General features: G+C 31.4%; 2 protein-coding genes and 1 long non-coding RNA gene across 5 annotated transcripts; 2 read left to right on the top strand and 1 right to left on the bottom strand.

The window, feature by feature from the left end:
• The first annotated feature begins 192 nt into the window (after positions 1–192).
• LOC148239156 (uncharacterized) lies at positions 193–671 on the top strand. Its single transcript, XR_015810597.1, has 3 exons — positions 193–332; positions 399–442; positions 554–671. It is a non-coding gene; the product is annotated as an uncharacterized LOC148239156 (long non-coding RNA).
• A 29,900-nt stretch (positions 672–30,571) lies between these two features.
• On the top strand, positions 30,572–143,505 carry LOC148239154 (uncharacterized). 3 transcript variants are annotated; one of them, XM_088196205.1, is made up of 14 exons: positions 30,572–30,836; positions 54,220–54,266; positions 98,673–98,897; positions 134,183–134,321; positions 134,398–134,462; positions 136,391–136,529; positions 136,600–136,712; positions 136,778–136,912; positions 136,976–137,098; positions 138,328–138,547; positions 138,663–138,808; positions 138,882–139,391; positions 139,552–139,764; positions 139,839–143,505. In XM_088196205.1, exons 3-14 carry the CDS (start codon positions 98,699–98,701, stop codon positions 139,958–139,960), a joined length of 2,124 nt encoding a protein of 707 aa, XP_088052331.1. In that variant the 5' UTR covers positions 30,572–30,836; positions 54,220–54,266; positions 98,673–98,698; the 3' UTR covers positions 139,961–143,505. The 3 variants fall into 3 exon arrangements, with proteins under 3 accessions (XP_088052331.1, XP_088052340.1, XP_088052350.1); XM_088196214.1 differs by having other exon boundaries at positions 30,798–31,208; XM_088196224.1 differs by lacking the exons at positions 30,572–30,836; positions 54,220–54,266 and adding an exon at positions 67,210–67,299.
• LOC148239155 (uncharacterized) lies at positions 107,745–109,344 on the bottom strand. The gene is made up of 2 exons (XM_088185177.1): positions 108,627–109,344; positions 107,745–108,554 (listed from the first exon to the last, which is right to left on the bottom strand). The coding sequence occupies exons 1-2, from the start codon at positions 109,226–109,228 to the stop codon at positions 108,038–108,040; spliced, it is 1,119 nt and encodes a 372-aa protein (XP_088041303.1). The 5' UTR covers positions 109,229–109,344; the 3' UTR covers positions 107,745–108,037.
• Positions 143,506–144,179: the final 674 nt, after the last annotated feature.

Raw genomic sequence — 144,179 nt, 5'->3', positions numbered from 1 at the left:
ACAAATCCACTTTATTAATAATATATTTAAAATCCCGTATAAACAAAACATATTTTTCTAAAGTTAAAAATATATTTTTTTTTAGAATTTAATGATTTTTTTACATATTTTGATTAGTGTTTATCAATTTTAATAGTTCTCGAGCGCGCCAAAAACAAGGGACTTCCCTTGGAAATTTGCTTACATGTGACAGTTCTTCTGTCATCTGGCAGGCGCTCGAGTCCGTAATTCTGTGCAATTAAATAAACAGTGAAATATGTTATAATCACAGTGTGAATTGAAGATGATTCAAAGTGTTGTAGCAGTTGGAATAATGAAAATATCAAATCAAAGTAAGTGTTTGGTTATATGAATAATATATCACGGTTATTCTAACAAAATTACTATTGACTTTCTAGGATCAAATATTAAAAGACAAACAGCAGTGATTTGGCAATTAAAGGTATACATACCAAAGTTAATTAAACATATTACAATGGCAGTAATAATGAAAAATCCCATATTAGTGTAAACAAAAAGTTACATTTTACCCACTATATAGTATCGTTTACAGTTAATTCACAGAAGCAACGAGAGATCTAATAACATTTAGGTATGGCAAACAATTAAAATATGACATACAACTTATCAGTTTAAGAAGTGATGCCAAACTACATGTTTAATCCTATACGGTATTTTTTCTTAAGTTGTCATTTAAATTTCATTCTTGGATTATATTAGTAAAAATAACGTTTTTAATGTTTAACTTTTGATAAAGTTTTATTGTTTTAATTATTTTCAGAAGCAATGATAGAACAATTTGATGACCTATATGACGACAACGTAGAATTTGTATATATAAACAAAAAGTCACTGTCAGCAAGTATTATCTTTTTATAAAGAACATACTACATAAGTTTGATGTAAATGAATATCCTGAATTTGGCTGTTCCAAGAAAGAAATGATTGCACGGAAGAAAAATTGACAAAAAACCATGACGTAGATACATATTTTGCTACATCGGAATTAAAAAGAACCCACTCTTAGATATTTTGGCTATCGATTAATCCAGGTATGCAATCATATTTATAATCATTGTAAAATATCGTTTATTAGATAAGATCCAACAAACTACACATTTATAAGCTGTCCATTGGCTGATATATACAGCTTTCCAACTGAGACAGCGCCGATTTGATCGACATTAACTTTCAATCCTCAAACATACTCAGGATATATTACACGTTCAAGTTAAAAAGTACCTGGTTTATTTGAAATTCGTCAAATCTAACGAATATGTGCATTAAATCAGAAGCAATGATAAATTTTATGTATTGTAAAAGAAAAAACTCACTTTTGGCCTCGGAGCCCGTCGACGGGAATTTAAAATTTGAAGATTTCATCACGAAGATTCTTTTATGATTGTTTATCTAGTTTAATCAATGTATTCTTTTAATCCTTACACATATTATGAATATATTTCATTTACATAGTTATAACATACCTAGTTTATTTGCAATCCGATTTTATTCAGTCAAATTGAACAACGCGCATGACAAATTAATGAAAATTATCGTCACGTAGCAAAATTTTCCTAATAAATAACAATTATTTCTAACTGTTGTCACGTTACTGTCGGCCATCTTGTTTTATATTTAAATGCTTATTTTTCATTGGTCGACAACAAAAGAATACATTAGCGGAGGCTCGAAAATCATCGTGCCAACTCTATTTTTATTTTTGTTAATTATAATTAAATATATTTCCTTTGTTTACGTGTATTATTATACACCGTTCATACAAAGCGATACGATTTAAAAATTATAAAATTGAGCATATAATGTTGTATTTCTAAGCGTGCGCGTCCCGTAGTGGAAGCGGCTTAGAACAATTATATTATAGATCCTCTTTGGGTAATGTTCAAACGATTTCTCTGTTTGGTTAAAATATTATTTCCCGTACTGAAGCCTGATTCTATAAGGTAAGAGGTGGGGAAATGTATTAATAGATCTTTTATCATTTTCGCCATTTTTGGATATAAAGCAAGCATTTTTCTATTTTTGAGTTTTTGGGTTGCAAAACTTTTAAAATTATTTTTACTCCCTTCGCCATATTTAAGTTCTGGTAGTTCTTAGTGAGTTACATCAACTTCATTCAATTTTGCAGGATTTATCACCCAATTATGTATCTTTCAATTTCTTATGGTGTTATATCATCTTTTGATCAAACCGATCAAGTTTTTGATAAGAGTTATAGTGACACTTTGAAGTTGCAGCTGGATATCCTTAAATCTCTTGAAATATCTGCCAAATAAAAGGCATTCTTTACGGTTTTTAATTGTTCACATACATTAACCTCATTATTTTTCTTCAAAATCTGTATAACACTGTCATAAGGACGGAATAGCTTAATCCGTAACGTCTCAGACTAGTAACTCTGAGGTTGCGGGCTCGAGCCCCGGCAGCGGCAGTCGAATTTTTATTTATAAAAATGCGTTATTACTAAAAATCGGTCCCAGCTGCAGTGACATGTATTGATTATAAATCTTATAGCACATAATAATTTATAATTAATAATATAGATGTCACCAATTCCCAGATTTTCAGTCTGGTGGTTAATACTTACTTGTAGGTATTCATTATGTCCAATTGCCTTACTCAGTTGGTATAGATTTGCTTGTTGTATCGCATTGGGAATACGCCTTTCAGGTTACAATGAAAGGTGCAATAAAAATATAATGCTACAAAACGAGACAAGCATGCACATTTTGCGAGCTAATGAACTTCTATGTGAAAAAGTAGCTTTTAAATTACTCATTATGGTTTTCATCTATATCATTTTTAGCATTAGATTTGATCTAATTTACGGCTCTAATTATTGTATAATATGTTCTGATGAATGAATACTTGCACTTAAATACTTAGTTACAAGATGTCAGTGCAACAGTTTGACACTTCTTCCTTCAAATAAATATTAAATCCACGATAGCGTCCAATTATTGATGTTGCTCCGTCAGTAGCACATATAACAATATTGCTCAATGGTATGTGATCTTAATGAATAATTCTATTGTATCTGTAATTAGGTTTACAGTGAATAACATTCCTTCTTGCAGTGTATTTGTTTCATACAGGTATTGTACATATAACATCAATTATTAACTGCAATAGTAGATTCGTCCAGTTGTATGGAAAATGAGTTTTGGAGTATATCATCATTTTTTCTCTTAATGATAGTATCACTTATGGGAAAACAGACAAAAAATTACCCACCGCTCACCATGGAAGCTTAACCGCCCACTAGTGGGCTGTACAGATCAGGTTGATGACCCATGATCTAAACAAACCACGTAGAGCAAAAAATATGACTTTGAAACTAGATTTTAAAATTTCAGAAAACAGTAATGCATTTCAGTATATATACTCTATTCTGAGTTGACATCAATACGTTGCCTGCAAACTTGCAGATAAATATAATGTATAGATTTGAAATCAGATATGTAATTTTAAGAACTGTTTATTCAAGTGTCTATTGGACTTTCACTTGTTGTAATTGACCCATTGGTAATATGTAATTGTAAAATTTCATTGATACGCTTTCTTATACAGAAAATGTAATGTATAAAATATAAGCATTAACGCTTTACAAGAAGTAATGTATGAAAAAAACAAATGTTTTGTTAAAAAAATATCTTAAAGCTCTTAAAGAATTCAACATGACCTTTGACCTGCGTTGATGAAAATTAAAGAGCAATAATAAATTGGCGACCTTAACATTATAATAACACACAGTCTGGTATATGTCTCGATATTACTGCTTCGCAATTTTTCAATTTTTCTTCGATCGCCACAAGGTTATTATATCAAAAAGAGGTATAAAAAAGTCGTGTTCGACCAATCGAAAACATTATAATGTAATTACAAAAGTGCGTTTAATAGTACTAAATTGCAGGCGGTTTGCAATTCAGTCAATTTTCGCAACCCAAATATGGCATTGCATTGGATCAATCCAATAAAGTTGATTCGACGTTCATCATCACCCCATTAAACGGTGATTATATAGTATCAAAATTGGATTACGTATGTGAATCACTACTACTAACCATTTATCTATAAAATGAAAAAGCATTAAATATCAACTGGGATGTCCCAAGATTTGAAAAATCATCATAACAACATCAACCGCAGATCAAGCTTAAAAAAAGCAAATTCATAATGACTTTTTATGTTAAGGACGTTCGTTTCGTTGGTACATCCGTTTCGTAATACGATTTTATAATTAAATGGCTAAATTTGACTAATTTAAAATAAACCAATTTGTATTCTAGAACACCTGATTTATGTCATTTTAAAATATTTGCATAAATAACATATAATATAATCAAATTATTTTAATGAGTCTCATGTTTCATGACTTTTGATTCTATAATAAATAAATAACAATTTAATTTAATGTAACATTTCGTCAGAATTTCTCAAAAGAAAATCAACAGCATCTAATAAAAAACTTAACTTTATAGAAAATAGCTCTAGAAATAGTCTTGTTTTATATACTATATATTGTATTATATAAATAGTTGACTTTTTTTCAGTGGAAAACATGCTATTAATATTATTGTAATAAATTATATATTTTTTAGTGTTATATTGACTTTCGGCTGCAAGTTTTAGAGTGGTCTATAAAGTCGCGATCGCGTCCCTTATTCTTGCGGTTGCGGTCAGGACGTCTGCATGAGCGTTCTCAAGCACTGACTTCTTCCAGCATCAGCTATTCAACGAGCTTGTTAAGCACAGTAATATTTCTGGCGATAGCTATGAGGAGCTGTGATGGTGATTATATTATATATTTTAGGTGTGCGTCCTAACTGTTTCTTAGTTATTGTATAAATATTGTTTATATCATGACATATTGGAGAAACATATAAAATCATAATGGTCAGATAAACAAATAAAAACTAATATAATAAATAAGCTTGCAGAACTAGGGACATGTGTACATATATAATCTAATTAAATATACGTCATATAAACCCAATAACAATTAAATAAAAAATGCAGGAATATAAGAATCACTATTGAAAAAAAGTTATTAATTTTTTCCTAGGTATATGTTAAATATTTATAGTAAAAACACAGTTTCATATAAATTATACTGAATATAACTATTATATTCATCAATCTATTATATATAAAATAGTCACATGTGGCTTAAAAGCGGAAAACCGGTATCTCATGCTAATTTTCGAATATGCGACAAAATTGTAAGAATAAAAACCAGCCCAAAATGGTAATAAGCAGGATATAGAGGTGAATATAAAAATGTCTTTTAGTATGAATGAACTTTTTGGAATGGCGGCTATATCATTAATTTTTGTGAAGGTTTTTCTCTAATGAACACAGTTAGTGTGATATATTATTTAAAAAATGCTTATAAAATCTTTCGCTTAGGAGAGAAAAATGGATTTATAATTTTCCACGTGCAAAAACTTGATTTTTTGATCGATAAGATACCGATTACTTAAATGATGATCGTTTTTTTTCAATAATCGATTTCAATTTAAATTGATAACTCAATAAAAGGTTATTGACTGGAATGACTACAATTATTATAATGGGGTTTGATAATTTGATATATACGAATGAAAGTTGTAATCAATATATATCTAAATCCATTAAATAAATAAAATTAAGTTTACCCTGCTTAAATGATATCTAGCTCACTGAGAAAAATATTATAACAAATAAAAAAAGTATCCTTCTGACTAACAGTTTTCAGTATGTGTATGTAATTATAACAAAAATACTTTCTCGAACTTGTAAAAGTCAAAAACTTCATACTTTGATGGTTATATGATATCATTGTATAGGTCTCGACTCCAGATTGAAAAATTAATATTTTTTCTAATTTTTTAGTTAATCAATATATTGTCAGAAATCTGTTAATAGACTCAGATATATATTTTTCACGTTTAAACTACTTGTACATTGATGAAATTTAATACATGTGGACCTAAAATATTCGGCAATTTACTCACGTAATATTTAATGGTAGAAGTATTGATGAATGTCAGAAAGAAAAAATAGATTGTAAAAAATACGTCATCTAGCGACATTACAATGTTTTTTACTAAGCAAATACTGTTACATTATGATAAGGAGAAACTAGAAAAATCAAATCTGAGGTGATCGATTGAAATCGTAATTTTAATAATCACTAATATTAATAATTAAATAATATTTTATACATCGTGGGTTCATATGGTATTTGCACCTACGAATTACAAGTTAAAAAGTATTATATAATATTATTTCATAATTTGCTTCAATAATAAACAAAAAAGTGCAGTGAATAGAATAAATGGATATTTTATAATTTATAAACAAATGAAGATACGTGATTTTTGCTCGTTGCTTTAGTGTTGTCATAGTAATCTTCTAATCGACTTGACGATTTAATTTAATTTTTAGTATTTAGTGTAGTATTTAGTGTAATTACTTGGATAGACTAGATGTGATAAGTGTAGTGGAAGCAGCTTTGTGTCAATTCAGCATAAGGTCTACTGGATGCGAGTTCAGGTTAGAATTTTCATGTATTCTGTGAGAGAAGTGAATTTATTTTATCGATCGGAATAAAGGAAAAATACTAACAATTATATTAATTATTATATTATAAATATTAATTACTCGTTGTTGCAATTTGAAGGCGCACACATTTAAGTGGCGGAAATAATCGCAATAGATTTATTTGTAGTATTGATTGATTTCGTAAAAAAAAATACGTCGCTGATGTTCAATTGTTCGACCTTCCGTTAAGGTAGGCAATTAATATTATTTAATATTTGTATATGCAAGGGACAGAAATCAGTATCGTAGATAAAAAACTGTTATTTGGAAAGGATGCGCGCTAGGCCATACATTCTACTATGTGCATAACACTATTGTTATTTTACCCTTAAATATTTAGACACAAACATTGATTGGCCCGTTTTCTTTTATTTTGCTACCCCCTCTTATACCGAAAAAGTCTGAAATGACGTCCATGTCCAAAATTCTGATATAGTGCATTTATTTTTCGATTTGCAATACAGAGTTTCACATCCAATAAAAAGTCTGCAGATGTTATTTTTTCCTTAAGTTATCGTTTTTATATATTGTAGGAGCATTTATCGCTTCTTTATAATGAGGCACAAAAGATTAAAAATTATTTCTCACAGCCGAAACTGATCTGGTTTTTAAAACTCTTCCAATTTTTAGCACCTCAACGCCTAGTGATTGCTCAACTCTTTTATTTTTCTGAGACACATGGTATAAAACTTAAGGCTTATCAATAGATGATTCGAATTTATTGATTCCTGAAATTCATTTTACAACATCACTAATTTATAATTCTAATCTGTGATTAGCACAATGCCAATTTATTTATAATGGAAGGATACTTCTTTGTTAGAAAATTTTTCACTTCACTTTTACATCCTAACATCACAACAGTGCCGTCGCATGCTACTGAAACTAAATATTTTTAAATAATATTCTGTCATCCCATAAAAATCAAAACATTTGTGTAAGGACTAAAATATTTTTTTGCCGTCACATTTTCAAGTTCGATTAAGACTAAAAATAAATTAATCGGTGAATTCATTCCAACAATTTTGATACAGAATCGAACATACATAATGAGGATGTTTTTTTTGCTTATGGTGGTTGATTCATAAATTATTAATGAAATTATATTTTTACATTTCTATACATTTCTTCCCATTTCATTACTTATATGATTCACAATATTAATGCATTTTCCCCTTAAATTATATTTTGTTTTATATTATTATTTTTTAAATTGAATCTAACTGTAAACATGAAAATGTTTATAAACCAGAAATATATACATAATATATATTAACTATATCTGTAAATTAACTCTTTTATATTATGAATATTGCTGAAAAAACGTATTTAAAAAAATGCATGCGTTTGTTGACTGAAGAATACTAGCCATTTCTATTTCATTCAATTCATGGAGATAAATTTCACTTTTAATAGTATAGAATGATTCATTTGCTACTTTATATAAACTTTTTTTGCTGATATTACTTCTTCGCGAGATAGTGATTTTAAAAAAATATTTTTATTTTAGTTTCAGAAATAATTTTCAACACTGCTTTGCGTGCAGCAGATTCTCTGTAATCGATTTTTTTTAAGTGAACTCAATATCTTTCTTTGAATATGTCGTTTCATTGTTCTCATATTTTGAAAATTTTCACTTCCATCGTCGTTTCAGTTCCAAGAGTTCCAACATTTTTGCAAGGCCGTTCTCTTTGTAAATTTTTATTTAAAATTTTTCATATTTTTATAAAAATAAAATAAAATGTTCCGCATATTGTCGATCGATACTCACATGTATTCAGTAACAATTGCTTTTGAAACTTTAAATATGCAGTAAAAAAAGGTGCCGGAACGCCGTTCCACTGCGTTACATGACAAAAAGCCCTAGTATTTTATATATGTTAATAAATTAAACTGTGACATGCTTTTCCGGCGTATATTTGGCTGCAAAGTCACACCTCTTCGGCTTCATAACCCGAAATAGAGATGTATTTTTGTTGGTCAACTAGCACCACGACAAGAGTTACCTTTCTTTTTAAAACTTCTATATAAAAGTCTATAAAAGTTTTTATAAACAGCCGAGTAGAATTTAAATTCTAATGCTTGTACTACACTATCTGGAAGTTGTCCGAACCAAAGTTCAACTGAAGTCGGCCGAGGTCGCTGACTTCCGAGTAGCGGCCACAATGCCACAAATTTCATATGCCTTCCGGACGGCGGGCGTGAATGACATACGCACGGCGGCTGCTGTCATGTACAGCTGGCATATTTGCGCGCGATCGAAAAATGTGACAAATAATCGCAATTTTTAAATTGTCATATTATTAAAATTACGCTACTGATAATTATAAAAGTTTGTGTGGGCACTCACTAATACAATATCAGTGAAAACTTTTCGGTCGTATATATTCAATTTACGCATAATCTTTGTCAGCTTTTGCAAAATGCCATAAGGCATAAAAATGATACTTCAGAATACGAACACTACATCTGTGACTATCCTAGAATTTGTCGCCATCGATTCTAAATAAGAATTCGTTATGGTGTGACATTTATATAAACCGATTTTGGAAAATACATAAGGATATTCGAAACGATTTTTTTTAACAAAATCAAGTACTACCAATTATTTAATTTTATATGAAAAAAAATATAATAACGATATCTGTTAGAAGAATATACTATCAAAAATATAATTAATCCCTTTTGGTGCCCTAAAATATTCAAAGATGTCAGTAAGAGTCTGTTGAAGTCCCCGATAAGTATGTGGTATTATAACTTGACCACGTGACTACGATGCAGCGCTCGACATGCGTGTTAACCATAGGATGCCTATGCGCATACTGAATTTTGTTCTCAGTTTGCGAAACACCATATCATTATCTCTCTTACTTTCGTCACTTAGCACGCGAGAGAGCGAAAGGGGAAGTATCTCACAACTTGCGCTCGAAAGAGCAGCTCCGACTTCGGTCCGTTTGCCGACAATGTTCGGAAGCGCTCGAAGCTGGCCAAGTCGACTGAATTACCCCCACTTTACCTCCCGTTCTCGGTAACCTCGGACAACTTCTGAGAGATTTTAGACCGAAGTAACCCCTAAGCAACCCACTATATTCTCCGTCCTTGGCCAACCTTGGCCAACTTCCAGAGAGTTTTGCTTAGCTTCCATTTCTAACAAAGTATTTTATATTTTCTCGGGAAGTTTTATTTAAGCTCGTATGTTTTTTTTTGTCTAGAACTCAACAGAAAGTAATAAATGAACAAAAATGCATAATCAATATTATTTTATAAAATTTAGAAAAAAATAGTTTTTCAAATTATTTTTACTCTTTTATTATGTATTAAATAAAATATGATTATATGTTGTTATTAACAAATTTATACATAAAAAATATGATAATTCTGGTACCGACGCTGATTTTATAAAATGCATTGACTTGAATCGCGTTTAATCCTATCAAATTTGCACAGATATCTTGAGATATCCTTACTTAAAAAATAGCTTAATATTTACAAGATCTACCTATGTGTTGATCTTGTAAATATTGGTTACAGCCTTACAGGTTGATCTTCAATTGATCAACAATTAGCTGTATGTAAACCCATCTAGTGGTTCTTAAGCTTTTGCATTTAATTTCTATAGTTATATATCCTTAGAAATAAAGCAACATTTTTAAACAATTTAATATATTTTTTTTAATCACAAGTAATTAAATGAAATCTTTAGAAGTTGTTTTTTGCAGTATTCTTTTCAAGGATCAATACTGTACCCATTATTTTTCAAATTACATATACATAAATGATATAGCTATATAAAGAAATATAAATCATTTGTAGTGAAGAGGCTGTAGTAATAAAAGTTGCAAGATTGAACCAAATATCCTCAATAAAACTAAAATACGTATTATGTAAGATATTATACTAGACAAAAATAATTTAGAAAGTTGAGTTGACTAAATTACTTAGCTACATAACATTTATTTTAACTAGAAAGGCTGACGAACCGCCACTGGTTACTTTATAAAAGCAAACGATTATTTTGGATCAATAAAATAATTTATGTTTACAAAGGAAATAAGGCAATGTCTCATATTAAAGTTGAAAAATTCATTTTATGTACAATGTTAATTGAGCAAAAAATACCAAAAATATTTTATTTTAATAATATTAAAGCTGTCAAAAACTTATTATAAAATATGTATAATAATTATAAAACATCGCTTTTAAAACGTATAATTATAGTAGATAAAATCGAATCAAGTGTGTCAACCTCGTTTAGCGCATGCGCAATTTATCATATTAAATACGATACGTGTCGATCTCGTGTGTTTCGAACGAGCTTTTGTGGTTGTTTCCACTTAAACGCCTCATATTATTATTGAGCTTAATCGAAAAAGTGGCATATTGCTCACGTTGTTAGCAATTCTCCAAAATCGATCACGTTCGATTGAATTTCTGTTTTGGGGCCGAAAGGTGTCGATTTATGGAAATGTCCACGAAACGAGATCACCGAGGCGTATCATTATCAGTAATAATGTTTAAAAGTGATACGAAAGTTGCGCAACAAACGCCCAAATTATGCGAGGCTATCGTATACTTGAATAAGATTGCACAAAAGTGCGACATGAGAATATGTTTTAAATCGTCATAAATTTTTATAGAGTGATATTGAGCACATTCATACACAAAAAATAAGAAATTATAAAGGCATAATTTGTAGGAATTGCATTTAAATAAAAATATTTCTACCTCAAAAAAAAATCAAATGAATTAAATCGAGGTATAAGTAATAATAATACAGTGTGGCCCAAAAGTCAATCTCCATTTTGAAAACGAAATATTATTTTTATTTTTTTGTTCTTATATTAGAGATATGTAATTAACATTTAAGATATTTTAACAGCAGTTACGATTTTTTTATTTGATCTTTTTTTAAGAAAATAATTTACATAAACAAATATTAAGCACTCCAGAAGCTGAATATTAATATTACAAAATAAATTAGAGCGTTAACGCCAGAAACATTACAATGGAATTGTCATGTAAAGTGTCACTGTAAAGTGACTTTTGCGCCTGTATTTCTATATAATATATAGAAAAATATAGGATAGGGATGCATGTTTTAATCAATATTATATTATATAGTATTTAATCAATATTATATTTATAGCAAAAAAACAGAATTGTATTTAAGGTATACTATTATTTTATAACTAAATTACGCGGGGAAGAGAGGATACTGGATTTTGGAGATATTTTAATTGTGTATATAAATATTGTCGCTATTATTTATTTTTTATTATAAATAATAATCGGGCATTTTGGTTTCTTAGTGTTTTTAATTTTCAAAAAATAAGAATTCTCAATTTAATTTCTCGATTTTCTCTAGTATTTTCGAGAAATATTGATAAATAAAAAATATATGTAATACATATGTATATAGTTTGTGATTATTTTAATACAAAAAATTATGGTTTTAGCGCCCGCCCTCCAGCGGGCGCTGTGGCTTTGGTAGCCAGGAAACGGTGTGTCGTTGTGATGACTCGTCAATGACCTTTATTTATTTTATTCGCTCCATATTTATACTAAATGTTAAATACAATACACGATATCACATATTAATGAGCAATACATGTAAAGTATTAATATCATACAATTTGACTAGTTAAAAAATCGTAAGCAATATTTAGCCATTCAAATACTTTCGACCCAAAAAAAATCATGCATATTTTCAAACATTTGGCAAGGACCCATCTTTTTTTATGCAGCGGTATAAAACAATGCAATGGTTGTAAATAATTCGTACAAATTATTTTTAACAAAAAAAGAGGCTCTATGAAAATTTTCGAGAAATCAAAAAAATGTCTTGAGAAATTAGTTTTTTCGAAAAATCTCGAAGAGAAACACTCAGAATACATGTATGGCACTAATCCAAATTTTATCTAATGACTTCTTAGCATGATTTTATGAAGAGAATATATATATTGGAGACTGAAAAGTCGATAATTTTAGATCCGAAAAAATTTTGGAAATTCGTTAACTCAAAACGCGATGGCCAATCCTTATGCTTCCACTTCACTCTCCGAAAGTAGGCGACAGTTGGCCAAGGACGGGAAATATAATGTGAAAATTCGGGCTTACTTCGGTCGAGCTCGGTTGTCCCCGCGCTAAAATCTCTCGCAAGTTCTCCGAGGTCACCGCGAACGGGAGGTAAACTGGGGGTAATTTTGGTCGAGGCGGCCGACTTCGTCGCCTCCAAAAATTCCCTCGCTTTCCGAAAGTAATACCCGAAGACGCTTCGAGCGCGAGCGGCGAGATACTTCCCCTTTCGCTCTCTCGCGTGACGAGAGAGAGAGATAGAGATGGTTTATCGCAAACTGAGATAGAACGATTCAATTTTAATATGGGCGTCTTCACGATCGCGCCACTGTTTGGTATTTTTGCCCGATCTGGACGGCCAAAATTATTTCACCACTTTAGTTGATTCCATAAGTGCTCTTAGTCAAATATATAATATTATAAGTGCTAAAAAATACAATTATTTAAAGTATTTCTTTAATTGTAGGCCCGAGGAATAGGAATTCCGTGTTGAACGGTCGTGCGAATTTCGCCGCGTAGCGTAAAAAAAAAATTGTATATGTCACAAATTTGCTGTTTTTTATTAAGAAAAAGTATTTGACTAGCATTTTATCATACTCGGTATCGTTTTTTTAAATATGTATATATTTAGTCATTCCAAACAAATTTTTATTTTATTTCATTAGTACGCGATCCACAATTTGACGTTTACTGATTTTACCACGGTAACCATATTATTAAAAAATTACAATCATTACAAAACTGTATTTTAAATTTGACGTTAACATTTCTTTAATTGTAGGCCCGAGGAAGAGGAATTCCGTGTTTAACGGCCGTGCGTAGCGTAATAAAAAAATTTAGCCGCGTAGCGTAAAAAAAAAAAATTGTATATGTCACAAATTTGCTGTTTTATATTAAGAAAAAGTATTTGACTAGCATTTTATCATACCCGGTATCGTTTTTTTTTAAATATGTGTATATTTGGTGATTCTGAACAAATTTTTAGGTCGTAACTTTCGCGACTAAGCCCCGTCCCATTTTTAAGAATAATACATTTTTAAGGTATGCAATGTGTTAAAAACCGCAAAAATCCGCAGTCAATTTTGCATGTATCATAAAGAGAAAGACCTAAGCTATATATTGTATATAAAATCTCAATTCAGCAAATTGACTTTCCATACTTTTCCTTAAAAAATAATAGAAATTATTCATTAGTTGCACACTTGAACGTTTCCTGTTTATTATTTATTAGTGACAGTGAAGCCTCGATTCAACATAAAATGTCTTATTTACTAACATTGATCTATTCCGGTGCATTGCAATCATCCACCATCTCCTTTTTCTCCATTTGGCTTTAATTTTTTTTGTGTTTAAAACACGCACGTAGTTATAATACGCGAGGTTGAGAAGCGTGCACGCGTATGAAATTCCCGGCTGTGCGAACGCTATTCGAAAAACTGCGACCTTGACCGACTTCGGTCGAACTTCCACTAGGACAACTTTCGGAGAGTGAAGTGCGGGTATTACTGTCATCGATGAGTTGGAACAACATCAATTTTGAAGGTTCTGAAGAGATTGCAGATGGATTTGCTAGGTATTTTCAAACCGTATACCATAATGATGGGTCACATTTAGAGTTTAATTCTAATTACGATGAGATCGTTCATGGTCATTTTTTTTATCAATCAAAACCTTTAGTTTGGTTGATATGGAATATGGATTTAGCATACTAAAGTCCATTTTTACCTCGGGACCAGATTTTATTCCAGACTACATTCTGAAAGGATGCAAGTCTGGTATTTTACAGCCTCTAAAATTTATATTTAATTTAATTTTGAGATCCTCTTGTTTTTCAGAATTGTGGAAATGTTCAAAAGTCACTCCGATTCATAAAAAGGGTCCCAAATCTCAGATTGACAATTACAGGCCAATAGCTTTGATCTCATCACCTGCAAAATTATTTGAAATTGTTTTGCATAAATACATTTTTAATCATTGCAGGTGTATGCTTCTCGACCAACAACATGGTTTCCGTAAATCTCGATCCACTGTCACTAATCTAATGGTTTTGTCTATGTTTCAAAATCATTGGACTCTGGTGTACAAGTGGACGTCATATACACAGATTTTGAAAAAGCATTTGATAAAGTTAACCATGCTTTACTTGTAAAAAAGTTATCTAATTTCGGGTTTTCTGAAGATCTCATAAATCTATTCTCAAATTACTTGACCAATAGATATCAATTCGTCAAGTATAATAACTCTTTTTCAGAACGATATAAGACCCCTACTGGAGTACCTCAAGGATCCAATTTGGGTCCATTGTTCTTTTTATTGTTTATTAATGACATAGAAACAGCAATAGAGCATTCTGATTTTTTATTATATGCAGATGACTTGAAAATTTACAAGAAAATGCATTCGATTTCAGGAGGATCTCAACTCTATATGGAAATGGGCTTGCTATAACCAATTGCCTTTCAGTGTAAAGAAATGTCACACAATTTCATTTTCAAGGTCGTTAACGCCGGCAAAATATTCATACCATATAGGCGGATATTTTCTGGAAAGGTTTTCTTCAACTAAGGATTTAGGAGTGACTTTCGAAGAACGTTGGAAATTTAGCCAGCACATTGCAGAGACTCATAGCAAATCCTTAAAAATGCTCGGTTTTATCTTGAGAAATGCGCGTTACTTCAGGAATACTTTAGTATTGCGCACTCTTTATGATACTCTAGTCCGCAGCATACTAGAAACTAGCTCCATCATTTGGATCCCAGGCGTAATGAATCAATGTAATGAATTAAAGCTGGAAAAAGTTCAACGTTAATTTCTTCGATATTTATACTTGAAGGAATACGGGTATTATCCGTTCTTGTTTCCCAGTGCTTTTATTTTGGGAGCCCTGGGATACGTTTCTTTGTCGACTCGCAGAAGTGTTTATGTAATTAAGCACTTCTGGAAATTGCTCAAGGGCATCGTAGACAATCCTTCAGTGCTCGAGCAGCTTCAAATGTGGGCTCCTAAAGGTGGTTATAGTTCTCGGTCGCGTCCACTATTCTTGCCTGTAAAGTCTAGAACTGGAGCACTTGCCAACTCTTCTCTGGCCAAGGCTATTCATCTGCTCAATTCTGTCCATAGAAATATTGACATTTTCTCTTGCACATATGGAGTTTTGGTTCAGTTCGTATGGGACAATGCACACCTGTTGAGGTGATTTGTGTCTGTTGTTTTGTCTTGTTTATATTTGTATGTATTATGATGTATTTGTACTTTTAACTATCGTGACGCATTGGGTTTGCCTGTCAGGTTACGATGGTTATAATTTTAATAAATAAATAAATATTAATTTATAGTGATTAATCGGTTTAATTATAAAAATACTATGATAATTTTACTTAGGTTGAGGATTATGAATTTTTATAATCTATACACATACATTATTGAAAATAATAAGAACGATAAAATTATAATAAAAACAAGAATTCTAAATTTAGTATCCCGGATATTTCCTTTAATAGAATAAATTACTATTAACTAATTTCAAATTCATTATCATACTATTTTTCGCCTTTAAATATTAGTTTGTGTGTTTTGTAAATATTGGTTAACGAAAATTACTGCTATTGCATAAATATACATATATACTAATAAGTAATAGAAAACTATAAAATATTAAAAAAACTATTATTTGTATTAGATATAAGGTTTACGATAATAATAAAAAATATTATGTATATGCATAAATAATTGTTATATATATATATATATAATATATAAAACATACAATAACTAACTTTGTTAAAGTATATTTTTAATTTGTATCCACCAATGTAGTTTATATAGTGTAACACTTAACTATTATATCGTTATTTACTTTTGATAAAATCGCGTGTTTCAAGAACATAAAACGCATTTTCCAACCTTTAATTCGCGGTTTAAATTGAAATCAAAATTACTTCTCGTGTCCGAAATACTATATAATCAAATAGGCAATAAATATCACTACTTATTAACGCCATTGCTTACAAGCAGTAGGTGCGTATATAATTTAATCTATTATTATAAATAATTACTCACACATTATCAATATATTATATCATATCAATAATAGAAGACATTAAAGTGATTATTATTAATAGAGACACATTAACACGGTATTTAAGTAATACTCGACATATTTATTTTGTATAAAAATAAGTTATTAAAAACTACTATATATAATGTACAAATTATTGTTAATGGTTAAAAAGTTGTTAGTCAAGTTCGACACGTGTGTATGTTTTTTACATAGAAACATCAAGTTATAGCATTGCATAATGTATGCATTAATTTAATGTATCATACATAACGGTGTTTAATAGCGGACATTATTAAATTTTGCCAAAATATTTCTATGCACTTAGACGCTAATTCAGTCACCGGAAGTTTCGAAATTTCCTGATGTTAGCCTTAAAAGACTAAGTTAGAAAGCCTATAACCGTTATCCAAAGGTTGAATTGTATGAAGATTCACTTTCGGACAGCATGAAAGAGCTAAAACTCAAAGTAGGTCATTGAAATCATGCTATTTTAAATATTCATGCCATTTAAGGAACTCTGCAATAGATTCATAATTATTCATAATTATTCGGTTTTTCAATAAATAATTTTCTTTTCAATTTTTAATTAACAACAGTCTTAATTTTTAGACACTATGAAGTCAACTTTTATAATATCACTTTAATTATTGATACAATTGAATAATTAACATTTTTATAAAGATTTTGAAATTTATTTTATTTCTTAATGAGACTGTACGTTGAACTTGATTTTTTTTATACAGCATATCAAAAAGTATTATCCAAAATTATCTGTTAAAATGGATAGATAATTTAATTTAATCGATTATATTTTTTTCAAAGGGCCGGTCCCCTTACTACATACAAGTATTATATTTATTTGCTAATCGCATGAGAATAAGAAATGCCCTACTTGCTAATTGGTTTCATGTCACAACATTATTGTTTTTAGTATCGCTTACGTCACTCTATTTAACAGATCGAATCGTGCATGAAAATTATTAGTAAAAAATACAAGTACATTTTTCTCATGCTCCATCATTGTGATCAATCGCCGATGTTATCGCCTCTCGGAAAATTCCGAGGTATTTTTCTCATAATGCATTTCTCTCTTATGATATTATTTATTAAATTACTGACATGGTCATGAGAAAAGTGCAATGTGCATTTTATTATACTCCAGATAATAATTAAGTAGTAATTGCTGCCTAATTGCAGTATGATTACGAGTGATCCTCGTTGAAAATTTCGCCTGAACTTTATTATTAGTAGAAGCTTTCGTACGTAATAACACATTTACTTCATGCGTTAAAAAGGATAAACAAGGTTCGCTTAATAAATTATTAAATACATTGCCTTTGGGTATGTATCCACTGAATAATTATTTAAAACCGCCTGAAATTTGACTTTAATACCCATATTTGAAAGATTTTTTAAAAAAAAAATGCAAATTTCGATGAATCTGAAATCTGTTTAAGAAAGCATAAAGAAAAATTAAACATAATTTTTATCAATGTTTTTTGCGATGTTTTAGAACAACGAAAGTACAATATGGTTACGTTATACATTGATAATCTTAAAAGTAGTGTTTATTTATGTAATTGTCAACTTTACAGAAATGTCTAAATAATATGTGTTTTACCGAAATTAATTACATTTTGCATTGAAAAAAATCAGTTCATCCACATATAGTTTTAGAGACATTTTGCAATGTTGCTTTTACTTTTTACTTGCTATTGTGGAGATATGTATTTAGTGACATAATTAATGCATTTGATAGATTCTATATTTATGTTTAAATTACATATGTATGCATACATATACAGTAATTCATATTTGTTTAAAGACGTGCTCTTTGAAGCACGCTTTAGAGAAATTTATCTTATATTTTTACAAATTTTTGTACATGAGTTTGTTTATTAGGAAATTAAGTTAATGTTTCAGTCATTTATATAAAATTATTTGAGGCAACTTGTAATATGATTTTGCTCTTTTAACTATAGTAATTTTTATACTTAGTGACACTTCCAAAAAATAATTTATAAATTTTAACGTTTTTTATAATATAAGTAAAAATATATGGAGCTCATACAAAATCATAGGTTCAGGGGTAAAAAATACCACATAAAAAATATATTGTTGCTTATTTATGTGTCTATGTTAATAAACAAATATTATAAAATATATTATAGATATTTTCTTTTAAATTTTCGTTGCTGTCTTCTAAAGCGACAGTTTTTCTCTTTTTTTTAATTTATGGTTCAAGGTCGATATCACTAGAAATATTTAAGACTTGTTTCTTTGGTTAAGTTTGTTAAGATAATCTGTAAAAGTGTACAATAACTTAATATAATCAGATAATGGTAAATATAGGAACTCTCTGATACAATATTTAAAAAAAATTATAAAATATTTGAAATTGTTAAAAAATTGTAACTAAAGTTTTCCTTTTATTTTTAGTCAATTTTATATGAATTTCTTCATACTAAATTTTTTCTCTCTCAATTTTTAGTGCTCTTTCAACATTGGAATGATTTTCATTACCATATTAAAAATTCTAAATGTCCGAAATTGTAATAAAATCATTTTCATCGGCCCTCAACAAAATATTTGGAAAAGTATATCTGAAATTGAAAAATGATATTCTTTAAATGTTGAGATGATGCCTTGATGTAATAGTTGGATTTTCGAAGTAGTACTGGGTGGTAAAAATATAATTTTTACATAGTGATGCTAAATTACAAGATGCAACAATAACTTTAAATAGGATATTTTTCTTCGTGTAGTTATCTGTTTCTGGAAAAAAATAGGAAAAAACTTTTTTTAAATTGATGCAGTCATCCAAGGTTTTTCTTAGCTCTATAATGTACCGAATTGTTAGAATTTATACCTTTTATAGTATTTATAAGGGTATAAATATTGTTAGTATTTATACCCTTCAATGATATGATCATAAAATGCATTGCTGCATAATTATAACTGCTTGAATTCACTAGCAGTTTATTCAGTTTAAGAAAGATATGTTCTGGTAGTCATTTTTTTCAAGCAAAGTCCAGTCTTTTCGACCTAGTTCAGAACTATATAATCTCTTTAAATTTTGGTAAAAATTTGTGGGCTAGTGGGCATTGTATATGTATTAAATGTATATTGTATATGTATTAACTGTATAATATTGGATATAACGTAATAATTTTTTTCTTTGTATTTATCTATTAAATTATTAAATTGCTTAAATTTCAGCCCAAGTTTCCATATTAATAATTCATTAAAATGATCACAAGCTTGTATCTAATATTCCAAACTATCTCAGTGTTGTGGTAAACACTCTTCTTATTTTATACGCTACTTAAATTTCATCATATTTCTTTGCAGTATTGAAACCATTTCCAGTAGGTGTTACAAAAACACCTACTGAAAATTGGCTAAAAGATCAATGGTTTATAGTATTCAGAATCGAAAACTGTAACTTGCTCATTTTTGTATACTGGAATAAATAGGTTAAGGATATTTTAGCTATACTTAGAAATGGGGAAATGCACATGATTCTTAAAACGGTAAAAAAATACTATGTAACGCAAATATTTTCGATTTTCTTCGTAATTGGCATTGTTTTTATCTCATATTTTAAATCGGAGGAAGGTATACTAAGGTCGACGATCGTTTTTAGCATATTGTAATTTGGCGGCATTTCTCTGAATGCAAATTTGCGATGCAAACGGGAAAACATCGGTATCTGGGTTCGAACCCATGCAATCAAATAGCCGTTTTTCTCAAATTATAGCTGCCCTAGGGGCAAAAAATAAATTTGCATTTTTACTCAGTTAAATTTCAAGACATGTGGTCATGATTTGAACCGTTAATACCAATGCAGCAAATAACAAATAGCCGCAAGTATGATCTCTGAAAGATGTATAAAGATGACGTATTATGTTTTTGCATAGCTTAATTTTTAGTACTGGTAATTTCATACAATCGTAATATGTTACATATCTTTTTGTAATCTTAAATATATTCTAAATCGTTGCAAAATTCGATTGCAATTTTGACGTCGTGAAATACCATTTGCAAGTACGCCTCAGGTACTCAGTTGCATTTTACCGTTTGAGAATTAATGATGATTATCTACACCTCATCTACTGATACGACACATAAGTTTTATAAAAATATGTTGTTATCAAAAAGTAAATAATAAATTTGATATATTTTCACAAACAATTCTGTAAAAATGTAAAAATTCTATAAAAATATCAAGGGATTTATGCACAATATTATAAACTAGTTAGAATGTAGTAAAGTTGTAATATTTAGATACTAATTAACATTTAAATAATACTGTGATTAAAGATTTTTTTTGCCGCACAGCGAAATACATACATGAAAAACATAATATTTAATTTAAAGCACCCTCATTTTCAGATAATTTTATTTATTTAATTCATTATTATTCCCTAGAAATATTTCGATTTCTTATTAATCGCCATCATCGCACGTTATAATATTTACACGCTAGCTGACAAATCGGTTAACTAAACTATTGTATTTTATGTATACATATGGTGTACAGTCTCTAACTAGAGGTACGTACATGTGGAATTTCCCTTTGTCTATTGTTCGTTTTGCAAATTTTTAATGTTGCAACAATATAACATTGTTGCTTTTACAATTATTTATTATAAAAAATACAAGTCTTGTATTTGATCGTTTACATTGTGGGGTCTTTTTGCGCGCTGATATTTTCATATATGTTTGCTGCACCTTCCAAAGAAAAGCGTGACGGAAAAATCACGACAAGCGGTCACATGTCACGCCAACGATGTCGGAAAATCTTTTGTTGTGGTTTTCAGACATTTGCAGAAACAGAGCCGTATTGTTTATTTTTACAAAAATAATTTGTAGCAAAATAATTATATTCATAACCTCGTCATCAGGACATGTAAAGGCAATTTTCACGGTGGCAGGATACAAACGGACCTTGACCTACAATATTATTTAATGCATAATCATCCTACATAAGCGCAAAATACCGTCTGATACACACTGCGTACTTATTATGGGCGTTTCTTGGCCACGACTCTGACCAAACCCTTAATTCAAAATTGCTGCAATCGTAATCTGAATCATGTTATATTATATATAAGCATCAAGTTGAATTATTATAATTTAAAGTTAAATTAAATTATCGAAAAATCTAAAATCTCTGTACCAGTGATGGGTATGGAGTTGAAATTGTATTAAATTTCAATCAAACATAATTACAATTTATGAGTAAAATATTATCGGACCGCAAACGGACCGAAGTCAAAGGAATCGAAGTCGGAGCTGCTCTTTCGAGCGCTCGCGGTGAGATACTTCCCCTTTCGCTCTCTCGCGTGTTAAGTGATGAGAGTGAGAGTGATAATGATATGGTTTTTCGCAAAATGAGTTAGAACGAATAACTCGGTTCAGTATGCGCGTAGGCGTCCTATGGTTAACACGCATGTCGAGCGCTGCATCGTGGTCACGTGGTCAATTTATAATATATAATATAAACATGCTTATCGGCGACTTCAACAGACGCTTACTGACATATTTGAATATTTTAGGGCACCAAAAGGGATTAATTATATTTTTGATAGTATATTCTTCAAACAGATATCGTTATTATATTTTTTTTCATGTAAAATTAAATAATTAGTGGTACTTGATTTTGTTAAAAAAAATCGTTTCGAATATCCTTATGTATTTTCCTAGATCGGTTTATATAAATGTCACACCATATCGAATTCTTATTTAGAATCGGTGGCGACAAATTCTAGGATGTAGTGTTCGTATTCTGAAGTATCATTTTTATGCCTTATAGCATTTTGCAAAAGCCGACAAAAATTTTGCGTAAATTGAATATTTACGACCGAAAAGTTTTCACTGATATTGTATTGGTGAGTGCCCACACAAACTTTTATAATTATCAGTAGCGTAATTTTAATAATATGTCAATTTAAAAATTGCGATTATTTGGCACATTTTTCGATTGCGCGCAAATATGCCAGCTGTAAGTGACAAAAGCCGCCGTCCGGACGGCATATGAAATTTGTGGCAGTGTGGCCGCTATTCGGAAGTCGGCGACCTCGGCCGACTTCAGTTGAACTTCGGTTCGGAGAACTTCCAGGGAGTGTAGTGCAAGCATAATAAAAAATAGGACACCATCGTTTGAATCATTTTAACAAATTTAGTTATAGGGTACTTGTCATAAATCAGAAAAGATCAAAATATTCGTTGAATTGAGCACCGTTGCCACCCTTTTGTAATTATTCGTTCCACTGTAAAGGTAAAACAATAAAAATCGGGTCCCCTGAAACAAAGGTAGAAATATTGCAGGAACATGTTTTTATGCATGCGGGGCCTCGGAAAAAATTCCGAAATCCGACATCTTAGCCAGTGTTGGGGCCAAAGATATAAACACAGACAACCAAAAATCACTTTCTCTCGCGACTTCCTCTCAGACACTTCGTCTGAGGACTTCCTTTAAGACACATACCTACTTGGGATCTTAAGCCATCCAAACTTTCCGAAGTTGTAGCGGCCCCCTCTTCATCCAAGAGGGGGCCGCTACGACTTCAGACCAGCAAAGGTCGTAGAACCCACCGCTTCTCTCTTCGCATCTCCTGGTATCCAGTGTGAGCCTGCTTTGGAGACGCATGGATCATACGGACAGATCCACAGACAACATTTCTTAACTGTTTTCTCATATTAAATAATCATAAGCGTTGTTTTAACACAAATAAACACTCCTGATGCGAAGATCAAGACAAAATATACTATTTTACAATTAAATATGTCTAAAACAAATATTTTCGGAAATAGTAATATTTATTTGGTACACTCGAATTCTAATTTTTATATTAATCGATTTCGGATATTATGACTTTGTCTATTTGTATTCCCATAGAAACGTGTTATTTAAAATAAAGTATTTTAATGTTTGTAATCGTTATCAAAACTAGTCGCTGATAGACATTGTAAATTATAGTAAGTGTTGCTGTAAATATAAGATAAATAATTGATAGATAAAATATTAATGTAGATAAGAAAAACAGATAGGTATGTTCTTGTAAGAATTTGAAAGAAATATAAAATAAAATATTGTAAAATGACAATTAAATTGGGTTTCGTGTTAAAATCTAGTTCATTACGAGCGAAATTGTTTAGTTGAAACTTTTTATTTCATTAGCCGGTTTAGTATCCGCGTTAGGTTCAAAGAGAGAGGTAAAAAAATAATAATACATAGATGGTATGCCGAAAAAATAATTGTATAGATCTAATAACCCGAATCCATAAGAACGCGTTCATTGTTTTACGTTTTTTGCAATTGCGACAAGGAAATTGAAATTGAAAGCATTTTTTCAATGTCGGATAGGCAACTTCCGATTTTTTTCGTTTCAATATTTAAATTTCGTTAACGACGATCATAAAAAAAGTTTATGAGACACGCGTCACGCCAAAAGTGATTATTATAGACATGACTGACGACCCGTCACAATAACTTCGTGGGAAAGCTTTTTTATATGTTGGTAGGCGTCCAGATAGATTTTTCGTACTGAGAGCATTAACCGTTAAAATTTGTGTCTTCCCTGAATAACAATCACAATTTTTTAAGTCATGTACAATTTTGATTTTATTCTTACGAAATTTATCTGTTTTGTTATTATTTATAAAATCCTTGATAAAATCATTAGTTAATTATTAATGAATACATACAATATTGTAACATTTAACAGTTACCACATTACAAACGAATAACTAGTCTTTCAAAAATTCAAGATATACCTACTATATATTATGATTGTAAGAATGGGAAAAATATCCTCTTGTTAGTTAAGCCTTTTGTCCAAACGAGTTATTATTTCATTTTCTCACGTTCTGAAGTGTAGTCTAAATGACATTGGCGTTAATTGCGCAACTGGCCGGAACCCCCCCCCCTCTTTGTTATATTGTAATTAAAATATTTAATATATCGAAACAATAGTTGCCATGTATTTTAATGCTTTGGTATTGCTTAGCAATAATAATGGTGAATCATACTGGCGGTACTAGGATTATTTTTTCGGTTAATTAATTAAAATAATAATAATAATTTCAATACTGGTAATAACGGTATTGCCGGTTTTTTCTCTCGGTAATACCGGTATCATTGCAATCCCTAACTACATATTTTCACATATTATATGCATATAAAAATGTACAAAACAGTTTTCATGTTTGATGAAATATGTTAATGGTTACCAGGTATTTCATTATCTTAGTACGTGTTTTATAAAATAATTTTGAGTGTTCTATAATTTTTAGTGCACATCAAGCAATCTTAGTTATTTTTAGCAATTTTGCTTGAACTTTTTTGAAGAAAATGTTACTCCTTTATTTTGATCTTTTGACTCTTTTAAATGGATAAGTTTATAGAAACACATATTCAACTTTAATTATATTCACTATCATGCAGACCTAGTGATTACGCGTTTAATTTTATGTAATATAAGGTAATGGTATTTGTATTATAAACTATTATTATTAAGGCAAAATTTTTTAATTGCATAAATTATGTATAATTACTTGTATGTAATGTGGCTGTCTCGTAAAATCTAGGTGTTTTCAAAAATTAGGTTGCACTTTGGATTTTACAGTTTGCAAGGTTGTCGTGAAGTGGGAAGCGGCTGCTTGCTTGGTTAAATTTTTGCGTAGCTCCGATTGGTGCTAGTTCAGATAAACTTTCATGTGTCATTAGTCGGGAGAATTTGATGAAAGCTCTAGACGGAAGTATGTTCTGAACAGAAGTGGATATATATGCCTATATACATTAATCGAGATTGTGGAGGTTATTTTGCTTTGCCTACTCTCGACGCAACGATTCAAAGCTGGAATACAATTTGTTGTTTTATTCTGTTTTATTTTTTGGGTAATCATTGTGGTGTGAATATGTTCAGATTTGATAACACTATAAACACCGGCTGTTAGCCTTGTCAATACAATACCATTATTTTATATTTATAAAGGCTCTAAACAGGCGTTATTATGCTTCATTTGGTATGCTAATTTATTTTTAGAATTTACAATCGTTACGTACATCAGCATAACCAATCGTGAACATATTAGTTTATTACGCTTTTAACACGTATTTGCAAAGATTTTTTTACCTGTTCAATACATTTACGTCCAAAAAAAGTTGCACAACATTTCAAAAACTAAATGGTTAGCAAGGTTAGACTATCAGCTCTACATTTGAAATCTCTACAAGCTACTTTAAATACATTTAATGTATTATATATACCCTAGTATATAAAACAACTTCATATAGGCAAATAAATAGATCGAGAGAATATATTCTAGTTTAAAAGGCAAAATTATTAAAATATAAATATGAAAATTTGGGAATTGTAGGATAATTAATAATGCAGAAGCGTGTTTACAAATCTAATTTTAAGCTAAGCGTGAAACCAGCAGAATTATTTCAATAAATTATCGATAATAGATTACCTAACGTTTTACCTAATACAGCGATTGTGTTTCTCATGCATATGGATATGTCTGAAAGAAAATTATAATTCACTTTTTTAGAAAGAATTAAAAAAATTCTATGATTGATAATGGATCAAGAATATTTAATAATATATATATATATATATATATATATATATATATATATATATATATATATATATATATATATATATATATATATATATATATATATATATATATATATATATATATATATATATATATATATATATATATATATATATATATATATATATATATATATATATATATATATATATATATATATATATATATATATATATATATATATATATATATATATATATATATATATATATATATATATATATATATATATATATATATATATATATATATATATATATATATATATATATATATATATATATATATATATATATATATATATATATATATATATATATATATATATATATATATATATATATATATATATATATATATATATATATATATATATATATATATATATATATATATATATATATATATATATATATATATATATATATATATATATATATATATATATATATATATATATATATATATATATATATATATATATATATATATATATATATATATATATATATATATATATATATATATATATATATATATATATATATATATATATATATATATATATATATATATATATATATATATATATATATATATATATATATATATATATATATATATATATATATATATATATATATATATATATATATATATATATATATATATATATATATATATATATATATATATATATATATATATATATATATATATATATATATATATATATATATATATATATATATATATATATATATATATATATATATATATATATATATATATATATATATATATATATATATATATATATATATATATATATATATATATATATATATATATATATATATATATATATATATATATATATATATATATATATATATATATATATATATATATATATATATATATATATATATATATATATATATATATATATATATATATATATATATATATATATATATATATATATAATATAAAATAATTTCTATATCTATTTTCTATATTTGTATAATATTAAATACAACGCAATAAGTATTAGCAATTTATATTTTATTCCCCATAGTTTTAACTTTTGAGGGCCTTTAAACATATAAATCGCTCCAGATCATGTATTTTCTGCAAGTGTTTGATTACGATTAAAATAGTTCTTGCTATATGTTAATTAATTATTTATGTTTATTTTCTCGATAAATTATAGTCAAATAATTCTATCGAAGAAACATTAGGACTAAGTAACAAAATTAGAGTAATCTTAATATTGTCTTCCCCTAAATCAAATTTTTAACGAGGTTCTCCTATAATAATAATATATTAATTCTTAATTTTTCTAGTCAATATTGTGCGTTTTTTGCATTCAATTCTTAGATGCCATTTGGATCTTTTTAAATTTAGTGATCTGAAGGAATTTAGTTGTACTATAATATAATAAAATATTAAAAAAAAGTATGATACCCAGATTCATAAATATGTTTTCTTTTGTATCTCAGTTAATCTTCCACCTTGACTTTTGAAGAGTACCATTTTTTTGAAGCAAATATACAGCCTAATAGGCAAAAAATGTGTTCCTTAACTCAATTCGGTCATAGTAATAGATTAATATTACTGATGTATTTGAATAACCCATATAAATAAAGTCATTTTCCGATTAAATAAAATGTGCATGGTATGGGTTAATAAAATTATATAAGTATAATGTTTTCTATTGTATTTTCATATAATAAAGAGAAAATAATCTATTGTTTTTAGTAAATTGTTAGTAGAGACATCTGTTGGATTTACACAAAATTTTTATAAGAATTGTTTTGAATATTTTTATAAGAATTGTTTTGAATGGGAAAAAATATTTATGTTTGATACAAATCTAAATGGTACATACAAATTAAAATGATTTAATTATAATTATAATTTTTTAAGTGGTAAATTCAAGATGGCGGTGTTTTCGTGTTCATGTTTAAAAATTCGTTTTCTCTGCTCTTAAAAATACAATTTCGGTCCATTTCAATGAAAGTAATCAATTGTTATTTATTCATATCGTTGGAAAATAATTATGATTGACGGCTGAAAGCAAAAATGATAGCATCCATTGTTCGATCGTTGGAGACAATGGCATTGTTTCTGTCATTTTGACGTGTCAATGACAGCTCTAGGTGACAGAGGACAGAGGACCTGCCGCCTGTAACTCACCGGCTAACCTGGAAGGTTCGCCAGTATCGAGCGATAGAAAGAGACTCGCCGACATCGCGTGCAAGTCTCACTACCAACTAAAACCGTACGTATAAGGCGTAACATTGCGCGTGCGTCTTAAATGGCGTCCGGATTCGTTTACTTTGAAAATTTATAATTGAGCTTTTGATATTTTTTTTCGATATTACTGAGACGGCGACGACATGTTTATTGGTTTTGACGTGGATTTTTGACTTCTGAGAGGGGACTTTTTAACTTCGTGTCGGCGCCGTTGCAGTGCAACGACACCTACACGATTTTATTGCTTTCAACGAAGATTTTTGACTTCTGAGAAGTGATAATTGTTTTTGCGCCCTCCTATTGACCAAAATTCGGTTTGAATACACTTTGACTAATACTCTTATATCAGAAGTCCATTGTAATATTAGTAAGGATAGCTATCATATTTTTAAAAACAAACTGTGGAGCAATATGCAAGATGCAACGTTTGTTTATACTTTTTACGTTTATTTTTCTTTTAAAGATTAGTTGGCTTAATTTATATTTTGAACTTGATCTCACGATGGTTCTGAAACTATAATTAGTCTTAAATCACTAGCGCCTATCAGTTGAATTATATTTTCGTTAGTAGAAATATATTTCTACTGATGAAAATGTATTCCAATATGATTTCACTGAAATGCCACATAAAAAAAAACTTTGAGGGATAACCCAATAATATTTAGTTTAGAATCAGGGATGTCATTTTAGATTTTTCCAGAGAGGCAGGAGGCAAAAGTTGTCCAGTCAGCTAGTTGCCCGGTCGTTTTTTTTAAATATTGCTTTAATTAAAATTAAAAGTATTTTTTATATGAAATGCATTTTTCTGGCTAAATTTAAGGGAGAGGGGGAGGGCAAATGCCTTCACCCCCTGCCCTACCAAAGTGAGCAATTAGCTCCAAATTCTAACTCCGATAAGAGAATGATATGCATTTAGAGGAATATGAAGGGTATAATTCATTGTGAGTTATTGGATTATAGGCAGATAATTACGACTGAGACATAGTGTGCTTAGCTAATTCGTTTTAAAGCGACTCAGATCGTAAAAAAGACATTCCCTTATAAATTAAAGTAGGGTAATTTAACACCAAGACAGCGGTCGCCCTCATGTATGCAAGACGATAGAAAAAATATTTGGATTTTCTTATGAACTTCTTTCTTACCCACCGTATTCTTAAGCTATGTTTAATCAGTTTTTACATGGAAAAAATATTTTACAAAAATGGTTATAAAAAACGACACTATTGAATTTATTGCTTCTAAAAATATATTATTTTTCCAAAATTAATTAACACATGGAGAATATATAATTTAATAAAAGTATTACACGTTTTAATTTTTAACTCATTTAGGGCCCATACGCACTGTCGGCTAGCCGCCGGCGACTAGCGGCCGCCGGCTCAAAACGTGGGTAACTAGGCTAGGCGGCTAAGCCGAGCGACTCGAGGTCGGGTAGTACATTCGCGAAGAAATTGCAAAATTAATTTTAAAGAGAAAAAAATATTATTTTAATTTCAATATAATATTCAATTTCCCCGTATGAAATATAAATGAATATATATCTCACACAATTTTTTAGATGCTAAATTCATTAAATAAATCGAGAGGCAATAAATAGTATAATATAATTATACATATTATTTCACAATATTTTTTTTTCGTTATCAATATTCATATAAAATTATTGTAAACAATTCGGGATTCAATTTCTACGATGAGCTTTTCTGTGTCGAAGCCATTTTGTGTGAATGATGTATAAGTCGCCTCGAAAGTCGCTCCTCGTGCGAATGCACTCATCTAAACCCATGCTTTTATAGGTAGGTTGCCGCGACAGGCAAGTCGCCTGTGCATCACCTCTGCGCAGGATCGCGCCTGACGCTCCGGCGACTCGGCGCCTGCGTGCATATGCACCCATTTAAAACCATATAAAGTACAGTCGCCGGGCGGCTAGCCGACAGTGCGTATGGGCCCTTAGCCCGCACCTTAAAAAACGCAGACTTATGGACAACCTGATATTGACGATTTATTTGGCCATTGTTACAGAAATATCAGATGACGTCCGTACAAGGTTGGGCGATAGCGCCGGCGCTTAGGGGTGTTTCGGAGAAGTAGGGATGAAGGCTGCGCGCGCATGCGGCCCTCCGTCCAGCCGCAGATAATCCTTGGCGCCGCATTCTAGTTGAAATCTGGTCGCCCGCCGCGGTGCTCAACGCCGCACACGGTAAATAACACATTCGTTTACATTGACCCGACCGCGACGGCCATTCCGCCGGGCGGCCGCAGCGCATCGTTCTCACCTCACCTGGTCTCCGAATCCTCGCCGCCGACCGCCCCCCACCCGCGAACGTTCATCCCCTTTGTTCGACGGTGCGCGCGCGAGCCAGCTAACCTAACCGCGAATACAAAAACAAACCATCAACCCCATCGTCATCTGAAAAAGTCCGCAGGAACGACTCTTTCTCGTGCGACTTTTTTGGTCCCAAAACAAAACAGATGCGTCCATGATCGCTTATTTTTAATATTTTTAATCGCTCTTTTAAAGTGATGGCCGAAAAGTGTGTGTTTATCGCCAAATGCATGAATCGACGATGAGGTGCGTATATAGTAAACGTAGTGCGTGCGTATTGTGATTGTTTGTTTGTGTGTTTTATGTATGCGCTTTGAGGTTATGTGATGCGCTAAAAGTGCAAATATCATTCGATTGTATTTTTATAGACGCTAGTATATCTAGAGTGTGAGTTTGGTTTTAAATATATAAGATATACGTCAAATATCTAAAGAATAGCCCAGAAATAAGTACATCAATCGAATTGAGCTTTTTCATAGTGGTTCACGAAATGACCATCACAAAATTTAATTTCTTCTGACTATCTGATTTTGAATATATACTATCGTATTATTAGTTATTAATTCATCTGATAATTTAATTAAATATTAATTCAAATTCGAGTGAAACAAATAATTATATGTACATTTCTATGCATATTTAGTTTTGTGTTATTGTTTCTGCAAATTGTTGTATTGCGGTATTTAGAAAAATCATGCTAATACGACTGATTAAATTTGTATTATATAATTTTATATACGATTGCTTATCTGCGAAGTTATAGAGCGAATACATATATTGGAATGAGTTACAAGAGGCTGTTTTTTTGCCATCTATTTATTAAGAAAATAAATTGAAAAAAGCACCAATAATATTTCAATAATATATCACTATAAGTATAAATACTTCAAACTAATGGGAGAAAAAATTACATAAAATTATTGTTAACCGTTAAATTTAATATATCAATATGTATTTACTGAAGCAGTAACTAAAATCCGTTCTTCCGAAATTTTATATTTAAATTTGAGTTTCGATATGGAGCTAGTATATTTTAGACTTATAGTTATCTGCATGTTTTTAATTGATATTATGCTATTTTTTTTATAAAACGGAGTATTATAAATACTTTTTATTGCTTTGATATGTATCACATAAAGGTCTATTTGTTTGTAACTAAGAATTTCATTTTTAGTTATAACCGCGCATTTTCTGTTATAAATATAGGTCTTTGGGCCGCAATGGCAGCAAATCATTTATGCTTTGTAAATTTAACGCTCGTTTTTCGATTGATAAAACTACCATGTATGAATATTATGGCTTTCCATAAAAACTAGTCAATGTGAAATGACATGCCCTGTACATTCTTTCTTAAATATCGATTGTAAGTTATTTAGCAAAGTCTCTTAGGAATGAGTGAAATGTGAAGAAGATATAATCTAGGGTTTAATATTTTAATAGTTAATATATTAGTCCGTGGTGACACATCGTATCGAAAGCATTTTATTTATCAAGCATTAAAAGACTATTCTTTAAACTCAGAATATAAACTAAGGATATGATAAAACTATTGCTTGAAAAAATAAAAGCTTGTATGGATAGTCAATTAGCACAATAGAAATATTTAAGGTTCTTTTTTTTTAATATAAAACGTTGTCCTATTTATTGGTCTTTGCGTTTTTTCTTACATTTGCAAAAATGTATAACTTTTATAAATTAACGATAAAATCACTATTCTTTCTGGGTTTGTTACTTTTTTATGAGTATCGCCGTACATATATGGCGGTCGATTTTTCACTGTTTTGAGGTACCCCAGATATATTTACACATATAACCGAAGAAATAATAAATAAAAAACATAATTATATAATATATTTTTTTAATTTGAATTAATGTAAATGATTTCTATAGAAAATAATAGCAATACATTAAAGAGTATTGATATAAAAAATCACTAAAACCGAATAATATATTCGGCAGTAAAGATAAAATAATCTCAGTTCCACTATATTATGCTTTATGAGTTTCAACTCGGTTATAATGCGACAATTGCAGTTAAAACATATGTTTTAACAAACTGGACATTAGTGTTTTTTTTTTTAATTTCTATCGTATCTAGGAAAATGTAATTAATGAGTATTATATAATTATAATTTCGATCAATCATCATTGATTAAGTTTTTCTAATTTTTTTCAGATTTTCCTAATCTCACGGATGAAAATTGTGATTATTAATTAAAATCGAGCTATGTGATAGATTCAATTTGGTATTGAAAATTATCTAATAATAAGCTACTTCAGCTCATAAAAAATATCTTATATGTATGTATTCAAAAACAGCAAAAAAAATGTTATTCTTGTATTGAGAAAAAAGTCATTCTTTAACCCAAAGGATTCTTTCCTAGGATCGAGATTACCAAAGAAATAAAAAAAATATTGTATCCAAAAAAATATTTTGAAAAGTCAGGTTGAGATTGGAATAAACGTAATTTTTTATTTAACACGGAAAATAAATCTCTAAATGTGCATTATAATTTCTCAATGATTTTAACTTCTCAATGATTTTAATTTCTCAAGAAATGAGAATTCTCGAATTCGCTTTTTTTTGATCAATGAAAAAATTTGATGAATGAAAAAAATGTATGCATACAGTAAAGTATTGCCGATATATTTTTATATAGTTACTGTAATTGATTTTTCGATTTAAGTATATACATATTATTATCTAAGTATGTATGTATGTAATTGAAATATAATACAACTAGAAAATTTATTATTAATATATGTATGAATTATTATTAAAATAACCATTTACATGCCATCTAAAGTAAAATCGGACATTCCTGTTCCTTTTTTTGTTAAAAAATTTTTGGCATAGTAAAAATTCATCTCATTTTGTGTTGATGTTAGTTTAATCAACAACAAGGGACTTTAATTATTTGTTCTCTTGCCCGTCGATTAATTATTTCTCCATTAATCCCTGAGATGTTGGTTTTCTTACACTATTCTCTGTAAGGCTGAAAAAAAATCTTTTTCTGATTGTTAAGCCAACGATTAATTTTCAATTTCTTCAATGTATTCTAAGGGTGTTAATGATTCATTGGAGTGGATTTTATATTTTATAAAGGTTTTAACAAAATAATTAGGGCCTCTTCAGCCGTCAATAATGTTATCTCTTCTCTCTAGAATGATCTTTATTCTGCAGTACCCCTTCAGCAATAATTAAATACTGTTCGTTCCACAGATTACTGAAATTTTGGTCAGTTAGTGTATTTTTAACTTGTTGCTTAATTTGTAAAAAGCGGTCTAACATCGCCTTCGTTGTGATCTATCTGGTCTAAAATGAGGTAACAATATTTTTTTTAACTTCAAACACATACTTTATAAAATGTTATTTCGTACAGGAGAATATTTAACAATCTTCACAATTGACGTTTATCGTTCGTTATTCAGCAAAAACTGCTTTATAAAATTTTCTCGAAAAATGAGAATTCTTGATTTGCCATTTTTCTCGGGAAGAAACACTAGTATCAGTATTAGAAACAAATATTGGTATTTTAAGAAAGTTCTCATTCCAGTTATAAAAGGTGATGCTTGTTAACGAAAAACTAAAATATTATATATTTTTTTATTAACTTTTCTCTTACAAAACTCCAATTAATTCAATTACATCTTATAAAGTTCAGATTGTTCTACTGGTTTTGTCTAAATGTTCCAAAAACTAGATTTTTCTTTTAATATTAAGAAATTTATTTCTACTAAATCATATAAATCTTAATGAATATTATAGTTAAAGAGTTACAGAATCTAATTTTAAGTAAAATAGTAACAACGCCAAAAGAATATTTTTTGTGAAAATGATGAGAGTTCCAAATAAATAAATTAAAGTATATATTTTTCGTTTACAAATCCTGTGATTCTAAATATCTTATCAGCAAATTAATATTCTGTAGTATATATACATATTTTTACTTTAATGATACTGATCTTAAAGATATGCTTTATTCTAGGAAATAAAAAGCTAAAAACTGTTTTAATTCCAGACTTTATTTAAAGGATTAAAATTAATTGTATTATACGTTTACGTTACAATCAGGCTATTTTTAAATGCGCCACTGACTTATTTTTTCAATTTCATATTCCACATACGATAGAAGTGCTCATGCATGCGGCGCTCTGATAGATTTCGCAATAAATTTACAACTTGCAGTCGTTCCTTGTTGAATCGGTGCCAAAGTGCGATATTTATTCAAAGTAATCGACTGTGTATGGTAATGCCAGTCCTTGATGGCTTATTGAATGTAATATAAAAGTGTATTTACAAAATAAAAACGCAGATAGTGGAAGAATGAAGTCTAATCCCACTTCCAGAATGTTAATCGTTCGCGTCGCAAAATCGCAAGATTCCGAATGCGAAACTTTAAGAAGTGAAACTATGAAGCGATTCATCACCGCGGCAAGTCGCACGATCTTTTGCCGTTTCTTAACTTTGTCCAATCTTTTGCGAACGTCTTACGAAAAGTTTTTTCCTAGATAAGATAGCACAGCCACCGCCGCCACCAAACCCTAACTCGAGCGATCCGAACGTGAGCCCAGAAAGATAGGAGACGTATCTATCGGCTTTATAAATTAGGTGGCATCAACTATGCCGTTTGCCATAATTAGAGCTTTACCAAAGCTCCCAGGTGGGTCGAAGAAAAAAATACATCTCACCTGCTGGGGGATATTTATCCCTAGACGTGCACCTGTATCAAAAGTCATATAGAGGACGAATCTAAACATATGTATATATTGAATAAATGTTGTTTTTATACAAAAGTTTCACCTTTCGAAGAAAACACGCGATTAATTAAATTACCGTATGTGTATTTATAATGTACACATGTCTGGTAGCAGATGTGTGAAAAAATATGTCCCAGACCTTACATAAAAAAGCGTCCATTAGGGACCCTAACAGTTTTTTAATCGTCTAACTTTATAGACCGTGTTTTTTAATAAGAGGAGAAGACTTTATTACGAATAAAAAACGTAGTTTGAAATTTGACACTCGATCAAGATAAGTTCTGAAATGTTTATGTAATTAGATGAGTATAAATACATATAATATTAAAATATTCGTATATTTATATCCGTTAAAAATAACCGCCAAAATTATTAAAATAATGTACGATAGTAAAGATACAAGTCTAGAAAAAAATGGAAGCGATATTTTATTCTGTGTAAAAGTCTGCATGACGTGATATAGTTTACCATGATTTAGTCACAGCAATGTTGTGCTTACAGTGTATTAATTCCTAATACCCTCAAGTGCTCATTCAGTGAAACTTTTTCAGTGATTTCATATTTCTCATAAGAAAAATGAGAAAATCCTGTTAAAATTCATCAGCAAAATGCTATTCGTTATCATTGATTAACTCATTCTCCAAAATATTTTATAAATTATATCAATAATTATCCGAAACTGTTTTCTATCAATGCATATGAACAATATATTTAAACATGTACTAACGTACATGCATTTGTACCATAGCCGTCGTGATAATTATACACGATACACATATAGAGTGCATCCACGTTTCGTATAATTGCGTTCGACTGTATGTATAATATGTACGTACACATGTGTATATTTTATATATTATATCTACAAACTCACACGGTCGGTACGTTACAGTGGAAAGGTTTTACGTGTGTTCTCCTCGTCTTGCTCCGTGATCAGAATACGTTGTACGAATCTAGGAAATGGAAATAGGACCAAAGTAACTTCTTCTCCAATACCCACCACCAGTTCAGGTATTTCCGACTCGCGTTTGCCGGCTATCGCAATCGCTTCAAATTTCTAAAAACTTCATATTTTATTAAAATTATACTCCAGCGCTCCGAACCGAACGCTTCGATAGTTTCAAAGTAGTTTTTTTATAAAGCATATTGTCTTTAGATAATTTGGTTTAATTTTCTTGCGCCCGGTATAATAGAAGTTTAATGCAGTTTGAACGGTCTACTTAATACTTCCAACCCGCAAGTCTCTCCAGGGTTTGCCATTCTGCTTCCATACAAAACACCCGATTTACTGCTGGATGTTTTAGAAGCACTCTGTATGGAGTTGGCTGTCGATTTAGAGCTCGCTGAGGATTTATTCAAGTTGGTTCGTTTTGCTGTTTATGGTTTCAAAGGCGTTCTTTAGAAACACAACACATTTAGAGCATCAATTGAGCGTCTTATATTCTAAAAAGTATTGTAAAAATGTACTATACATGTGTATTTGTCAAAATATAAAGAAAATAGGGTATTCTAAAACGAATTATATTTAATAAATATATGATTCATGTTCTAATACATAAATATTACACTTATGCTTAAATTGTAGTGTGACTCACAGACACTAATTCTCTGCTTGACTTTTTGTTTGTTTGTCTTATATTTTCACGCAAAGTTCAGCTGCGTATTTCTTGGATAACGTAACTATACATATATAATTATTTAAATTGCAATCGTATCGTATATGTTTAGCGACTTTTTCAGAAAGTAATTTGGTTAATTATTTAATTATCTGCAACGAAAACCGCATTGTATCTGGGAGATCAGATTTAGTGATTATTATATTGTTTATATAATAAGGCTTACACCCAAAGTTGTCATCTCTTTCACTTATGAATAATGACGAAATGGATAGACCCCAAAGTGACTCTGTTAAAAGAAACGGAGAATAGTTCGATTTTATTTTAATTTTTCATCCGTAAGATCATACAAATATAGGACAACCTAATTTGTGATGATCGATCGGAATTATATTTATAATTCTGATTCTTTTAACAGAGCCACTTTGAGGTCTATCCATTTCGTTACTATTCATAAGTTAAAAAGAGATGCCCCACCCATTTGCTCTAAATTAATTAAAATTCCCAATGCATACATGAACAGCTAGTCAATATAAAGTAAACGGTGAATGCTTCACTCACGATCATTTTTTTTATTAAATAAGTAAAAAATATAATTTAATATTGCTAGAATAATTACAAATCTTGATATTCATTAGATGACAGCTATAATGAAACATTATTTTAAATAGTATCTAAAGCAATGTATAAATGTTACAGTGAATGTGTATATTTCAGTAGTTATATTTCACTAGTGAAGTGCAAATACATTTTCACCGATAGGTACTTATTTATACTAGCGAACATTTAATAAATTTAATTAATTGGAGCTTGTGAAATTATACGTTGCTCTAAAATGACTTTAATATTCAGTTTGCCAGTTACGAAACAACCATTTTTACTTCAAACCCAAACATAACCTAAACATATTAACCAAACATAACTTGACCTAATTCAAGTTCTAAAACTAACTTGGGTTATATTAGGATATATTAGATTAATTCGTTTAGGTTAATTTTAGGTTTGAACACCAAAGGAACGTTTCGCAACCGTTAAATTGAGTTTCATAGATATGTTAGAGCAGCATATAATTTTATTAGTGCTGCTAAATTGTATTTTCGCTAGTAAAAATATATAGCTACGGATAAAAATGTATTCAGATATGATTTTACCGAAACAGTTACTAAAATTATATTTATACCAGCGAATATATAACCTTTTTGAAAAATGCACATTCACTGTAACATATACATACATTGAATGTATAAGTAGGATTATAATATTTAATATAGGCTTATTTTGAAAACAAACATGTGAAAATGGTATTTATTTGTTTTTCGATCAGATAAACCAGTCTTTCATCTCAACTGTTGAGCAACGTCAGTCCAAATATTATTCTCCCACAATTTAATGCCCTCAAGTACCCGATTTGATCTCATAACCAATGACGTTCACCTGTCGTTGCTCCGATCGACCGATAAGCATTTCCTATGCGACTGGTTTTCGAACATCCAGATATGTATGTACGCACTCTGTTATATCCGACCACGCTTTTTAACTTTATGAATAACTCTCCTGTCAGCGTTCGACTACTAAAAAGCGTTGCAAGCCTTCGTTATATATATCGCGCCATCAACAAAACCGAAGTGGGACATATAAAGAAAATTTCGCCTCTCGGGCGAAGTATGCGCTCTGTCTGTCTGTCAGCCAACTCTCATAAATCTCAAAGGTAAGAACCCATTATGATCAATCTTCCAGCTCTCGAGAGCAGTGGGAGCTTCGCTCTGCAAGCTAGATAGAGCTCAACTCTCTCGGACGAGATTAAAAACGGTCTCGTTCGGAATGCATTTTGGGTCATCTCACGACAGGTTTACTGCTCTAGGTGCCTTCATCCTTTTTTATTATTATTAAGGCCCGTCTGGGCTGCTCCTTACGAGCCGTGTGTTAATTTACGACCGATTGTCAACGGATACAGCGTTTAGGCGTCGTATAAAGTAAGTGAAATCACATAAGACGACACGTTTCCAATATCGCTCCAGTGTTACATAAGCTTTGAATGTATGTAACTTATGGTAAAGGGTATTATGGATGCCTATAATGCGTTTATGGAAAAAATGAATATGGTGTCTTCAACCGTTTTGAGTTTTGAAAATATAAGAAGAATACGTTGGTTATGATCGTGTTTTTTTAAATACTATTCGAGCTTCCTATGTTGGCAGCACTGTAAATCAGACAGCTGTCAATAATCATGCGAGTTCAAAGTGTCAAATGTTAGTTTGTAACAACACATTTTCGCAATCGATCACTTCCGCTCAACGCGTTTAAATTGTTCAATTGTTCTACAGAAATAACAATTCTATATGAACTGTGTATCGAAATTTACACGACGATTATGGTCAATTTCGTTACGATTTTTTGTCCTTCCTTGCAAATACTTAAATATTATTGTTCGTTCATTTAGTTGTTACAATTTATTCTTATCGTATTTTTCTATTCTAAGTAGTTAAATATAATTTAAGGTGATCAAATTCGAGTTTGATATGTTGTGTTGCCAACATCAGTAAATCAGACAGCTGTCAATAATCGCGCGTGCTCAAAGTGTCAAATGTAGGGACGTCGTTCCAACTTTTTCCGGGGAGAGGGGGGGGGGAAGTTGATTAGTCAATAGTCGTTTTTATAATATTTAGATTTCATTCAGATTCATAGTATTTCATTAAATGACATGCATTTTTCTAGCCAAATTTAAGGGGGTGTCACTGTTTAGAACCCACTTTAAAATCAATAAAATCGTGTCGTCGTAGTCGCAGTGTAAAAACTCGGTTATCTAGCGTTCATATTAAGACTTTGTATATCAATATTACGACTTATAATAAATGAGACGCGAATGAAGCATATTTAAATTGAATTTTGACCATTAGGAGAGCGAAAAAACAATTATCACTTTTCAGAAGTCAAAAATCCTCGTCAAAGCAATAAAATCGTGCCGTCGTCGTCGGCACTATTCTATTGCTTTTGACGTGAATTTTTGACTTCTGAAAAGTGATAATTGTTTTTGCGTCCTCCTATTTGCCAAAATTCGGTTTGAATATATTTTGACCAGCACTCTTATATAAGAAGTTTGTAATAATATCCGTAAGGATAGCTATCATATTTTTAAAACATAGTGTAATATTTAAGTGCAGACAAACTATCGAGCAATATGTGAGATGTGATGTTTGTCCGTATTTTTTCTTTTGCTTATTTTTCCCTGAGCGAAATATTTTGATCTAATGAAAGTTCTGAAACAATATTTAGTTTTATAACTTACATTATGTTAGGTTTGGGGCTAAACAAAAAATAGACGTTTCGCAACTAGCAAATAGAGTTTCATGGATATTTTTCAGTAGCGTATGATTTCATTAGCACCTACTAATTAAATTATATTTTCGCTAGTAGAAATATATGTATCTACTTCACTAGTGAAAATATAACTTTACTGTAACATTTATACATCGCATGTGAATAGATAATATCAGGGCTGTGGAGTCGGAGTCGGAGTCGGAGTTGGAGTCGTGGAGTCGTGGTGTTTTGGCCGGAGTTGGAGTCGGAGTCGTGAAAAATGAGCGACTCCGAGCATTTTTTAAATTATGAAATTTATCAATTTTTAATTGCGTAATAATGAAAGGCCAAATTTAAGGGGGACAACTGTCCGTCAATATCATGCGATTTAACGCTGTTGGGGCACCTACAACCCATTTAATTGATATTCTTTTTCATAATTATCGAAATACATAAAGTGATGAATTAATAAATAATCTCCGAAGGTATCTTTAAATTTGTGTGGTTTGTTTTTTAAAAGTTCGGAAACTAAAGTTGGATCACTTTTTAATTGTTCGATTGTAGTCATCTGGATAATCCCGCAGCGAAAAGATTTCATTGCCCATTTAGGCATTCATTTTGTGTTGATTGTATATATTTACACAGTAGCATGATTGCATAATATACTGAAGACACTGTTGCTCTTAATGTATTTATTAGTTAATTTGCGCAAATTATTTTTTCATAATATATTTTAAAATATATATTGTAGCTTTTAATCCAAGTGTATTTTAAAAATGTTCATGAAAACTCTACCATTATAACCCTGAACATTGTTTAACTAAAGCCGTACTTGAGTACTTAAGTACTTAAGAAATTTTTATGAGTTTGTAAGGGTTTTTGCACCACATTAAAAGCATTTTCTCAATCATCCAAAAAGCAAAGTCCGAGTTGCGACCTTATCAATCTTAAGCAATCGCATCAATACTTAATGCGTTCCGCCCCCAGAAAACAATAATAAATCGCCGTCGAGCGCTCTCGAAACACAATATAAATCTTTGAAAATGTTGCTCGCCCCTGACCTGGCGGCGACTTTTTCTCGGTCCTCCTAGAGATGTAGCGCAGCGATAATAAAAAAATACATACTTATTCTTTCCAGAAACCGAGAGGATCACGAGAGATGAAATACACGGGAAAAAAAGGAACATGGCGCGCGCGAGTTTTTCTCGTTCATTTGTATTGTTAACGGCTTATAGTATGTGGCCAGTGTGGTATGTTTTGGCCGCATGGGCGTGACGGCAGCGGGTCGTGTGTGCGTTGTTCAAAGGGGAAGTGTTCTCGAAATGTGCTTTATGTAGTGACCTTATGGCGGACCTTAAATCATCGCTCTTTTTCGCATTTGCCTGCCTGGCTTTTGTTAATTTAATTAAATTATGGGAGATTCTGTATGAAATCTACACCCTTGATGCTGGTTTGGGTGGTATTTGGTATCCCTAATTATATCAGCCGGTATTGGAAAGAGTCTACAACAAAAATGAAAGAAAGTTTTATTCAATTTATTCTCCTTCGTGAGCTATACATATGAATGGGCGTCGATTCGTAAACCACTTTGATGAGATACTCCTAAAGCAAAGCAGGTTCTTCTTAGCAATTCAACGCTTGCTTCATCTGAAAGTAGTTGAAGAAACCTGCGTTTAGTACTCTATTTTACGGCGTTTTTGTTTGTTTAATAATGTTTTGTTAGCGTGTAATGTATGTCATTTTGAGTATAGTTTTTTACATGGTTAGTCCAGACACGAAACAATTAATGTGTCGTATTTGTAGAACAATACCGACCATTTATAGCAGTGCAACGTTCAGTCAGGGCGGTAACAACATATATTCTATTCAACAATTATGTATTTTAACACATAAATATTTCGGTTTAGACGTAGAATAACATTACAAATAGTTCACCAATATAGTCCCGTTTTTTAGAAATCTTGGATTTCACTTTTAAAAACAATCGGTAAAATTCATTGCTTTTCAATACTTGATTTTATATAATATTTTAAATACATTTCAATGATTAAAAATGAATAATGTGACGGCATATGTATTTATTATGGTCAAAACTTGGCGGCACTCTGGTAATCCTGACGTGACGGTGGCGGAGGGTAGGACATTGTTTGGCGGACCGCGACATGAGATTGACGATCGGCGGTGCTTCGTCCGCCGATCACTCACACGGTTTAACATGTAACATAAGCTTTCAATAAAAAAAATATTACTGCACCCGCTCAATCTGTGTGTAATTGCCACCCGTCACCATCCGTCCGCCACATTACAATCTCCAGTAATATGTTTAAACCCTTAGGCTGGGTATTTTCCCGTTTACCGCATACGAGATTTTATCAAATAGAACAGTGGCAGTGAATTTTGTATTTAGTTGTTCACACAAAGGCCATGCGGTAAAAATCCCGTGTACTGATCGAACTTGTCTCGAAGGCATGGCCTCTCTCTCAACAACTTAATACAAAATTCACTGTCACTGTTCTATTCGATAAAATCTCGTATGATGTAAACGGGAAAAATATTGCTGTAAATGTACATTATTAATATTTTATATGCATATTAAAAGTTTAAGTAAGTTATTGGAGAAAGTGAAATTACTCTAGTGTGATATTTATTGCTTGTGTAATTCTCTCCAAAATTCAAATTTTTTTCTATGATTTTTCTAAATGTAACTAGATGAAGTAAATAATAATATACCGTATTACGTAGATTATGAAACACACCCTTATTTTTTAATATTATTAATAACACATACAGTTACAATAAAGGAACCATCGGAGTCTCAAAATTATTAGAGTAATGTTTCCATTTTTAAAATGAGTACTCCATTACTGACTCTAGGATTTGTTCCCAAGTAGCTGACATTTTTGTGACGTCGTATATTATAAGACGCACCCCTTAATTTAAAGACTTCAAAACACCGATAATATAGCTTATTATAATCTTAGTTATGGGTTTCTTAAACTTTAAATGTAGGTACTATTATATGTGTAGGTAGAGTTATGCGCTCATTTCAATTATTAATATGTTATTAATTAAAATATAAATATTTTTATTAAATGATTACATTAATAGTGACACACACCAATCTATAGAAAATATGATATGAATAAACTAATCATAATTTTAAAATCAGCGCTTACTGTTAATCAAGTAATTCACAGCGAAATATCACAAATAGTATCATTTGCCATAAAACCGACTATAAAAATGTAAACTCTACGATACTAATATTTATCATTTGATAAAAAGTATACTAAGATTTTTTAGCTATAAATACATTTAAAATGTTCTACGTAATACATTGTTTTAAAAATGCAGGCCGTTTTAAAAAAGTTAATGATTTCATTTAAATTTGCTTAAGTTTTTTCATATACATATATAATATGTTATTATCTCTGTGGTAAATATCTTGTTGTTTTTGCTAAATAGACATCTCTATCTTTATTCGTAAAGTATTTTATATGTATGTATATATAGTATGTATATACATATCTATTTAAAAACTATTAAATTTAAATAAACACATTCAATAATTATATGATTTATTTGCTAATGCTCTTCTGATACTCATTCTGTTTGCTCGTCAAGCACTTTGTTGAATATTTATTCATCAGATTTAAAACAAGACAAAAATAATCTTAATCGTTTAAGAAGAAGACGTTTAACTCTTAACGTTCCAGAAAATGTTCACCTGTGTAGTAAAAACTACATCTCTCTTGTTATGTAATATTCAGATTCCTCGACAAACTCTTTGAGATATGCTGCATTCAATTCCCATGCTTGTCTTTAAAGTTCATGCATATCACATACATAGTGTTTTAACAATAGTACACCACAACCTCAAGTGTTAATTTCAACAATCGTGTACGTGCGTAACTAAAATATTATATAATTTTAAATCGACACTTTGGCCATGCCGTCGTAAATATTTATATAACGTTGCCTGGCAATCATAAGAAGGATAGGCTATATATTGTAGAACAAGGGTCAACACATGAATTGCCCCTTTCGTGTAGGATATACCCGCATCTATAGACATACACGCACGCCCTGTAAAATAATATTTTATTCATAGACATAAATTTTCGGCGAGACGCTTTTTCAAAGATTTTCTACGTATTTTCATATTTATTGGTTTGGATGTGTGGTTCGACTATAAAAGGTAAGATTTGTTTTTTTTCTGCCATGTAGTATTTCTCTTTTGTGCGCCGAGATTTGATTCTGTGCGCGAAATTGCCCTGTTATTATACGTCAGATATAAATATTACACTAATGATGGTCTGGGAGTTGGATTGAAATATGCACGGTATGCACAGGAGGAAAAAATTTCGAATAAATGCGGAGTGGTGTATTATTTGATTGGTTGCCTAATGAATATCTTCCTTTGGTTTCTCGAAATGATTTGCATGTGATTATAATCGCATATAAAATGTAATGGGTGAGGGAACGTATAAGATGCTGAGTTTTTTTTAAATATGTAATACTACGTGTTCCATCTGATGCAAATATGTCTTTAAAATTAAATATATTCTCAATATTGTTTTATTTGAGATTGAAGATGTCCCTTTAATATTACACGGAAAGCTTTTACGTTTATTCAATTTTCTGCATTAGTATTATATATGCTTTTGACGTTAATTTTGATTAAGAGTTAAATTCTATTGGTGCAAAGTGAAAACATAACTTCAGATGTTATATAAAATTGTATTAAAAATCAGTTTCAGTATGAAAGAAAAACTTCGATTTGAAGTTTCTCAGCGATCATGTGTTTAGAGTATTCTTTTCATTCTGATTGCATCGATCATTGTCTCTTGGTCCATGTGTCGATTTTATAAAAAGATTAGCTTCATTCTGAAACTATTCAATAATGAATTATTCTGCTCGTTTATATCCGATAACCACTGAATTGATCAAACACCATACACTCCACCTCCACTTTAGATATACTCGTACACTCAGTAGCTCGTAATCCAAGCACGCGGAAAGACCTCGTCAAAGATTCACCGCCGTAATAGCCGCGAACGTTATAAACGATCTTTCCTCCGTCCGTCCGCCCGTTCGTGTGTGTGTATCTTTCGTACTTTCCTACACGTGAATGTAGAGTTCTTCTTTGCACGTGTGCAATATTCAAATTTTCGATTCGAACACCGCACATTTCTTATCTCTCACCTGTATACCAGAATAGCAAATGGCTCAGCTATACGTGTGTGAGCCGGGGGTGGTATCATGAATAAATCTAGAGTCCGCGAAATAGGCAGGCGCCAGACCAGGCCGAAATTGTTTTTCCGCTTCTGACTTCTTGTACATAAATATCAAGAGTTGAAGATCTTGCGGGCCAATTGTTTGGGATGTTGTATACGCGAAAGGAAAGAGACGTCTGACTGGTCTTGTGGAAAATGCATTGGTATATTTTGATATTTCATACTGATTTAAAAATGTTGTTGCTTAAAATATATAGTTAGCTCTCTCTTTAAATGTATTACTCTTCATCAGGGATCTTTTTCGTTATATATGGATTTTTTACAGATTAGTATTCATTATCGTCCAAAGTATTTGGACTATAATATAAAAAGCAATTATTTACCTTTCATTATTTTTATTGGTGAAATATGCAAATATGCAAAAATTTAAGTAATGAGAATCAGATATTTATCATTGAGTTTTAGAATATCCCAATTCAATAATTTCATTTTTGGCTTACATCCACAGTCTACGGCATTATTAATTGATAACGCTCCTACTATCTATAATATATAAATAGTATATAAATCAACCTAATATAAGTATATTTCTGCTTCGGTTATAAATATTATTTATCTACTAGTATCGTACATAGGGATTGCAATAAAACCGGAATTTTAAATACCATTATAACAGAGAGAAAAACCAGTTAATACCGGTATTATCGGTATGGACATTATTATTATTATTAATTGCGGGAAAAAATGCTCGCATGATTCAGCATGCTTATTGTTTAGCAAAACCATAGCATTTGAATACTCTATTTTTTCGATATATTTAATATTTTAATTTATAATTATTTTATTTAAAACACTTAAATTAATTATAAAAGAAAATATTTTTTAAAGTTGGAGCAATAAATCTAGGACAACATCTTTGAAAAAATATTGTCTTTGATCGACCGCTTCTGGAGTTATTCCAATAAAATATATTACTCATTATTATATGTCACTTACGATTATCTGAAAGAAGCTGAGAAGTGCGTAGAAAATTGTAATTCTATTTGTTCAAAATGTGACATATTTAAAAGAACAGATTTAGATGATTTTTGTTATTTCATTTATTTTAAATATCGCACATTATATATTAATTTTAGAATATCGCAATAATATTTATGATTATGTGAATATTATAGAATAAAAAATACGTAAATAGTGCCTAACCAGTTTAATCCCAGATAAATTGGCCTAACATATGCGATTTAAAAAAATCATTGATTTGCATTTTGAAATAAATTATGTTATACATATGTGTTTTAAGAATTTGAAACTTTTATTGTGTGCTCTTAATGATGCTAGGTATTAAAAGCAAGAATATAAAAATATTTTTCGTATTTATTTACTCAAAAAAAAAAATATAAATCAAGTTTGATTTAAAAAAACACTAGTCAACACATTTCAATTATGTCGTCTAGTATTATTTCGTCAAGATATTTTTATTTTTAATGAAAAAGGCTTTTTTTTTAAAATCATGCATTTCGCGCAGTTTTTTTATTAAAATATAGCTATTGAGACTTACTTATTGTTAATATTTAACACCAATGTTAAGTAAAGCATTGATATAAAAACGTACAACGCTATATAAAACGTTGAAGATGCCCACATACAGTATACACACTAAAGTAGTTATTGTAACAAAAATAAGATTTTATATAAACTATATATGTATGTTATGTGAAATTTCTACATACCTTAAAATTATATAAATAAATAGAAATGCAATTTTATCGCCGTGTTTTGTTGCTTTGTTGATACTTAAAAACTAGCTAGAAAATAAATATTAGAATAGTATTTTTATTTTCGGAACTATGTTCAAATAACCTTATAAGTCTTGACACCTTGTCACATAATTAACCACACTAACTTCGACGTGTCATCAGGCATGAACGTCGACGTGCCTCCGCCTGTTTTATTTATTCATTTATATGAATAAAATAACAATGAAACGTCCGTCGGGAAAGCTGCCGCAAATATCTATTGTCTGATAGAGCGTCTGAAATAGACATCTTACAGAATCTCGACACAACTCAAATAAAAACACAAAACGCGAGTCTCTATCATCGTAGCTCAGTTTATAAATAAAGGCAGAACCCTCGACAGCGTTGCCATTGTTTTTGTTATTTTATAATTGGATGGATTGAAACGCACTCGTTCAAAATATGACTTCATAAGTCAGATTTACAATTAGTTATATTATAAATAAAAATATAGACTTTTTGGAGATATTTTAAATAAGTACCTGCTTGTAGACTTCGATGGGATTGTCAAGATATGTCAATAGAACGTAGCTATAATGTGTGCTTCTTATCACTATTTCAATTCCGATATGAGCTTCTTATTTGTAAATTATAAGTTGACTTTAATTTATATTTTTTAATGAAAATATGAAGTTTTATCAAGGGAATGATTAATGAAATTAAAAAAAATAAATGATGCAGATTTTAAATTTATTTTGCATCTTGTTACCGAGCGTTCCCACTGCGACAGCGCAAACACGATTTTATTGCTTTTGATGTGATTTTTTGCATGTATATGAAATCATATAATTTTACTAGCACCTGCCAGATAAATTATATTTTCACTGGTAAATATATTTATGTATGTATTTTTAGCTGAAAATATATTTCGATTTGATTTCACTGACATGATATTTAAAAAAATATTCTTGGGATAGATTTAAGACTGTTTTTCTTTGAGTGATAACCCGAGAATTTCTGTTTTAGAATCAGGGACAGCATTTTTAGCTTTTTTTATGGTGGGGACAAAAGTAGGCCAGTCATTTTTTTAATGTTTCAATTCATAGTATTTCATCGAATGATATACATTTTTCTGGCAAAATTCAAGGGGGGCATCTATCCCTCCCCCAAAGGACGTAGGTATTGTACAAACTAATCTTAAACCAATAACAATATTAAGAGTTGATTTATTTTATTTAGCAACTGTATTGGTAAAATATTTTTTGTTTCAATATTTGCATCACATTGATTTTAAATGTAATATTTCTTAAAAAATCATCGTTATATTTGTTTCGTAGTTTTTTTGCCTTTTCCATAATCTCATCATAAGAAATAATCACATGAAACTGAATGCATTATTTATTTATTTTTCTGCATCGAATATAGTAGTCAATTTACAAAAAAAAAAAATCCTTTTTCAGTTCAAATATCTAAATTTACTGCTACTCATTTACATTGGATGTTTCTTCCCAACAAAGTCCAATATTTTATAAGTTTCAGAAAGCAATAAAATCAACAATTATTTGCAAACAAATTTTAACACAAACGGAGCCGCATCAAAAAAATACACATGTTCCTTTGATTAATAACGCTTATTATAAAAATACATAATAAATATATAGAAAGTAGATGCTTTTGAAGGCAATGTTCCACTCCTTTTATTTATTTTAGTATACATTATATAAAAAAGTCAAAATAATCTTATACCTGAAATACATACATCGCAAACAACTAGTTTAGTTCGGATTCTTTATTTGATGTCAGTTTTTTTTATTATAAATATATTCTTGATATGATTTTTTTATTGTATTTAATGTATTTATTTTAAAATAATGATTTTATCATTAGAGATAAATGATTAGATAGCAATTTGAATATGCAATTGAAAAAAGAGTCGTAAATTTAATAATGATTTCATGAAAAATAAATTGATCCTTGAGTCTCGTTCCAACTTAGATAATTACTCTATAGTTTATTCCAATTAATGATTGCTCTCGCATAAGCTGATCTGATGTTTGTGAATTCGCATACGCGCGACGTGACGTCACATACTCAGCTGTTAATACAATTAAAAGACATAACTTGAGTTTGTGTGATGGTTTTGAGATGAATTCATTCATAGTCTGAGATGAATCTTCGGCATGTTAATTTAGACGTTGTATTACACATCTGATATTCAGCTTTCAAAATATGGAATATAATATCCACATTTTAATTAAATTCATTTCTAGAAACTAATAAAATTATAAAGATTTATGAATTAATTTAATCTGAAATAGATGTGATTAATTTCTTATAACATCGTATCTTAGATTTCTTAATAATTTTTAATAGTGAAGGATTCTTTTTTATTAAATATTATTTGATTACCATTATTGCTACAATTGGCACATACTATCTAAAAATTGTAAGATTCAAATTAATATTTGCTTTTCTTTTTTTCATTTCAGTAATAAAATTATGCAGAAAAAAGCTTATAAAGCTTTTTTAATTCATTCCATTAGATATGTAGATCTATTCCATTTCGTTTCGGTTTTGATTGATACCGACATTACACAAATTTCCCTCAACTCTTTACGATTCACCCGCTTCGCAGCGGTATTAAACATCGATATTGGCGTTCCCAAAAAAAATGAAACAAAAAAGAGCACCGCCATTCCATCCGTGAAACGTAAACGTTGCGTGCTCTTCCATCTTTTTAACGTCGTGCATACGTAATCATAAATCGCGCGCGTACATAACCGGGCGGTCGTTACCATAATTTTTAAGCGCGTATCGCCCATTGTGCTCCAAAATTTACTATCAATTTATGTTTTGGTCTTACTTTGTGTGTACTTCCGACGTTTTTATTTGCCTTGTTGCTTCCTCTCGCGAAGAGTACGTATGTATCTCTCTCCGCCATAGTGATTTTATTGCCCTCTTGGAATCCGATACCCACTAACGGTAGCTGTAACCCAATATTTGTTATATACGAAAATGAAAAAGGCGCAGCGAAAAGCCTCACTGTCAAAAAATATGTATATTATAATAATACGAAGTAGGCTGGCGTCGTGTTTGTTGATTTTCCATATTGACACTGACGTTTTTCTTAACAATGTATAATAATTCACACATGAGTAAAACTGATATTAGAATATACGCGAAAGAGAAAGTCGAAGTCACGAATTCAGACGTATTTTATTGATTTATTAAAAAGTATAATATATATGTATGTATGTATGTACATATGTTGTGTACGATGTTTTTCTGTAGAATTCTAAATATGTCGTTGGAATTCGTATTATGTTCTCTTCTTGTAATATTATAATGATTTTATGGACATCGTCTAAAAGTATGTAGTTCATTTTGTTTATGTTTCTCAGACACTCAAAAATGTCAATAGATTTCGCCGCGTGTTTCTAAAAATTCCCTCCTGTGTTTATTTTAAAATTTGGGATACTTAAAATTCAAGTGATCTTAGTAGAATAATAATGGAACAACGTTTCTCAATCTATTTTTATTTCTGAGATAAGTACTGGATGTAAAAATATGATTATGCGTCTCGACTATCATAAATTAATTATGTATTGCATTTTTTAAAGTGTTTTATTACAGTTTAATTCGTTAAAAGTAGAAAATGTTTGTTAATAACTTTATTTAATAACTTACCAAATAAATTATTTGTTTTTTTTTCTAAATTAATTATGGAACATAAATAAAAATAATCCAAAACTACCGTAAGAGTTATTTATATTGATGTAATCATCGCTCGTGCTACGATGGTAACCGGTGCATTTGTATGGTGAAGCTGTAAGATAATAAACTATAAATAATACTCATAACCAGCTCTTTTTGTTTTATTTATAGTGAGTTTAAAAATATTTTTTTTATTAAAAAAACAAATTTTATGAATTTAATTTTGATCTTATGCGACCCACAGATAACTACTGATAAAATAATTTTGGCATACAAGGCAAAACATTTGATAAATTTAAACGAAAAAACCTCCCATCAGTCGAGTGTTAAGACTACTTTTGCGCGTGCACCTAATTATTTCATCGTTTCTATAGTGGTATACACGTACAAAAGCGACAGTGGCGGTGATAAAACCAACTTGTATCAAAAAAACTCATGTCTGTTTCTATGTTGTTGTCAGGATGAAAATATATATAGAAAAAAAATACATGTGATAAAATTACGCAGCAAAAATTACACAAGGAAGAAATTCTACATGGTAAAAATTACACAGAGAGAAATATATACACGCAATAAATTTCACACTACATTAATTTTACATTCTCTAGTAATATGGTTAACCCTTTTGGTGTAAATATTGAAATAGCAGAGGCAATACCAAAAACATGTATTTTTTATATATATTTTTTTTAAATATTATTGAAAAAAGGTGTATTTTTGGTTTCGCTTTTGATATTATATATCCACACAAAAAATATTAAGCATGTTACTAAAAAATGTTATATTTATTTTGTGTTGAATTTATTTTTTGTGTAATTATTTTTGTATAAAATTTCTTTTTTGGGTATATTTACTGTGTAATTATATTATGTGTATTTTTTTCCTTGTGTAATTATTTCCTATGTATTTTCGTCACTTATCCGTTTACTATATACTATAATACATACGTACATATAAATATAAATAGTACAATCATACTCACTTTGGCGGATCTAAATCAAATATGGAGTATTTCCTCTTTAAAACTCATACTTTCTTCATGCATTATATTGAATGTTATCCGTTTCGATTTTTGCTCAATGGCACTCTAAAACTCTTTACCTATCTGGAATATATTACTTTGCTTAGACTAGGAAAAGTAGCAGCTTTTACTTCAACTGGTACAGCTAAGCAGTCACTATGAATCTCCATGAGTTCAACTCGATCTTAGGGGTGACTAAAAGACCATCATTATTGCACAAATTGAACAGCCCTATTTCTAACTATTGTGGTTAACAAAATGTAGGTGCGAATTGTTTATATATTATTGGTGCTGAAAAATGTTTATAGTTTATAGTACAATAGCAATTAATAGTCGTTTATGAAGTGAAATTTTCATGATTGATTCGATTCTACTACAGGGTTTCAAACTGTATATCTTACGCGTGTGAAGCATTCATTAAACTGCCCACAAATTGTTTTAGTGAATAGATATGTTAGACTTTTTGGACAGTAGGTACATATGAATAAGTTTTATTACACCATTGTACTAGTTACAAAACAGTTATTACGAATGAAATTTCGCTGATAAGTGTTAAATAGTTTTAGGTTTATAATTCATGCAAAATATTTAGACAAATTTAGCACGCTTACTTATGAATCAAAACACAGTTTAGTCCGTCGGGTATTTGTAAGCAAACTAAGCATATTTTCGTAATTTGTAAACTTTTCGCACGTTCGCAATAATTTGTTTAAAATGCCTGATTGATATGTATTGTTTATCACTTCAAATCAAGATATGTCCACAGAATGATTCGTAATGTATTATGTTCACAATTAAATATTTACTGATTTCCCCGACTAATTTGCGTATTTATCGTACATTTATATACAAAATTCGACATTAATGGATTTGTACATTAGTCTCCATAGTCGTTTAGTTTCGAAATGCTTTTATGGGGCGTATTCACACAAATATAATACACGTACAGGAGCGTATTTACAGTCGAACTGTATAAATAATAAATTGATATCAAAGTTAAATGTATGTAGTACATACATAGTATATATATGTATATATTTATGGTATGTTTGCTTTTTTGGATTTATTCCCAATTTTGTGGCAACATTCATTGGCCATAAATTGTTTGTGTGTGAACGATGCCGACGTTGCGAATTGTAGTACGAAAATAGTCATTTTAAAGTTCAAAGACCGTTGAGACGTCGAAAATGCGGTTTGTAATTGTACGAGAAGCTTGCCAAATGTCATTTTTTCCCGGGGAATTAAAAACGACGTTCAGAGTGTTAAAAATTTATTCGTCTGAAATTACAGCATTTAACTGCACGTTAAATTTTTATCGGAGTAAAATGAATATTATTATTTTGAGAACGCTTAACCGAATTATACTAAAAGCATTTTAGATTAACATTTATTGCATATTTTTCCTATAAACCCATTATATCCGCGAGCAAAATGATTTTAAAATAGCTATAAACTTATTGAAAATTATTTATATATAATATAACTGTTTTAAATATGATTATAAATTTTTACTAATAATAAAAAAAACTACTTTTAACAGCCTGTATTTCTAAAATACAATAACGGTTTATATGTATATATTGTGCATAGGATAACACTTTTTAAATCAATTATTTTAAATGAATTTTCATGTTTAAAGAAATACAGAAAACTTTCGGATAATGTACTCTTCGTTATTTTTTTATCCGGTAGTATACTAGTTAATTCTATATAAAGAAAAACATGATTGCATAATATCTAACTACATTTGTGACAATTTTGTAAATTTATCTTATCATCGACTATATGTGAAATTATTTCTTTGTGTAAATGTACATAATAGTATGCTTTTATTTGTGAAATTTTGTCAACATTTTTATCTTTCTTTGATTTCAGGCCCGATTTTCAATGACGCAGCTTTTAGGTCCTCTTCATAAAGTAACGTAAGTTATAAATTTATAATTACGCCCTTAGTGTTTTTTTAAGTGACTTGCCAAAAAACTCAAAGTGGCTTTCAAAGTAATAATTATTGCCTGTTGGTTTAAATTATACTTAAAATGAAATCACATTTTTTGTTTCTGAAAATTTATAATGATTATGAAGAATTATATAAATTGTTGTTGCCATAAATATAAACAAGTTTGCGATTAATTTCAGCATTTTTTTCTTCTTTCAAACAGGAGACAAAAAATACTAAACTCTTAATTGGCTAAAAGTTTAAGCTATATGTCGTCAATAATTTTTTATAATTATAGATTTTATGTAAAAAATATTATTATACATGTTTTATGGATTGAAATAATAAAAACTCGCGTTATTGTACGTATTACAGTGCATGTGTATTTCTAGTAAAAATATATTTTCACTGGTATTTCAGTAAAAGCGTATCGGAATACATTTTAACCGATAGATATATATTTATTCTAATGAAAGCATAATTTATCTGACAGGTACTAATTAATATTATACGCTGCTCTAAACTATCATTTGATAGGCGTGGAACGTGTTAAAAAGCGATATAAAGGGGGTCTTAATAAAGCTCTATTTTCTTTCTATTTCATCAAAATTAGCGTTAGTATATATTTTTTGACTATAAAAAAATTGGTCGTTGTATAATAATTTTATTAATTAAATCGATTAATAACCTTGCTAGATAATATTTGAGCTGTTTCTTTAAAAAGAGAACTCAAAAGCAAAATTTTGATCTGCACTTGATTTTTCTTATAGTATCTAATGATTAGATTCTGATGCGTTTTGCAGTTTCTTGGCCATGGTCTTGCCTATCTATTTTTGGTGGATGTTTTTATTGTCAAAAATCATATTTTCATAATAATGTTTATAGTTTTTGTATTTTGTTGTTATATTATTATAATCAAAGTATTGCACTAAGATTGAAAACAATAGCATAATGCATCCATATACGTTTTTAGTTTATTGCAACTTATAATATATGCTTATATATTTATATACTGCATACCTTTTTTACTTATTGGAAATCGCACTCCTAAAATAATTCAGAATTTTGTTTAATTCATTTAATTTAATTTAATTTCTGATTTTTTTATTTGTTGTAGGTAATAATTTAGTCATTTATTGTATATTTATTTGATATATGATATATTATTTACACGTTACGTTTGTAAAAAATACAAAGCCACTGATTACCTTTAACTAATAATAAAATCAATTTTACAGAATAATAAATAATTCAAACATATATGAATTAGACAAACTTGTCATGATGTTGAAATTTCTAATAAATATATAAATAAATTAAATATGTATTTGTATAAAAAAACATTCACAGTAGCTCAAATTCTAAATGAACATGTCGATTGTTGAGCAATTACGATTTTTTGTCCATTATCGAGCGACAGTACTGCTAAGTTATTATAATATGAGTTCATTATATAATAACAGCAAGCTTTTGTCAATCATTCTTCCTACTAAAAAAATAAGTACCAATGAATGGTATGTAAAATAGCATTACCTTTCGATTGACGTCACAAAGGATCAACTAACCGTTAACGAGACAATTTTTCCACTTATGTTTTGTACGCCTATACTTCTACCCAAACGCGGTAAAACATCAAAGCTTCTAACTGATGAGCAACGAATGCATTCCGCACCTAGTTGATAAACCTTTTCGTATAATCAGTTGGGTGGTCCACATTCAATTCATTAACCCATTTATGTCCTACGGTAGCATCTCTATGTACATTCAGGCCGCACACCACAAACCGAACCTGACCGACATTCGAACCTGCGACTCTCACTCTCCCATAACATCATTATTCATCCTCCGGACCGGTCGTAAAGCAACAACGGCCGATGCGCGAGGGCATAAATCGTGGCCGAAGAATTGCAAATGTACACACATACCCATATACGCGCCGTGTGTGTGCGAGGGGGTAGTAGGTGTGTTAGGCGACCGTCATGCGATAGCTCCCCGGGGAGAAATCCGACCTACCCTTTAAACTAATGGGGTGGTTTCTTGCTCTGTTTTCCCACACCGGGGGTAGCGCGCCCGCGACGGTCGTAAGGAGGCGCCCCGCGCTCGGGGACCATTGATTCCCGACACCTTCACTTCGCCCTGCTTTTCTTTTTCTCCGCTTCAAACGCTCTTCCATATGCATATAAAGTCCACGTGAGGGAGGATAAATATATGCTAGTCAGATTTTGAACTTAACGTGCAATTCACAAATATTTGTATTATCGTATATTCAAGTGCATGTATTACTTAGAATGTTTTTAAATTAGAAATACACATTTATACAGTGCCGCATATGACATTTAGCAAAACGTTTTTGGACGACATTTTTAAGAAAATTTAATGAGGACTGTTGTTTTCAAAGCTCTGGTTTTTCCTCACCCATTTGGTAACATTAAGGTTAAAACCCGGAGAAACATGCTTATTAGTTTAATATCCCAAGACTTAAAGTAGTCTTACACAACAATTCGTGTGTGCTTTTATTTTTATTATTATTATTATATAACTATTTTAACTGAAGTTTATATCGAAAATGAGTTATCATGTCTATTAGATTAAGTTTTAATTGATTTTTTAAATATATTTGATAAACTCGATGAATTGGATCCCCATATTTGTAGTACAATATATTTTAATAAAGGCAATTAAGATGAAAAATTTATCTCACTGTGATGTACCATAGAAGGTTCACGCTCACCCGAACACTGATCTACCAGAAATATTTAAAGAACCATATAACCATTGTGCTATTTAGTTTCATGACAATTTTTTCTGTGAAAAAATGTTTCCTTAATGTCGCAATAGTATTGACCAATTGTAAATATAAAATCAATAAAAAAATATTTTATCTAAAATGCTTACAAATACACGTATATTTTTAGATGCATCTAATATCCCTATCTAATAATAATAACAGCTCTTCTATATACATATAATAAATTATTAAATGTATTAACATTCTATATATCAGATAAGATTCATATATCAAAAAAAAATATATTCTGTCTTGAGGGTAGTAACAAGGCTAGCGCTCGGGGACCATTGATTCTCTACACCTTTCGCTACTTTTTATCCATATTTTCATAGAAACCCGCGACAGCCATGTTTTTTTCTTTACTCCAAATGGAATATACTATATATCTGTAAAATGTTTATGTATGTACGAAGAGAACGAAACGAATCAGTCGCCATTCATACGCGAAATTGTTTCGATGCACTGACTAGACCAAACGACGTTACTGTTGATGCGATTCAATTTAAACTTTAATACTCGATCGGTTGTAATATGTAAACTTACATGTTTTGATTTATTGATTAAACAGGATTATGTTCACATATACTATGTCAGGCATGGCGAACCTTTTTGGGTTCGCGTGCCAAAAATCCTCAAACATTATTTCTCAGTTGTGTGGCGTGCCCATGGAGTAAAAAAATTACCAAGATAGAAAAAATAAATAATTATTTTTCTTTTAAACGATTGTCGTTTATCTTAGAAAACATTTGATTAATAATAAAATTAAATAAATTAATAATTCACAGGTTATTTAATCAAGATTTTAATTTTTTAAATTTAAATTAAAAAATATTTTTGAACTTGGAAATTGTTCGCGTGCAATCCAAATTCTCAAACGTGCCACCTCGGGCACGCGTGCCCTAGGTTCGCCATGCCTGTACTATGTATATCTATGCAAGTTTAAGCCAGTAAAGAAAATTGTTTGAAATAAAAACAACCAGTGTCACTTTTTTTAGAAAATGCGTTATGTCACGCAAAAGATAATTTTAAAATCCTACTTTTCTAATTTATCGGAGTCAGTCGATTTTTTAGGACTTCGACATCGCCTAAAATGCCTCGACTCCGATTCTACGACACTGATTTTTACAGCAATGTACAAATTCAGCATATGCTCAATATACAATTGATTTCAAAATTTTGTCAATATTGCAAGAATCGAAACATATATTTTTTCACTATGATGTTCCATTTTATGTTAACTAAAATGCAATGTAAACTATAAACAAATGAATAAACATTACTTAATTCAAAATTTCTAGAACTGACTACGTCTGAAATCGAAATGATTAAAGATGTTATTGTATTGGAATATAGTAAATTTCTCAACACTTCTAGTAATTTTAAAGATTCACATAAAAATTAACACCTAAGGCGATTCAATTATTTGTTACTCAACACAATATTTATGAATGCGAGAAAATATGTAATATACTATCTTTTAACTTAAGTTTTGGATGTGTTACAAAAATGCAATATTTTAAGACAAAGTAACAATAAAAACGTAACTCTCTAAAAGCTTTCGCAGTAAAATTATTTATTTGTATGTAGAATGTTTTTTTTTAATTAAACAACTATTCTATCGTTGGTTCTTAATCATTTTGGTGTCACTATTTTTATTTTAATATATTTAATTTTACAAGCATACCATTATATAAAATACATGATACTGGTTTATAACCATTTTCATGTTTACAATTTTTTTATTAGTTATGTAGTTAAAATAAAAATTAAAACATTAGTGGTTATAATTTATGGGGAAGAAACTAAAACAGCTTTTACAATTTTAGTGGAAGAAAAAAGTAGAATAAAATACAGTGGATTAAATGTTAATTTTAGTACATTTAGATACATATCTAAAACTATTGATATGTGGTCTTTTAAACATTGAAAGCAATATGTAGTTTGGCATTTTGGACTTAAATTTAAGTTTTTTTTATCGCAGCGAAATATTTTTATAGTATTTTCTGGTGAGAAAATGTTTTTTAATTGTTGATATTTAAAGGCTATTATGAAGTTAAACATATATATTATTGTATAGCTATGTTTTGAACGACTTGCAATTTATATAAAAAAATATTACTGGTGTTTGTATATATAGTTTTTATTTTTTTGATAAAAATTGATCCAAGGGCCACAATGGCACCAAACCTTTTGATTTGAGCAAAGTTACACAATGTGTTCCATAATCCTAGGTATTTAACGCTAGATTTCCATTTTACATTACTGCTTTGTTTGCTATGAGAAGGCGGTGGAAAAGTTTATCTACGTTTTGTAAATATAATTGTTTTATTCTGGTTGATTTTAATTTTCCATTTCTCGAAAATAAGTTTTCAAACATTTTTGTAATTCATTTGGGTAAGCACTCGTTAAAATAGCTCTATCGTTAGCGTACATAAATAATCGCATATTATTTAATATTGAGGTATCGTTCGTATAAAAGTTAACCTCCTCAGACCCAGTACACATAATTTATTGCTTGTTTTTGAAGCCGTTTTGGATTTTTTTTCACCGGTATCTTTTGTACACTAGAGTACGCTCGAGATAAGGATGCCGATTTGTTATTGTGTGCGTGTACATGTATAGGAGAGGGAGAAGCGATGTAGCGAGTACTTCGTTGTCTCGCTTTCTCTTTTAAGGACAGTCGCTGATTCGTCAACGCTGGTATTCGTCATCAAAGTGCAGTGTGGCACAGAAGTTCGATCTTCTCTAGTGATTTATTTTAAAAATAAGTTTGTGTTGATATTGGTTTAAGACCCAGATATGCCCACTGTCCCATGGGTAGGTCACTAAACTGGTGCCACTGTTTTTTTATTTATAAATGAAATTTTAAGAGAACAAAATTTCTTGGGCATATCTGGGTTAATTGATATCAAGGCTTCAAATATACACTGTAAGTTATTCGTTCTCTTACCCGTGGATTAAAATATTTTAATTATTTTTCCATTAGTCCGTACGTTGTTGGTTTTTTTATACTATTCTCTGTAAGGCTTAAAAAAGTTATTATTCTTATCGTTGCGCCAATGATAATTTTTTAATTTATTCAATGGATTCTAATGATTTGATAGAGTCGTCGAGCCATTAAACAATCTGCGAATAATTTATTTCCCCATTTTATATCTTTTTGCTTTTGAAGAATAGCTAAAGACTTCATTATTTTTTTGACTATTGAAAGATTTTGAATTTTGCAAATATTCAATTAATGACATCAATGTCTAGTTTCTTCGATTATATAATATATTTTTAATTGTCCGTTGAAATTTCCAACTTAGTTCAGATGTATGCATATGTTAAATAAACATATATTTTCTTTTAAAATAAAAAAAATAAATATTCTGAGCGAAATTGTTTTGAGCCACACAGTTCACGCACACAATAACAAACCGGAATCCTTATCCCGAGCGTACTCTACAGTGAAAAGCATATTATTTAACAATACAAAAAAATATGCCTCAAAAAACCCATCTTAGACAAAAAGCGCATATCATGTATGTTAAACCTATTAAATACCTTTGTTCTTAGTGTTTATAAGAGTTGAAAAGCAAGATTAATAGAGATGGGTTGCCACTAGGGATTCCAATCCCGGGATCCCGGGATCCCGAACGATTTTCAATACCCAATGAGTCCCGGGATTATAAATCATAATCCCGAATTTTTTGGATTGATTGATTTATCAAGCACAATCGAATTATTATTGACAAAATCGTTATATTTCGTATACAAACTTGCGCGAGTTGCACGTGTCATCTGTGAATCTTTGAGGCTGTGAGTCTGAACGTGCTTTTTCAGCTGCAGGCTGCTTAGGAACCAAAATCAGATCAAGGCTAAATGATGAAACGCTTGATGCTTTGATGTTACTTCGTGAGTTTTTTCCAAAATAATGTTTTCCATTAATTGTGTCTATGAATGTACATATGTACATACATTGTCAAAAGTTCATTTTTTATCTTCTCAAATAAATAAATAAGACCTTCCCTTTTTTATTTTTATTATATTATTATCTATTTTAAGTCCAAGACTAAAATTATACGTACTTTATACAATGTACGTTATAAAAAAAAGATGTAAAAAAATATTGTATTATTCATTTTAAATTATTTTTATCGATAAAATAACATGAAAATTATCCCGGGACTGGTCCCGGGATCCCGGGATCGACCAATTGCAATACCGAAATCCCGGGATCAAAATTTCGGCCCGGGATTGGAATCCCTAGTTGCCACTAATGAAATTCATGCTGGACAAGCTTTATTTGCCAAAACACAGTTTTAGAGCCCTTTAATTTATTAATGGTCCTGATTGAAGGGTTTTTGAGACATAATTTTCTCTACAACTCTATGGGATCATTATTAAACATATCAGCATCTTCCATTGAGTTTAAATTAAATGTGAAAAAATAGATTCGATTAGCTTAAATAATCAAGAGAAATCTTCTTGATTATCGCATTTTAGAAACGTCCGTTGTCAAATTCAATTGAAATTGAAATGCTAATGCATAGTGCGATAGTATATCTGCAAGTTAGGACAATGGCACAACGAAGCATTGAGTTTGAAATCAATCAAACTTTCAGTATTAATTAAACAATTTTTAGTTAAGCAGATTTTGAAATTGGATGTTAATTTACCAATCCAGCTAATATTCAAAAGCTTGTACACATGAATCATAAGTAATGGATCGGAATATTAATAATCATTATTAATTCCGATCTCTGAGAAGTGAAAAAGTCGGAGTTGATATGATTTTCTCCCATAACTTTAAGTAATAAAGTATCGTTAAGTTCGCAGTTTTCGTTTATTTTTATTACGAATATATATTTTATATTCCGACGATCGCGCTAATTGGTCTGAATTTTAAATACGCTCGCGGAAATTGAACGAAGAACAAGAAAAATAATAAGCGAAGAGGAAAGCGGAGGAAAAAATATATAGGTAGATAAAGGAAAAAAAGAAAAGAGGCGAAAGGAACGAATCTGTTTTCTCGTATAATTAATAGATCGTTAGTGGAGAGCCCTCCAGGTTTTTCAGTGTCCGCGTAATGAATGACCTATTTGTGAAATTGGTTATAAATTGTCTTGTGTGCGCGGCTCCCGGACCGGAACCCTCTGGAGGCTTTATTCTAATGTGCCAGCCCTGGGGGGAGACGGCCGCGTGGGCGCCAACCCTCGACCGACTTGCGGGGTCCGCTCTTACCCCGGCGGTCCGAGTGGATAGCAGCTGCCCGTCGTTTTGTCACTTGCTATTTGTCAGCGTGAAACGGCTCCTTCGCATTACTTGAGGGTTTACTTTGGGGCGGTAGTACTCCAATCAGCACTGAAATAAAGATAAGAGATAGTGCATGTAGGCATAGATCGATGTTGATCGATTATTAGAGAGGGGATGATATCAGTGAAATACGCCATAAATAATCGATATATGGTTTCAGTTGAAATTGTATATATTATTAATAAAATCACCTAGTATTGTTAGAGACTATAGCAATTTCTATAATGTAGTTTGACACTGCGCATCACATATAATACTTTAAAATATAATATAACAATAATTAACGAAATCATAATTATATAAATATGATTTCATTTGCGTTGTATTGTCGCCCTGCCATCGTTTTCATTTTTTATGTAAACGTCTGCCAAATCCGAAGATATTTTGCGTATTTCCCGTTCATTTCGACAATTTGGCACAACATATACATTTACCATAGTATGATACATATCTCGGCGCGAGTTTACCGCTGTCAGTGTCACTTGTCATTCTTAATTAGCCAACTGCCACTTGACTGAACCATAAAACAATAATGCAACATTTCCATAATCATTCAGGCATTTTCGGTGCGCACCATATGGATGCTCATATTAAGATTGTAGAAGCCCTTCGCCTATTCCAAAGGACTAGGTATATTTATTTGAATATTTACGCATTTATATTACACCCTCAATTAACAATATTAATATAATAATATACGTCGCGGAAATATATGATATATGGGATATGGAATATATAAAATAAGTAAGGGTCCCCATACACACACAGGCGAACACATAAGGGGACATTTCTGCGGCACACACCTGGCGTACGTAATACAGTCATTTCCGCATAATAAAGCAATCGATTTTCACCCTCGTTAATTAACGACCAACACGTCGTGTGAGCTTTATGACGCCGCTCAATTAATTCTATTAGCCCCGGGTAAAATTAATTCGGGATTCGGAAAAACGCCCGAAAAGGGAATTATTAAATTTTCCAGGGAAAGGGCCGAGAAAATTGACCAAAAGCGGCGAGGATCGTGACTGGAGATTGATTCGCGTGTCGCGGTCTGAAAATAAACAACTAGCGCAAAATGTACGTACTATACATCTATGTATTGTATATAAGCGTTTTCCAAAGCTACGAATATTATATTATACATTTAAATTGTGTATTATATTCGAATATAAATATATTTTTACAACAATACAATTTCAATGACTATCATACAACTAACATATATAAACTCTATGATATGAAATATGGATTTAGTAAATTATAACCAGGTGTATTACATTGTCTAGACTTCATATTTCAAATATATTAAATACAAAGCATTATTTTTTCACATCAGTTAACATTTGTCTCTAAAATTAAGTCGTAATACACACATAAGATATATAGGAGTTATTATGAAGAGCTAACAGTTTCTCCCATCTTTAATACATATATGTATTATGAAAATCTCCCACTTCTAGTTATAAATTATTATCACAACTGATCATAAAATGCGTTTCAAAAACTTCATTGTCATTGTAACATCACTAAAATATACTACAAATATCTAAACCATTTTGTGTACATAAATAAATGATAAGTATTTATAAAATTAAATCTGTATTTAATAATCTAAGCAATCACAATGTTGTGAAATTATTACATCTCAATTTCCAACCCCGTTTTTCACAGGCTCATCTCTTATTGACGTACACAAAATGGTTTAGTAATTTGTATTATTATTTTTAGTGTTGTTATAATGACAATGATCAGTTGTAATAATATTAATTTAAACTCTGTTAAAAATACGAGTTTAGTAGTTCAGACTTAATTATGGTATAAAAATGTTTTTTAACCCTGCAGTTCGTTTTTAAACTTTTTAAGAATACTGTGTTTTCAGAGAATTGGATATACACAAAATACTTTCATTTAGAATAAATTGAGATGAATCGACTTATTGTAAGCTGTGGCTAAATTTTATAAATTTTCTGTTGCAACATGTCAGGCGTTGGCCCAAAGCGTTATAGCAGGGTTATACTTAGCATGTGGTGAGATATCAGATCAAAACCACTATTTTATTGATTATAAATTATTATTACAGCTTATTAAGTACTTATTTCAATTTTATTTCGATATTTATTTGCGAGATTAGGAAAATCTGGGAAAGCCTAATCTGTGATGATCGATCGAAATTTAAATTATGTATAATAGTAATCACCAATTTTGAACATATGGGAATTGAATCCATGTATTTCAGGTATTACCACTGATCTATTGGGCTTGGTTATTAATAGTTTTTAATTATTCGTTATTTTCAACTATTTAAATATCGAATAGTAAACGATAAAACATTTGTAAAGTTATTAAGATTCGAAAAATACAGTTTAAATAAATAATCCAGATTCATAAACACATATTTATATAATATGTTGATTAGAAAAAAATGGTACTTGTTAATTAACATGGTGCCATGCTCAAATTTTACAGTTGTGAAACGTTCATTTGTTGTTCAAACCCAAACCTTTGAGATTGGGTTTAAACAGCACGGAAAACCCAATGGGGCGAAACAACTAGTGGTTTTTGAGCGTAGCGTGCTAACTAACAAGTACCGAAAAAAATAATGAAAACAATAGATATATTACTATTTATTGAGTATATTATAATTTAAATCAATACAAAGTGTACCTGAAATCGAAAAACTACAATTTGTTACACTTATTTAGGCTTTTAGTACATTAGTGGGTGTGATTTCGTTGGAGTTAGTTGGAGTTTTATTAGATTATATTTACATAGATGTTGCATGTTGCGACAGACAATAAATGGCGTGATGTTTTCTCCGAGCGGTGGTGGAGTAGCTGGCGGAGGGATGATGTCAGTGGATGATCCTCAGATTTCTTGTGGATAAATGCAGAGAGTGTCAGGAAGCAGTTTCTCTTGCTGCGATTATCGCGTTCAATTATCGTCACCTTTGTAATTTGTTTATGTATATTTTCCTTTATTAATTTACTTAGACGGACGTAAAATATTTTCAATTCTGATTTTAAAGGAAATCTAAAAAATATGTATAATATTAATAACCTTAATATGTGACAAACCTATATACTAATGAAATATTATTTTCATCATTTATATTTAATTTGATATTAAATATTAATGCGAAGTATGGGCATTGCTAAGTTACAATTAATTATTAAATGAGATAGAAATATTTTTTTTTCAAAAGGTTGGCGATTAAAAGCTTTTCCGTTGAAAAGTGGACGACGAGACAGTTAAGTTTAAAAATCCATTTGTTTAACGATCTCGGGTTTTTGATGACCTAAAACGCTGGAGTGCCGCAAGGATAAAATCTTGGTCCAGTGTCGTTTCTTCTGTTTATGAATGAACCATAAGTTGGTCACTCTGACTATTTATTATATTATTTAAACCCATTACAACGATTTCTGTTTTGAGATTGGTTTTGGTGAATCGTTTATAAATATCTTGAGGTATATTATTTCAAAACCTGCGAGATTTCTCTACAACGATAATAATATATATTAACAACTTATCCGTACTAAGACTATTACTATATCAATTAATCGCAAATGTTAGCTGTGTACATATGTATGTAAACGTTCAAGAAGGATTGGTATATGTAAACTTGGATGGTGGACCAAAAGTTTTGGGAACACTGAAGCGTACAATTTCGTCTGTAGATAATCGTAGCTAACGCTAAATTATATACAAATTAGCATACATGTAATATAATTTGAAACGAGTTTAGAGGATTCTTCACAGTAATTAGGGTAAACCTTTCCAAATTAGAACTTTAAAAATGTCGGCCGCGTTGAAAAAAATTCAATTAGAGGTGCTTTGGTTTTCGTAATTAGTAATGGAAATCTTGGAAGGACCATTAAAATCGTATGCCGAAGCCGACTCTAACCTCTTCAGTGCCATAGGGGTTTTTAATATTAATAGAAAATTCGCTTAAAAATAAGAAACTCCTCGCAACCACGATCAAATATGTTTTATTAAATAATCACATTTTTATTGGGCAATATATCCTAAAATATTGCGTTACATGATGTTATATAACAGGGGTGGTAAACATGACGGCGCGCGTGCCCTTAATGGCGGCTCTGTATATAATAAATATTATATTATATTTTATTATGTTATAAAGTAAAAAATAAATAAGAAATTTTATAAGAAAAAACACGTGTTTTAAGATCTTTGAAATTAGTTTGCGGAAAATATATAACAATTTTTATAACTGTGGGAACTTTGAGAGACAGTATATAAATAGCCAGGTCATCTTATAAGTTAGCTGCTTGCACTTTTTATATCTTACCTGTCGTATTAATTTTCTGTATATGTTTATGCATGATTTTTTTTAATGCATATGTGCGTATTTATTTTATAATAATATGGCTCACCTATGTTTATTTTTTATGTTACATCTCGTAATATATACTTAAACAAATAAAGCTCTTACCATTTAATGTTTGCGTATTGGTCCAATGTATGAAGCCACCTATATATATTTACATTGTAGAAAGTCTTGGTTTATAAACAACTGAGAAAGCTTTAACGCTCCGTTCTGACCGGTTCCTCTGCAAATAAAGCACAATACAAATTTATGCATTGTCCCATAAAACACTTTATATTATTTTGTGTATATTTTTAACCTTTTCGCAGACATCAAAGCAGCACATTCGTACCATTCACCGGATAATTTATGGTGACCGCATCTTGCGCGTGCCGTCGACGACATACATATTTGCGCACAATAAGCAATAAACGATGGCGATTTTTTCACACACCCTGTACCCATCGGGTTATATTCGTCCGATGTTTGCTCTCGGTGAGATGCTGTGTTGTAGTACCGCATTGTATCAACACAGTGGCCGACGGAGCGAGAACTGCATCGGACGATATTACACCCAGACACTCGCATACTCCTTTTCTTCAGTAGGTATGATACTATCTATATACATACGTATCTATGAGATTCTATCCCTCATTCTATTTAACATCCATACGAGATACTTACCCGGGGGAGGGTCATCTCGGTAGCATTCCACGCGTGCATATCCATCTGTAAGGTCCTCGTAATTTGTAATCCATCGCCGTCGAAGGTCAGACCATAGGTATGCGATCGCATGTACCGAGGGTATGATTCATGTGGCGCATTACGTTTTCAATCACGTTCGAAACTTCGATCGTGAACAACCGGTAGCGCGTGTTCGAGAGAACGTTTGGTAAATTTGCCTATTGACGTGAAACGTCTTCGTGGCGGGGGTGAATTGGATTCGTAACGAAAAACTGTTTGTGTCAGTGAATTTCATTTAATTAAGACACATAGTTATTTTATTTCCGGAATAAACATTTTACGTCTCCGTATTTCATCACACTAATGGTGAAGTTTTAAAAGTAGGTAGCAACGTATTTGCTCAGAGCAGGTAATACTGCTTGCAGCATCAATGTGATGTTATTTTTAACTTTTTTTAACTTTTTCCTTCTCTCGAACAATATAATCTTATATGGTATTAATTAAAACTCAATAATAATGTTTTTAATTAAACTTTGAATAATTATTTTAAATCACAACACTTATGCATGTAATCAGGCCTTCTGCAGCATTCTGTCTTATACACTATCGAGGAATGGGGGGGGGGGGCGGTTGCAACATTCTGTCCAGTTGATCTTTTGACCAAAGTAGATGATTAGGGGCGAAACCAGACTTTTTATACTGCATAAGAATTGCATTATTTTTTATTTTCAGAGAAGTATTTGAACTTCTCATGACCGTTATATAATGCTTTCGAATTCAATGATTCATTATGACTATGGAATATATTATTTACGTGTTTGTGTAATATGATATTTCGCGTGACATTGCTAGAATTTAGACTCCCACAAATTAATTAATATCCAATTCTTCCATAGATTCAATATTTTTCTCAACCTGGAGAAATTTTCGAAAGAGTAACGCCAATGTCCTATCTATTGTTTTCAAATTTGGCTATACAGTGCAAGTGTATTTATTGATATTTTTAGCATACAAATGTAAAATATCAAAATTGTCTAAGGCAATATATCTATTATTTAAGAATTATAAAATAAAACGCTGAGCTTTGAGGGTTTAACAAAAACAAAGAATTGCTTTGAAGTTAAATTTACTTTAAGGTATTTTCGTATATAAATATTAAATGTCACACTGTATTTTAACGATATAATACTACAGAAACTTCCAACCCCAAATGTATTTTTAAGACCCATCGAATCTTAACACGCAAAACCGCAAATTATAATAAACTCGTCGTACAGAGCACATGCTTGTACTATTAATGATAATAATTTTAATATTCTGCTTTACTTCCGAGTGCACGACGCGTGCATCCTGTGCGATGAAGTTATTGAAACCGTTCATGAATTATTCATGGCGAAATTAAACTTTAGAGTGTATATATAATAGAATATAATAGTAGACGTACATACTAGATATAATATAATAAAATAAAAAAAAAGAACCGCCGTCACGTGGCGTTAAATCAAGACGTAAAAACGGCACTTTCCGCGGCGAGGAGCTTTTAATTTAATACCTGGCCGTAAATCATATCAATAATAATACAGCCGAAAAACGGGGACCGCCTGTATAAATAATTCGGAGGGTTCGCGAGGAATGCTGCTGCCGCTCTTCTTCTACTATTTCTTCTTTTTTTCTTCGGTTTATTTTACAGACTATTAAAATGGGGCGTGATTAAGTCGCTCTCCCGACTGTGAGAAAGTGCGAGATTGAACGGCTCGGTTGACATGACAGGAGCGCGTGTAAGGGGAGGTGCTTTCAAAACTCGATAAATTCATAAGGGGAAAAATCTGGTGTTATTTCTGACGCTTCCTCATAACCGCCGAGATGTGACACCGCGCGACTATCTATAGTCTATACGTAATGTTTTATTTTTATGAAAATATTTTTAGATTGGGCTTTGAGCTTTAGATCGATATGAGCTTTCGTTAGTTTTTAATGTAACTAATAAGGAGTAGATTAGATTAAAAAAATGAGATACTTTCACCTAGGATTGTTATAGAGTAGCCAATAATATATAATACATTGTCTTTCGACTGTAGCATTTTAAAATACATATGACTTCATACATCTAATAACAGTAATAGAAAGTACACTATAATACAGAAATATTTCACACACAAGATGTATGATATATATGTATAGTATATTGATTAGTTTATATCGAAACAATTCAGATCTATGTATACATTTTGCACTTATCTTTTAAAATGTTTCGTTAATAAATGATTACAGTTTTATTGTTTGGAGTATTTCTTCAGTTGCGTTATACTTGTCATTTTCAGTTATTTAGTTTTTATATTGATACTTAAATTAAATAGTATAGAAATAAAACGTAATAACATTGCCCAATGTTATTGCGAGTCCGTAAGTGGATATCTACTTTAATACGTTTTTAAAGTTGATTTATATTGGATTCAAGTTGCAAAGCTTCACATAAATTATATCTTTTAATTTAATGTTTAATTGACACAAGTAACACTAAGACGATACTTGAAGATTCGACTGATCATTTGGTCTAATTAATTCATATTTGCAATAAGTTAAAACTAACCCTTGTTTATATCAGCATTTCAAATTACAGTATGCCCTCTATTATCCGGGCTAATACCGGGGAGGAAGCACACGGATAATTGAAAAACGTGGATAATACAGATGTATAATATATTTACAGTATATCATCATTTTTATTGTTTGTTTTTGAGAATCTCTCAATAAATTTTGAATATCTGTCATTCAAATCCCCATTTAGTTGATGTAGCCCAGTAAAGTTTCAACAAAAGTCAGCGCCGTCTTGTGACTTATGTGATTGTTAGTATCTTATTCACATGTATTCTCACTATCGCTCCCTTTCTTTTCTGTTTGAGTGACAATATAAACATTTTTTCCCGATCGACATTTTTTAAACATTTTAAATTTTCCATATGCATATTTCATATATGTATGTATTATATATCACTTGCCTCAGTCTCTTTTCAGAATCTAAAACAACTATTCCACCATTAAGAAGAATTTTTCTCCACGATCGAACAAATGTTACTTGCTTTATTTTTTACCAAGATTGTGATATTCCATGCATAGCATCCGATGTCGTCATTTTTATCCAGAAATTGCTCAATTCTTAAGATTTGAGATCCTTAGGGTGTGTGACTTCGTAGAGAAGCTGGCGGAAGAATGATGTCCGTGGGAGGTCATCACAGGGTTTTTTGGTGGCAGTGACAGTGTTGCGAGGTTGATCCCTTTCTGTTGCGGTGCTCGTATGGTGGTGTCCCTCTCAGTATGTTGTCGGCGGGCGGACGGGCGTCTCTTCGAGTGACTGCTTGTACCTTCTCCTCATTGGAGGCAAGCCTTGAACACTTGCTGAAAGCTTGCTGACGAATCACAATCATGCAGCGATCGTCCAGCCATTATATGTACTCGTTTTTTAGAACAGTGAAATAGGTATACGCCTTTAAAAAGTTACATTTGCTTGATGGGCATTGTCCATGCTCGTATACTGCAACGGGAGTCTTGTGGATCTCTTGACCGTTTCGCAACAAAGAAATATATTATCAATGACGGAGAATATTTACAGTAAGAACACTTGCGTTTTATTTATGTGATTTTTTCTGGTCGTAACGAGGACTTTTGTGAGGTCTCATCCTTTACAACATTGTCTTGCTTCCTTGTTGATGGATGATCAATTTGGTCACAGTAAATTAACGCGAGTTTTAAGAATAAGATCCCACAATACATTCAGAGCAAATTTAATGCGGAATTAATATTTTTATCTCTCAAAATTTTATAAATAAATACATCCGATTTATTTTTTAATGGATTTATAGCTGTAACCTCGAATACTTATTTTTGAATGTATTAATTGTTATTAAAAGTCAAACGAATTCATTTTACTAAAAGTTAAAATAAATGTAATTTTACTTTTTTTTTTAAATTTTAACAATTTTTCTAATTGTTAGTTTTCTAGTTTCGTTTTTGTATTTTTATTTTGTGTTGTATTGCGTATTCAAATATTTTTTTAAGCCGCCGAAGGCGCGTCTTTCACACGGCCCCAAAAATTCACGAGCCGGCCTTGATGATATATCACCTTGGTCCATGAGTTAAAGTAAAATTTTGAATTTTGCAATTATAATACCATCGTTCATTTTCAATATGCTTTCATTCGGATGACGGAGCATTATCTATTAACAACACTGGTTTTCGTTGTAAACCTTTACTTTTTAAAAAATCGCTCATTTGATTTTGAACCAATCTTTGAAGATCCATGCTCAATTTTGGCTATACAATAATTTTCAACAGTAAGATTTTTATTTCAGTCTCGTTACCTTTTCACAACGTTTGTTTCATATGTCACAACAGATGTGAATTAATTAAGAAAAAAATGTTTCAAGCATGAAAAATACGCACCCAGATTATGGAGAGTACAGTGTGCCTTATCTTATTTTATATGCATGTCTGATGATTATGGTACATCCAATTAATCTAACTCATTTACTGCTAAGAGTACAGCATCATCATCAGTTCAATTGAGCGTAAAAGGTCAAGGCGTCCCAACAACAGGACCTCCTTTGTTTTCATTTTGTGCAATTCCTTAACATCGGCTCACAAAGAGTTGCACGACTAATTCACCAATTCAGTCGTTCTCGACCTGCGCCAATTGCCTCGAATTAACCAATCAAGCTTCGGGTTTCGAGAGGATTATCCGCTTTTGTGGGCGATCGTGCGACCCCGCGATTGTGAGTCAGTTGCCTTTTAATTGAGCCGAATTGGTGCTCCGAGACGACTCTTTTGTATTGCACGCCTTTGTGTCTGAACCCAAAAATATACTACGACTCGATAGATAGACGGAGCATACGGGCCGGCGTGATTCGGCACTGAATCATAATATCCGATGCCAAGATTGGGCACACCCGCGAGAAATGAGGGCTCTGAATTGCTTCATTGTCGCGGCTTCAATTGCTGTAATTAATTTAAATGCTCTTTTTCTCCTTATTGATGTCGGGGTGTAATAATTTAGTTGATGCACTGTGACGGGCGTGAAAGTAGCATGACGATGCTCTCACTGAAGTTGATTACTATTTGGATATCTACGCACTGTTGATTATGTTTCTAAGCTTGATATTTATCTTAATAATTTTGCTTTGTTTCTTTATGTCAATTATATATTTTACTAAAAATGTCTGTAGGTAGAATAAGGTTGCGTTTATAATTAAAAAGAGTATCAATAATATCACCTTTCGATCACCAACAAACGTGTATTTTTATAGTTCTTATCATTGGATATACATCATTTGTGGCTGTAATAAAGACATGCAGTGATTTATAGATAGAATTTTTGCTACATCTCGTACAGGAAGATATGTCACTACAGACGTAGATAAAATCAAGATTTGATTAATGGCGTATGAGATTGGTCACTATTTAGGGCACTTAACACTACTACCATTATTGTTTCGAGATATTTAGGATAGTCACTAAACTCGATACTTTGTTGTATCGAGCTTATTACAATTTTAGTGAGCCGAATTTCTGATTGCGATTCGTAATTTAAATACAATGAAAAGTGGATTTAGTTAAACAGCGTCGGAAAAAATTGTTATTGTCATTGATGCCATACTTCAAAATCTCCCCCCTTATTTTATGAAATAATTCAGTCACATTAAAAAAATTATTTACAGAATATTAATAATAAGGTTTCCGAAAATTTATGTTTATAATGGCATGCGATAAATAAGCTGTCCATCAAAGTATATCAAATTGAGGTGTTATCGATAACAGTACTATTCTGGGTTATTTTTTCACCACAAAACGTTATTTTGATTTTTGTAATTAGTGCAGAAAACTTCATTGCACATAGATATGATGTTACGAATTGCAACATCACACGTTACTTTGTTTGACAAAGTCTCTCAAAATCTATTCACTTTAATTTATACAAAATGGAACTCGGGTTTCAGTCTATTTTTTTTGTTTCATTGCAGTATAGTATTAGAGTCTCCAATTACTCGAACCATCAACTACTCGAGTATCGAATATTAAAATTTTAAAATACTCGAGTACTCGAGTACTTTCGAGTATTTACCAAATGTACCAAAATAGCTATTATTCAAATTCGTGCACATATAAATAAATAAATAAAATACTTAGTATGTTAATTTTTACAATTATTTTAACTGCACGAACATACTTTTTAAAAACAATAATGCAAAAAGTGTCTCGAATTTAATATTACTGCTAACCTTTGGTTTTATTATTCCCGTTATGGAAAAAACCCTTTCCGTTGCTGCTGATGTTGGTCTTATTGTCATTAACGCATTGGATAAGGCTTCTAATTTATATCTGTTCGCTTTTTATAGATATAAAATTTTTTGAACTCTCTTTTTATGTTCTCTTCTTTCATTCCCTTCTCTGCTTTTCTCTTATTTCCTTTGACTATTGACAAAATAGCATTTTGTAATTCTTCTTGAATAGATTTTTTTTCTTAACAATATACAATATTTTACTCCTTCTGATTAATGCGAAGAATTTAAATCTATATCATTCGAAGATGTATTTGGGTGAATCCCTTTCACTCTAGAGCTAAACGGTTCGCAAAGAACTGACTTTACTTTAAATGCCTTTAAAACACACATTTGTTTTGATTTATATTTTAAGCTGAGGGATCAGTGTAAACAATTTACAACACTTGACGTTACAACTGCATAGTCATAAAACCTAAAAAATATTTTTGTTGATATTTCATATTGTTCATTGCCATAAATTAGATAAGTTGGGACTGTCGAACAGAAAACACAAAAGAAATTTCTCCATCGTACCCACTAACATAGCCGACAACCGGAACTATGCAACTATGGAACTATGAAAAAATTATACCTGATAGTAACCGCTTTAACTCGGGACTTCGGGCATAAACGCCAAATAAAAGCAAGATGTTAACCTTTACCGGACCGAGTTAAAGTTATTTTTGTTTCTGAAATATTTCAAAATTTTTTAATTTCGAGTATTAATCGAGTAATTTTCAAAATACTCGATTATCAAGTACTTGAAAAATAGACAAAAATACTCGAGTATCGAGTACTCGATTACTCGAATTGGAGACTCTATATAGTATGGTATCAGTTCGTTTTCGAAAGTTGTTTTCTAATGTTCATATTAAAATTTTTAATAACAATATTATGATTTACAATAAGTGAAAAATGGATCATACATAAACCGAATTTTCCCTTCTCAGAAGTCAAAAATCCACGTCAAAAGCAATAATATCGTGCCGTTGTCATCGTAGTGGGAACGCTCGTTACCGAGCGTTCAATATATTTTTAAATTACAATAAATGGGATGTTTCAATCCAGTGTATAAATTATTTACTTGCCATTAAAAACTACAAATGGTAAATATATATAAATATATTTTTATGGTTAATATATGTATATGTTGCTCCAACATTGATTTTTCTATAAAAATATTATTTAATATCACGTGAAATTGACACTTCTCACAAAATAATACATAGTCGCTGTTTGCATGTCACCGCTGGAGATTAATAGTGTTCAATAGCCAATAACCAAACCCCGTCTTAGTCCCAGCTTATATAAGATTTATTGTATTAAATATTGTGAACCACTGACTCAGATAAGCGAACGTTCACACCGACAATTGTCGCTCGCCGCGTACACCAGACAGCAATTGCGTATTCGTCTTTGTGCGCGTGCCAGTACACCCATAAAAATTATCTACCATCCACGCTCTTCCCTTTTCGTTTGTGAACTTTTTTCCAGAAACTTTGCCGCACAGCCGCGGCGTATATACAAGCGAAAGGCGCAAAGAGATATGATATTCATCAACATCGAAGCGCGCCGGACTACGACAACACAGAAATCTTTTCGTCTTCCTCTCTCCCTCAACACTTGGCATTGTGGAATCTCTCGCGAAGGTGTGAGGGGTTTCCTCCTTTCGGCTGGAAGGACTCCCTACAGCGGTACACGAATGTGCACTTTGGGGCTGCCACAACATCTCGGGGGAGGAATACACATTAGGCGCTATTCGCAGGGGTGCCCGCTTAATGGTCACCCTGCCACGCCACCACCGACCCCCACACCGGAATTTCTGCGAATCTTCTCGCCTCTGACTCTGGAGTAAATTAGCGAAATTATGACAAGTACGCTCACGCGGTTAAAGTGTGTTTAACACTTCTTGGTTCAATTTCGGCTTTTAGACATTGAAAAGGCTTTTGACAAAGTAACATTTTTAATTATTTTAAAAACTTACACCTAAGTGCAAGAAGATACACCCACTCAATCAGAGTAACACTTTCGATATTCGCTTGACCGCATATTATTCAAACGGATACCTAGCGCGCATATGAAATTTCGCCGGTATATGCGGCGTTATTTATTGCTACCCTTTCAATTTATACCCCCATATATAGCATATCATAATATCCTTTTATATTTTTCCTGGAGGCTTTCGATCCCGCATAATTTTCTCGCGATGACCACAACGTCCTAGTAATATTTACACATTTAAATATATTTACGATACTAGAGGATTGCTTTACATATTTTAACAGAAATATAAATATACGTCATACAAATAAATATTATATTTAAATTATTAAACTTATTATATTGACACTTTCTTTTATATGTGTAGCTATTTTTCGACTCTTGATCCTTGGATTTTTTTGCAAAATTCGCAAATATGTATTAACATTTTACAATATATTATAGCATAAACTTAGCAGTAAAGCATTCGGGTTGACTTTGAATGAATGAAACATCTATCAGATAAGCCAGCCAAATTGTAATATGATAAAATTAATTCAAAATCAAATAAATCTACAAAGCATTTTTTTTTACAAAACATAATTACCTTTGCTGGATGTAAACATTGTAAGCATTAAATAGGGTAGTGATATAGTTAAAATATTTAATATATAGAAACATTAATTGCCAGGATATTCGAATCCCTAGTTTTGCTATCAATAAACATGTTTAAACATGCGAGCGGTAATTGGATCGCTCTTTTCTTATTACCAATTAATTAAAATAATAATACTAATGTCAAGAAAATAGTTTTATTATTGCATTCCCTACTTTTGAGTGACGTCTAACGATTTTATAGACATTGGATTTTATATAGACGTTTCTGATTAGGCGTCAAAGATGCTCGACTTCGTTGTACGGAGAGCGAATTACTTAAATAATTTATTGGCTATTCGCGTTCTGTATGTTATGCTAGTTCGTAGCGTTCTTAAATATGACTCCATTGTATGGATCCCAAGCGAAGCGAAGTACTCATTGTTGAAGAGAATTAAAAATAATAATCATAGATATCTCTACCAGTTGTATCTGTATTTGTATCCTAGTACCTTTTTCTAGGTGCGTTGGGATATAAATAATTAACTTTTCAGTGTAGTGTCTATTCAATAAAGCACTTTTTGTAGTTGCAAAGTGGCAGTGTCGACAATTCGTTAATTCTTAGCGAATTACGACTGTGAACTATAGAGTGTCTTAGAGAGTCGCGATCGCGCCCTTCATTCTTGCCCGTAGCGGCCAGGACGTCGGCGCTTGAGAGCACATCTCTTGCACGAGCCATCTAGCTTCTTAACGAGCTTGCCAAACACAAGGATGCTTTTGGCAATAGAAGTTGGAAATATTCATGTGTAATGATACTCATCTATTTGGTTGGAAATATTCATGTGTAACGGTACTCATCTATTAAGTGTTTTTTTTTAATATATAGGTACTGGTATATTTTTTGTTTGATTAATGGTTTGTCAAGTAATTTTGGTGAGATTCGTACTTAAAAATAAAATGAAATAAAAATATAGTGACTAGTGTCTTATTGTTTTTCAATTTCTATCTTGTTTGGGAGATCGGAACTAATGATTATTATACAATTATAATTCCGATCAACCATTAAATATTAGGTTTTCCTAGATTTGTATAATCTCACTAATGAATATCGTGATGAATATGTTCGTATATTCATTGTGAGCTGAAATAACAAAATAGCTGTCACTGATTTTCAGATTTTTATTTGATATTTTACTACTTATTTAGTAGTTGTTGATTATATTTATCCCGTTGTAATGCATTGCGATAATGTTATGTTGCAATGGGAGATTTATATTATAATATATAAATAAATAAATATTCTCAATCTTTGTGCTTTGTATTTTGTTTATAGATTCTATTTGCAGTATTTTATAACACTAAATGAATGGACATAATGACATAATTAAAATTGTTCATGAAGTAGTAATTTTAGAAAAAAAAAAATTCTTAGGAGTAGCAATAGCTGCCACCCTACTAATCATTTGTGTAAGGCCAGTATCGTCACTGCCAACGACATATTATATTAATATTGTTTTTATTATTAATATATTTTCTATACTAAAAAAGATCATGGTGTCTGTTGATTTTCATATCGAGTTTCTTCTAGTGTATAATAATATGTATAAGAATCGATAAAACAATCCTTGTTGCTTCTCGTTGATTCGAGCATATCCATATGCATATTGAAACGAAACACTTCAAAAGACAAAGAAAAGGAACCGTCCGAAACAAAGCCGCAAATGATCCCCGAAAACTCCCCCTCGTAGAAAAAAGAAAACGTTATTGGATTTGGTTTCGGCGAAAAATATTTTCGATCCCAAACCGAATGGGATAAGCGACGCTGGGATGGACGGGTTGTTTTTGGACTCGCGGCCACCTTCAAAGGCTCCGTAGGTCCAGAGACTTTCAATTGGATTCTCGTTTTAAGAGACCTTTTTGTGTGTCCTTTTTCGCGACGGACAATTTCCAAATCCGGAAAGGCGTGCTTTCGCTTAGTGGTACACGATACCTATAATATATCCTCTTCGTTTCCCTTCATCTGCGCGTAGTATTGCGAAACTTTTGCGTACGCTTTGATAAACACGGTCGTACAGGCGTGCTTAATTGGATTTAATCGAATGATCGTCTCTTGCGTGTGTACTGTATGTAATTGAATATACCAAGTTATATTATCGATTATGAACGTTAAGTTGACGAAAATGTAATTTTATTTTAGAATTAAGTCAGCCTCTTCTTAAAATTTTACCTATGTTTTCATTTGTATTATTTCGGAGTTTTTAAGGGTCTCAGAATCAATACTAGATTATTTTTGTTGTTATTATTATTATTATATTTTAAAATATCAGGTTTGTCTTGAATTTGTTTACGAATATTTATTATTTTCAATAGCTTGTATGTGTAAAGTGCAATTTAAATATAAATTGCACAAAATTATCATTTTTACGAAAACTTAGTAATATGGAGAGTTTCCTTATCTTGCACTGTAAAAACTATGTTTTCTAGCATATCTGATTTCAAACTCGCGAGATCGCCTTCTAATAACTGTTTTTTGTTTCTTGTTTCTCCTGAATTATCTGTTTCATTTTTGACATTTCATATAAGCCATAGTGTTTTTGAACTATTGCTAGAAGTCTTAACTAAAAAGATTGTCACTGATATGTTTTGCAGATAACTGACATGGAAATGGAAAATCTGATAAATGCATTCCAATTTCATACAAGCAAGGTCTCAGATAAAAACTCAGTTGCCCCTCTCTATATATTATCAACCTATTACATTTAAAAAATGAGCTAATATACATTAAAATATCATTTAATTGTCAAATACTACTTCGTAATTCAAATTAACTATATTGTGGTTGTATGTCGTATTATAATTATTCAATAAATTTACGCATTTAATGCCTAAAATATCAAAGTAGATCAACGCAAAAAATAGCGGAGAAAAACAACTGTATGGTAACCACAGAACAAAGAATATAATGGCATTTAATAAAAGTGTGCATACTATAGCGGCAATGTAAAAAAAGTAAAATATATGGTTACCATCAGACTTTCATGGAGTCGCTCTATTATTAGAGGAGCTAAAAATATTTTTTTGAGCCTTTTTTATATTATCGTTAAAATTAAACCATTAAATTTCAGTGCGATCCACTTTTAATGACTAAAATTATTATCAATATATTTTAAAAGTTATTAACATGTATTGTAGTTTAAAATATAAATAAAAACTACTCTTTTAGTGTCGTTTTTAGGACCCCAAGGCCTTTGACATTTTGACTAAAATAATTTATAAGTAATTTAAAAGTGAGCGTGTTGTAGAATATGTAAACTTTAATTAATAAACGTTATTTTCAAATATCATCTGCTAGCTCTACGGACAATTTTGATTGGTCTCAGTGGTCTCTGATCGTGTGCACTTTGTTACATGTACGCTTGCCAGCTATTTTTTAAATTTTTAGCAACATTGTTTGAAAAATAATGAAGGATTGGATATTTACTCGCCTCTCTAGAGCTGATCGCTTGAGCAGCCTACTCCTCAGGCTTGCATATAATGTATTATATAACATTTTTTTAAATATGTAATATAGTTTTGATTAATATTTTGTGGCATTATAATTTAAAATAATATATAAGTAAAATTATAAAAGTTGTATAAAAAACTACTTTTAAGCATTGAAGCCTTTGACTATCTATTTTTGGAATAGTACTAGAGTATTATAGAATATTAGTATGAAGCGAATTTCAATGTTTCTTACGCTTTGAAAATCTCTATTGTATCTCTATCCGTATTGTGTGGCAACACAGTTTAAATCAAAATGGGATCATTACTTAGTTTGGATTAAATATGGCTTTGGATACCTTGGTACATAATTCCGTTCTATGAATCGTTAAAGCTACTACACACAAAGGGCGCTACGCCCATGCATGTGCGCTAAGAAAAGGAACTCTGTCTTAGGATAACACAGTTGCTCGGCAAATGTACAATGCTATGGAGTTTCGGCCTAAGTGCAATCACAATTTTTGCCTCATTGGGTTTTAGGTTTTTCTAGACCATATCAAGTAGCCACCCCAAACGGTTCTGATAACACAAAAATGTTTCCTTACAGGAGATAAATGCATGTAACTAAACCTAAATCAAGATTCTTTATTTATTTTTAATTTAATTGTTTCGCTTTTTAATGATAGAAGTGAAAGTAGTCTTACACATGACTACGTGTTTGAATACATGGCATCATTCTTTACTTATGCGTTTCAGAGGTGATGAATGCTTAAGTTGAAATTTATTGAGATTTTCGTCTCTAGGTTCTAATACTATCCTGTAATTATTCATGTTGAGCAAGACCCAACAGCACCACAGGTCTTACTTTCAGCACTGGTAGGAGATTTCATTTTACTCGCCCCCATTGTGGCAGACTGCCATCTGCCTTGGTCTCTATGTTAGCTCTGACAAGCAGCAGGGATTCGATTGTTTAGGTTAACAAGTCGATGTTCGAAGGCAAATGAGACTCTTTTAATGTCGATATATTGGATGCTACTGCGCATAGATGTTCTGGGACAGAGCTCTAAGGCTATATTTTGTATAGAGTTTTTCATACCAGCTTATTTCTTAAGCTTCCAGATAATCCATGGCGTAATGGAGAGCACTTATATCACGTGTCTGCTTGATAAGGTGTTCGCGAGCATTTTGGCGTATTAGATTGCACTGTCCGTGCTTTTACCAGGATGAAAGCTGAATTGTTTCTTCGGCAATGGTTTGTTCACCCTGAAGTGCTTTCTCATTTTTACGACAAATGCACATGTATGATTTTAAATACATACATAAAGGGCACAGTGCTTTATGTGTGTATTAGTTGCTTTGCACGCTCGACGTGTTAAGCGATTAAAAGTACTACATGCCACGCTGCTATTTTTCTATGATTAACGCTTGTGTGTACCGCCGCTCAAATTCGTCGTAGTTCAACGACGAGGAATATTATTATTAAATATCTTGTTGCTCTTTTAAAGGTGGTGTGATATTTATATTCAAATATCACACCACCTAAATACATATGCTAATATTAGAAAATCTAAATAGTTTTTTATCTAGTATTTATTGATTCTTAGATGCTTTAAACTAAAAGTGATCAAAATGAATATACATGACTGGTTTTCTCTTGCTCTTTCCTCAGTCCACGCTTTCGCGGATTTATCGCGCGTGCCCTAAAAGTTTAACTTGAAATTGAATAAATTCGTAACAGCGCTAATCCGCAACCGTTCGGACAACACAAAGGACTCCCCCCTCCCCCCAGCTCATTGTTAGTCAATCGATAGGACCCCGCGCGAAACTTTAATTGCCGCCCGTCTCCCTTCTAATTAAATTTTGTGCAAGTCAAATTTCAACGCAATTTTTACGTGAGCCGAATGCGAACAGTAGGCGAATCCCGAACGGGCCGGGAGTGGGGGTCGAGGAGAATAATCGCTGAATGGGAGGGGGGTATTGGGTATTGTGGCGAAAACTTGCGCGCGGTTCGACGCGGTAAATATTGTATGAGCCGGCCCTGTTCGGTTGACACGGACCTGAAACTATTTTTACGACAATATTCCGAATTTGTAGCGGTTAACAGGGTTGTAAAATAAGCTTTTAGCCTAGTGAATGGGGGTGGTGTTGGTTGAGCGACCGCCCACCCACGTGCCACCTCATCAGTGTCAGGTTGTTTACTTCTACCGCAGACGAAATAATTAACTCAGGACCGATTTATATATAAATATCCGATATTTAAATAATTTATTATGATTTATATGCTGATTGGGTAAATACTATTTCAAGGGTATCTTTACTAAAAATATACCTGCGACAAATTCACCTTTCTTTTTATATTATATTTTGGTTAATTTAAGAATGTATATTTGTGAAAAAAATACGCTTGATTTCGCTTACAATAGTGGTGTCAAACACGCGGCTCGTAAGCCGCATACGGCCCGTTTCTGTAATCTATAAGTTAGTTTTATTTATTTATTTTATTAATTTAATTAGCTTAATAGCTAATCTTTACATCTAACAAATTTAGTAAACATATATAAAAATATATAAAAAATACATAACAGAAAGAAAAAATGAAAATATACAATAATAAAGTCTTAATATTATAATTTATTTCTATATGTACGAAGGTGTTTTTTATTCCATTTATGAAACCCGTTATATTTTTGCTGTTTCGGATTTCTCTTGGAAGACTATTATATAAATCAAAACCTCCGTACATAATTCCCCTAGCCGTACTCGTTTTCTTATACTTAATTTTCTTTAAATTTTCTCTATTTCTAGTATTATATTTATGTACATCTTTATTTCTTATTAAATACTTATTAAAATATTTTGGTAATATATTATTTTCTAACTTATATATAAATACTAAAACATTCATACTCAATATTTCTTGAACATTCAACCATTCTAATCTATCAATCATACTTTTACAATTAGTTAATCTATTTTTATTTAAAATTACTCTCATTGCCCTATTTTGTAATTTTTGCAACATTTGTTTATCTAATTTATTTAACATATTTAATAGTGTTGCACAATAATTAAAATGGGGCAATATTATACTATTATAAATTATTTTTTTTGTATTTATACTTAATATATTTCTTAATCTAGATAATAAACCTATATTTTTACTATTTTTTTTAATATGTAATTACAATGTTCTTTAAAATTTAATTTTGTATCAACAATTACTCCTAAATATTTTATATTATCCACTATTTCTATACTAGAGTTATTTATTACTATTTTGGTACTATTATCTAACACATTTTTATAATTAATAAACATACATTTAGTTTTATTCTCATTTAATTTAAGTACATTATTCTTTAACCATATTTCTAATATACTTAATTCATTATTTAAATTATTTACAATTTCTTTAATGTTATCACCTATGCAATACATTAATGTGTCATCCGCAAATATATAAATTTTACATTTTTTCACGTTATTAACTATATAAAAATAATTATTTATTTTAAGGTTTTAAAATAATATATAAAATATTTTTAAAACATTCCATCAAACCATACAAGTATATTATATTTTTGTTTACCAATATCGGTGATTAGTATGTATATTAGCCATTTTATACATTTGAATTTTGTATATTCTGGTTTGCTCATTTCTATTTATATTATAAATTTGAGCTATATTTATTTCTATTAGTATTTTCCGTATCTTATGAAGATAGCTATACGTTGAAATAGTTTTATTAATTAAACGTTGAAGAATTTCAAGTAGAAAGGTTTTTATTTTACTAGTTTTCAATATACAGTTTTGCAAATTTAAAAAAATTTAAATGCAAATTTAAAAAAAATTCATAGATAAAAAAATATAGTATTAAAAAACGATCCCAAGTATTTCTAAATCTCTTAATATGATGTATCTTAATAATAATAAGAAAACACAATTTTCAGCCACGATAATAATTGAATTAATTTTTTTATACAAGTCAAAGATAAAGTTTTTGTTAAATAACCAGCACGATAGACGAGTGGTAAAAGTTTCTAACTATTGACATGAAAAACCTTGATTAGTATCCCATATGGACCTAAATTTGTATTTTATTGGTTTTATTTTATTTTTTAAGAACAAAACACAAAGACTATGTCTAATGACAAAATACAGCCATGCTATTTTATAGCTTAACGAATAAGGTAATTCGCACAAGTACATTATAATGAAAAAGGTGTCTCTCCCATATCTCTAAGTGGGCCACTTGGAGATTGCTTTCGGCTCATTAATGCACGCCGCGGCTTAATAAAAGTTTTATTATATACAATTTTAAAACTTGCTCCCGTGCAACTTTTTTCTTTCTTATCCCTTTAAAGCGTGGACAAAATTCCCTTTATGTCAGTGTGTGCGAAATTTTGTTATAATATAATATATACATCGAGGGAGAATTTTGCAAGTTTGAAATATGCTAGTCGTTTAAGACGCTATAGGGAAAAGTATGTAATTTAATGTATAAACGCGTTACAGTCTTTACTGGCATTTCTTAAAAAATGTTACGTTAAGGTAATAATTATATAAACCCATTTTTAGAGCTAAAACACGTTCCTTTCAAATAGCAATATAACTTTGTTTATATAAAATGTTGTCCCTTTGTTGTCCACATCTGAAAAATTTGAGCATTTGGCAAAATCAGTTCGTAATTAATTATCAGTGTTCTGTTTAAAAATATGCGGGAACAATTTATAAAAGTATCTATTAAAAAACGTTTAGTGTTAAATTTTTTGTTACAGTGACGTGATAATGTCACTCCTAATTATATATTACGTATCTTTTACTTTTACATGTTTTTTAATGTTTTCTGTAAAAATAAATCTTATACATCTATTACATATACAATAGCAATTTTTAATTCAAATTGCGAAAATATTGTGAATTTTTGGCGTAATTGATTCAAACGACGCAGCTTTGCCCTTTAGAAACAGTATTATTTCTTAATATTTAGCCCGACGGCAAAATTACTTTGAGCACACACAATTGTAACTTCTGTTCGAAATTTTCACGAAGCTTAATTTGCAGCAAATAGATTTAATAATAATTAAATATTTGGCCTATATTTAAATGAACCATATCTCTCTAATTGTCAAATGTGTCCCGTGCACATTATAATTATTTTTAATTAAATTTAAATTCAGAAAATTATGTTAATTTTAGCAAACAAACCACATAGTTTTAATAAATTAAACTTTGACTTTAAAAGGGAAACTTGGCAGTAGTACGAAATAATTCGATTTGCCGATCGGTTAATTAAAACCCTCCTCTCGACTGATTGGGTTATTCAAATTGACTATTGGTCAAATCGGACGATACTTCATTAATGCCTAAACCGACTGTTTAATCTACAGTACGTACATACGTATTTTCCATAAGCTATTTAATTAACAATATTGTATTTTATAATTACCAAGGCGTTGTAAATATACCGCTGAAATGTGATAGGTATGAGTGAAAAGCACTTAAATACTCATTTATTGATTAAATGTATTTATAATAAATGCATGTCCTTTCAATTCCTAGATGTTTTGATGCAGCTCTAAATAGCGCAATTTCAAGCCCAGCACATTTTAATAATAAATAGGGACTTTGAGGATTATGATATACTATATTTCAATTTCCATATTAATTTAATATGAACTAAAAATAATATTTCACAATATCTATAACTAAAAACTGAAAGTAGTACAAATATACACTTCAATGACTTAATAAATACACAATCATTAAATTATGGATGTAAGTGTTAATGGCATTTTGGCGTGTCATTTCGCACACAAATTCTACTTATACCACTGTTATTATTGTATAATAGTAAAGTAGTTTTGAAACGGTTATAAATTATGTTTTATGTAGGTATACGTACTGTATAAAAATATGTAGTGTATTACTTATAACATAAATTGCACATTTATAAATAAATTAAACACGTTCATTTTTTTAATAGCTCTCTGTTACCACGAACAATACTTGAGTTTATGCATCAACCAGATTTTAGAGAATAGTAAATATAGTTAAAATAGTCACGTTCATGATACCGCGCGTGATATCACAACTAGGGTTCTCAATCGAATATTCATAAAATAAAATATTCGTTTGTACTATCTTAAATGAAATTAAAAAAAAAAAAATATTAGTCGGTTTTACTCTCAATATACCTGAGTGACTAGACCCGCTCCTTTATACGCCTTTATTTTGTTTCAAAATGCGATACAATGAGACGCTTTTTCTCAAAAGAAAAATGCTTTCACGCCTTCGAAAAACATTTGTGAAAAACATAGAATGTTTATCGGGTATCTACTATGATCGAAATTCACAGAATTTAATTGTTGAATGAAGAAAAATGTTGAAGTGGCCTGTCATTTATTATCGTTTACCGCTTATCTCAACAGGTGTGAGTTGCAAATTTTTGTGAAGTTCATGTTACTTTTGTTACTTGTTTAGGATATTGTATTAAATCTTCAAAAACGAGTCGCGAGCTCATAAAATTGTACCCAATGTTTGGGGTCGAAAAAGCTAAGCCCAATGGAAGATTCGCGCTGTCTGCTCTGGTCGGCCACTTAATTTTAATAAGGGAACGATTTCTGTCTTGTCAAATCTTACTCACACTTTTCTTTATTTTTTGAATGGCTCCAAGCACATTTGTTGCAGAGTAGTTTATTATTTAGTTCCAAGAAACGTTGTTACCTCCCTTGGAGAGTGGAAAACGGTCGCCACAAGTTTGTGACCGCTATTACCAGTACAATTCAATGCAGGTTCTTGTTCCAGGGCTTTCAAGGCTCGCATGTATTTATGTACATATGTAAGTTTATGGTGATTTTTGTAGATGTGTTTAGTGATTTTATTATGCTATTCAGTTAGGTTGTTTATTTTGATTTTTCTACGATGATTTTTCAAGTAGTGTAACATAGTTATCACTGCGATAGTAGTACCGTCCTAATCCTCAATTCGTATTTTTCTTCAGATTCTGCGAACGCTCCAAAGTGATTTATACACACAGAGAGAGACGGAGAGAGTTGGGGTGTGTGAGCAAGAGAAAGAGAAAAGATTAGACGTGACCGAGAGATGTTATTTATCTGCCGCGGGAAGATTTCGAGCAGACGAGCTCGCATACTTAACAAGCTGTTAATTTACTTAGCGCGATGGGACGTGAAAAAATGTGTTATTCCTAGAGCGGCGTTTTATTTTCGAGACTCGGCTCTCGGGATATTCGACAGGCGAAAAGCGGGATTTTCTCGGCCCTTTGCTACCTCTGCGCCCTTTTTCACGTGCGCCGGGGGCAATTACGACCCCCGATAAGTGGCCAATTGTTGCTCGACACTTTGTTTGACAAACGGGAACAATTATGGCGCGAGTTTGAAAGTGTACGGCTGCTTTATGCCGCGAAACTCTGGAATTCTCGCGAGAAGCTCTTTTTATTTTTGTAAAAATGTTTATGCGAATGTATTTGAATTGTCAGAATGAAAGAGAGCTGTCAAAATTGACGTTGAATATTATGTGAAATTCGATAGAAAATATCGTATTTCATTGTGAATTTTACATACTAGTAATATAAGTCGACTTATTTCTACTATGGTATTATAATAAAAAAATATAGTGTATCCTTGCGTATAACACAGGGAAAAATAGTTCGTAAATCAGCCGCTCGCTAATTTATAGAGGCATTTCAAAAACACTAAACGTATAAGAAATAAATAGGGAAACGTGTTACAATCGAATCTCTCCTCGAGTTAAAATAAACGTGAAGAGACGGTTTGATGGTTGCCTTATTTTAGTAGTATCTCTAGAAAAGCGGAATTGATAATAATAGTTGATATTTTAATGGTAGTGTTGGCTGATTAGGTTTTCTTAGATAATATTAGAGTAGGTTAATTAAATGTTTCTTAAAGATTTGTTATTATTCTTAAATATTAAATACAATGCTATAATAGGTATATTATAAATATAACAAATCTCAACCATTATCTAATTTATTAATAACAGTATGTTTTGCTGAAATACTTTTTTTTAATTTTAAAATAAATAGCCACTTGTAATTTTATTGCATATCAGACACAATATTATCAATATTTGCCTAGACGGTTATGTATGATGGGTATATCACAGTGAAACTGATGCTTTCAAAACAAATTTCATCAAAGCTTGCGAATTCGCTAGTTCTTAAATTGTGTTAAATAATATATTTTTGATATGCGTTTTAGTTCCAGTTCATTTAAATATATATACATATATCGGTTCGGTTCCGGTTTTCATTCCAGAATAAATATCAGTTTTTACGGTTTTCGGTTCAGCTCCGAGTGATTATTTTGTAAATGTTTTTATTTATATTAAAAATTAATTTTATACCATATAAAAAAAATATTTCTTATTCTGTTTATAGGCAAACTATATTAATTGCTACAATAATATAATATAAATAATAATAATTAATTAAAGGTATAATAATAATTAAAACTATAAGTATATAATTTATAATATATGATAATATAATTTATTCAACGAAACATATTTAAACAAAGCAAATTCGTACATTTCGCAAAATAAACTTTATGCTAGAGAAAGCCCTTTCAACACTAACTTGTGTTGTTGGACAGGGCTGGGGCGAACACGTGCGAGGCTCGTGGGCGGCCGATTCAACGAAATCTCAATTTCCAATATTTAAAAAAATAATACTTTGGAAATAATCAATTCAATCATATTCAGTGATTTATTATAAATTGAAACAAAAATACAATAGAATAGGCGTAAAGTTACTCTCAAGTTTCCCTAATCAGTATTTTTTTAACTAAATTTATATTTTCTTGGATGCAATTACTACCAAAACCACATTCTTTCAAAGATATCGAAATCGTCACATTTTTTCACGTTTCTTAGAAAATGACGCCTTATTTGCCACACTAATTTTATTGTACGGTTTCGTATAAGTGCTCTTTAAATTTATATTTCACTTATTGTTTGTAATTTTTGATGCAATATTTAAAGATGTAAAATTGCCACCTTCTAGAAGTTACCGCCCTAAAGTACCGCTCTATCTCGTCTTCTCTTAATTGGCATGGCAATTCCCTCAATCAAAGGTTTGAATTGGCAAATGAAAGTAAATCTTGATTTACTTTTTTGCATAATTTTAGAAAAATGGATAATGCTACCTTAAATAAATATTGTATGAAGCTAGATGTAAAATTCCAGTCAGACAAAAAATATGTCAAAAAGATGGTATCCAGTTATTTAATGAAATAGTGTCTTACCGGGAAATTTTCCCCAATTCATCGTCATCGAACAATCCTTTACAAATATTACAAAATGTCATAAAGGTAGATTTAATAGCATGTTTCCCAAATTTTACAATGCTCTTAGAATTTTTTAACACTGCTAGTTTCCGTTTTAAAAACTCAATTAATTAAAAATTATCTCCGATCTACGATCTCCCAGCTAAACCTAAGTAGTCTAGCACTAATATCCATTAAACATAATTTATCAGAAAGTATATACTTATCAGAACTTAATTAAGATTCGCCTCTTTATTTAATTGTATAGTATTTAAAAAAGATATAATAGAAAATAGCATGTAAATATTTATTAAATAAACTGATTTTTGTACAAACAGTACGATTTAAAATTAATTTGTTAGTCCTATCCTACATGAAATATGCGTACTTTTGTATTTTGCAAAAAAATATTTCAGCAAAATAGGAGGGCGGCGAAAAGTTGGCTTGCCCAGGACCGGCCCTGTTGCTGGAGCTCTTAAAACCACCATTGCAATTTTGTATAAATGAAATGATCTATATTATTAATTATAAATTAGTATGTGCTATACAATTTACATAAAGTCAATAAATGTCACTGCAGCTAAGACCGGTTTTTTTAATAATAGCGCATTTTTATAAATGAAAATTCGAGCGCCGCTGCTGGGGATTGAACCCGCAACCTCTGAGATACTAGTCTGAGACGTTACGGACTACGCTATTCGGTCCTTATTATAAAAGAGACCATCCCACATATTTTTTCTAGTTCCTCATAACTATCGCCGAAAACATATTTGTATTCGTTAAGATCATTGAGAAACTGGATGGCTTTATAAGCAAGAATTTCATTCTCAAGCGCTGACGTCCTGGCCATGAAGGTCAAGAATAAAGGACGCGATCGCTATTATATAAGCTTGCAACTGTAAGTCACCGGGCATTGACGGATTGTCGTTACTGCCCCCTAGCAACTTCAAAAAGTGCTATTCAGAATATATATTAAATAGTATTCCAAAGCTTCTAGCAAAAAGGCATTAGGATACAAATACTGATACGTTTCGTACTCCCTCTGTTAGAGATATCTTATAATTTTTCTTCAAATTCTCTCCAACAAGAAGGAATACTTCGCTTCTCTTAGATTGTAAACAATGAAACCATATTTGAAACGAAACTTACTACCGTATTTTACAGAACGCGAATCGCAATTAATTTATTAAAGTGACACGCGCTCCGCATAACGAAACCGAGCATCCTCAACCCAACATTAGCGACGTGCATACACCTTTATGTTTTCTGAATAATCAATGGGTATGCTTACAGTTATCTAAGTTTAATTATTAAGACAGACAAATGTTTACAGTAATAATCCAATGGTTACTTAATAAAATAAACAAAATTATATAATAGCAGTTGGCCATTAAAATATACATATACCTATATGTATGAACATCGTTTTTATGCGACTCACACATGTAGTACTTAAAAAATAGTAATTAACGGCTTGTCACACAGTAGCATTATGGTGAAAGATTTATGACTTGAATATAAAAGGAATAAAATTTATCGTATTTTACATTTGAATTATATATGCGACACAACACTCTGTTAATGTATTGTATTATATATTTAATTTATAATATATTTGATAATGCTGTCGAAAATGATTAATAATATCCATTGGACTGTGTTTCGTTTGCTCTTTTAAATAAACATACTAATATATAACGGATAAAATAAGTAGAATATTATTATATTAAATACAATATAATAAGTATTATTGAGGCTATATCATATTTTCCATTAATAAAAAAATCGTTTACTATTTGTAATGAAATTTATATGATTCATAAATGATTTCAATGCATGCCATTAATCTATGCCACAATCTATCGCGTAGAAAGTCTGTTTATATACAAATTGTATCTTGAAATATATTATTTTTACATAGTTGAAGCTTAAAATAAAAACGTCTAGTGTATGTAGCTCATCATAGTTTTGGCTCTGTGTAGTTTGGTGAATCAGATCGGATGGATATGAGCTTTCTAATAAGAGTCTGTCAGCAATGGGCAGCGTCCATTGATCAACCGCTCAGTAGGTTTAAGTCGTTCTTACTATTAAGTCGTTTGTAAATCTCCGAATTTGAATGAAAGAGTAGAATTGATGATGGACCTTTGGCTCAATTGGCTCTCAGAACCGTACCTAGATTTATAGCTAACAATCAGAGCCGCCGAAAGCGAACTCTGTCCCTGGGAAAACAATAATTCCGGGCCTCATGACAAAAATGGCATTTTATATATTTTTTTAACATCGTAATATAATTTTTTGAATAAATAATAATCGGTACGAGTCAATCCTTTCTATGCTACAAATAAATATAAAAATTAGCCACCGTTGCTACATATTTTCCGAAATATTTTTATTGGGCATTAAAATTATTAAAAATATGTATTTATAATATTTATCTGATAATTAGTCGTGTTTTCTTTGCTGCTCAGTGTTGCCATATAGTGAATTTCCAGTCCAGGTCAAAAGAAATAAATTCGCGGTGAAAACGCTCGATTATCAAGCGTTTATATTAAGACCTTTTGTAACAATATTACGAGAGAGAAACGAATAAAGCACATCTAAACCGAATTTTGACCAATAGGAGAGCGCAAAAAACAATTATATTATTTCAGAAGTCAAAAGCAATAAAATCGTGCCGTCGCCGTCGCACAATTTTATTGCTTTTGACGTGAATTTTTGACTTCTGAGAAGTGATAATTGTTTTTGCGCTCTCCTATTGTTCAAAATTCTGTTTAAATATACTTTGATCAGCCCTCTTATATTATAAGTCCATAGACATATCGGTAAGGATAGTTATAATATTTTTAAAACATAGTGTAATATCGAAATGCAGACCAACTATGGAGCAATATGTGAGATGCTATGTCTGTCTGTACTTATTCTTCCAATTATTTTCCTCTGAGAGATGAGTTGGCTTAGTTTGTATTTTGGACACAATGAAAGTTCTAAAACGATAATTACTTTTGGAACTCATTAGGTTAGGTTTGGGTTTGAACAAATGGACGTTTCGCAACTGTCAAATTAAGTTTCATAGAAATTTTAGAATAGCATATTAGCTCCTATCAGTTTAATTATATTTTCGCTAGTAGAAATATATACATATCTACTGGTTAAGATGTATTTGGACTTTACTAGTCAAAATATAACTTTACCAAAAAATACCAAAGCTTCACTGTAACATTTATACATTAGATGTAAATAAATAATGATAAGTATGTAAATTTATATATTACTACATATAGAAAAGTTGAAATCATATAATTTTACTAGCACATTTCACTGTAAACATGTATATTTACTGGTGAAAATATATTCGGATATGTTTTTACTGAAATGACATATTTTAAAAATTATTTTTGGACTGTTTTTTTAGATTATATTTTTGGAAAAACCAAATGCATCTGAATGTATTATTTATTTATTTTGCTGCATTAAATCCAGTTGTCAAATTATCGATAATACAACATATAAAAACAATAAATTTATATAATTCAGCTGGTGCTGTTGTTCTTTGCTTCTTCCTTAGGTATTCCGATCAGAATTTTTAGATCGAATTTCTAAATTTACTGCTACTAATTTAACAGTAAAATATTTTTGAACGTTCAAAAAGCATTAATACTGCTAAACTTACTGCTACTGATTTACATGCGTTGAATATTTCCTCTCATGTCTAATATTTTTAAACGTTCAAAAAGCAATATAGTCAACAATAATTTGCAAACAAATTTTAACACAAACTGAGCCACGTCAAAAAACTACAATCTGTTCCTTTGAATAATAATGTTTATTATGAAAGTACTAGGTAGAAAGTTGGTGCTTTTGAAGGCAATGTTCCGTTCCTTTTATTTATTGTATGTATAAAAAGGGCTGAAGGAACTTACATATATCTGAAATACATTAGTATGTACATCTCAAACAACTGTAGTTTAGTTGTGATTGAGCATTTGAGGTAGATTTTTTTTTTATAAATATATTCTGGTTACGATTTTTCCTCGAATCGGGCCCCGGGAATTCGTCCTCTCGCAGCAGGCCTGCTAACGATACTCCAATATATAAAAACTGTATTACTTTGAACAAATTATCTGTGGCGCTAAATAAGTTATTTCCTGTCAAATACGTATTTAAATATGCGCTTTATAACTGCGTAATTGTAATCATAGTATCGACTATCCATCACAGCTAGTACACTAAATCAACAAATTCACTGTTACACATATTCTTAACATTCAACTTGAAATATTATTTTGATTCCTTAACCCATCCACGCTCCCCAAACGACGCTAACGACCATTTAGTACACATGTGACAGATGACAATTCTAATAATAAAGCGTAATTCCGTCAACCGAGCGAGTTCTACCAAAAGCTCCGGACATAAATACGTAAAAAAATAAAACTTCCACACACTCGTACCTCTACATAACACTACGTATACGCACACACGTGCGTGCCTCGGGATGACAAATTGTACGAATAGATCTCGCCGACTTTACGAACTCGGGATTTGTTGCGGGAGACGTATTGAAAACACGTTCAAAACCGAAAATATCCAATATCCATTCGGTCGGCGTATCCAGCCGACGCCGAAAGGTCTTATATGAGTTACGGGGTTGGCGGAGAGAGAAAAAAGAAAAACCACCCTCACTTCGCATTGTTGCTCCTATTGTGTGTATTTACGTATACACGTGTGTGTGGTGGGCGGTAAGGTTAAACTTTCCGGTTAACTGGTCTATCTCCCGTGCAACGGTAGAGTATGTATGCATTATTATTATATCCCGGTTTCCTCTATGTACACGAGTGCGCGTGTATGTGTCGGACAGGAGCGTATGAATACGTAAATGTTTTGGCCGATGCGAAGCCATTAATTTATATTAGGATCGGATGGCTTCTTTATTCCACAACATCCGCGTGCCGTTTGATTAATGGATGAATTAACAATGGCCGGATGCGGGGATGATGGCTAACTAACTACCGAGTTAACTATACCTGCCGTTCGACTTTCGGACTTGTGGGCCTATTTGCCAAATTGACATTTTTGATGCATGGTTGAAACGAAAGCTAGGATAGAGCGAATAATATTATAATAACTATAAAAGCCTAGACCAGAAGATGGTAAAATTTTACCGACCAAAAAACAATAACCACTTCATAAAACAGTTCATAATATATTTTTTCTCCTAAAGCTTCCATTTCAGATCAAGTTAATTCATTGTTGTTTATCCAAGTAAAAGATTCTGCGTAGGATTCACAATTATTTGTAGCTTTGAACTATTCGAAAATTGAAAAAAAATGGATGATATTTTTGAATATTCGAATATATTCGATATTTTTTTATTTAACCAATTAGTGCTAATAGCAATAAATTATATGTAAAATATTATTTAATTAAAAAATAATTATTGGTTAATAATAATTAATTATTAATCACTTATCAGCTGCGATTGAATTAATTAAGCAAAATTAATAGAACATTTTAAATACATAATACGAAAACTTAATACGAACATAAAAAAAATTGCGACGCACATCTGTTTTTGAGATAAGCGTTTAACGTCAATTTTGTTTCGTTCAACGAACGAATTCTGCGAATTTCAGTCATAGTAGACACGCAGATAAACATTTTATTCACAAATGTTTTTCGAAGGCGTAAAAGCATATTTTTAGTTGAGAGGAAGCGTTTCATTTTCTCGCATTTTTTAACAAAATAAAGGCGCATCAAGACCATAGATTTTGAAGTGCCATTAATCAGTTTGTAAAATATATTCGAAAAGGTTATCCAATAAAATAATCTCTTGGAAATAAAAAAATTTACGAACGGTTTAGCTTCCGCGAAAACCACTCAACATCACTTCAACTTAATAATTTGACTAAGCATTATGCGCTAATTTTAATATAAAAAAGTACATTTTAAAGTTAGATATAGAAAAAAATCAGTGTGATATGACAGTTAGATCCACAAATTCTACAAATATAAGACTTCCAACTATCAGCTACACTTAATACTCTTATACCCAATAATAAGCTGTTATTTTATTTAATAAGGAACACTCGATACCGCGTAAAATTCCACTTTAAGTTCCTCAAGAAAATTTGCTCTGGCAGTATCTCTTTATCTTGTATTCAAACTATATCCCAAAATTAATAAAAATTTGCTGACTATACAGCATTTTTAATGAGTGCTTACGGTCTTAAACCAATCGCGAATAAATTATAAAAATCTTTTGTAAACTCAAATATTTTGAGTGGTGGAAAATTAAAATCGACAAGAATAAAACATAATCAATTATACACAGAGCAGTAACGTAGAAAAAATCTAGCGTTAAATACCTGGACCTAAAAATGAATAATTAACACGTTTTCGAACTTTGCTTTGTAAAAGGTTTTTTAAGTTTTACCCTCGTAAATTGAATTACCAACGTTTTATTTTATATATTTATTTTATTGTGGCTGTAAACATGAAAATATTACGCGAATTTTATTTGCTGAAATCTATAAATTAATACAAGTGTAGAACAATAAAAATAAAGAAAATATTTCTAAAAAAACCATATATATATATATACAATAAAATGGAGCAAATATTCGATGCTCCTACAAATGGAAACTCGCATAGATAGCGAATATTCGTACAAGGCTATCATTGTATGCTGTTTATTAGCCTTTTTTGGGTCACGGGCGGTCTCCTTTGAGAATTTGATAAAAGCTACGAAGCTTTTCCACCTCGAAGCTAAAAAAAGAATACATTTACCCCATATTTTTTATATACTATATTATATTAATTTAATAATTTTACAGGGTGATACTTTTAGAAATTATATTTAGAAATAAACAATACAAAGTAATTATTTTAAGAGGATTACAAACATTAAGATGATTACAGAAAAAATATTTGAAATTAGGATCGTCTCAAAGCTGGGACTTTTCAGCATTGGCTTTTAAATAAATGCTGAATACAACTCTAATACATAGTTTTAACAAAATAGAACAATAAATTAAGGTAATGTCGTCTTTTATCGACTGCTTCTGGATGTCTTCTAAATTTTTATACCAATGGCCAAAGCACCACTCCCCAATTTATTCTAATAAAATATATTACTTATTATTTTTTTGAAAGTTACGATTATACGGAAAAATGAGAAAGGATTGTGTAAAAAATTGTGAAAATTTTTTTTAAAAACAGATTTATATGATTGATGATTGTGATATTTATGTGATTGAGGTGTGATTTATTTACATTATTTTATTTTAATCATTGCACATTTAATATTTATTTAAGATATCTCAATTATATTTATTTTTGATTGATTATTGATCTCTCGTATATTTATTTATTTAAAAGTAATATTAATTAAATTTGAGTTATCAATGTTTATGTAACTAATATAGAAAAAATAAGACATACATACTACATTACAATTTTAATCCCAGACAATTTGGCCTAACATATGCGATTTTTTTTGAAAAAAATCATTGATATACATTTTTTAAATAAATTATGTTATACATATTTTTAATATTTATTTACTTTTAAATAAAATAAAATTATATTTTTAATATTTATTTACTTTAAAATAAAAGATAAATTATGTTTGATCAACACATTTTGATTATTATTTATTTTAATTATATCGTCTTGTACAATTTGTTTTTTTTTTAAAAACATTCATTTTAAGCAAATTTTTCGAATAGGTTTTTTATTTAAATATTAAGACTCACTTATTGAAAATATTTAACACCATATTTAGTGAAGCATATTCCGTTGACTATTTGGGTAAAAATATTTCTTAATGGAGATGTACTAATGTACAAATAGTAAGAAGAATTTCGTGTATGCAATACCTGCTTTTGTTTTCACTTCGCCAGCCATCCCTATCATAAAAAAGGGAAAGAATTAAAATATCGGATAGTATTGATTTTTTTTTATCCAGGTACTTGAAGTTGGTGGACGCATTAATGATAGACCCATAATTGTATAATATTTAATCTAATTGTTTCTGTGAATATATTTTTTTATGTATGTTTAAAAAAATGTATTGTTTTATCTATGTGCAGGGTCAATTAGCGTAAAACTCCTATGCCCTGCACATGTATTAAAATAAGTAAATATGTAGTATGTAAAAAATTGCTTTGACCTAGTAAATTGTAGTATAAACTACTTTATTTTTTAGCGAGTCAAAGTAACCGAAAAACAAATTTTAATAATTATAGTATAGCGATTATTGATTTTTACACGTGAGTTTCTTAATGGACCATCCTGTATTTTTTAATATCACGCACATCCTGTACGCTTAACACGCATATGCATAACAAATACATTTTATGCGTTGTATCCGCGCGCGCGAGTACATTATGTAATTTTTCTGGCTCCGTTTTTGCGAACTTTCCGGCGTAAATCTCGAAGATCATAAGCCGGGGGGCGAGTTTTCGTTGGGGGTGTTCCGGAGAACGTTCGCCGCTTAACTCGGTCGATTTAACCCCTTACACTTGTAATTTAAAACCGTTTAAGCCTGTCGGGCCGTTGCGCGAACTAGCCCCCGCGTCGCAAACAATAGGCACGCCGAGAGTTTAATGTTCTAAAAAACCGCAAGAACTAATTTCGGTCCGCCGCTTCTTAATTGCCTACTTTAGACGGCACCTGCCCCAGGGGCGCTTTTGCATGACGCGATTCGACGCTGACAAAATCAAAGAGACCTCTGGCAACTCCGGAAAGTTAATCTCTTAACGGTTAGATGATGCTACTGTCTTGTTCGAAGATAAAATTGATTAGATTATACGGTTTTCTGGTATTTATTTATCGGTAAAAAGGCACGAACAAAAACGTTCTTTTTGCATACGAGGCTAATTTTAAAGGTTTGTTTATTTTTATAATTAATTCTTTAAAAATGTTGCTTCTCTAGTTCACAAAGATGAAAACCAATCTGAAAACCTTTGTGTACTCTTACTTATCAATTGAAAAGGTGACGGCATCTTAGAAAGAAGATACGCACGAACCGCTACAAAACAGATTAACACAAATTCATTATCTGTACAATGTTTATTTAGCTTTTTTATCTGTCTTGTATCCTATTGATGTATCGCACATTAAGAAAAGGAAAGGGCTTGAAAAGAACATTATTTCTCAAAGTTTCAGTCTATAACAAACTTTTGCAATATACTTACATATCTTATTTAAAGATAAATTGATTCCATGATATTTTAAAAATATCAAGCAAAATTTGTTAAAATATAATTGTTGGCTAACCACCGTGGTGGTTTTTATAGCCGCTTATAAAACTTAACCAAGTAAGAATACAATATTTTGGTTACGTTTTAACCCGCCACCTGCCTATGTTTCCTATGCGCGCATTCAATTCGATTGTCGTAAAAATCGGGGGCAGGTTCTAAGGCGGTGCCCTTTTACGGTCATCGTTTATGTTTTATGGCAATAGAGCTATCGTGTCCTCCGCCAATAACTCTTTATTTATGTTCCGTCGCGTCAGCCGAAATATCCTCGCAATATTTATCGCGCGCGCGCCAAGGTGACAACTCGATAAGCGCACACCCTTTTTATTTATGGCGCCCCCTTTTTTTCTGTACAGGCGCCAAATGTGACCGACGAGATGTGATGGACCGCGAGGGCTTCATACAAGATCCGAAGATGGACCAGCTGAACAAGACCTTCGGCTGCATGGAGACGGCCCGTGTCCACGACCACTTCGACCTGCAGCCCAGGGACAAGAGGAGAGCGGCCCTGGTGTTCAGGGGCGCCGTTTTCCTGTGGCTGGCGGCCCTGGCCCACGTAGGCGAAGCTTACAAGCAAGACGGTGAGTGATTTTAAAATTAATAAACGCTACTAATATAGAACAACTAGCCAACAGTATACACTGATATGTGTACATATGATGAACAGATTATTTCATACACATTGTTTGGCATTGACAAACTAAGCAAATAAATTTATTACCTATTATTATGTTTACTATTGAATTGGATATTTATATTTTAGATATATTTAAGCAAAATTATTTAGCAAAAAAACATTTATTTGAATCATTTCCATACTTATGTATTAATCTTCAGGTGTAATCATTCTGAACTCCGATAATCATTTGGTAGGATCATTGCCTGTGTAGCACGGTGCTCCATCCTCTTGAAATACGATTGACACGTTTAAATAAATCGTATGTAGTGGGCAGTAGTTTAGGCTTCTTGATATTATTTGCAGTAATTTAGCTTTCTACTACTGTGTGATATTCAATATAAAGACACTCATGATATGCTTCATGGTGTCATGGCCGATAATGAACTCGGTACAAAAAAAACTGGTTTTGATTAAGTTCTAGCGCGCAGCCAATTCTCGCACAGCTTCTGTCTGATTGTTATATTAGCAATTTGCACTCCAGATGTTTTGTAGATCTCTTGCCATTCGACGGTAATCAAAATTCTATGCTCAAATCTTTCTCGAGACAGTCTCGTTGTTGCGTTTGCGCCCGACTTTTATTTACTGCAAATCTACTGCATATTTCTTCATATGAATAATCTTATTCACTGTTGCTGTGCTTATTTTACTTCCAGACTAATTGGCTCGTTTTCGCATGTCTGGTTCATTTCTTTCAACATTAATATTTACACTTCAACTCAGTAACTACCAAAAACAATAGCGGTTTAAAAATGTAATAAAACTACCAGTAGAAACTGCTGACACTTTTGAACGGTGCACGCATCAATCACACAAGTCATATGTTGAGTTGAAATCGTTTTCAGTGATATAACCACAACATATCACATGTTCAAACACGCGGTATAAAAACGTAAATCCCGAAACTGTGTACATAGAGTTATTTACATTCACTGGTTATTAATTTTGCACTATTTACAATATTCTAAAACACGTCAAATATTGAATAGAAATATTATAAATATATAAAAAGGGTGTAAAACAATACTTCGGTAAAGCAAAAAAAGTCTAAATTATGTTAGGGGAATTACATTAGTTTTTAATTAAACAATAAGATAAAAGGTTAGTTATATTTTAATGAGCAGTGTTAATTAAATTGTGGCGCTTTTAAAGTCGTGTTATTAGTAGTGATTCGAAAGTCTTGTCTTTTTGAAGTCCCGGGAAGCGAGATTTATTTTTATTTTTCGGTAAAATCATAGCGGAAAAATATTTTAATAAATATTTCTTAGTACATTAGTGTACACATCTGTTTAAAAAACATGCATATTAATTTATTCAAAAAATAGCTCATTTCTTGTATTTATATATAATATTATTTATAATTTTAATTATATATATATATAAAAACAGCAATTATATTATAAATATATAAATATATGTTTAAGGGGTATGACTTCACAGCCAACCAGGAAATTAGTGATTAGTGATTTTGTTAGATTATATTACATGGTCTTAAATAAATAAAACAAAACTAAATTATACATTTACTATGTACATATTCATAGTCATCTAACTTACATATATGTACCGGGCGCGTACGATGAGATACATTCCCTTTCGTTCACTTGCGTGTTAAGTTACGAGAGTAAGTGAGAGACAAGGGCGTGCGTTACATGCGTTCCGCACGCCCATTTCTTCTCACTCACTCTCGTCACTTGACACGCGAGCGAGCAAAAGAGAATGTATCACACCGTACGCGCCTGATATGTACATATGTCTTGCGTTTGGGCATTAATGAGTAAATTAAAATTAAAATCACTCCAGGTTATTCATAATAGGTCTATAATAAAATTATTGCATCTTCCTTTCGATGCTCACACGTAAGACAACTAAAATGTAGCTTGTAACTAGTCTACCAAAATAGGAACTAATAATGATAACAAAAAAATACTAGTGAGAAAATCGATTATAAATACTCAATTTAAATTCAGAAAAGTACTGCTGATTGTTTACACATCCCTCAAGTATTTTCTGTGAAGCTTGGCACATATTCTTTGAAATATATTGCATTTAAAACCTTTAATGATATACCAAAATCAATTAGAAATAATTGCAAAAACAGTAAATTTTTTTAAATGAATTTACGCAATTTTAATCAAATAAAATTAAGTCAATAAATAATACATATATATCATATCATTAAATAATTGTTATTTTTGTTTCACTTTTATTATGCTTCTTAATTTTCTTATTTGTTTTTTTTTATTGAATAATAAATATTTGAAGTGTACTTATATTATTTTTTTCATGTATACGTATTATATTTAAAATTTTAATTGTATTAAATTGTAACCGCAGAATAAGTAATTTCTTACTCATGCGGAATTACGTAAATAAAAAAAATCACACTTAAAATTCAATTACCCTTGCCTCAACTTATGAAAATGTGTGAGAGGTATTTCCAACATAAATATTATTGATTAAAATTAAATAAAACACTTATGTGTGTATATAATATCCATTACGCGTCAAACAATACTGCTACGAGTAACTCAGTTACGCAAACAAGTATGTATATTTACAACTTTAGTTTAATTATTAACACTATATTGGTAATACTATATTATAAAATGTATAACATTTTTTTGGAGGACTGATAGTGACGGTTGGCAATAAAACACAGTTTGGGACGTTGCAGTAGTATTTATTGAATTTATATAATTACATATTTTTTTAATAATATGAATGAGATCGGTGGACGAGGCGCCTTCAATCGTCGTACTCCACCGTGTTCGCCAAAACTATACCATAGGGCTTTTGGCCAACCAAATAAATCAGTCCCCACAAATTTATATACAATTTATGTTTTTTTTGCAAATTCATCTTCAGAATTTCTAAAGTGAAATAAAATATTGTTTAATTGATCCCGCTGTTCAGTCAAATTTACCTTGTGTAATGGAAGTCGCTTACGTCAATTAACAAGGATTTGAGATTCCTGAAATTATTGTAGGCCTTGAAATGTAGCACCAAGTATGTTATTCTTTAAAAATGTTTTCAATTCTAATACTATTCAAATATTATCGATGGGACTATATTCTAAATGCATTTAAATAGCTTTAATGAAAACGATATTACATGTAGTAATAAAGCAAAATTTTGAGAACAACCAAATTATAAAAGCGGATCGAACGACGGCAGCGGCGATCGCGCCGATAGCGTCTTTATTTATTCGCTTTACTCCGATCGCAAATATTTTTGCGCCAGAGCCATCTCGAAACATACCAGAAAACCCTTCGGGAAATTTTCCTCGGTCCCAGCGGCCCAGTTTTCCTTTTGATAATATCCCAGGCCCCGTTTATCGTGTGAGATGGGCACGCGCCGCGAGAAAGCGCTCTCCAGATAAGACTAGATAAGAAAGACTCGAGACATGTGTGTTAGCATGCAACGGCAACAACAAAAAAGTAATTGCAAATTTCTCATCGTCTCGCTAGAAATCTGATGTGTCCTGAGGACTATCTGTGTATTTTATTATGGAATACGCTTTCATTGTTACCAAGATGTTGTTTTTATTGCGAGTGCGTCCGAGAACCTAAAGTCGTTTTCACACGAACACGAAGTAATCCTTGTTAGTGTCGACGTATATCTTTCATCCGTCATATTGCGAATTTTCAACGCTCTAATGTTAAAATGAATATCTTATTATGAACTGAAAATCAGATACTGAGATTCTGTAATAATATAAATACTAAGACATTTTTGCTTTATAAGCAACATTTATCAGTGATACAGATTGGTATTTAAGCGCAGCTGCTCCTGTAAGGTTTTTGTTATTCGTTGTTTTCAACTATTCAAATATTATTTGATTAAAAAATAATTATTGATCAATAATAATTATCTTAAATAATCATTAATTATTTCATTTTTGAATTTTATAAAATAGTCATATCACAAAAATTTGCGATGTTTTAAAGTAAGTGTAAGTTGATAATAAAAGATGGGCCTTTCCAACATTTTCTTTCGTTTAACGAACGAATTCTGCGAATTTCGGTCATAGTAGATACGGTCGATAAACATTCTATTCACACATGTTTTTCGTAGGAGTAAAATTATTGCTCGAATATTCGTTTGAGAAACCCTAACACCATGTCTAAGAAAAAGGTCCTGCTTTATGAATATGTTTCTTTTTCAAGTAATACCCCTACAATAAAAAAAGCTGCTCCGAGAATAAATACAGTAGGGGTTTTGATGTATAATACTAATAATATATTTATAGTATTTGAATATACCTACATATATTAAATGTTACATATTATATAGATACTAAATGCATAGTCTCGAATGTGAGCAGTGAGACCGTATGTAAGAAGAACCCCATATATGATATTAAAACAATTAATTTAAAGTACAATGTATACGTTTTACGGACTACTTTTAAATGCACACATGTGTCATAAAGCGTTTACATTTAATGGCTTGTCGCTGATGGAACTGATGAAAAACATGCTATTCCCTCGAGTATCTGAAAGGTTATCGAGTTGGTAATATCTTCAGTGGCTAATTAAATACTTCTACCTGAAAATGTATAGTTTTCTATAGTAGATTTATATCCATTTTATATATAAGCTGAAGTAGATTGTCATCTGTGGAATTAAGGTTGTTTCGCTGCCGCGTATGTAACGTACATAAACAATATATTATGTAATATACAAAAGCATCGTTAGGATGAATTTATTCGCACGTCGACTCTGCTTCGGGGTCGTTCTCATATCGATTTCGACCATTTGCCACATCCAGCTGTACTCGTAACGTATTGTTGTTCACCAATGCCCTCTTATATCTCTATTATTCAGCCTCCATCTCTATCTCCTTGGCTCGATTTGTTTTCTTTTCAATCGAAAGCAATTTGCTGGGAGTTTTTGTCGCCAGAACCCGCATACAAACCAAACCAGATTTGGTAAATGTGCATAGTTATCGTCAAGTACGTCAACCTAGCGCTGTTGTTAATTCTTACAATAACAAAATTAGTTAAAAAAATACGTATCACAGTTAACACATTTAATACTGTGTGCATAAATTTGTGCGTTGCGTCTGTGTGCACAAATTTGTGCTTTTCGTCATTTCAACTTCATAAAACAAAATCACACGTGAAACTGCGTATTTATTTACTAAATGCCTTTGAACGCATTCATTAATCTCTAATATGAGGTTTGCCGCTAATACCTACCTACTAATAACCTACACATATCACCGGTTGAGAGTCACTGAAGTACAGTCCGTCCAAGATATGAACGCTCATTGCTACAGTAGAAATTAAACGTTCAATTATTTTTTCCTATTTTAATTTAATTTGTTGAAGATAATGTAAAATATCACTTTCTTACTTATTTGATTTATTTATATACATATTTAACTCAAAAACATGATAGCAGTTTTAGAAACATTCTCCAGGTTGAATATCTGTTTAATATAATATTTAAAAAAAACTATAATTTATAATAAAAATATAACACATAATAATTTTTAATTCAATTTTCAACGTATGGTCACCCTACCATTAAAACAGCCCTGATTTAGTATTGGTAACGTTCTCTTATCGGTGTAAACAAATTCGCGTAAAACTATATGTATGCATGCATGCGTATACGCACCCTTGTTTCCAACACAACGATGATGAGCGTTAACATCTTGGATGGACTATAGGTTATTATTATTGATATGGAGCATGAAAAATTAGGATAAAAATATGTAACGATAAATCGATACTTTTTCGCTGGCAACAGTATCAAAGCTAAGCGATCGTGCTAATATCGCCGGGTAAATCGACCGTAAAGTGTTAAAAATAAACATTATTGTAAAGCTCACAGAGCTTAATATTTGTTGTTTTAAAAATAAGTAAAAGTATTTCATCATTATTTTATCATAATCTGTATCATTCTTATTTTTTAAATATGTATGTTTGGCGATTCTAGACATAAATTTATTTTTTATTTTATTGGAACGCGATCCGCAGTTTGATGTTTACTGATTTTACTATTGTGAATATAAAAAACGATCATTACGAAAATGTATTTATTTTTTTTTTTTTTTTTTAACGCGTTTATTTCAGAAATATTCATGGGTACAATAGTATACAGACATGTTAAATACACAATACTGGTTTATAACCATTTCCATTGTTTACAATTAAAAAATTAAAAAATAATAATAATAAGTTATCCCTAAGTGTAATAAGTTAAAGATTTAAGGAAAAACACATAAAACCTTTTACAAAAAAAAAAAAAAAAAAATATTTTTTAAAATATACATACATTTATAAAATATAACACATACATAATTAAAAATACAATAAATCAGTGAACTAAAGCTGTTATTGTTTGCATTTGAATGTCCTAGAGCAAGATGTGCTTTGGCATTTTGTGTACATATTTAAATTTAAGTCCTTTTTTGTCGTAGTTACCGATACTGGATATTAGTGGGTTAGTATGTTCTCGCGAAATGTTTTTATAATATTTATCCGTGTGATAATAGCAATGTTCTTTTATTGTTGGAATTCTATATTTTTTATGTAACTTTTTAAGATTCGTATAAAATGGGGTGTTATATATTATTTTTATTGCTTTATTTTGAATTACTTGTAATTTATCAAAGTTAGTTTTACTCGTATTGCTCCATACCGGGCAAGCATATGTTAAGACTGGTCTAATTAACTGTTTATAGAGAAGAATTTTATTTTTGATTGTTAGCGCGCTTTTTCTATTAAATATTGGTCGAAGAGCAGCGATAGCGGTTAGCCCTTTCGATCGGAGTTCTTTTAAGTGTTGGTTAAATTTAAGCTTGGAGTCCAGGTGGATGCCTAGGTATTTAACGCTCTTTCTCCATGCTATGAGAGTGCCTTCCTCACTTTTAAGGGGTGGGGGTAAAGGTTGTCGACGGGTTGTAAAAATTATGGCTTCTGTTTTGTTTTCGTTTATTTTAATTTTCCATTTTTTAAAGTAAGTATTTAAGTTTTTCAGGGATTTTTGTAATCTAATTGAAATTTGTTTAAGACCGTGGGAACTGGTTAGTATGGCTGTATCGTCAGCATACATGGAGAGGTGGGTGTTTTTTAGGATGGGAATGTCGTTTGTATACAATATGAATAGAAACGGCCCGAGCAAACTTCCCTGTGGTACTCCAGCTGGTATTTTACGCGGAGACGATATTTCATTATTTAGTGAAACAACATAGCTTCTGTCTTTCAGGTATGAGCGGATAATGTGGAGAAGATAGCCAGGGGCTTCATACTTGGACAACTTGTATATAAGTCCATCATGCCACACAGTATCGAACGCTTTTTCCACATCTACCATAATTAAGCCTGTGCTTTTTTTCATGTTAAAGTTGGCAGATATGTGCTCAGTCAGTCTGTTAAGTTGGTGAGTGGTTGAGTGCTTTTCTCGAAAACCGAACTGTTCATTTATTAGTTTTTTATTAAGTGATTCTTTAAGCCTTATCAATATTATTTTTTCGAAGATTTTACTAATTGATGAAAGTAAGCTTATCGGGCGATAATTAATTGGAATAGTCGGGTCTTTACCAGGTTTTTTAATGGGATGAATTTTTGCTGTTTTCCAAATAGCGGGGAAATACCCTAAAGATAGGCATGCATTAAAAATGTTTGATAAGAATTGAAAGCACTTAAATGGGAGTTGCTTAATGAGAATATTATTTAATCTATCGAGTCCAGGACTTTTTTGGTTTTTAAGCTGTTTGACGATATTTAAAATTTCTAAAGGAGTAACATTGTTAATTAAATTTATATCTAAATCTGATTTTTCAATTTTTTGAATTGCACTCTTAACTCTTCTTTCTGTGTTTGTGTGACTGAGGTCACGTGTGAGCACAAATGATGTGGCAAAAGCGTTTGCCAACAAGTCCGCTTTTTCCTGGCAAGTATTGGCAACGCTGTTTCCAGTTTTTAATGGGGGAATTTCCGAACGTTTATTTTTAATCGATTTCGTTATTTTCCAAAGGGAATTATCCGCGGGGTGCAATTTTTGAAGTTTACGCGTCCAGTTGTCGTTTTTTAATTTTTGGATTTTAACGCGAATTAAGTGGGTTACTTTATTTATTATTGTTTTTAGGTGCGGTTTTTTAGTTTTTTGCCACATTTTTCGTATTTTGTTTTTAAATTTAATAAATTCTAGAATTTCCGGTGTAGGTACAATTTTATTTAACATGTATTTACGCGTAGGGACAAAGGCAATTTTTGCCTGCTCTATTACGGATAAAAGGTTATTTATATCGTCGTCTATTATTTTAGTTTCTGAAATTTTATAGTTTTCGCGCATTAACGGAATGCGTCTTTCAATATTATTTTTAAAACCTTTCCAATCAGCTTTTGTATAATCAAATGAGATCTCAGAGACTATCTCGACTTCACCCTCCAGAGTAAAAAACACCGGGAGGTGATCCGAAGACAGAGCCTGGATACAGTGCATTTTGGATATTCGAAAGTTACCCTTGACCAATGCGATGTCAAGAGTTGACGGCGTCATGTTATTGGTCGGGTGATGCGTTGGTGAGTTTGGAAAGTATACTACTGTATCGGTATTATTTAAGTAATTAAAGACTGTCGTTCCGGATCGATTCGAGCCAGAGCAACTCCAATGCGAGTGCCTGGCATTGAAGTCTCCAGTTAGTATAACTGAATTCTCCTGTCCAAACACAGCATCGAGGTCACTCCGAAGCAACTCATCTCCGGGAGAATTATACCCGGCGGCAATCATTATTATTTTATTTTTATTTTTAATTTGTATTGCGACGGTTTCTAGGTTAATAGTGTTAGGGCAAATTCGCGCGTGCTTAATAGATTTTTTAACAAATATCGCGACACCTCCACCTGGCCTTGAGAGTCGGTCCCTCCGGAGGCAGGTAAAGTCCGGTATGTAAACGTTTATGTGAGGTTTAAGGAAAGTTTCGGTAACTACGACAATGTCAATATTGTACTCACTGATTAACAGCTCCAGCTCACCGATTTTGTTTCGGATTCCACGGGAATTCCACGTCAATATATTGATGTCCAGCTTAGAAGAGGACATCAAGATATTCAACCATCATGATGGCGATTTCCATTTTGCTGGCGCACCTGCCGGCCTTCACCCTAATCTCCTGGAGCACCATCAGCATCTTACGGAGATCCGATGTGGACATGGGTTCAGCAGTGGTTTCTTCGGAATTCTTGGTTGGCGGCCTCAGTGGCGTTTTGCTTCGTGCGAACTTTGGGGCGACGGATGGTTTTTCAAGCGCTGGTTTTACTGGCCGTAAAGCAGGAAACTGATCCTGCTCCAGGGTAAACGAAGGTTTAGGCGTGGCAGGTATCGCAGTCGCTGGTCTCTGCTGACGTTTCTTTGTCAGCTGGAGGTACTCTACCCGCCGTGGGCAGTCCTTGAAGTTGGCTGGGTGATCTGCTCCACATCCAGTGCATTTGGCCGGTGTCTCGCGGTCCTTTTTGGCACAATCCATCGTGGCGTGGTTGCCCGTGCATTTGACGCATCTCGGAGGTCGTTGGCAATTCTTCGCTGCGTGTCCGTAGTTCTGGCACCTAAAACATTGAGTAAGATGTCCGGTGTTACGCCTATACTTATCAAGTATGACCTTAGTGAAGCAAACGTACCGGATGCTTCTTATGTTTGTAGTGGTGGTGTCCGAGGTAAATTGGACGAGGTAGAGCCGAGAGCTGCCTGGAGTCTCAGATTTTGTTTTCATTGTCGTCACCTTGACGACACTTAATCCTTGCCGCTCGAGGTCAGCGGCGATGTCTTCGATGGGGATCTCTGGGAGCCCTTTTAAGACAGATTTGACCGTTTTGTCTTGATCGGTGGTGAAGGTATGGAAGGCGCGTTGGCCCTTTAGCCCCTCCATTAGTAGGGCTCGAAGTTCGAGAGATGCACAGCTCACGGCCGCATTACCCCTTCCGGTGTAACGCAGCGTGAATTGCGGTGACTTGATGATCGACTTGATCAAGTCGATCGTTTGCAAGTGTGTGCCTGATACTTCTACAATAACAGGCGGGATTCTCAGCCGCTTGTTGTTTATCACTTCCGGGAGCTTATCGAACCGGTTCTGGCTCAAAGTGACAGTGTTTTTCCCTTCTGTTGATGGCCGAGCTGTTTTTTTCGGCAACTGCCATTCCTGATCCAATGTTGTTGTTGACGCCGAAGGAGCGTTAAGGAACGCCTTCATTGTTCCGATGGTCCGTTTTCGCGCCTTCTTCATGGCGCCAATCCTGTGTCCAATTGCAGTGGGCGTGGTTGAGATGATAGGAGTCTTGACTTTGTACGGCAGCGGAGCGGCGCGTGGAAGCGTGCGTCCGCGGCAACAGCACAGAGCGAAGTCCAAAATGTATTTATAATTTGACGTTAACTAATTAAAAAGTTATGATGGTATACAAAAAATAAGTTCAGGTTCTAATTTTCATAAATAAGCTCGGTTTGCAATGTATTAATTCGAAACGGTGTTCATTTCTAATTTAATAAGCCGAAATATTATTTTTTGATTAAGCAATAGTGGTTTTATTAAAACTGTTGCGCAGGGTTTTATTAAAAAAAATGGATTTTAGAGTGTTAAAAAATTGTCTTGCTTGATAAGCCTTGAATTAAATCTTTCTTATAATATAGTAGATTAAATAATGTCAACTGTCAAATATTTTTCTATTTAATTTCTTACATATTAACCACTTTTGATCAAATTCATCTACCGGCCATATATATAATACTATAATGTAAATTTTACTTAGTCGCGCATTGAAAAAAATAATTCAGCTAACATAAAATACCCTCACAGATCGTTGTATGCAGCCATTGCATGGAACACAGAATATGCGACATGGGTTTTATGTTGTTCATATTTTTTTTGTCTGCTGTTTTGTAATAAAACTAACTGAAATTCTCTGTTGTATAGCGAATGGGCTGCGGTTGTCAATTCAGCGGATGTACGTAGAACAAATACGGTTGGCATTGGTTTTTAAATATTGTCCGACTATTAATATGTATATAAGCTGTTCAAGTCGCTCACCAACCACGGAGATGTTTTAATTTTACAAACGTTCTATACCAGCCTTCAATTTGCGCAAACAATATGCGAAATTTAAGACCCGTCTATTGCTAATTAATGACGGGATGATTATCCTTTGACGTCACAAAGCACCTTCTGCTACAGCGGAGCTGATCTCCTTCCGCGTCTCAATTTATCTTCGAATAATTGTCTATCGCTCCGCCGGATAATTATTCGCCATTTAATATGTTACACCCGAAAGGTTAATTGATTATTGATTAATTTCACCCCCCATCTACGGATACATACTAGATAGCGTTATAGGCGCAGCCCCTTTTAATTAGATGACGAATGTGACGCCATCTTTTATCCGGCGTTAACAGCGTAAGGATTGAAAATAATTTGTCGTTCTTTTATCGTATTCTTTTAATCTTGGCGCGTTGCGGGTCGCGCGCCCTTTAACCCTTAGCTGTCTATCGCCGGGGTTTTGCTTAAACAGGTAAGTGTCCCTCGGCGTCTCCCAAGGGTTGGAACTCCGGTGACGCGCAACGATCCGTGAAATTCCTGCCAGCCTCAAAACCTGACAACCCTTGCGTCTATTTATTTTTACATATGTGGGATACGTGATGTACGTTTACAATATATCGGGTGTAGCAGAAAGATTTCTTTAATATTTTTTAACCGAATTAATAATAATAATAATTTTAAGAGTTAGTTATAAACTTATGCAAAAATCTTTTATTGTAATTGAGTATCTATGATTTGGACATTGCAACTTTCTCTTCTTTTCCAACCATAAAATTATTTGTTAGAAAGTTTTCTGTAGTAAGCAAAAATACCACTACAATATAAAAAAATAATATATTTTTTTAGGATGTGGCTATTTGTACAAATTGTTAGCTATTTGCACCTACAGTAGGTGCAAATTATTGGCTATTTGCACCCTTATGTATCAAGTATAAGAATTGTCCATTATGTTGTTGTTGTTGTGTGTAATACTTATATATACTAACATATATAAACTCACTTATTCATTAGTTGATTAACGGTGTGGCAATCTATTTTTTTTTTAAATTCAAGACCAATTTTAAGAGGCTCACATTATATGCTATTTTAAAATATCTGTATATATATGTATATATCAATTTGATGGTTGCGAAACGTACATTTGCTGTTCAAACCCAAACCTAACATTAACCAAGTAGTCTAATGGAAGTTCAAAAATTAGAATTAGCTTAGAACTTTCTTTAGATTTGGTTTGGGTTTTAACAGCAAATGGACGTTTCGAAACTGTTACAGTAAAGTTATATTTTCAATAGTATGAATATAATTATTAATCTAGGCCAGTTAAAATGTATCAAGCAATTATAATGATCCAGTACATGTAGGTTCATAACAGTGGACATGTCACCCTAAAACTCTTCTTTAAAACAAAATTCGCTAGTGGCGTACAGAATTTAAGAAGTTGTGTATATAACTATCAGTTTAAAACCACCACTTATGCCCGGAGTGATCTTCAACTTTGTTTCCACCCTATACATTTATTTAATACAAAATCCGACCTTTTCTAAAAATCTGTAACTTAAACCATGTCTTCAATATGGCAAAACTTTCCGAAGCAGGCGACCCATTTTAAGCCCCTCCCCTTCTTAGCTACGTTACATACCCTTCAAATATGTAAAAACAAAAAATGTGCAAAACAATTTTCAAGTTTGATAAAACATGTTAATTATTATTAGAAATTTTGTTATTTTAGCACGTGCTCAACTCAAAAAAACAACAGGGAATATCTGGTGTAACTTTGATTTTTAATGATTCTAAGAAACTGACCAAATTTTTAGGCCAGCCAAAAATATTTTAATATACAAAAATAGAGGGGGCATTTTATTAGCGGCTGGGTCATGTTTTAGCGTATTCAGTTTAAGAACCAAACTACACGAACGGTCCTTTCATCGTGAAAATGCCGCACCCAAGCAAGTGCCGCCCAGAGCAGTCCCTAGCTTCGCCACTAGACTAACGTACTTACTTTAGGTGCAAATAGGCAACAATTCGTACCTATAGTAAGTGCAAATAGTCACATCCTTTCTTTTATTGTGCTATGAAAAGCGTTAGTCTAATAACTATGAACAGGTACGATAACAATATTCAACAGGAATTAATTTATAAAATTAGGTCTGTAAAGAAAAACAAGTTGCCCCGATGTAACCGTAGTATTTTTAAATTTATAATAAGCTTTTTGGGATGATGATCGCGATGTTAATTAAACAGATTAATAGAATATTGCACTGTAATCTTAAAAAAAAAATTTCAATGTCTTGTAGGTTATTTGAACAATTTATAAAATTGAAAAGACTGTATTACATTAAAAATAGCTAGCAATATTTTTATAAAGACGGAATAGCGTAGTGTATAGCGTCTTAGACTAGTAACTCTGATATTACGGGTTCGAGCCCCAGCAGCGGCACTCGAATTTTTATTTATAAAAAATGTGCTATTAATAAAAAAAACGGCCCCAGCTGCAGTGACATCTATTGATTATGAATTATATTACGCATAAAAATATATAATTATTAATATAGATGTCACCGATACCCAGACTTTGTCTGGTGATTAATATTTACTTGTAGGTATTAATTATATATCTGATTGACTCAGTTGGTACAGGTTTATTATAAGTTTGAGGGAGTGTTTGAGGTTGCCCTCACTACCGTATACCATGTCTCCCTCTATAGAAGATTTTTCCGGCCTCTTTTAGTAGAACGGATAATTACAGAAGAGTGGTGAGTTCTGAAACAAATTGGCGTTGGCCTTTAGAGCAAATTACAATGGCTGTTTGGACGGCAATCACTAATGCATGTATTATGTACTCAAGGCGTTTGCCACAAATACTTTTAAAAGTTTTCTCACGGTGGTGCCATATTTTAATATTTAGTTTAAGGTTTAAAACCCGACTTTGTGTATCACATGCCGACTGAATAATTTTTAATCATTAAATACAATAAAGTAAAAATATTGAATTACATTTAATTCCTTTTAAGATGAAAAAATATTATTTAAGATCATCAAGAACAATACTAGCATTATTTCTATTTTCAAGTTACACTAACGATGTTTATTCCCCGATTTATAAACTTGCCTACATATATAGATATATTCGAAAACATGTAGTAGAATCGCGTGCACTTTACGCAAAGCTAAAGTTTTACAATCGCCGTTAATGGTGGTCTTTTTCGATTTATTGCCGGGAATTAAAACGACCTCGCGCCACACTGACCCACTGGGCGCATTTTACCCCAGAATAAGTACCGAGAGGGGAGCCTGCTGCCGAAATATACCGTAATGTAGTAGTATCGTACGTACCAACTATATATTTTATTTTTCGCCAATCGGCGAGGCGGGCAGTCAGTGGCGTGATCGGTCTTGTATAATAAAACGCATATTGTGTCGTAAATTAGCGCTTTTATATTTATTCTCGTGGGGTGGGCGAGGGTGGTAGTAATTATATCTTGCGACGTAAAATGTGTGTTTGTTAGTGGTAATGTTTAAATGTACTGCGGTCTTGTGTAATTTTGCAAATACATATATAAAAGTAAACACATGCACATACTTTTAACTTGGTTTAGTATCTAGTGGAAATTTAACTATTGAAACAAAATATGTGCACAAAAGAAGCAGAAGCTTTGAGCTATGATAGTGGATCGTATATTACACTAAAGCGTCGTAACTAGGGTTGTCACCCGTCTTGGAATGTCGTGGACAATCCTGGAATTTAACGCCCCTTTTGGATCCTAGTAAGACGGCGATTGTTGTGGAATTTTAGGAACTCGAGCTGTTCATAGGAGGCTAATTCAATTTCTTGTGTATATTATAGCTTCCATATTAATTGATTATATGCAAAATTTGAACTAAGTTTTTCCTTGTGCTTTGTTTTAAAGATTATATATTACTATTTTATGTATCTCTGGTGTATTGTGTGAAAATAGGTTGCGAAACAGTAATAGCATCGTATAGTTACTAATAGTAATATATTACATTAATACATTATAAAAAAGTGATGAACTGTTTCGATAAATCATGTAGGATAAATAAGTAAGCAATAATCATATTTAATGTATATTTTGATAGCAATATTGAAGAAGCTCCTATGATGCAAAATTAAAACAAATTTAATAGTCCAGTCAAATAAGGCGAAATAAAGGCTAAACCTCGGAATGAAAGATACCAAGCTGAAATTTTGCACAGACCTTCGTTTTGATGTTCTAAGGACAGGGTGAAAAGTCTCATAGAATATCGTGTCTGCTAATCAAGATATCAAAGGTCAAAGGTCACAAAATTTGTTTTTTGCAAATATCTCGCGTTTTATGCGTTGCACGTCATTAGATGCTTCACAAAACTTGTAAAGCATAAAATTATCTACAAGTTTAGTTATAATATTTGTTTTGTATCATTAACCGTTTTTGAGATATAGCGCGAAGAGTGGGAGGCGTACATCCGTTTATAGAATCCAGCGAGTATTTCTACCTGCTTAACTTGGTATATGCTTTGAAAAAGTAAACAATCGTGAAAAAAGTGGTCTCGGCAAACCATAATTTTATTACTTTCTTCATTGTATTATTAGGAATTAAAAATGAAATATTGCTCGACAAGAAATTTGTGCGAAAAAATTGAAAGAGTTGAGAGATGTCCTTACGGAGTATGTACCAGATGATAAGAAGATCATTTCCAAATTAAGAGAAAAATATTTAACTGATATTATAATTATAACGAAGATTGGATTATTTTTTCTTTTCGCGATGCTCAAGCTTAAGTTTTATCCATAGCTTGGTATGAAAATAAAAAAGGCACTTCGGAAGAAGAACACTTGCGCGTAGTGGAAGCTGCTGCGGCGATTATTAGAGAAGATATTCGATCTTCTGTTGTTGAGACCAAGTCTTATCCGCCCCCGAGTAAAATATTAATGAAGAAATTCCGAAAACTTTATTACATTTTCTGCAAGAAGTTATTATAAAGAACAGAAAAGGAAAGACGGGGCATTTTAAAACGAAATACACAGCTATAATGACTTCCATACGAAAACGGTCCTTTTCTTCGCAGTTATTAATAGGCCTATCTGTATTTCTTCATAGAAAAAATACAGATAGGCCAAACATCCAAAAAGACTTTTGGATGTTTTGTCAAGTTTAGGTTTTTTCGCTTCATATAGTGATACTGTAAAATGTTAAATTTCAGCTGTTTATCACCCACAGCCTCGTAATCAACCATCATAGTCAAGTGCCTTAGTACAGTATGCAGCAGATAATGCAGAAAAATATTTATACTCTTGATGGCTATAATACTGTTCATATAATGGGAATGATAAAAATAATAACTCCAAAATCTGAAGTTATATCTGATGACGGCATAAAGAAATTTACAACAAAACCAAGTGCAAAGAAGTTAGCAGCACTATCACATATACCCCTTCTAGTGTATGAAAATCATGTCGTACCCGGATTGAGCAAGAGATTCAAGTTCAAAATTTTAATGATGTAGAAGAACTAACCGAACAAGTATTTAATGTAGTTGATTTGTTGTGGAAGTACGGAAAATGGAAAAATATCTCACCGTTGCCAGGGTGGAATGGATTTATTGAACAACTTACAAAAAACAATGAGAACTTTGTAACTTCTCGGATTCTGTTTCTTACTTCTATTCTTCATCCTGTGAGTAATATGGACACAATTTACACTACATTACAGTGCGCTATAAACACTGCCAAGAAACATGAACAAAGAACATGCTTAATAACTTTTGATCAGCCGTTGTACATAAAAGCACGTGAAATCGTAGCAGCTTTAGATGCTAGCTCAGACTTGTCCAGAGTAGTTGTGAAACTAGGAGGCTTTCATATGCTTATGTCTTTTATTGGATGCATAGAGTATATAATGAATGGAAGCGGAATCAAGGAAGCTCTCAGTACAATTTATGCATCGAATTCTGTCGACAAAATGTTGGATTGTCCCGCTTTTGCAAGAAGTATCAGAGACCATACGTATTACTTTTTGCATTATCGATGATGATTTTTGAAGATATGAAGATTGAAAGTTATAATGCTTTAGATGGGTTCATTCAGCAGATAACAATTTGCGATGTTTTCTACGAAACTGTGGAAGAATGTACAGGTAACTCTGGCTCCGTAGTTTACATAGCGTTATCCTATAAACGGATGCGCGCTTCCCACTCCCCGCGCTATATCTCGAAAACCATTAACCATACGAAGAAATAAATAATAACAAACTTGTAGAAAATTTTATTTTATATAAGTTTTGTTAAACATTTAATGACATGCGACGCAAAAGAGGCGAGATATTTGCAAAAAAAAACGATTTTTATGACCTTTGACCTTTAATATCTTGATTAGCAGACACGATACATTTTGAGACTTTTCACCATATATTTAGAACGCCAAAACAAAGGTCTCTGCAAAATTTCAGCTTGTTATCTTTCATTCCGAGGTTAAACCCTTATTTGACTGGACTATAAGAAGTTTTTTTGACTATCAACAAAATACCCTAATACTACACTTAGTCTATTTTAATTAGATGTACATTTGCCTTTTTAGAAAATATACTTATCTAAGCTAATTCTTTTAGACAGCCTAATCAATAATATTATTTTAAAATAATCCAACAAACACACTAAATAAATAGTAAAAGTCATGTATTTAATAGTAATTGAATTCTACAGATGTCTTAACGAAAGTATAGTTATTAAAATAAATAAATGACTTAAACACAGTTAGAAAAATATTGGCTAAACGCCTGGCTCTTACAGTTGATCTTTTAAAATATATTAGTTTTGATATATTTTAAAAGATGAATAAATTAAGTAATAAATGTGCATTTTTAATTATTATTATAATATACATAAGTATGTTTGTTCAATATAGGACATTCCCTTTTATTATGTTCTAGGGAAAAATTATGTTATAATACAAAAAATAATATTTTATATTATATATTATATTTATTTATTTCTTACCGAATATTTTGAATCGATTTATTGCTTAGTACTTATAAATTTATATTTTATTCATGTAGTAAACATTTATTATTTCGTGCCATTAATAATATAAAAGTAAGTAGAGAGCAGACGAGAAAAAAACACTAAGCTTCTCAACAAAAAGTTATTACTCAAAATAATTAGATTTTTATAAATGTATGTATTATTATAACGTTTCATTATTCATGTAAATAAACATAATAATAATGAAACACGTTTTTAATACCTCTTAGTTACAATTTAAATTAGTCATATTTCAGTGAAATTACACGAAACACACAACATGAACATTGCGAACATAACCACCGTCAATTTAGATTTTTTGTCGATTTTAATCTCAAAACACACCCCTCGCTCGACCAATGTGTCATTCTCGCGAAAAAAATACTTTGCACAGTATAAAACATTTTTTTAATTGCATTTTCAAGGCATCCGACGCGACCGCGCCATTGTCACGTAAAAGTACCATTTTTCACGGGATAGCCAACATTTTATCACACGCGATATTCCAGTTTTCTTGAAGGATATTAATACACACACACAGAGGTCCTGTCATCGCCGGATCCGGACAACCTCCGAAATGGGACATCTCTCCGCACATCCACACACAACATACATTTTTCATACAATTTAAACAACTGCCAAGAAAACAAAGCGAAGTTTTATTACGTCAAACCTCCCCGTGTAGTATTCTTCGAGCATTTATTTTTTATTATATTTCCCTCTTCGTTCTCAATCTTCGTTTTTGGAATTGTTCGCGGTTAGAATGCGTAATGATGAATCGTTGTAATAATTCACGGAATAATTCGCCTTTGTGTAATGCAATGGTTTTCAAGGTTGAAATGTGTCTAAAAATTCGCGGTATTCGTATTGTTTAAATAACGTGTATTATAGAATTATTATTAAAGGGGCGGAAGAATGCTTTCAGATTCACAGCGCGCTTTCCTTAATTTCCTTTTAAGTTTACGTTGTATACTGTTATTAAAAAGTCGCCGATTTACTCAAATGTATTGTATAATATATAATAAATTGCCAGCAAAGGCAACGATCGAAGACGATTAAAGCAATATGTCGATTTACCGGGTTATTTATGTACCTATAGAAAGTTTTGTAACTCTCTCGAAAACTAGCTTTGATAGCTAAACTGTGCTGTTAACTTATTATTGTATACACACGTATAACAACTATATTAATAGTACTATATATTTGCTTTGTATTATATAATCCAATCGCCAAGTTGCAGTGAACATACATAAACATTTTCCTTATATTTCAGTCCATAATAATCTATTTTCAACGTCTATAATTAATATTTCTAATTTATTATGATTTACTTAAGGGTTAAACATATAGTTTATTATTTTATTCTACTGCTCAATCAATCTAAAGAAAGGTACGAAAAATCGTTTTTATTAAAATTTTATTTAAATATCATTACTCGATTAACATGTTTTAACAACAATAAATACATTAGACAGCCGCGGGGTGCGGCACTAATGCGGATGACTTGTGACATTCGAAATTTATGTACATAAAATAAATATCGAAATTGGCAATTTTATAGTTTTTTGTTACATCATGATTTTAATTATTTAAAGGCTCATAATTTGCGCTAGCCTATATGAGCAGCAACATATTTTTTCTTACTAATTGTATTATTGTTTATAACATACATTTTGCAACTTATTTGGCTCTCTGCCCCCTTTCAGTAAAAATCTCAACGCTCTTCTACAATTCTACTATATAAAACGTCACAGCTAATCAATAGACGAGTTGGGGTTTTTTCATGGTCGTATAATAACATACATACTATTTTTCTAAGATCAACATGAATTACAATGAACGACTTAGCTTCGGCATTCATACGTACCGTCCATGTCGTCATCGGATGACAGGAAAAATAATATCTGAAAGAATTGTAAAAATATGATTTTAAGAAAACAAAAACTTTACGTTACTAGGGATTTTTGAGACAAATTATCTGGGGGTGTAGATCCTTGGCGACGCGCCGTCTTGGTATTGTGATCAGTAGGGCACGCTGGTGTCATAATAGTGGCGCTTGTCTGACACTCTAAGGCAGTCTAAACGGAGGCCCCCGGGCCGCATGCGGCCCAGTCAATGTTTTTGTGCGGCTCACCTTACGGCCGAGTCATTAGACATAAACGGCACAAAATAAATATTCAAAGAAGAATAAATAAAGATATTTAAAGTTGACATCTTCATCTTCAAAATGTGCACTTACAAATCTGCCGGTATAACCTGTTTAATGGCAGAGTCCAAGTAACAGTATTGAATTACACTTCCAGACATTCTCCAGAAATATATCTGTAATGATAAATTCTTCAACTTAAAAAAACTAGCTATGACCATTACAGCTATAATTGGAACAACTTTTATGTGTGAATCTTTATTTCTCAAAAAAGATACTTAAATTAAAGATGGCAATTTAAAAAATCAATTACGGTGTATGACGTCGAAAATACTTATGTATATCATAAATTCAAGTGAGAAAATTGAAAAACAACTTTCACATTAAAATATTAATCCATTATTAATGTAATGTATTTTTGTATTATATATGTTATATTTTATATTATAAGTAATTTTTTACTATATTATAAATGTTTTGTTGTGCTAAAAAAAATATGGGCGGCCCACGTGTATTTTTATTTTTGGTTATAGTATTTATAACAATATTGCGTAGATTGAATACATTGATGGTTGCTCTTTTGGCCTAACGTGTATCTGTATAACCTTTCAAATTTGTTTTTAATACGGATATTAATTTATTCCAATATTCGTCAAATTTACAAAAAACTGATAGAAATATGACTTGTACATCTTTATACACATCAGACATGTTCGCCCTATTGTTATATTCTTGACCAGAGGTCAATGGAGTAATTTTTTATAATTTTTTGCTTTTGAAAATTTTCAATTCACTGTCTATCAATTCGGCGCATTTTTCATCGTTCACCTAGGGTCCTAGGGCAAGTGCCTCGCTCGCCTCACCCTCGTGCCAGTTACATATTATCTACCATTAGCACCAAAAAGTATCCTCATATAGTGAATTTTTGTCACATTTTGCTAGTTTTACGATTATTTTTATGTATTTTCCTATTGCTTACTAAGTTAGTTAGTGTGTACCGCTCGTCATCGATAAATTATATTGAATATAATTATTTATACAATTATATTATTATAAGATAATTTATTCTGCGTGATCTAAAAAAACATATGTAGGCTTTAATGCGTTATTGATATTTAACTCATAAATAATTTTAAAAGGTATTGAGTTCAGCAAAAAAGTTGCAATATTCAATTTTAATGAAACACCAGATTTTGTTTTCTTATGATTATATATACATACATATGTCTGTGCGTATGTACGTATGTCACAAAAAATTGTGTCCGCATTTGCGCAAAAACTATCCGTCCCATTTTTTTTATATAATAAATTATGTCTACGAAAAATCGTCTTATATCTGTCGACCCGCCTTAATGTCTATATTATTTCAAATTCAGCCCGTCTATTGAAATAAAGGCCTGCTCTAAGTTAATTTTCTTTGTTAAATAGCAAATATTTTAATTATTTCATCCCAAACCACACATAAAATATGGCGCCGCGTTAATATTACCAAGCGACATGTTCAACACCCATCGTCAGCACAAAGCTGCCGTGCATCGTTAAAATTGAGTGACTCGCGTGAGCCGCAACGCCGTTCCGGCGCGGCCCCCGCCTAGCGGCCGTACGTCACGGTCCGTCCCATTGTCCGCGTTGTCGTGTCTGGCGCATAACCGGCGGCGACACCATAACGCGCGTCGTAAAACTTAACGGGGTGCGTGAGAATTCGCACTACGGCGGCCGATATGTTTGCGTTGAATTACGTAAAACAATAGATAAGTGCAGCCGGCATGCAACGCGTAATAACTTCATCACGTGGCCTAATCGGCGTTGTTTATTGCCCGCCCCTAACCCGCAACCCTATTTGTGGGTCTGAATATTAACGCGGCGCTGGTGTGCGGTGCAATGTCGTTATGGATAAATATGCTAGAGCGTTGGCCGGACCCGAATCGACGGGTAATCAGTTGGCTGGCGACGGGTCAGGGTTCGTGTGACAGGTGTGAGGTGTCAAACGTGTGCGAGAGCGTTAATTAAAATTGACGAGGAAAAGGTTGAGAGTCCCTGGACCAATAGTGGTACGTGTTGCATAATAATTGAGTTAAAAGAAAGCCTTTTTGTTAATACATACAGTATCATATGCAAACAAATTAACTATTGTATATTGTTCAATCTACATTTTTAACATATTTAAAAAAATTATTCATGCCACAGTATAATCCAGAATCACACAAACCTTCTAAATTGTATTTCTATTATTTTTAACTTAACTTTTAAACTTTTATCTATTATATGATAATATAATAGTTTCATTAAATGTTTTTTAGAATTTTGCAATTCGTTGGCATTATCTAACACGTGTCAATGCACATTTCTGATTTGGTTCACGTCGGGGATCACCACTTTTGGATTTTGCGACCGATGACTTTGCAGCCAAATAGACGCCGGAAAATATGATAACAATTTATTTCGAAAAGTGCAATTCAGCAAAGTATAGAAATTGTGATGTTTTTAGGATTATCCTCTCCTCTCCGCAAGTCTCCTTGAGTCTGCCTGTGCTTGCCCGTGTCGCTGCAGTCTCTTCCGATATAATCAAGTATCATTCATATCGATCGTTTGAGACAGCTCGAACGTTCGGTGTTTACGAACAAATTGCATCGCTTCTTGAACACACCTCCAAAATGTGCTCACGCCTTAAGACAAAACATGGTTCGGATGGCTTTTTCGGCGATCGGTAACCACGAGTTTAAAGGCAATAGTAATACACGCAGTGTAAAACATATCGTCTGGCGCACGCTTCTTTATATAGCATGGGCCATAAGTTTTGAACTTTTGAAAATTCACTAAAAAAAATATAGATCGTATGATAATGAATGTTTATATCACCGATATAACACAATTATAAAAATTATGTCTTAAAAATAATGTCGTCTAAATGTCCATCATCTTGCTGCTGGCATTCCTCGAATCTGGCATTGAAACACCATGACACAAAGCGCGTGTCGCTGGTTTATTCTAGTAAACACAACTTTTGAGATAACCACATAAAAAATCAAGAGGCGCAGAAGGCCATGAAAGTTCATCTCTATGCGATATTAGTTTGTTAGGAAGCATTTCCTTCACTACTGGTATAGTTACGTTAGATGTATAGCAAGTTTCTCAATCTTGTAGCAATTGCATTTTAGTGCCAGTTGTACACTAGTGTACTTTCAAGTCCAGTTTTAAAATTTGACGCAAAGTTGATATTGGTAACGCTATAGCAGCAGAACGCTTGCGAGTCGACAAGCCAAGATCTTCTCATACTGACTCACTTATTTGCGTGACATTCCCTTCGCTTCTTCTGCTCCGTGTCCGCTAGGTTATCTTCTTATTTAGCCCTGAACTTGTCTCTTTGAACTTCCTGAGCCACGATTTAATTAAATCAACACTAGGACATTGATTCATACTGTTTAATCGGTAGTGTGCGCGAAATAGGCGCCGAATGATCTATTTTACGCGGAATGCAAGTTGTTCCCCCGAATTGCGATTCATTGCGACTAAATTTCCAATGACTAAACTCCCTCGCCCGTCACGGTTCCAGTAATTAAAAAAGTACAAAAATTTGCGGCCTGTACAGAGTATTTTTTTCTGACGGTGATAATAGGTGGTTATCGTCTCGGGACGTCCGTGTAATATTTAAAATTATTGGCGATATTTTTTATGGTAACGAGATCTCTGTTCCTTCCTGTAATGTGTTAATAAAACTTTCAAAACGGGTTAATAACTCTGTAGTCTGGGAGATTTCTCTTTTCATTTATTTAAGTGGTCGTTATGGTGACCTCTATGTTGTGATGCAGGTGGTTGAAAAGTCCCACACACGCAATTCTCCATTGATTAACTGAAAATAATATTTCAATGACATTTTTATTAGTGCTTTAATCAATAGCTGAACTGATTATGTCATTGCTCAAAGCATAATTATTTATTTGCTAATTATCATATTTAGACATATTTATATTTTATAGATGTTGCAGGTTTTAGCAGATATTTATTAATCAAATTTAGAACTTTAACAATTATGTTTTTTAAATATTAACCATTGGTAAATAGTTTGCCATATTCCATTATTCAATAAAGCAAAAAACTTTAAAATTATGGATACTTCCTTGTTGGTCTTAGTATTTTTTTAAGAACACTTCAACAAATATGCAGTAGGATACAATTACAGATACGATCCGTACTTATTATTGTACATACATATATATCTTATAATTTTTTTTGAATCCTCTCCAACAGCAAAGAGTATGGGATTTTAGACAAAAAGTGATATTCGAAGACGTTAAAAGTAGCGTGTCATACAGAACGAAAATCGCAAAATTAAAGTGATACGCGCTCCGAATAACGAATCCTTATCACAAACTTTGGCCGATGTGCATACTAAATCTCTATACTCGACGGTATTTCTATATTTCTGGTTAAACTTTCATCTAACATATAACGAAATTCTGCTAGGTAAGAATATCTGAAAAATGTTAGAAAGTGACATTTGAAAATTTTGCAAGATTATTAATAGACCACATCTACAGCGATTTCTGTAAAAACAGAGAATCTGCATTTGTGGGAGTACTCAAAATTTATTCCGATATGATTTCACTGAAATATTGGTGAACATATATTTTCACTGGTAATAGATATTCACTGTGACCAACCGCGTTGATACATTTTGTCTTTTTTTTTCATTTAGGGACTTGAATTTTATTGTTCGTTATGCTTTTCTTTAAATATTAAAGGGCACAAATGAAAGCTAATATGCAGCTGACATATGGACAGTGTTTTTTTATGAACGGAGATAACATAATTAAAAGTTTCGATTTAGTGAAGCCAATTGATGTTACCGTTTGTAATTTGGAAAATAACGACTCGTAAACATGCGTAGAAAATGTTATCAAAAGGACGATAAGAAATTGTAATCAAAATAAACAATGAGTAATCCTGAGTTTCTATCATATGTTGATATTCAGGTATTTTACTTTGTGCGCTCTTTAGAAATACATACACTACGTTTGTGAAGAAGATTGCCTGATTAGATACTGAAATATTTTCTTGTGCTTATACGATTGATTTATTATTCTTTGAACGTATTCAAATTTTGCAAATCGTCGACGCAAATCATCCACTTACAGAATTAACCATCACGTGACCGCGTCGAGTAAATTTAGAATACCGCGGTTAAAAATACCTTCTTATCGATTCGTCGCTCGCGAAACAAGTGTTTTTTTGTTCTTTAAAAAAGCACAAACTATATAGGTAAGTTTCGCTAACGACCCGAATAGTATGTATCGTTGTTCGTGCGACAGAACCGAACGAATCGAGAGTCGAGAGAACGACAAGTCGATCAATCACGATCACGACCAGAAGCTAACTGTCAACGGAGAAATCGGCGCATGAAGAGTCCGATTGGGAGAGGCTGTGCGGAAAAATGACCGATTTTTCCACCGGCGGAAAAACCTGAACGAGCGTGAAAAAATGATCCGATTGCTGCGGTCGGGCGGGTATATAAATAAGCTTGGTACTTTTTGGATTAAAAAATGTTTGAAGGGAGGTTTTGTGGATCAAAGCGATTGCAGTGTATGTACTTTATTTGTATATAATTCCACGCTGTAAAAGCTGATAGTTTAATTTATTTCGAAATATGTACTCTAGGATTATCAATAGAGATACTATATATGTACAAACACTGAATTTTCAAGCAGAAATATTAATTTTCTTTTGGTATTTCATATCCAAATAAAGCATTAATTTAAAAAAATATTTTGACTATATTACTAGTTTCCTTCAAAACCACATCTATAATTAGTAATATATTAAAAGTTGTCGGATAAATCGAAATATTAAATTTTGAATAAAAAATCATGTAATATAATGTATTTACATATTTTCCAATTGTAGGAAGAAGTTTTTCACATACCGCAAATGCGTCGAGGTTTCAACCCGACTGCGAAATACTTAAATTAATTATTCCGCAGCACTCAGACCAAACCCATAAAACGCCCTTTTTAAGGACCAGTTAAAATTGCAAAGGGCGAAGGCGACCGTTTGCGTTGCGGACATCATCGATTTTATCACACAAAATATACTCTTCAGGATTTAAATATCAGCAAAAAGCACGCCAAATGGCGAAATATTAATCAACCCTCGAAATAGGCGCTGCGGTCACTTACTACGGAATTTTCCTCTGCTACCAAGGGGACTCTGGAACAAAATAAACGGGCTTAATCTTATATCAATATTTATATTATTATATTAATGATTAATTAATCATCGTCAGTTTTAATTATGTAAAAATATGATCAGTATATGAATTTATGAGATTTGAAAGGATTTACTTGGAACTCGGGCAATGATCTGAGATAATCCTATCAGAAAAAAACTCGAAAAACTCGATTGAAGTACGGATGCCCTTTGTAATTTCTCATGCTCAGAAATGAACTCGATAAAAGTTATGTAACAAACGTTGTTCCTTTTCGATTAGCTTAAATCCGCAAAGTTTTCATGGTTCGCGTGATCGATAAGCTTTTAATATCAACTTTAAAATATATATTTAAAGTAAGCTTCATATGAAGATTTTTATTTTGCTCTCATATAATTGGGTACAGTTTTTTGGTTGCTTTACATTTCATAATTATGACTGTTTTGCAAATTTATTTCTTGTCTGCTGCAGTAGCGTCAGCAATATATTGGCTTTCAATTTTATTTAGACTTCACTTACATTGAAAAAAATCGGCATTAAAACATTTTTTTACCTGTTCTCATTCATTGTTCATTAGTAATTCGGGGTTGTTACACGACTGAAGACGAGATGAAATTGACATATCATTGGGATAATCAAAAAATCTGTTCCAAAATAAAATACCTTTCGCATCATCCCATTAGGGCAGGGGTCGGCAACCTTTTGAGACGGAAGAGCCAAAAGTTACAATTTACAAAATTTTCCAGTTTTTAAAGAGCCACTAACATTTTTATTTCAATATTATGGTATTTGATTTAGATTAGGTATATAAATTTGATTTTTGATTTAAAATAATAGCTTTAAATATGAAATTTTATTTATTCATATAACACCATTCATATGCACCAATAACTAAACAAACAGAACAGTGTTGCCACATTTCAAAAATGTCAGCTGTCCGTATACTCTCTACTCCACCTATTCTCACTGTTCTCTGTTGAGTGTTTTTATCCCGTTTAAAGTTTTTTTTGCAGTATTATCTTTTTTATGAATTTTGAAAATAAAATAATTATTAATATTTGCGCATGGAACTGGAGAGCCACATATTGACGTCAAAAGAGCCGCATGCGGCTCGCGAGCCGCAGGTTGCCGACCCCTGCATTAGGGGAATATCACTGAGACGTTTTCTCAAAAACGATCAGTATCATAGTAAATAAATAATAATTGTATTGGAGTCTCAAGATGATATTGAAAGCATAAAAAAGTCGGACCTACTACAAATCAAATTATTTTATTGAAATAAAATCTTAGTTTATGTGTATATATGTAAGTTATAAACTAACAACTATTTCAAAATCAAGTGTTTTCTAACATAGATTCTAAAAATCTAGTAGTACCCTTGTTTAAGTATGCACTATTTAGCATTTACTAATGCTGTCTTAATTCACAAATAAATAGTATTTTTGCTGAGTAGCTTATTATAGTTATTTTAGTTTTTCATTTTTGAGTAAGGCTAAAATTAAATATACAAATTGTAAGTAGATGCCTGCGCGGTTATCAGCCTTAATTTATATATTTAAAAAATAAAGTAAATATTAGGAATAGCGTTAAAATATTACTATTTATTTTTGTGTAATTTTTGGTTTATAGTTTTATTTTTTTTCAAATCTGACTATCACTTGACAGGGTTCTCTAATCGGTTATGTTAGTTTTTATAGTCATTTTCATACCAGAAAATACCATAAAAATATTTTGACTACGATGGAAACAACCTTAAATTTAAATATATATTTCAATGGTTCAATCAAAGGGCTTTCTGCCATTATGGCCTTTAGACCGATTTCTAATAGAGTGTGCTTAAAACAAAAAAATAATTTTGATATAATGAGGAATTGAACAGACAAAGTTTAATTAAAGTATATTTATTAATTATTGAAAAGGTTCAATGCTGCAAACTACTATGATATTTACGACTTTGAAAGATGAAGTTACATTGTTTCTTACATACCTTCAACTTGCTCCGTTTGGCCATGATATATTGTATTGCGTTTCAATTATTGTATATATCTAATACAATCTTAATTCACATGCTAGTGTTTTTTTATTATTAAAGTATACTCTTAACATACTCCATTATAATATATATGTATATAACCTCTATATGGTCTGCGTGTTTTCATTATAACATCTAACTAAAAATATGTAAACCAACTAGCCAGCTGTTCCTATTTTACATGTCAGTATTTTTTCACCAACAATAGTTTATTTGTATGTGTTGCATAGTTTAAATTTATAAAAAATTTTTTTTTTATAGATAAAAACGGCTTTTTAAATTGCTTAATTTTATTACACTTATGTTTGCGCTGCGCTGTAATTTTTAAGCTTTCAGTGCGTAATTTTATGCGTGGCGAGTGTACGCAATACGTTATCGGAGGGTTGATTTACAGCCGCTCTTCCACCCCATAAGTAACTGATTAAAAGTAACTTATGCCCGACGCCCGGCCAGATAATGAAGCACTGACCTGTCATAATCCTCGACCCCCGGTGGTCATCTCTGGATATTTTTAACCGCCACCCGCCGGTGGATAAGGGTTGCGATATATCGCGGCAATTCTATAAATCGCCCTTAATTGGACGCGACGCGTAATTGCCGTAATTCAACTCTCCTTAATCTCGCGGGCTCAGCTTGTATTAGCCGAGTGTATTAAGCGAATTTTATTTTTAATAATTTATTAATCTTTTACAAAAAAACTAAGCATATATTTGATTAATCATAACTGTTGAATAATCGACGGTTAACCTATGCGACAATAAATTGCATACATAATAGTATAACTGCCATCCAATTCAATGAAATTAGTTGCAAGTATATTTTGCGTAGTAAATAAATATTCATGGTGTCATTTTCTCGATCTCGTTCGCTAACAGATTATTCCTACGATCTCAATGGGAACACTTTGTCTAGAAAAACTTCAACAAAAGATCTCAGAATCACTTTTGAAAGCAAGTAGAAGTTCTCTCTATACGTAATCTGCAAAAAAACGCGTTTCACTTTGACGTTCCGTCTGTTATTCGTGTGCTCTATGACACTAGGGATCCTTAATTAAGAATCTCAAATTAATCAAATCCCTCTTAATCGAAAAAGTTCCGAAAATGTACTTGAATTTTTTACTGTTTTCTTCTTATATTTATTGAGCATCATGGCGCATTAGGACACAATAGTTTTATTTTTATTTCAATAAATATAGTATGTATCATGCATATATTTCCACGGCCCAAAATTACACGCGATAATATAATACACAATTTCGTGATTCCTATTTGTGGCAGATTTCATCTTATTTTAACATTATATGTTTTTATATCCGCTTTTTGGCATATGCTTAACCTATAGAAGCATTTTTTTAGGATCTAGCATATTATCATAATTTTATCTTAGTTCAAAATTCGTTGTTGCTATGAACACAATCTGCTAAGCCTTCATTTCCCAAAGGCAAAGAGGTCTATGTTTATATTGCCTTTTAGTGAAACTTTCAGTTAATTTATACTAATTTTATGAACTCCGTTTATTTATTTTTTTCAACTGGTAGAATACGAAGTTGTTCAATAGATTTATTTGTGAAGCGTTTGATATATCTGAGAACAAATCAATTTGATATTTAAACGTTTGATTATATAATTTCTAATATACAATATATATAGATCTAATATAGCTAACCTGAATAATCCAAGAGTTTCATATAACTAATTTTTTTTTATAAAAATGCTAATGGATATTAGAATAAAATGATTATTTTTTAATTTAATTAAAAATTGGGAATAATCTGTGTAATAGTTTTAGAAACTTTTCAGATAATTTATATCATTTTATGTATTTAAAAATCAGCGAGCACGATACTAGTTATATTATTATTATTACTAGTATATAAGGTTGATGAATATGATAATAATATACAAACATGTAGCGTATGATGCGCGATGGTTTAAAATATTCTTAAAATGCAAATGTATAGGCAAATATTAAAAATTATAAAAAAATATACAGAGAAAAAAATCGTCGCAAATTTTTAGGCCACCTTTTAATATTATACGTTTTTTTTCCAGCTTTATAATCCAAATCTCAACGATTCTTTCTTATTATTAAAACAATAAAGCGAAAAAACGGGAGAAAAGGCGCTGGCTTTCGCTATAATGCATTATTTCGCGGTTCGCGTTATTAAGCGTTATTAAATATTTTTAACGGCGGGTAATTCGTACGGTATTTTTTATGACGTATTAGAAAATTTATTAAAAAATAATACGCCAAGTTGTGTATGCCCTAAAATATATACGTAGGTAAAATATGAAGAAAGAAAAGCCCGAGCTGTGCCGTTTATTATTTCACGATTGTTTATTTTATTTTTACGGCCCGTTAAAAAACATACTTCGTTCCTTTACAGTCGGTGTAAAATCGTCAACCGTAAATTATTGAATTTTTAAATAGACTTCTTCTTATCACGATATGAACTATGATTATTTTTATTATTAATGTAGACGTTGCTTCGATGCTTTCTAGTTTATAACAATGCTCAGACTAACAATCAAGTCTGGATAACTGTTATAAGGTTCGGTGACAATTGCTCTCAGGACAATTGCAATCAGGGACTATTGCTCTCGCGGACAATAAATAAATTTTAATTTTAAAAAGGTTTATGCATTCACTACACTCTCTGAAAGTTGGCCAAGGTTGGCCAAGGACGGAGAATATAGTGAGCTACTTTGGTCGAGTTCGGTTCTGCCCCCTTTAAAATCTGTCGGAAGTTGTCCGAGGTTACCGAGAACGGGAGGTAAAGTGAGGGTAATTCAGTCGACTTGGCCAGCTTCGAGCGCTTCCGAACATTGTCGGCAAACGGACCGAAGTCAAAGAAACCGAAGTCGGAGCTGCTCTTTCGAGTGCGAGCTGTGAGATACTTCCCCTTTCGCTCTCTTGCGTGTTAAATGACGAAAGTGAGAGAGATAATGATATGGTTTTTCGCAAACTGAGATAGAACGAGTAGATCGGTTCAATTTCAGTATGCGCGTAGGCGTCCTATGGTTAACACGCACGTCGAGCGCTGCATCGTGGTCACGTGGTCAAGTTATAATACCACATGCTTATCGGGGACTTCAACAGACTTACTGATATCTTTGAATATTTTAGGGCACCAAAAGGGATTAATTATATTTTTGATAGTATATTATTCTAACAGATATCGTTATTATATTTTTTTTCATATAAAATAAATAATTAGTTGTACTTGATTTTGTTAAAAAAAATCGTTTCGAATATCGTTATGTATTTTTCTAGATCAATTTATATAAATGTCACACCATAACGAATTCTTATTTAGAATCGACGGCGAAAAATTCTAGGATAGTCACAGATGTGGTGTTCGTATTCTGAAGTATAATTTTTATGCCTTATGGCATTTTGCAAAAGCCGACAAAGATTTTGCGTAAATTAAATATTTACGACCGAAAAGTTTTCACTGATATTGCATTGGTGAGTGCCCACACAAACTTTTATACTTATCAGTAGCGTAATTTTAATAATATGACGATTTAAAAATTGCGATTATTTGGCACATTTTTTGATCGCGCGCAAATATGCCAGCTGTACATGACAGCAGCCGCCGTGCGGACGTCATTCACGCCCGTTGTCCGAACGGCATATGAAATTTGTGACAGTGTGGCCGCTACTTGGAATTCGGCGACCTCGGCCGACTTCAGGTGAACTTCGGTTCGGACAACTTCCAGAGAGTGTAGTGCATTAGGATACAAAAAATAATCAAAAAATAACTATTTGGAGAATCGTCCACAATTGTTTTTTTATACTTACAATACACAAAATCAAATTTTGATATATACTGGTGTTCATATTTTAAAAGAGATAATTTAGATGTGTTTCGGTAAATTGTTTACCGTTCAATATTGATGAAACATTTTTTTGTATAGCTAGATTCTGTAAGATTTCTTAAAATTTAAAATACTTCAAAAGATCTTAGCTTAATGTTGAATGATTTCAATTTTAACTTATAAGTGCAATATTTCTAATAAAGCAGCAAAATTGCTGGTGTTTGTGATGGGAAATTTCAGGACCTTCAACAATTTTTTTTGTGTTGTATTCAATTTAACTTCTTAGTAAAGAAGAATATATAATATATTGAATAAAACAATATTTGTTTTTTTATGTTTACGAGATAATAATACAATACATTCTTGAAGTTTAATTAATAATAAAAAAAAAAATCCCTTATATTATTAGGTATAACATAATTAAATTTTTTTTAATTTCGAAGAATTGTAACATCATTAGTGAAATAAGATATTATATATAAAATACAAAGGTAATATAATTTTAACAATAAGTAAAATAGATACAAAGAAAATTACCAAGATATTTGTATCTAAAGTAATATGGAAATATTTATTTTACATATTACAGCATGAGTATTTAGATATGTTTTTCTTAGTCCTTGTATAAATGTTTGTATAATTAAGCATTTTTTTCTGAAAGCGACTTTAATTGTGTACTATGGAACTATGCTGCTTCCCTCTAATCTATATAACCTTCCAGAATTTAGATGTTACAAGTATGTATTACATCACTTATCAAACATCCCCAGCATATATAACACATGTGACGGGTCCATTTCTCGTCACGCCAACTTCTTGCTGACCTCGTCCCCCCGGGGCGAAGAAGAAGAAGGCCGCAGATTAAAGGGCTCCTATTAATCGTCGTGTGCCAAGTGATAACTTGTTCGCTCTTTCCACCCACCCTGGATCTCCACCACCCCCTCGGCGTGTATCAAGTTAATGTCAATATTTGTAATCCCCTCCGGGGCCTCGGCCCTCTCGCACCTAGAGAGCCGACTGCTTCTGCCTAATGAAATAAGTCGGCGAGTTTCTCGATTTATTTTTTCCGGGGATTATAAATTAATCTTTATTTATAACTTTTCTTCGTGCCCTCCCAACGCTCCTGGGATAAGCAGGATGCGTTTTGAATTCTTTGCCCGGTGTTATTTCAACGGCTGTTGTCACAAGGATTTGTCGGGTGTGTGTGTTTTAGCTTCGTAATCTTTTTAGGTTTTTAATCGTGGGAATGTGTTTTTATAAGTGTTTTTCCTAATTGCCATGAGAAAATGATGACGGGGAATTAATTTGTGGCTTACAAATTATTTCACACACCAATGTAACACAATGGTGATATGTAAATTATTAATTATAAAAATATTTTTTTAGATGTTATTTTAAGGCGTGGAACACAACATCCCGGAAATGCTTTCTAATTCTGATATCTCGCCGTAAAAGTAAATATTTTTTGAAACATTGTAAACAATCTTAACTGAATAAAACAGGATTGATTAATTTCGCATACTTTACTGCAGCAGTTTCCAAGCTGGGGTACGCTACAAGTTTAACCTTTAATCCTTTATTAAATTTATTTCTATCATTTTTAAAAACTATGTATAATTTTTTGACTGGTAACAATGGAAAATCTACTTATAATGAATATACTAATGCTGAAGAAGAATCCTGAAGTAAAAAAATATGATTTATCTTATCTACAATATGATTCACAAATATGATAAATGGCTTGAAAAAATAACGTGTTAAAATTTCTGCCTTTAACAAAAAAATACAAGTTATGTAAAAAGAAAATCAATCTTGTCAAAATGCCATTTTTACGCAAATTTAAGTATATATGGGCCTAATGTCATGTAAATAATTTACCAATAGTTTCGATTCAATCGATTTAATTTTAATTACATATTAAAACAACACACACCCTTACTTGTGAAATCGGTAATATTCCCACAGACTTGTTTCCTCTAAAATTTAGACAGCGAAATACTGAATACTTAACACGTATTTTTTCAATCTGTTTTTTGATCTTTTAATCAGGTTTGTGAACAAATATATCAGTGCGGCCAACTGAATTGATAATCTTGGCAACTGTAGACAGACTAATGACAGTCAGCTGTCAGTTGAACAAAAACAATAAAGCCATCTCTTTTATACGCACTGGGTGCGAAAAGATTTTGTTCACGGAACATCGATGTTCCGCGGAACATAACACATATTGAAATATGAATAAAGGGATATTTTAATATAACATAAGTAAATGCCAAAATAAAATACTTTGGACATTCCGAATATCTTTCGTATGTTTAATTGGACATGTATGTACATATATTTTGTGGGCTGAAGCAAAAGTAATGCATAATTACATAAAGTACTACCACTCACAAAAATGTTTCACATTGAAAAGAAAATAATTTATTTAAATGTCATAAAAACGTCTCTAAATATAAAATACTGATATAATATTTATGCACGTGGCATTTAAAACATATGTTTAATTGTTTTCGTTTAACATTAAAAATATAATGACTGTTGCAATAACTAACAACTGTTAAAATTAAATGGGAATTTTTATTTTTGAAATTAAGAAACATAGCTTTCAGAAACGCTTTAACATATTCGATAATTTTTTACGTGAAAAATTAATATTCCACCCCTCATATTATATTTACTCCAATTTGATTGGTGAAATTTCCTTTTGATTTCCTTCCTCTCAAGATGTTGACTTATTTGTAATTTAAATTTCCTCCAAAACCGATCGATCCGCCACTGGCGCCGCTAATTTTTTCTCTCCTCCACCTCTTCTTCCCTTATTTACACACCACATAAGGGCACTTTTTGCCGATTTATAGTACCAAATATATAGTGTGTATGATGAAAAGTGTTATTGATTAATGTTGTGTATTGTGTTTTTGTATTTCAGGGTGCGTTTTCCCGTCGAAGTGGTCGGGTCGTTGGTTCCAATCGGGCGTTGTTCAACCAATTACCATAGAGGGAGATAGACTATCAAATAAAGGAAAGTGCCTTTCGTCAGAAGGTGATAAATTTCTTCTGGTGGACGAGTAAGAGAAATTCTATAATAATCTATATGTTTGTATATATTGTCGTGTGTATTATTGATACGTTTTTTGTTTTCAGAAAAAGGTGTTATAGATGTGTCGTTATTCACGAAAAGCATATAAACGTTTTACAATATAAAGAAAGTAAGTATAATAAACAGTTTTTTAGTATTGACAATATTTATTTATTAATTTAAAATTCAACAAATAAAAATCTTGAAATAACTAAATATAATTAAAGTAATTCAATAATTATATTTCCTAAACTTGACGTACGTACGTAGTGAAGGAGTCAAGTTGCCTGTCTCTATCACCGTGCACAATATTTTACAAAAGGTACCAATAGCTGGATCTGTTTTTCAATTTCTAAGAGTAAATGGTGGAGTATGAAAAAACAAACTTGAGAGCATAATCATAATATATTGCTGCAGAGGGCCCCCATCCGCCAATTTCTAACGCCGTAAAGAGCAAGTTAGCTATCCACTCCTATAACATGCTTAATATGATTGGGTCCGTCTGTGATTCGCTTCAATGACGTTGCTATTCTTCAACCACAACCTTCTTCAACCACAATCGCCTGCGTTAATGATAGCAGCAGTGTAAGACCTTGGACACTAGACACTAGCTCAGTAATAAAAAAGACCGAAAAAATAATGTTCATTCATTCAAAGTCGAACTGAATGCTTTATTGCTGAGTTTATGCTGTATTGAATGTTGATACATGCTTGCGAATTTTGCAAAATTTTGGGAAAAATAATAAACAAGCAGGACAAATTCCGACTCAAGCTACCAACATTTATGACCAATGTCTGTTCATGCATGTTTCGTATTTCAAATAATAAGAAGCTTTTAAATAAATTTCCTTACATTCAGGTACTTCTAAAAATACTTTATACGCTGATTCTTTATTGTATTGTCTATGATTACTAATAAAAACCAGCGAGACTGTACAAAAACCCCTTTTCACTTTCATTAATTTACTATAATGTTGGAAAAAGAATTTTTGAAAATACGGGTGCAAATTTTTTTTCAGTACTACTGGTATTACATTGTCGATTTTTGTCCCAATACCGGTATTACCGGTATTAAAAACCATAAATACGACTAAGGCTTGGCCTGAGTTGCTATGTGACAGGATAAACTACAGAATACAGCTCCGTATATCATTCATTTCGTTCCAATGCTTGCCGTCAAATGGCACCAACCTGCACATAGCATTTTGAGCCATCTTCTTAGTGTACCATATGTCACGCAGAAGTCAAAATTCTTGCATTTTGGCTCATGACATGATTTCTATCACATATATATCCATAAATGTGCGGGGGGTGGGAGGATGGTATGGCCCAACACCGGTATTTCATATAGTTTGAATTTTGCCCGACAGATGGCAGTACAGATCAGACATAAAACTCAAAGTAAAACTGCACTCATTCGTTTTTAGTAGTAAGCAAATGAAACTCATTTAAATTCGTCGAAAAATGTAAATTCAGTACGGTGACTCATGATTGTCACTCCAGCAAGTGTACAAGTGGACTAAAAAGCGTAGGAAATAACGATAAATAAATCCACTAAGCTCGTCAGAAATTTCCCTCAGTGATTGTCAAATCTTAAAAAAATATTAAGAGAAAATATGTTTAGGTTTAAGCAGGCAGTGCATAAGTGGCTGCGATATCAGCTAAATTATAGAAGTATCCATGTACTTTTTAAGCGTTAGAAAAATTGTGATGAACGGAGACTACATACAATTTTTTTGTACTCAACCCCATATGTTTAAATTAATTTATAAATTTGTATTAGAATAAAAAAATCAGTTTAATACATATTTGTGAAACTGATTCTCAGAGTTTGATATCAAAATTTATTTAGAAAAAGTATTATTAATTTTATAATTTTATTGTTCAAGATTCTAAAATTATTTCTAGTTTATTGCATAAGAAGTAATCACTCATATATATCAATTAAAACGATAATAATAATACAAACAAATCTTTTCAATTTCTAATAAAATAGTATTAAATTCATATCAATCATTGTCATAAATAATAATTATATTATTTTCTAATTAATTTCAGCTTATTGTCACACTAGAGAGCATCTACCGAATTTATGCTCGTCCATAACGGGAGACGCTCTTTTATATTCAATGTTTCGTGATAACGCATCACCAGTTATGTGTCCACTGAGAGGACCCTTTTCCTTTACGTACAATAGGTAACGAATCAGAACAAAAAGTATATTATTATAAACCACATATGATATAATTTCTTTTTTGCATTAACAGAGGATATGGAGATTGCAAAAGTCCCGTGTCGTCTATTGAAAGCTGTACAGAAGAATCGCGTTTGTTGTTAAACTATCAAGCGTGCCCCGATGTCCATGGCTCTGAGAGCACAGGTATTATAATACTAATACAATCACATTTGGATACATGGTGAATATTTTATTTAATAATTTTGCAGTGGAAGAATTAGAATGTCTTGCCACGTGGAAGGAGGGAAGTTTAAGATATTTAGTTGGAAAGATACATCATAATCATGCTACAAGCAACGAAGATCGTTATCGATGTTTTGTATACGAAAAAACGAATGGAATAGGTTAGTAAGTTAATTTTCTATGATTGTGGAATTGTGTATAATTGTATGTTTATCAATCATCAGGTTCTCATTCGCAAATTAAAGAAGGTGACGGAGTAGAATATAGGGTAGCACAATCAGGCGATGCGACTTGTAACGGATTGTTTAGTGCCACTGATGGATCGCGTACTATGGCACTAAAACGAGGTATGTTTTTTACAATAATGTACTTTTAACTCAATTAATAAATTAATATTTTTATTAGGAGAGCTCTTTTTTTTGTATTCTCATAGAAAATTATATATTACCAAGAATTTATTTAAATTTTGCAAACAGTTTTGTGATTTGGAACATTCTCAAGCAACGCGCTTAAAGCATCCTTTCAAAACATCTGGACTTTACGACTTTCTTATAGCAGTAACCATCCAGCTTCTTAATACGCTGGTACTATATGTTGATCTGTTTAAAATCATATGTTTGGTAAATGTTTCTTAAACACTATCATATATATTTTCATAAAAATTAGAATTGTACTAGTTTGTTTATCCATTCAGACTAATTTCTGTCAGTAATCAATGGCTTCACCATATTCTATTTTAGATTTTTTCTTATCAGAGTAATGACATTTTTCAACTATTAATTATAGTCTATTTATTTTCAAGAGTCAGTGCGCAAGAACATTGTTTAACGCGTAATCAAAATGTGCTCTTAAATTTCTGCCTTGTGATTGGTCGTTCTCAATGAAACGATTGATCTTACGGCAAACGACCAATCACAGGGCAGAAATTTAAAAGCATGTTATGATTACGCGTTAAACAATGTTCTTGCGCACTGACTCTTGAAAATAAATAGACTATAGTTCTCCATGTTCACATATAAGCAAATAGTAAATAAATATAAATTATTATGCAAAGCTACAAGATTGGTCGTAATAGCATATTTTAAATTTGTGAAAGACTATTGTTGTATATTTGTGTATTCTTTTTGCTTTTTACTTATTTATGTACAATCTTAATCAATTCAACTGTATAAAATATTTAAAAAGCTCAACGGCACCATGAAGTTTTGTCAATAACTCTGCATCATTTGTAGATATAATAACCCAATTATATTTGTCGGAACGGAACCAATCTTAACTTCGCTTGCATTTTCACTATATACATATGTTTCAGTATAATAATCTGGATCTAAAACTGGCAAAAAATATAATTTTACTGAATTATCAGTATTCAAAAGAATAAGATAAAGAATTATTTAAGAATAAAATTATTTTACTTTAGTGAAATGAATGTCACTCAAATTTGATAATTATGATAAAAAAAGTTTGACATCAACACAATAACAAAATACACAAAGAACAATCTTATAGTTAATAAATATACTTGATTATGAATCAGTGGTTAACATGTAATATTGATTATGATTGAAATTTACAGTGCCATCGAGTTGGAAGTGTCGCTTTCCATCTTGGATGACCTTCCCTGGTCACTGGCATACGCTCGACTATTCCAGTACGTATTCATTTCATCAGAAGAACGCAACCCTGCGTATCACCAATCAGACCGGTGGTGACATCAAAGTGCACTGTGCTCATATCAAAACGCCGATGAACACCGAAACCTCGGTTGTGCTAGTGGCACATTGGCAACATCATTGGTGATTAATTTATATTTTTTACGTAATGTATTATATAATAGAACCTATAACTCAGGAAACTTATAGGCAAAAGCATTTCAAATTATTATTTATAACTTATGAATATATATTTTAGTGTCGGTCAATACGTTTGTTTGGCTTTTTACCGTCGCGGCACGCACGCTGCCGAAATGCAGTTGGGTTCTCCTACCGTAAGATCTGAAGACGCATGTTCGTCTTCATACTTTGAGCCTAATCGCTCGCGGTATATAACACTCGTCAGTGAGTACTTAAAAGTTGCTAATAACATAAAACATTTACATCATAAATTTTATAAAATTAATATATTTTACAGCGAGTAATCCAGAATCGAAGAACTGTCCCTATTCTGGCAAATTCACCATCGCCGGTTTGAAGATACACCAAAGAAACGCTCGTTCCTTAGAAGTAGTAAATGTAGGAAACGACACAGTCACTTTAAGACCGAAGAGTGCGCATAAACACGGACACAGGAAGCATAAGTATTCGGATTCAGAAGATCATGAAGATAAACTCTCCGTTGTCGAACGTAAAAAATTAAAGTATCACAAGTTTTTGGAGAAGATTTTCGCTAAAGAGGCGCTCAAGAGAGATATGAAGTTGAAGCGAATGTTGAACGAGACGAGTGCATTGTTGAACGTTACGTCAAATAGTTTAGTGTCTAATGTGTCTTCGGATAAGCAGTTGGCGAGGAATCGGAGATCAAGTATAAACGTAGATTCAGCTGCGTGTATAAACAGCGAATTTACAATGTTGGACATTGGGTGTAACTCTCAAGAGAGTATGGAGTTTCATTCGTCGTGTGATAATAAAGAATTTATAACTGGTAATTAAAGATATCCTATTTTTGTGTGTATTATAGATATATTGAGCAAAGATTTGTTTCCAGATCTAGACTCATGCTATTAATATATGTTTTAGTAAATACAGGAAATAGGACTTTTTTTATAGTAGCTTTTATTAAAAAATAATAATAATGTTTTCAGCTTATTCATGCCACGGAGGCTGGACCGAAAATGGCACGTCATTTTTAATCACCACGCCGCTTACGAGAGATTCAATTGGGGCCAAGCGGTTTTGCTTCATATACAAAGAGTCTCAAGACAAAATGTTGCATTTCACCCGTTCTTCGGTGAGCTGCGATCGTAACATAAGGCCTGGAATTGACGGCGCCCTTGTTTTGAATGCCACTAGTTCTGGTAAAATACAGTAATAGTCATTTAGATCGTTTTGCTGATACAGTTATTAATATTTCAGTATTTTTTCTTTACAGGAGAATGCCAAGAAACGTCTTCAGGCGTGACGATCAACATGCACAAATGGAAGACTCTGTTAATAGACTGTTTATCTGTATATCTTATTTTATTTATACCACACTTGGTTGTAATGAGATGATTCAGTCGCGGCAAATGATACTTTGTACTGCGTTTATTTAGTAATAATAAAGTTGTGATGATAGTGTTGGTATAATTAAATAATATATAGGCTTCTTATATAAATTAATTGTTAATTTATTTATATACTTAAATGTAATTATTTATATACAATACATATTTGTATATATTGAATAACAATGATCATAGTAAGAAATCACATAAAAAATAATAATTAAATAAAACATTCTCATCAATTTGATTTATTTAAAATATTGTTAATATATTTTTATACACGAGCATTATATGTTAAAGTGTATGAGAAATGAATAATTAATAAAAATAAAACATAACTTTAAGTACACGATATGTTAAAATATAATGTTAATGTCACGATAAGTAAAATAGTTAAAATTATACATAAAAAAAAAACATTTTTATATCATTAATATATACATGTATGCAATAAAATCATATATATATAAATATTTAAAATTATAGTAATCATCGCATTTTTATAATAAAAAAAAACACTGCTATATTATAAATATTTTTTTTAGGAAATTGTTAAAAATCTGTCATTCTGTTGAAATCACTCTAAGGAAATATTGTAAATTATATAATTTTAATGTTGAATACTTCATTCTCACAGCAATAAAAATATATATTATATTTATTAGCGTATTGTATTATATATTATATACATAATACGAATGAATGTGAACAATCAAAGGTTAACAGATAGTCATTGGTGCGAATTGATACTTTGTACAAAAAAGATACATGTTACGTTTGAAAAGATTGTATATTATTATAATTGTAAAATAATTTGATTTATATTGTGTCAGATTAATATGTATAAATTTGACACTTCTCGCAACTTCTGTTTTCGCTGACGAAGCCAATCGGTCTTTACAAATCTATGGTACAAAATAGCGAATCAATACAATATAACCATTATTATTATAATTGTTGTCATTCACACACCCAGAAATATTTATATAAAAATATATATATATATATATTTATTTAAAAATATCACAACGAATATATAAAATTGCTGGAGCGCTTCAAAATTTCTTTAAAAAAAAGATACATTTATCAAAGATTATTATAATATATAATGATATAGCTAAATCTCTGAAAATTTGCTAAATTTATATATAAATTATTTATTTATCGTAAATAGCATAATTTTTATAATGAACGGTTGTGAAGCAATAGTGAATTTATATAAATTTGTAATGTGTTATCATAATCTTTCGATTTGGCTTTGTATTTAATTTACATCATGTAATATATTCGCATGCACAAACTATTAATTAATTAGCTATCATCTGTAAAATTTATATACAGAACACTAGGAGATACAAGTTGAAACTGTGATTTTCTATAATGCAGAATAAGTTGGGTGTAAATGTTGTTAAAAAAGTGCGTCGATTAGTGCTTTCATATCATACTTAAAAGTGCTGCTGTAAAATGTATACTAAAATTTTATTTATATAGTAATATATAAACAATAGTTTAGCTAAAGATTTAACGCTATGTTTGCATCTATTGATATACTAAATAAATTTGAGCAATACCAAGTGATAATTTTATAATAATAATCATTGAATAAATATTTATTTTTATTTAATTATACATATAAGATTTCTCATATACATTTGCAATAAATCTTACTAAAATGAGATGTAAACATAGCTAAGATATAATTTCAATAATCAAACAAAAAATGTATACATACATATTTCAAATTTATATCTTTGTAAATATTTATATTACTAAAACCTGTGCTATATTGTAATCTTACATCAGATTGACTATATATAATCATATTATATATAGTTTATATACATATACGCATGATAGTTATATATTTATAATAGTAACGATTAACGTAGAATTATACTATAATAACTATAATGTAAATTAGCAATATTAGTTTTCGTAAAATCGCTAGAAGTTTATTTTATATTATTATATTATAGTTGACAAGCAATAATTGATAACCGATCGGCGACTATCGATCGAACACACAAAGTGAACGTGCTATATTTTTGCGTGTTATTGTTATATTGTAAGATGAGGACTCAATTGCGGCCAACCGCGACTTTGTTAATGATGTGATGTTTATATTTATATTATTCATGTGTGATCAGTTTTAGCAATATCATCATCATCAAGTCATTTTTTTATATTATTTTTCCATGCGATATGCAATCATTAATCGTTTGATTTTATAACATCCTCACAATTTTTTTATTATTTATATAAAATAATATTTATATACACATTATATTATTATATACACACACAATTAAATATTTAATAAATTAAATATACTTCTCTAAGCAATAATTAAACTTTAAATGTTATGATTTTTATCAATCTGTCATTATTTTTATTATTATTATTATATATAAAATTTTAATATCTACTTTAATATTGATTATAGATACAATTAAAAAATATATTATACACTTCTCTAAATTGACCATAATTCTATCATATATACATATTATATGTTTATGATTTATTTAACTAACATTCTGTAATATAGATACAATCTGATAATAAAATTTTGCTTTTATAATGTTAAATGTTTTTAGGGGTAACGGCGTTTTTAATTCTAGTTTGGCCTTTTAAGGCAATTAATATTTAAAAAATAGGTTATTGCATATTAAATCTTCGAATTTTTGTATATTATAGATTAATCCAAAAGTCTGTTTCACTTTTTTTAATAGTGATCTTAAAAAACCTGAAAACTTAATGATTTCATCTATTCCTTAAAATCAAAAGTAATTTGATAGTAAATAAAGAGTATTTCTAATATACATTTTTGAGTTAAAAATAAATTGTAATATAATACTATATAATGAATTAGAATCACAGTTAAGAGATATTTGTATTTTATATAAAAATCTTACATTTTATATGCAACAACCTATTCATTTGAACATTAGATTATCATATTTTACAAGATAACATAATGTATAGGAAATATAACAACGAATTAAGGATTACATTAAATTGTATGATGTTAGTTTTCATTCTGAGATACGCTTTAAAGCTTACGATTCTACACCTGCGACTGTTACCCCTGAACGTTCATGTTATACTTTTCGGTTTAGTGTTTAAGTAGTACGTGGATGTGGTCAGTCGATTTCTGTGCCTTGATTATAAGTAAATTATATGAGGAAGGATAAATTTTTCTAGTGATAATGGAAAAATGTTTCCGTTGACGTTTTCTCTCATCAAACGTGTATAGGGCACTCACACACATAGGGGCTGGTCAAATTTTTGCCAACTCGGCCGTCCCAATAATTGAAACGAAATAACTCGATACAAAATGTATGTTATGTAACGACGTTGAAACATTTTTTGCACCTGTGATTGTATATCTTTTGAAAATGTTTCCAATGTTGTTATCAATAACGCATATATGTACATGTGACCTTTCAATTATGATGAATATATCATAAAAATCACTCGGTTAGTGAAAAACCAATGTATATATACACGTAGATACTTGTGAAAAATATAAAACTCATCAGCATAATTCGATATCGGTGATTTTATTAGGCCCTTGAATATATCCAGTCCTAAATTCATGAATATCATAAGTTAAACTATCCCATTGTCCGTAACGCAGCGGTGCATGCATTTATATTTATAAGTAAAACAGTTTTAGTGTAGTTGTATTGTGCATTAATGAATATATTAATACGTGCATATTCTTGCTGTACTACTGTGTCACAATCTCCAAGACAGTGGCGTAGCTATGGTGGGGCGGAAGGGGCGGGCCGCCCCGGGCGGCACTTGCTTGGGGGCGGCATATTCGCGATGAAATCGTCTAGTGTGGTTCTTAACCCTGAATACACTAAAATGTATGTAAATCTACGAATAGCAAGAGCTTAACAATAATCAATTTATTATTCTAAGAAATGCTGATTTTATGACCCTGCAAAAAAATGTATGGGGGGGGCAGTAATTTTAAGGATTGCCCCGGGCGGCACATACCCTAGCTACGCCACTGCTCCAAGACGTAGCATTTAATTTAAAACGTGTAATTAAAATTATTAATTAAGTTAAAAAGACAAGCATTTGATCCGCTAATCAATGTTTCACGTCTCAAGAGATGATGCCAGTTGTAGCATGTTCATTTCAATCAATCGGTCAGATAATGGACTAATAATATGTAAACAGTTATTTAGCTGAATTCTTAAATTCTCTCAATA

Source organism: Plectrocnemia conspersa, unplaced genomic scaffold (assembly GCF_051122295.1).
Source record: "Plectrocnemia conspersa isolate PC_06_02 unplaced genomic scaffold, ASM5112229v1 ptg000001l, whole genome shotgun sequence".
In the NCBI taxonomy this organism is placed as follows: Eukaryota; Metazoa; Arthropoda; class Insecta; order Trichoptera; family Polycentropodidae; genus Plectrocnemia; species Plectrocnemia conspersa.
The sequence above is the reverse complement of the archived record's forward strand: the minus strand, read 5'-3'. Positions and strand labels throughout refer to the sequence as shown.

Bases quoted from the DNA above. Each gene is read 5' to 3' on its own strand.
- LOC148239154 (XM_088196205.1), top strand. From the start codon at position 98,699: ATGGACCGCGAGGGCTTCATACAAGATCCGAAGATGGACCAGCTGAAC. The intron at 134,322-134,397 runs GTAAGAGAAATT...TTTTGTTTTCAG, and splicing joins AAATTTCTTCTGGTGGACGA to AAAAAGGTGTTATAGATGTG. The intron at 137,099-138,327 runs GTATGTTTTTTA...TGAAATTTACAG, and splicing joins TACTATGGCACTAAAACGAG to TGCCATCGAGTTGGAAGTGT.
- LOC148239155 (XM_088185177.1), bottom strand. From the start codon at position 109,228: ATGAAGAAGGCGCGAAAACGGACCATCGGAACAATGAAGGCGTTCCTT. The intron at 108,555-108,626 runs GTACGTTTGCTT...TCAATGTTTTAG, and splicing joins ACAAACATAAGAAGCATCCG to GTGCCAGAACTACGGACACG.